The sequence below is a fragment of the Strigops habroptila genome, chromosome 4 (genome assembly GCF_004027225.2).
Source record: "Strigops habroptila isolate Jane chromosome 4, bStrHab1.2.pri, whole genome shotgun sequence".
Classification (NCBI taxonomy): domain Eukaryota; kingdom Metazoa; phylum Chordata; class Aves; order Psittaciformes; family Psittacidae; genus Strigops; species Strigops habroptila.
The window spans coordinates 64625046-64742027 of record NC_046358.1 but is presented as its reverse complement, the minus strand read 5'-3'; the positions used below and the strand labels follow the sequence as shown (position 1 = coordinate 64742027).

At 40.1% G+C, this 116982-nt stretch overlaps 1 protein-coding gene and 1 long non-coding RNA gene across 10 annotated transcripts; one reads left to right on the top strand and one right to left on the bottom strand.

The window, feature by feature from the left end:
• Positions 1–34004: 34004 nt before the first annotated feature.
• Positions 34005–51187, bottom strand: LOC115606312. The gene is made up of 3 exons (XR_003990881.1): positions 51081–51187; positions 38277–38282; positions 34005–34017 (listed from the first exon to the last, which is right to left on the bottom strand). It is a non-coding gene; the product is annotated as an uncharacterized LOC115606312 (long non-coding RNA).
• PRMT3 (protein arginine methyltransferase 3) lies at positions 47604–115404 on the top strand. Of its 9 annotated transcripts, none has more exons than XM_030482001.1 (18): positions 47604–47689; positions 47787–47928; positions 48624–48706; positions 49633–49682; positions 51599–51701; positions 57852–58005; positions 61305–61446; positions 64537–64602; positions 68217–68338; positions 72108–72207; positions 81944–82022; positions 87111–87298; positions 91352–91438; positions 103790–103840; positions 104042–104129; positions 105244–105298; positions 114720–114836; positions 115213–115404. In XM_030482001.1, the coding sequence occupies exons 1-18, from the start codon at positions 47668–47670 to the stop codon at positions 115220–115222; spliced, it is 1659 nt and encodes a 552-aa protein (XP_030337861.1). In that variant the 5' UTR covers positions 47604–47667; the 3' UTR covers positions 115223–115404. The 9 variants fall into 9 exon arrangements, 8 of the variants coding, with proteins under 8 accessions (XP_030337861.1, XP_030337860.1, XP_030337864.1 ...); XR_003990880.1 differs by lacking the exon at positions 105244–105298 and adding an exon at positions 112700–112792 and having other exon boundaries at positions 47605–47689; XM_030482000.1 differs by having other exon boundaries at positions 114720–115404.
• Positions 115405–116982: the final 1578 nt, after the last annotated feature.

Genomic DNA, 116982 nt, shown 5'->3' with positions numbered 1-116982 from the left:
GCAAAGCCAGGAGCTGCAAACATGCAGAAACTCCTCACTGCAGGGATCTTTGGCACCATTGTGCGCCTGTGTGGCTGAGACAATGGGAACAATTTTATGCTAATCAGCGGAAATAAAATGCAACATTTTAGTACAAGAGAAACTAGCTGACACCAGCACTTGAACTTTTCTAAGCAGAAGTCTTGGTTTGTGGGTTATCAAAGTAGATAACGCTGTGAGGCACTTCAAACCTAATGCAAGTTCTGGCAGCTGGAACATGTGCTTCTTTATTTTTCCTATTTATTTATTCTTTTTGGCAGCTAGAACATGTGCAACTTCTCCATATTCCCTATTTGTTTGGTTGGGTTTTTTTCTTTCTGTCTTTACTGTTTTAAGAGGTGCAAACTATGTCTTGCTTACAATAACTTATTTTTTCTTTGGATGGAAGGATCTACTACTTTCACATGCCTAGGTTAAATGTCCTGCTTAAGGGTACTTAAAAGTGATTGATAATAGGTTCTCAGAAAACAAATACAAAATTAGAGGCAGTGGCAGAGAGAGGTCAAAGGCAAAGAGCCAGTGGGGGTGAATGTGGCCAAGTAATAGGAGGTGATAGGCAGAGGACACTACGTGAATATATGTGTGTGGAAAACTTTCTATTGGATCGCCTGTAAGTCTTTTCAGCCAGTTCTGCTGCTAAACCAGAGCTTTTTCTGGACTTTTATAGACAACCCTTAGGAAACACATGCGAAAGTATGTTAAATGAGTATTATACATTGTTGCACATTGAACATTTTAGAGATACATGCACATACATACTTTTTTCCTTGTAACAAAACTTGTGCTGAAAGAAGTAGTGAAGTAAGTAAGTGAAGGTATTACTTGCTACAATTTTTATAAGCATACTATTTTAATAGGGATTTATGATTTTGGGAGGCAAAGTAGCAAGAATCATGGGCTTTTGATGCATTAGAATGGTAGCATGAAGCAAGTTGCATATCGCTGTTTAAATCATGAATATGCTGGTAGAGAATGAGGATTCTGTGAAAGAGGGTTTTTGTCAAAAGAGAGCAGACCCTGAAGCCCGCATAGACAGCTTCAGGGAAATTACCTGATGCACAGTTCTGCTTTTCAATATCAAAACACATAAATTGAACCATGGAATTGCTTAGGATGTAGAGACAGAAATATGGAGTGACCTAATAAATTTGATTAAAGAAGTTACCCACCTTCTGTGAAACTGATACTCCCAGGGTCTGCCTCTGTGGTGAATATGGTTTGTGTAACAAAGCCTTTCTTGGCTAATTTGCATTAGCTTGTGCTGAAGTGTTTACCACTAGTGATTTTTAGTAGGCCAAATACTGTAGAAGTGCTCTGGTTATTAGTAATAAACTATACATGAATGTTCAAATGATTGTAGATGTTCAATCACTAGGCTTGCAGCTCATCCCAGAAAAAGAAGCAGAAATAGCTCTTGGAAATGAAAGCTTTTGATGGCAAAAATAAAGGCTGCCTGAGAACACAACACAGAGCGTGAGAGTGCAGTTTGTAATACTGGCATCAAAGAATATGAGTGGAATTGGTGGAAAAAGAGTCTTACAATACATGGAGCATTTGTGTGTGGTCCACAAGATTGAAAGGGCTTTTTCCATGGCAGTAGCCAGTATTTTATTTTCTTGCTTTACCAATAAAATGGGAAACACTTAAATTGATAAGCAAAAGGGAAAAAAAAAAAAAAGTTGATACTACCCAAAGGAAAATTATTTTTATTTAAGAGGTGATTTTAACAAAAACATGCCTTTCAAAGTACTTTTGACTAATTTGTACATGATGAAAAATGCACTGTGTTAGACACTAAAATAGAAATAAATTGGCTGCACTAACAAGGAAATATTCTTTAAGTGAAAATTCTTGTTCCATGTATTTGATTGATAAACTCTGAGTAGGAGAGGATTTGTGTCTCTATAAAGTGTGCCAAGCTGGGTTTTGCAAGACCACAGTTCTGACTGAGGGAAGATAGATAGATAGATAGATAGATAGATAGATAGATAGATAGAGATATCTAACAGCAACCTTGGAAATGGTTTTAAAAATTTCTTCTGATTGCAAACTGGGACTAGGGACTAGTTTGCCTCTGACACTAGGACAGGACCAATATTAGGCACAGGTGTTATTATATACCATTGGAGATGACATCTTTCAGATGAGAAATACTTAGGCTGCAACCTGGGGTTATTAAAGACCATGTCACATCCCTCAATCCCCATTAAATAAATGAATTGTGTCTACCTAATTACTTCTCAAGTGAAATCTTTATTTTGTTGATGTTTTGGTTGACTTGTTCAGGGTTTTATCCTGTGTGTGAGTAGCTCCAAGTTCTTTAAATGAGACTCTCTTTGCAGCTCAGATAGCCTTCAGGTGCTGGTGTGATAGACATTACATGAGAAGTGTTCCTCTCAATCCAACTGAGTTCAGTAGGATCAGAAGTGACAGGCAGGAAATATGTTCATGCTTAGATTTTTATACTGTGAGATTAATATTATTGAGAAGTTTCTCAAGTTTCCCATGCAGTAAAACTTGAAGTACATCAGGCATAACACAGTGTTGCAAAGAGGACAGAATATGGCCTTTATATAAGCAAAACTGCAGCTTTTGTGCTTGCTGCTGCATGGAAGTATACAAAGGATGTTTGTGTGAAGGATGTAATGATCTGGGGTTTGACTTTGAGGACAGCAAGTTGAGTTCTTGCCATTTTTGTTCTATGATGCAGCAAAATCTTTCTGGCCCAGAACTTGATGTAAACTGAGATAAAACTACCTCTGCCTTCCTAAGGTCTGAGTTTTACCCTACAGTCCACATTTTCTAGAATCCAATAGTGGCAGAAGTGGTGCAAGAAAAGGGCCAGGAAGAGAAAGAAAAAGGGATAAACACAGTTTCCACATTGCTTCAGTTTTAAATTCAACTTGGCGATCCCCGCTTTCTTACCCTTCAGTATTCCACCTTGCTCCCAAGTTTATTTGAACCTAATACCTCACATAAATAAAGACCATTGTCATATGTTAAAGAGGTGTCAAGGAACTACTTGCTTCTCCCAACTGCTTAGTAGTGAATGTCCGCTGGGCCTCCTTTCCTCTGGAATAACAAGTGATGGATGTGGGTACCCAACCATGTGTACAGGCCTTCTGCATCCTGCTTTGCCAGCACTCGGCTCTCTCAAGCAGCTCCTGGTGACCTCAGCGTCCTTCACTGAAGACCAAGCAAAGCTGTGAAATACAGAACTGAATAGTTTTCATACCTGTGCATGCCATAATGCAGGAGAAGTTATGGGTACAACAGCTGAGAGGAGATACAAACCTTCTTCTGTTGGTTCATTAAGTTGTGATAACTATTATTTATTTATTTTTTAAGGAACAGCAGAAAATGGATGAAAAGTATTTATCTCTTATCTGTGGTTGATTTTTGTGTGATAATGAGAAATTGCAAGAGCAATAGTTGACACTCAGAGAAGAATCTCTTTTGACTTAGAGATAACAAAATACCTTGTGTCCAGTATCATTCTTTTCAAGGCTGCTCCAAGCCTTAAAAGAATTGCCACTTTTGCAGTCAAATCCAAGTAACATCTGCTCTATGCAACCAGTCAATATTGTGGAAAAGTTCAAAGAATGAAGATCATCAGTAGTGTCAGCTTTACAACCAGAAAGTAATGGCATTGAAGTGAACAAGTATAATAGCCAACAATACCAGGCTCATTAACCAGTGATTTATCATGATGAAAAGACCTGTTTAACCTTTAGTCTTCACATGCTTTCTGTTTTTAACAAAAAGACCTATTATTTCTAGTTGTCAAGTGATAATTTGTGTGTTGTTAAAGGGATGTATTAAATTATATTTTAAATGATTATACACAATTACACAAATATTGCATTTGCAATGGGATAAGTTGAAGCTAATACGATTTCCCCCCTCCTCCTTTTAACTTTGTTCATCCATTTGAAAATCAAAACAAAGGCATTATATATATTAAAGATACCAGTATGTGACTTGTAAGCAAGTTAAATAAGGTTTGATTCGTGCAGCAAACAACATTGTTTCATGAAGCAGCAAAATCCACATAAAATATTTTGAGAGTTGTATAGACCTGTGCAGAAAGCTTGTTCTTGCCCCTGAATATACAGATGCATGTAGCTATCTGTTCTGTAAATCCACATTTCTTTCAGCTATATGCTGGGATGTGTCATTACTGTAATTATTTTTTTCATGCAAAGCAAGCACTGTTGATTCCAGACAGCTTCTGACAATTGCCATGTAACCTTGCCTATAGCAGATCAGCCAACACAGCTTATTCTGACCTACATTATCGATGACTTGCCAGCAATAAGCCTCTCTGAAAATGCCAGTTTTGTCCAATTGTGCCAAACTGTATGGTGGACTTTGTGACGCAGACAAACATCCATCAAGGATTGGAAAGACCATGAGACTCATTTCAGATCTAATTGTATAATTTGTGAGCCAATTCAGATTTGTGTTGCAGGGCACTAGGAGCACCATGTCATCTTCTGTGTAGTTTCATGGGTTTTTTTAATCTATGGATTTGATTCTCTGTCTATTCTTAGCTCAAAGAAGTGGTGAATGCCCCATCCCTGGCAGTGTTCAAGGTCAGGTTGGATGGGGCTTTGAGCAACCTGGTCTAGTGGAAGGTGTCCCTGACCATGGCAGGGACCTGGAACTGGATGAGCTTTAAGGTCCCTTTCAACCCAAATCATTCCATGAATCTATAACATAAAGATAAATTTATAGCTGATTCAATAATTCTCCAAGTGTTTCTGTAGACAAAGAGATTCTAGATATACCAACTGGCACGAGCAGATAAAATAGAATTACTGTGGACTTCACACCTGGTTTTTCACCAATTTTTTCAATGTTAACCATTCAAATATATTGACAATTTCATATACAAATTTGAGGCAAGTTACTCAGCATTTAAGAAGTTAGTAGGAACACAATGATACTGTTAAACATGGTAGTAGAGAGATAATATACAATATTCAAAGTGAACAGTCAGGAAGGATTTTTTAATCTATGACTAGATTTTGTGATTTTAAAGTTGGAAGGCAGCTTGGTAATTTACAGGTAATGCTGTATTTTGGACAGAGTTGTTCTAACATGTTTTATTTCCCACAAGATTTATTATTTTGATCTATTCTTGAGAAAATGGCTGGATACACTTTAAATTACAGAGACTCTAGATCTATAGATCTCTAGATATCCTCTGTACAGATATCTGTAGATATTCTCTTCCTCTCTTTGCCTACAATGCTAAAATACTGAACTCTATTTTCTGCTGTGAAAGTGTTATATGAATTTTAGGGGAAATTGCTGAGAATGTTTCATGGTGATGCTGATCCTCATCTCCTTGGTGATCACTTCTAGGTCTGGATAAACCTTTGGGGATGTACTGCTATCTACCAATTTGTTTGGGAAATAATCTTGGTTGTTGAGAGAGTATTTGAAAGTCTTGCTGCATTTCAGAAAGTTTGGACTGAAAATACACCATAGTGATCCCTTTTTATCCCGTATTTTTGTTCATATTTCCGAAGGGCTAGTTTTGGTGTTCTCAATGTGCGAAAGACCAAATCTGTGTCCCTTCTGCAGAGCAACTTCGCTAAGCACCATGGCATAAAAGAATGCAGAGGGTGAGGTGAGCTTCCCCTGTTTCTTGTAGGTGGTGCTTCACTATGTATTAAACATTCAGTGAGATAAGAAATGTAAAATAAGACCTGAAGAACCTCATGATGAGGACACTGGTCTCAGAGAAAAGATACTTCATATACTGGCTTCAAAGATCACTGGCTTTGTGCACAATGGAATTGCAGTAATACCAAAGACCGGCAATCATACAGCATCCATGTCATCACATATCCTGGTGATTTTAGTGCTTTCTGTAGAAGTCCGCCAGGTCCTTTCAAGAAAGGTAAGGATTGAAACCAGGTCTTCTGAGTGACCTCCTCCTGAAGGGGCTGCAGACATAAGTCACTTGGGATTTCTCTGAATATACACTTTATATTTTCCTTCCTTTCTTTTTTTAAATAAAAACCAAAAAAACAAAAAACCAAAAAAAAAACCCAAAAAACCCAACATATGCTTCATTCCAAAGCATTTAATTTTAGCTGTGAACTTTTTTTTTTTTGCTATTCTTCTGCTTTATTTTTGATCAGGAAGCTAAAAACCCCATGAACGAACTGTATTCTCTCTATCAGTTGAAGTCTATTACTTGTATATTTGAGAGGATCAGGCTCCTAAAACAGTGCTTTTAGTAGGATTACTTCTCAGTACTTTCCCAATGATCTAGTAACAAATGGGAATCCTTCCTTCTTTATCTGTGGTTGCTGCGGGACTCTGCAGTTTGGGTGAAATTTGGGCCTCATGGGAATTTCGCCACTGAAGATTACAGGAGCAGGGTCTCTGCTTTTGCTTTTGTCTTTCCACTGCAGTGTGATGGGGAGGGGAGGAAGACAGACAAATCCCTGAAGGAAAGAAAAAGATAAGTGACCTTGTTTTTATGTGTAGAGTTATAAGATTTAAGTGATTGACTGCAATATCTTTTTAAAAGGGACAGGATCTCTGTCTCTTGGATTGCAATTTTGCCTGAAATAGAACTTGCAATACATTTTTGCTTGTGAAAAAAAATGTTACCGTGCAAAAATATGCATATGCATAAACCTGGCATTGTCCTTTGAAAATGTAGAAAATGCTCAAATTTTGTGTTTGGCTTTGAAAAATTTGTTAATCATCTAGTTTGTGAATTGTCATTTGTCTTTTTCCCCTCTTCCTTGTGAAAAGAATTGGGTAGGTTCACTTTTTACATGCAACTATTTGTAGCACTCAGTGGTGATACCAGATTAGTTCCACAGCTGTAACAATTATTTGCATTTTTTGGGTTCCATTTTGTGAATTCCTGAATGTTCTGGACCAGACCATTTCAGGGTATGTTATCTCAGAAGTAACCCATGTGTATAAGTGCTTTCCTACGTGTGGGTTGAAATATCCATCACTGAATCCTGTGAAGTAACATGGTCTATGATATCACAAGCCTCATGGTGCCTGTAGTACAATTGCTAGGAAACTGGAATGAGGTTGAAGCATCATCTGGGGATGTCTATCCAGTTAGATGGGTTTATACTAGTTTTTCAACACTGAAAAATGTATATTCTGTTCTTACTGAGAAAAAAAATCCCAAACCATATAAGAGTTAATTTTATTTGATCATCTAATAAACTAAAGTTGTAGCATAAATGGTAGTAAAGGAAAATTACTAGAAGAGCTCAAGAAAAGGAAAAAGATGGATGTATTTGAAAGATCTGTTGTGCAACTGCTTTCAAAGAGAGCTTAAAAGCAGCACAGAAATACAGAGCTCCCTTGCTCAGTGGCTTGGCACATCCTGTAGTTTATATCTACATACACATTAAAATGCACTTGGTCCCAGAACGGGCTTTTTCCACTCCCTCTACCCCGCTTCCCCCTCCCCATTCTATGCTGCCTAACAAAAGGTTTTCAACAAAAGAAATTCTTCCTGGTTTGTAAAACAGTTGTGTAAAACTTGGACTGTAAAGCCACAGTTGACTGCTTTAATGTGGAACAGTTGGGAGGGTGGGGAATCGCTGGCAGGTTGGGACGGGATGCAGCAATGGTGCCCCTATTCTGTCGAGGGTCTACTTAGTCACACCACCTGCTCTCCCTATTCTTTCAAAGGCAAACCAGTCATGACAGTATGAACAGACGGATGTTTAGCCTCAATACCTTGGACATACAGCACCAGACGGAGCAAGGAGAGTTAAGAAAAGATAAATTAAGTGATCAATAAAGATAAGGGACCTGTTTTAGCAGTAAACGGTGGAGACAGAGCAGACAGAACAAGGGTGAATGTGTGTTAAATAATGCAAGTGTGTTCAGCTAAACTCCAACTTTTCAAATCCATGTATTATTCGCCCAAAAGCCTTTTTTCACCAGCATTGGTTAATTGTGTTTTAGGTAGACGTGAAGTGCCCATAGGCACATACGGGCTCCCCAGCATAAGTGTCTTCAGAGTCAGCTGTGCTGTTCGGTACTTGGCTGGAGTGTGAGGAAGAGGTAGAGAAAAGGGTCTGTGTTCGGGGCTGAGTCAGTGACTTCTTTGCACCTCCCGCTCTTTGTGATACAAAGAGAAAAACAGTAAGGACCAATGGAGTTCTGATAGAGAATAAGTAACAGTGCTTTGACAGCTGATTGACAGTTAAGTGATCCAAACCCATGCACTTATTTTAACTGGCTATCACACTCTTCATCTCAAGGGCACTCTTCTTGTTTTGTCCTTCTGCCTAGCATAGCAAAGATCTTGACTTCAGGTTTAGACTTCTAGCTCTACTCCGAGCATTGCTGGAAGTTTTTATACTGCACATTGCTTTATGTTAAGTATAAAAAAAGCTACAGTTGAGTAGCTGCAGAAAAACTGTGTAGTTTTATGCACCAACAGACTGCCCCATGACAAAGGTTCCTCCACCTGTGGACAGTCACAAAAGAAACTGATGACGTAGATGGTTGTGCCCAGCTCAAATGAGAGCTGTTATTTAATATGAACACGTCTCTTGTGTTCCTTTAAAGCATCCCAAAGGAGGTGCTTTTCTCTCTGTAAGTTTCAGGGTTGAGGCAGTTACATCATCACTTATATGGTAGTAATGAGTTTGTCTCACTGTGCTTCAACTACGCTGTGGTAGCAGCATACAAGGGAGAAGCTACTTGGTGTTTAGCAAGAGAGAACCCTGGAGTAAGTGTAGGCATAGTGGAAGGTGATATGATGCATTGTAAGTTTGTAACTTCACCAAGGCACCTTATTCTTGTGTTGAGGCCACTAGTATCACCCACTCATTTGAGGGAACTGCACTTGAAGTACTACTAATGTTAGAATAGAATAGTTCAGTTGAAAGGGACCTACAACTATCATGTAATTGAACTGCCTAAGTGTCAGCATGTTGAGTGAACTAGGACCTTGTGGCACTCTCAGCTCTCACATAATGGTTCAAAACCCAAAGAATAAAATTGCTTACCTGTCCCAGTCCATTAAGCTGATTAACACTCTCTTCTGCTTGTTGTCCCGGGGTGATTGAAGACATTGTAATTCTGTTTAAATGGATAATTGCCAGATCACACTAAATAGGCTTTCCTGGTTATACTTCATCTAGTAGATCATATAGGTCTCATGGCCTCAGCTCCCATCCTTTCCGTTATTTTATTTGTGTATTTGTGTAATGTTAGAACAATGGCGCTGCACGAGTAGTAAAGTGTTGTGAGCTTTCAAAGTGTCACTCATCAAAATGTCCCAGGATGCAAAACCTGAATGGTAGTGGTGTAATGGGGCACAGAATCTATTTCTGTGTTATAAAGGTATATAAAAGTCTATTCCTTTTCGCATGGCAGAAGAAAATGCAGCTTCCTAGAAGTCACTGGTAGGTAGACTAAAGGGACAGGGAGAACCAGTTGACTCAAAAAGAATTTCATTGGCCTTGGTGATTTGGTGATGGCTTGTAAGCACAGCTGAGCCTCAGCTGTTCTCTCTAGTGTCGTCCTGAGCTAACACTTTGCTTTTTCTTTTAGAGCTGAAATGTTTCGCACTGAGTGTTCTCCACAGCTGATCCTGTGCAGTGGGAACCCATTTCCTGAGAGAAGAAGGGCCAGCACAGCTGCATGCAGACAGATGTTAGGGTAGGGTGGTTCTCACCACTGTGAAGGTGAAGGTGTCCTCCACAAACCATCCTAGCGTTTCACGCTGCAACATATGCCTCCAACCTCCCTGCCTGTTCCACAGGTCTGTGGCAGTACTGGCTAGCTTTGCTTGGGAACCTTCCTATGCTCCAGGAAGTGCTACTGCAGCCCTCCTCTGATGGCCACATCAGGTGCTACAGGCTCCAGTGGGAGCTCGTGGCTTAAAGGCCCTGCATGGTGCAGGATCCCTTTATTTTTGCTGTACAATGATTTTACTGATCATAGAATCATAGAATCATAGAATAGTAAGGGTTGGAAAGGACCTTAAGATCATCTAGTTCCAACCCCCCTGCCATGGGCAGGGACACCTCACACTAAACCATGTGGCCCAAGGCTCTGTCCAACCTGGCCTTGAACACCACCAGGGATGGAGCATCCACAACCTCCCTGGGCAACCCATTCCAGTGCTTCACCACCCTCACTGTAAAGAACTTCCTCCTTATATCTAATCTAAACTTCCCCTGTTTAAGTTTGAAGCCATTACCCCTTGTCCTACCACTACAGTCCCTAAGGAAGAGTCCCTCCCCAGCATCCTTATAGACCCCCTTCAGATACTGGAAGGCTGCTATGAGGTCTCCACGCAGCCTTCTCTTCTCCAGGCTGAACAGCCCCAACTTTCTCAGCCTGTCTTCATACGGGAGGTGCTCCAGCCCTCTTATCATCCTCGTGGCCCTCCTCTGGACTCGCTCCAACAGCTCCATGTCCTTTTTATGTTGAGGACACCAGAACTGTACACAGTACTCCAAGTGAGGTCTCACAAGAGCAGAGTAGAGGGGCAGGATCACCTCCTTTGACCTGCTGGTCACGCTTCTTTTGATGCAGCCCAGGATACGGTTGGTTTTCTGGGCTGCAAGCGCACACTGACGCCGGCTCATGTTAAGCTTCTCGTCAACCAACACCCCCAAGTCCTTCTCTGCAGGGCTGCTCTGAATCTCTTCTCTGCCCAACCTGTAGCAGTGCCTGGGATTGCCCCGACCCAGGTGTAGGACCTTACACTTGGCTTGGTTAAACTTCATAAGGTTGGCATTGGCCCACCTCACAAGCGTGTCAAGGTCCCTCTGGATGGCATCCCTTCCCTCCCGCTTATCAACAGAACCACACAGCTTGGTGTCGTCGGCAAACTTGCTGAGGGCGCACTCAATCCCACTGTCCATGTCGCCGATGAAGATGTTGAACAGGACCGGTCTCAACACCGACCCCTGAGGGACACCACTCGTTACAGGTTTCCAACTGGACGTCGAGCCATTTGCCACAACTCTTTGCGTGTGGCCATCCAGCCAGTTCTTTATCCACCGAGTGGTCCATCTCTCAAATTGATGTCTCTCCAATTTAGAGACAAGGATGTCATGTGGGACAGTGTCGAATGCTTTGCACAAGTCCAGGTAGATGACATCATGAGAATTCCAACATAAGAATGGAAAAGGAAAGTAACCCAGAGAATGAGCTTTCTGCTCGTTTTAGATGCGATCCACAGGCTGTTGTAGGGATATGTGGTTGTACACCATAGTGATGGAAAGCCAGATACCAATACTCAGAAATTGCGAATTCCAATACTTGGTATTATTTCAACAACTGTGGGAGTTAATGTTTCTGGACCAATATCCTTTGTCCTTTTGAAGCTAAACTTTTTACTTTCCCCTAATGAGACAGTGAAGCTTTCTTCCACTATGTGTTTTTTGGCTGCCCAGAATCCCAGAGCTTAGCTGTGCTTTGGAGACCTGCCTAGGTTGGAGTTTGTAAAGGTATTTCCCCACTTTTATCTTTAATGGGTTTTTTTGGGGGTGATGGTAAAGGGAGAAGAAAGTATGAAATACAGTGGGACTGGAGGATATGAACGGCTCCTTGCAGTGTTGTTAAACTCCAGTGCTATGTCACAGTAGTGCTTGAAAATGGGATGGCAACACTAACTAGAAACAACGTAAATTGTCAAAACTGGCAGAAATTCAAAATATTAGCAAATAATGCAAAATGTTTCTGTTTTTTAAAGTTATTTCAGTCTTAGAATCCCAGACTGGTTTGGGTTGGAAGAGAGAGACCTTAAAGCTCATCCAGTTCCAACCCCTGCCATCGGCAGGGACACCTTCCACTAGACCACATTGCTCCAAGCCCCGTCCAACCTGGCCTTGAACACTGCCAGGGATGGGGCAGCCACAGCTTCTCTGAGCAACCTGTGCCAGCACCTCACCACCATCAGAGGGAAGAACATACACACAGGCAAAGGTTTGAAGTGAGGAGAAATACAACCCACTGCCCTCCTTCTGTACTTCGTTTTGTCATTATTCACAAGGAACAAGATTGACAAGTAGAGGCAGGATCTTCTGTGAGTCAGGATCTTCTTCTGATTTCAGAGCTGGGCCTTGTCAAGCGTAAAGATGTGATGAGGATTCTTTTGGTTCTCTTTAAAATCAGCAGCAGTGTTGAGGTGTCTGTGTGTATGCTAAATAAAAGCAACAGCAAAACGTTCCATGCAGGCAGTACATTGTTGTAATGAACGTGGCTTGACTGATCACTGCTGTTTTATTAGGACCTGATCCTTGTGGGTGCAGAGGGATTTCAGCAGCAGGCAACTGCTGTCTGCTTTGTGCAAAGAAGAACATAATCTAACCACAAACTCCATAAAACAGATCCCTGGTTTGGTAATTACCTTGACACATTCTGTGATTAATGATTTGAGTCTCTGGGATTATCATTCATGAGCCTGGCAATAAAGCTGTTTATGGGGTATGTTTTAACTCCAAAAACGGCACGGTACATTAGTGTTGGTACATCAGCTAAATGTGCGTGCAGCATCAGAAGATGATTCAAACAAACAACTGCGAGCCTTATTATGTGCTCTGGAATTTACCACAGTGCAGCCCCAGCATGATTCATTTGGCAGCCTTCTCCCACAGCTTATTGCAGTCATTTTAGAAGACTGTGGGTCTTTTTCCACAGAAAATCAGCTTGATAGATGTATCCCATGAATAAATTGTGCGGTCACTAATAATAAGCTACTCCAATAAGCTAATGTTCTGGCTGGCTTGTTCACAACATGGCTTCTCTTGCACTGAGATGTTCGGACAGTAATTTGAAGTGAATGGTGAAAACTTACCTGGGTGTTTGCTCTTATATGAAGAAATCATAAAATCATAGAATCATTTAGGTTGGAAAAGACCTTTAAGATTGAGTCCAACCAAAAAGGAGTATTTTTGTTCAAAAGCCTCAAACGAATTCTATGAATTCCTAAACTAATTACCACTTCAATACAGAAACATTGAATTGCCGAGGTGAGTATCTCCAGAGAGGACGCCTTTAACACCGGAGCGGGGGGAAGCACAGCGCCCCGGAGCCTCAGTTCGGAGCGGCAAGAGCGACCGAGGGAGCCTCAAGTCCTCGACAGGACTTGCCCAGGAACCAGCAGCTCCGCTGACACGAGCAGCTGACTCACAGGGGGCGGCGCCAGGAGTGGCGGCACCAGCCCTCAGTGGGGAAAAACCGATCCCAGGGAGTGCGGGCGAGCAGGGCGTGGTGCGGCAGTTGGCGCAGGCAGGGCGAGCGGGCAGCGAGCGGGCAGCGAGCGGGATGGTGAGCACTCGCCTCAGGACCAGGGCCCGCTCTGGGAGCTCTGCCCCGGCGGTGGCCAGCGTAGGCACCCAGACAGAGCCGATGAGACGGGAGGCTGCGGCGCAGACCTCGGAGTGTAGAAAGTGCCTCGACTGGCCTCTTGAGGCGAGGGTGCGCAATGGGCAGGGCTGCACTCGGTGCGCCCTGGTGGAGGTCCTCCTGCAGCAGGTGGCTGAGCTGCGGGAGGCTGTTGGAGAGCTAAAAGATGCCAAGGAAGCTGAGAGGAAGCTGGGATGCTTGCTCCAGGCCCAAACTGTGCAGGGGCCGCAAACGTCCAGCATTGCTCACATAGGAAAGAAGGAGGGCAGCAACCCAGGAAGCTCGGAATTAGTTACGAGAAAAACTAACAAAAAAAGGAGGAAGAGGACAATTAACAACAAAGGGCTTCTTCCTAAATCTGATGTCCCCACCCAGAACCGCTTTGCAGTTCTGCAGGGGGCTAATAAGAAAGCACCCACCACACCTAATGAGCATCCTGCTGATGCACCAGTAAAGAGGATCACTACTGGTGCCTCCAGGAAAAAGCGGAGGGTCATAGCCTCTACTTTGAAAGGCACAGAGGCACTCATCTGCCGGCCTGATCCGGTCTCGAGGGAGGTGTGTTGCCTGCCAGGGGCTTGGATCAGGAATGTTGCTGAGAGGCTGCCTGCTCTAGTAAGTCCTGCTGACTATTACCCCCTTCTAGTGGTCCATGTGGGTGCTAGAGTTATAGATAGCAGTAGCCTGGAGAACATTAAGAAGGACTACAGAGCCTTGGGAGAGGTGGTTAGGGGCTCTGGAGGTCAGATAGTTTTTTCATCGATTCTCCAGGACAAAGGGGAGGACCTTAAAAAAGCTAGGCGCGTTTGGCAGGTTAATAAATGGTTAGAATGGTGGTGCCATAGTCAGGGGTTTGGCTGTTTAGAACATGGGGCTCCATTTGGGAGGCCAGGTCTACTGGAGGCTGGTGGAGCTGGTCTGACAAAGAAGGGAAAGAGCTGTTTTGGTAGGAGGCTTGCCAGGCTGGTCAAGAAAGCTTTAAACTAGATGTGTTGGGGGAGGGGAGCATTGATCCATCCCAACATTCCTGGTCAGTTGCCAGCACCTGTAATAAGTGCTTGGAGCGATGCAGAGATGTTCCAGCTGCCCCAGCCATTGAGTCGGCTGCATTTGGAGCTCAGCTAAGGTGCCTCTATACAAACACCCATAGTATGGGGAACAAGCAAGAGGAATTAGAGATGTGTGCAAGGCTATGGGAATATGATGCCATTGGTATCACAGAAACATGGTGGGATGGCTCCTATGACTGGAGTGTCGGAATGGAAGGTTACAGGCTGTTAGAAAAGACAGGCCAGGCAGACGGGGAGGGGGCATTGCTATCTATGTCAGTGAGAGGCTAGAGAGTATGGAACTCTGTCTGGGGACGGGTGATGAGGTAACAGAGTGTTTGTGGATCAGGATCAAAGGGAAAACAGCAATGGAGGACATTACGGTGGGGATCTGTTACAGGCCGCCTGATCAAGAGGACCCTGTGAATGAAGCGCTCTACAGACAGATAGGAGCAGCCTCACGCTCACAGGCCCTTGTCCTCATGGGGGACTTCAACCATCCTGACATCTGTTGGAGGGACGGTACGGCCCGGCACAAGCAATCCAGGAGGTTCCTCGATTGTGTGGAAGACAACTTCCTCTTTCAAGCAACAGAGGAGCCGATGAGGAGAGGTGCCATGCTTGACCTCATGCTCACCAACAGGGAGGGACTGGTTGGAAATGTGACGCTCCAGGGCAGCTTTGGCTCTAGTGATCACGAGATGGTTGAGTTTGAGATCCTCAGGACAGTGAGAAGAGCATGCAGCAAGCTCACTGCCCTGGACTTCAAGAAAGCAGACTTTGGCCTCTTCAGGAACCTCCTTAGTAAGGTTTCATGGGATATAGTCCTAGAGGGCAGGGGGGACCAAGACTGCTGGTCGATATTCAAGGATCACCTGCTACGTGCTCAAGGGTGTTGCATCCCGACTAGAAGAAAGTGCAGCAGGAGGGCCAGGAGACCTCCATGGATGGACAAGGAGCTGCTGAGGAAACTTAGAGGGGAAAAAGACGCTTATAGAAGGTGGAAGCGAGGACAGGTGGCCTGGGAAGAATATAGGAGCATTGCCGGGGAAGCTAGGGACCAGGTTAGGAAAGCTAAGGCCCAGCTAGAATTAAGTTTGGCAAGGGATGTAAAAGATAACAGGAAAGGATTCTATAGATACATAGCAAATAAAAGACAGACTAGGGACAATGTGGGCCCTCTCCGGAAGCTATCAGGAGAACTGGCTACCATGGATTTGGAGAAGGCTGAGGTTTTTAATGACTTCTTTGCCTCAGTCTTCACCAGCAAATGCTCTGGCCACACCACGAAAGTCTTGGAAAGCAAATGCAGGGACTGTGCAAATGAAGACCTTAGGCCCACTGTAGGAGAGGATCAGGTTCGAGACCATCTTAAGAACCTGAATGTGCACAAGTTCATGGGACCTGATGAAATCCATCCACGGGTCCTGAAGGAGCTGGCAAATGAAGTTGCTAAACCAGTGTCCATAATATTCAAAAAATCCTGGCAGTCAGGTGAAGTTCCAGATGACTGGAAGAAGGGTAATATAACCCCCATTTTCAAGAAGGGGAAGATGGAAGACCGAGGGAACTACAGACCAGTCAGCCTCACCTCTGTGCCTAGCAAAATCTTGGAACAGTTTCTCCTGGAAAACATGCTAAGGCACATGAAAAACAACGAGGTGGTTGGTGACAGCCAACATGGCTTCACTAAGGGGAAATCCTGCCTGACCAATTTGGTGGCCTTCTATGATGGAGCCACGGAACTGATGGACAGGGGCAGAACAGTTGACGTCATCTACCTGGACTTGTACAAAGCGTTCGACACTGTCCCGCATGACATCCTTGTCTCTAAATTGGAGAGACATCAATTTGAGAGATGGACCACTCAGCGGATAAAGAACTGGCTGGATGGTCGCATGCAAAGAGTTGTGGCAAATGGCTCGATGTCCAGTTGGAAACCTGTAACAAGTGGTGTCCCTCAGGGATCGGTGTTGGGACCAGTCCTGTTCAACATCTTCGTCGGCGACATGGACAGTGGGATGGAGTGCGCCCTCAGCAAGTTTGCCGATGACACCAAGCTGTGTGGTTCTGTTGATAAGCGGGAGGGAAGGGATGCCATCCAGAGGGACCTTGACACGCTTGTGAGGTGGGCCAATGCCAACCTTATGAAGTTTAACCAAGCCAAGTGTAAGGTCCTACACCTGGGTCGGGGCAATCCCAGGCACTGCTACAGGTTGGGCAGAGAAGAGATTCAGAGCAGCCCTGCAGAGAAGGACTTGGGGGTGTTGGTTGACAAGAAGCTTAACATGAGCCGGCGTCAGTGTGCGCTTGCAGCCCAGAAACCAACTGTATCCTGGGCTGCATCAAAAGAAGCGTGACCAGCAGGCCGAAGGAGGTGATCCTGGCCCTCTACTCTGCTCTTGTGAGACCTCACTTGGAGTACTGTGTACAGTTCTGGTGTCCTCAACATAAAAAGGACATGGAGCTGTTGGAGCGAGTCCAGAGGAGGGCCACGAGGATGATAAGAGGGCTGGAGCACCTCCCGTATGAAGACAGGCTGAGAGAGTTGGGGCTGTTCAGCCTGGAGAAGAGAAGGCTGCGTGGAGACCTCATAGCAGCCTTCCAGTATCTGAAGGGGGTCTATAAGGATGCTGGGGAGGGACTCTTCCTTAGGGACTGTAGTGGTAGGACAAGGGGTAATGGCTTCAAACTTAAACAGGGGAAGTTTAGATTAGATATAAGGAGGAAGTTCTTTACAGTGAGGGTGGTGAAGCACTGGAATGGGTTGCCCAGGGAGGTTGTGAATGCTCCATCTCTGGTGGTGTTCAAGGCCAGGTTGGACAGAGCCTTGGGCCACATGGTTTAGTGTGAGGTGTCCCTGCCCATGGCAGGGGGGTTGGAACTAGATGATCTTAAGGTCCTTTCCAACCCTTACTATTCTATGATTCTATGATTCTATGACATCCATCTGGAAGGGCTAACTTGAACCAGAGAATCTGATTGTCATCGGAAACCCTGTTTTGTAGCTCTTGTGGTTTTGCAGCAGACACATGATGTGTCTGACTCTCCAGCATTGAAGGGTGTATCCGGAGACACAACAGTTAATGGTCCGTGATGGCCCATCCCGAGTCTTTCTTGCGTTGAAAGTGTACATCCCAAGCTTTTCTGCCTTGTAACTGTAAGTTTGTAACTAAGAAGGAGCAGAGAGCTGTGCTGAATTCATCATTTTCATCAGAAGGGGATGTTGTAACCAGCTACCATAGCCAACTGTTGCCCATAAAAGGCAGCCAAGGACATTTAGAGGTGATGAAGACGCTGGACTGGGATGAAGATAGCGATGAAGAGGAGGGAAGGGGAGGAAGTAACCGGAAGTTGCCGACCTCTAAAAGACCCCCTTTGCTTTAGAACGCAAACTCAAACTAGTGCCAAATAGGTCACTAGGCCGCTCCTCTTGGCACAAGCTGGCCCCCTGAGCCAAGACGAGTCAGCACCTTTTAAATAATAAAAGCCCAGGACTTGTGAAGGAGGTGAGGCAGATCTCATTACCACCGAGGTCCACGTTGCCTCCGTGGGGACGCCCGCCAAGGTAGAACCTGCCACCTCTCCTGCTATGATGTATCTCGGAGCTGGTCTCTTGATCATCGGGTCCTTAACGGGGTCGATAAGCATATAACTTAATAAGTAACCTGAACACCCTTTAACCATTTTAAGCATTTTTTTTTCCTTTCCTACTCTAACCATTGTAATAAAGTAAAGGAGAGACTCATTCTTGTTGGTTCCATTATTTCCTCACCGGAATCTTCTATTTCCCCAGAACAAAGGGGCTGGCACTCAGAGCCCAACGGGCTCAAGAAGTATTTACATTTTAGCGTCTGTTCTGTTCTTGCAGCTAATCTGTTGTTGGGTCTACATTAGAAAGCCAAACATGAAAATAATGTGAAGTAAAAGTACACTTTTCTTGGGGGAATAAGAGGTAGCATGGGAACTTCTGATGCCCCCTTCCCTTTTGAAGCTGGGATCTTAGAGGATTTCCCCAGTGGAGGCACAGAGCAGAGCACATAAGGAGCTGTTGAAACACCTACAGCTCACCCCTGGAGCTGTAGGTGTTCCTCTTTGTACTAGTCCTGGCTGAACCTGCGTTTCTGGAAACATAGTATTTAGAAAAATGTGTGTTGTCCTTCTAGCAGTGGTTTGGCAACAATTGCTGGTTCATTAATCATCCATACAGCCTGGCAGGGCCCTGATTTCTCATAGCTGTGAAGTTGGGTGTTACAGGTAGCCTTAGAGCTACTGCACAGGGCTTGGCTTTTGCAAGGAGGAGAGAAAGATAGAAGGAAATGAAAGGCTTTGTTATCAAGAGAGGAAAGTGGTTGCTTGCACAAGCTGGTGGTACCTTGTGTAACTTCCTGAAAACCCCACAAGTTCAAACATGGTCTACTTGTATTTTCCATTCTTGATTCTCAGCAGGGATGTGTGGTAGCCATAAATGAGAAGTGGGTAAAGATATGGGGAATTGCTCGTTTCTAATGGTGGGGTAAGGTTTAGTTTAAAACAGGGAGTAGAGACAGCACTACTGTGGTATCTTTTAGAATACCTAGATGCAGACACTTGTTAAGTAGCATAATTCCAAAATCAATTTTTTGGGGGGAAAAATAGAGAAATAATTTGGATGTAGAATTTTATTTGGTCTCTTAGCTGCTAACCACACTGTTTTAAATGAGAAATAGGCAGAGCAGGAGCCCTTGTTTTAGCCTACAGCACATGCAGAGAAGGAATATTGTACATGATGCAGTTGTCACCCAACAGAGGCAGTGGAGATCAGTGAGCGCAGAAACAACTCATTGGACTCTGGTAATCATGTAATGGTTTGGGTTGGAAGGGATCTTAAAGCTCATCCAGTTCCAACCCCCTGCCATAGGCAGGGACACCTTCCACTAGAGCAGGTTGCTCCAAGCCCCCTCCAACCTGGCCTTGAGCACTGCCAGGAATGGGGCAGCCACAGCTTCTCTGGGCAACCTGTGCCAGTGCCTCAGCACCCTCATGGGGAAGAACTTCCTAATGCCTCATCTCAACCTCATCTCTGTCAGCTTAAGGCCATTCCCCCTTATCCTGTCCCTACAGGCGCTTGTCCAAAGCTCCCTCTCCAGATTTCTTGTATCCCCTTTAGGCATTGGAAGCTGCTCTAGGGTCTCCCTGGAGCCTTCTCTTCTCCAAGCTGAACAAGCCCAGCTCTCTCAGCCTGTCTCCATAGTAGAAGTACTCCAGCCCTTAAAGCACCTCCATAGCCTCATCTGGACATGCTTGAGTAGGTTTATGTCCTTGTGTTGAGGGCCCAGAGCTGAACTGTCAGTACTGTATCTCACACTATCGAGTCTGAATCCAAGGATTCATGTCAGCTGTAGGAGTATTAGGCTTCACAGTCTCTGTGCTGTCACCCAAAGGTAACAGAGCCAATGCATCCAGTTCACTTCCAGAAAACCCTTCCAGGGCTTAGGGCTGGGTATGTTCCTTGGGACAGAAGCTGTAGCTGGAAGCTGTAGTTCCTGTCTGGATTTCGGAGGCTTCAGCAACCAGGTGGGTTGGTTGTGCTCATCCTTGTCTTCCAGTGGCCTGAGAGAAAGAAGATGCAAAGCTACTTTTGATGCGTATCTTCTCATACCCTTGAGCTGCCTCATCAGGTCAGCTCACAGCCTGAGGTAGGCATTAATCAAGCCTATATAATTCAGGTATTGAATTAAGGAGTAAATGTTGGGCTGTCTTTAATTTAAACATCCCCCTTTGCATCCAATTAGAAAGACAGTAGAGTCTTCTTCCTTTGTAAAACTCAGGTGAAAGGCTATAAATGACCACAGCATCATTGAAATACATGTAACTATATTGACTGTACATGGAGTCAGTAATACAGATTCAGTCACTGGCAACAAACAGGACCTGTGTCACTATAGTTTCATGCTGCTAGAACTGTTCCAATGAGGAAATCCTGGAGTAGCACAAGGACAAATGACACATTTTTTCTTAACATTGCACTGCCACTGTGCATTTGGTTGTTTTAAAGACCAGAATATTTTCCATTTTCTCATATCTCTAACTAAAGCAATATTTAGTTTCTCTTATTTCACAAACAACTGCTATTGTCCGGGGAAAACCCCCACAGAATAAAAAGGCAATATAAAACAAGTTGAGATTTTACTACCAAAATTCAGAGAAGTGTAATTAATATAATAATGGTTGTAAGCTTTGGGGACAGAATATTAAAAAATCAGGAAAAAATCTGCTGCCCATGGGTGTTGCTTCTATTGTTGTTGTTATATTTGATTAGTCCCATCTTCTCTGTGCCCCACAGCTTCATTTAAGTAGTCATTTTGCAACTGTTAAGCTACCCTGAACAGAAGAAAGCATTCTTCAAATTCTTGCTGAAGTGATGTGGCCGTGTTAGAATGTCTGAAATATCCCCCGTCTCTAAATACCGTGGCTCTAATTATTGTCTGTTGTGCTCTACTTGTGCCTTCACATCCTGCCAAGCCTGTCTTTGGCATCAGGCTTTCCTGAACTGTTTAGTATGTTCTCTTCTTGCTCTCACTGAAGGAGCATTGTTGGCGCTATGGGAGAGACAATCTTGCATCATTGGTCACACAGAGTGATTACTCCAGCTGTACAAATAATGTAGGAAATGGATTTATTTTTTTTTTGGCATTAGAATTATGCAAGCCCAGCAAATACTCTCAACAATTGCTCCTTAAGTCACTGAAATTTCAAGCCATTCAGTTTTCTTGTAAGGAGCTCACGGCTTCTTTGATGAGGAGGTTTGTTAAGCCCAAATGTGGAGAACTAATAAAATAATAAAAAGACTCCAGAGGTGTTTATAGATTTCAATTATCTCTTACTTTCTCTCCCTGGATTGGGCTACGCAGGATTGTGCTGCCCTCAAGTAGTACTTGAGGCGAGGCTGCATTTTCTGCTAGCTGTCTCCGAGGTTTCTTCTTTGTGGCTGAATCGCCTTAGCGTGGGTCATGTACAGAGGTGCTAAGGGCTCGCCTAGACAAAGCAGCCATGCTTCACAAAAGCAAAGGAGCAAAGGGAAGCCAAATTGAATCTCTAGCACCCAGCTCCTGGGCAAACAGACAAAACTAATGGATCCACTCTTGCTCCTCCCATCCAATTACTGTGATCCAGGACAGAGAATATGGCAACATCGGTTCACACAAACTCTAATACTCTTAATCCCTTCCATACATATAAACCTCACATTCAGCACCGTTACTTCATTATCGAGCCACCCAGGCAGCCGGAGCATCGGAATGGACCCACCGGCTGCAAAAACCTGCCTCCTTCAGGTTTTAATCAGCTAATGAGGGATATGCAAATGACAAGCTTATGGGATTATGCCTTGTCTAACAGCAGTCCTTCTCACAGTGATACAGTACTAATACAGGTGTTAGTAAACTGGCTATTAGGCACTGGCTAATTTAGGCCCATTCATGCTGGTATTGTGCTGGCAGCCCTGCCATTTGTACTGGGGTTTGTGGCCCAGTAGGAGACCTATTAGGGCTGTGGTGGGTCTGACACAAACTCCTTGCCACTAGATATGAAGTTAATAAATCCGGTTGGTTTGGTCTTTAGCCATACATACAACAACCCAGGACTGAACAGGGGACTTCCCCCGTTCTTCGCCCCAGCTGCCTGGGAAATTGCCACAAGAGGGCAAAAGGGGGAGTTTAATTAACAGTTAGTGAACATCATTGACACGAATTTTTCACATACTTTGCAAGAAAATGTAAAGCATAGCAGTATAATTGATCTATATTTTCTCTTAGTCACAACTAGTCAACTCTCTCTTCCATGAAAGAGCACGCAGCCTAAAAGTATACAATGAAAATAAAATACACTGCTTCTGTGGATGAAGGCTGTCTCTGGGGCTTTGGCTGTTTCAGTGGTTCAGTACAACTCCCTGCTTTTCAGTTATTCTTCTTCAGTGATATTTCCTTAAAAAGCTCCTTCACCATGCATCTAATTCTACACTGAAGTGCTTTTACTTGCTGTGTCAGTGTTGAAAAGGGGGGGTGACATCACGAAGGTATTCAGACGCTGGTGAGCACGTGATGTGAACAACCACTGCTATATGGTTGCCTAAAATTTCCTTAAGTGTACTCATTTCATAAACAACAAATATTAGAATCATAGAATAGGATAGAATCATAGAATCAACTAGGTTGGAAATGACCTTTAAGATCATCAGGTCCAATCATTACCCCAGGACTGCCAAGACCACTAAATCATGTCACTAAACAGCAAATATTCCAACAAATATGGCAAGTCTACAGCAATTTGCAGTGTTTCTCCAGAGGACTTTGGTGCCAGTTTATACAAGTCTACAGTAGAAATTCAGATAGGATTAGCAAATAATTTTAAAGATCTGTGATTCTATGATCTCTGCTTTATAAACAATGAGATACAGAAGCATAGCTGTTTCGATGTACGAGGGACACAGAATATAGTAGAAATCAACAAGCACATCTTCTGAGAAGTGCCAAAATTAAATAGAAGATGCCCAATGAATGATAGCTTTTATCTTCTCCAGCCATCAGAGGAAAGGAGGCACTTTAAAGTAAATCTTAGTTTAAGGCCTGTTTGAGGATTTTGTCAGAAAAATGTGATGATGTGGAGTTTTGTTTTTATTACAACAGTAAAAACTCTCATGACTCTTTCCTTCATTTAAATATTACTTAAAGACCTCACTAGAGTGTTGACGTATCCTAGAAGAAGCCAGAAATTCTGGGGCCTAGGTAGCCTTTAAGGAGTTCAAATCTTTGATTTCATCTTCAGACTGATCGAGTTGGAATTGTCAGCATTATACATGGGGAGATTGAGACAAAGGTTTAAAGGGTAAAGCGTTGGAAAGTGGGTCCTCAAATGTAAATAGGCAAAACCTCTTTGATTTAATGCACACATTTCTCTTGTTCAGCTGTTTGCTCTAACCGACCCTACCTAAACGTGTATCTTTAGAGGAAGATTCTGCATCTGAACTTTTCTGGTACCATTGCAATTTAAAGTGTTTGAAAATCAAACACGGGTCTGAAATTTGCACATTCCAATCAGCAGTCAATCTCTTGAACCCAAAGATTCTCAATAAAAGAGGCTGGCTCATCTGCTGATATATGGCACTTATATAATGCTGCCTTGCTCTCGTGGTCTCTAAACTGGAACCTGAGGTGGCCCATGGACACTGCCTTGTTCAGGTTGTGCTTGAGATAACCTGTCACTATATATCATGAATTTTTACTGGATCTTGTAGAAGCTAAACCTCACTGGCTAATGGGTGGGGGAAAGCCAGACATTGTGGAATGGTTTAAATGGAGCATGTATTTTTGGTTTGTTTATTTTTCTGTCATCCTGCTCTTTGTTCGCCTCTAAAAGCCTGGAGGAAATGATAAGGAAAGTCTGAATCACATTGATTACAGCCCAGTGGGGTCCTGGTAGCAGGATGTTGTTGTGCTATTTGTAGTTAATAAATAGTAGTTAATAGTTAATAGGGTTAATAGAGCACTGTCTATTTATCCTTATGCTTTATATCTGCATGCTATTGCTTCGAATATTGAGATGAAGAAAGTTTATTGAGTTTGTACCTATTCAAAAACCTAGGAACCAAACCCCCTGAATGCTCACAAAGAGCACAAATCCTCAGAAAGCTTAAGGAACTCTTTAGAACAAGGAAAAAGAAAAATATTTTTTAATGGATATATCAATGAAACAACAGCACCTCCGGATGCTGATGACTCTGTTTTACTTGAGAGCTGAAAAGCTGAAGTTTATTAAATATATGAAATGCAATGGACTTCATGCATTTCACGAATGCAAAAGCCATGGCAGAAAAAAAGCCTATTTGTACCTTGTACTTTTCTTTCTTTCCTTTTTTATATATATACACACACACAAGGATGACTGCTTCTGGCAATCCGAGGGCAGTGCATACTACATCCAAGAAAAAGGTTACTCCTTCATTTGGCAAATTATACAGATCTAGTGTTTGAAAATGAATGTGTGTGTGAAAAAGTGTCTGTGCTCCGGTAGAAACACATAGGTTATAAGAATGTATACATGTTGAGGGATGAAACAGTGGCAGTAAATGTTAAATTAAAATTAAATTATGAACTAACCCATGCTGATTTCCATTGGATTACTGCTGGTAAAGACAGACAATCTGATTTTGTGAGTTCTGAGGCACAAATCAGCCATGAAAGCTGAAAGCTGGCCACTGTGGAAGACTGGTGCAGCCCAGCAGCAGTGTAATTTGCCAGGTAATGCTCATTTTATCTTTTGGAAATGAACCATTCAAATGCTAAGTATCCTTGACTTCCACATAGATTATAATCAAAGGACTCATGATACTACAACTTTAAGAATCCCATTTTATCTTGCCTTATTGCAAATGCTCTTTGAATTCTGCTTCTTTGGCTCTAGAATGGAAATGGCAGAATGATATTGCCAGGGTTTATGGCAGTTTTAGTTTAAACAGTATCCTCTTTTAGATTTCAGGAAAATCAGTTTTTCAGCCTGATGTTTTACTTATGCTTTAGCTAATAGGCATCTCCTTGGTCACCCTTGTAGTAATATTTTTTGTCATTAGAAGTTGGGGGTTAGATGAATCAGGCACCTGTTTTCAGGAGCTCATTATAAAACATTTATTTCCCACATATGCAGAGCAAGTAATAATAAAAACCAAACCAGGACATGTAGCTCTTTATGAATCAGACTTGCTGTTCCAGTTTTGAGTTTCAGATGCTGGGATCTATCTAAGGCTGCTCATTTTACTGCAAGTAATTTTAAAATTACTTCATGGAAACAGACATATTCATAGAAAAGATGATCCATTTTTACCCTCCTTAACTTTGAAGTGCATCCTCCACCATACTTTAGGGAATATATTATTCCCAGTCTGCCAGAATACCTTTTAGACCTTCTACTTTGTAGGACCATCAGCAAGCAATTGTATGTTGCTTAAAGAGATACTATGTTCTCACTAACACAGTAAAGTATTTCTGACAAGCAGAGATGGCTAATCAAGAGATGGGGTTAAGACAACATTGGAGATCTAGACTATGAATCTAGCCTGAGCCCACTGAGCTGTCCCCTGAAATGGGTCTCATGACGTGGTCCATAGTTAGGTGGTTGAGGAAGGTCTGTGGACCTTTACTGTTCTGGGATCTTCTACGCTTCAAGCTATTGCACAGTGCTTTGGCCTCATTCCATGCTGTGGTTTCAACAGAGTGGTTGGCAACACAGTTGATGAGAAGGTGAGGCAGAAATGTGTTGTAATGTTGGTATTTTCTAATAAGTACCACCAAAGATGTAACTCTGCGTCCTACACCGTAACTCAGTTTATATTTCACAGCTCCTTTCCACTACTTCACTCTTACAACCTAGATTCAAGATAAATCTGACTTCTTATTCAAAGAGAACCTCATGTGGTATCACAGAATTATAACTGCTTCTTTTTCAGGCAGATTTCCTTATCTGTCTGCAGCAGTTATAGTCTGTATACTTGTTCCAGACGGTCATTTTCTACTACATGAAAACATTATGGCATCTGTCTGCATTAGGTAGGTTTCTTTTTAGTTATGTGCCCAGGGCAGGTCTATACCTAGCTTTTCACCTTTCCCAGTGAACCATTTCTAGTCCCTTAGAATAACTCTATTTTCAGAAAGATCAGTTGTCAAAGACAGCTTTTATGTCCCCTGTCCCAGGGAAAGTAAATACGGCTTCTTTCTGTGTCACTTCTGAATCCTAAATTGTTTGCAACATTTTCTGGAAAGAATTCCCTGTTCCTTCCCTGCTAAATGGGATCAGAAATGGGGAAAAAGTAAGTAAAAAAAAAAAAAAAAGGCACACCATGAAAAGTAAGTTTGTTTAGATTGTTGTTTAAGGAGTTATTTGCAAATGCCCAAACATGTGAGAAAATTACATCCAAAAGTTACCTTCAGAGAATCCTGAGGTCAAACAGCCTTAATGCTACTCCTTGTGTATCTTTACAATGAGAATTTTAAGCGGATTCCTCCTGCAAGGCAGTACATAGGGTTAAAGGTTAACAACCGACCAATTCCTTGGACAAGGTGTTATTCAAAATCAGGTACTTAAGACATTTGCTAGAGGACTTAGCCATTATAGCTGTTTGGAATCAGTGTATTTTCCAGCAGGGAAAGTATTCAGGGGAACAAAAAGAGTGCAGAGATGGGGAATTCCAGAAAGCCTGTCGCCATATAAGCTAAAAGCCACCATTAGAAGCTGAGTTTTCTTTACAAAAATCTGACAGTATCCAAATTGGTTGTGTAGAAATCATGGTCACTAGAAAGAGAGCATTCTCCACAAATACTTTAGCTTGGCTCTACTTAAGTTCTGTTTTCAATGTACACATAGTTTTCTTTTCCCATGTTGCTCTCCTTTGATGTAGTTGTGCCTCTCAAGACCTGACTTTTTTTTTTTTCTTTTAGAGCTTGTAAAGTAATTGGTAATTTTAGTCAGATCTGAATCAAAGGAAAAGGCTCTTGGAGACTTCTGATCTTCTGTTCAAAGCAGTATCTCATCAGGGATTGGAGTTCACTTGGGAGAATCCTGGAATAATAAAAACTCTCCAGGTTATAGTGTCCTGTTTTGAAGAAGACTTTATAATGTGGGTGGCCAGAAACATTTGTATTGTTTAAGCAGTGAGTACAGCTGTTGGGTCTCCTTTCTGATCTGGGTTGCAGGGTTTCTTTTTTACCTTTTCTTTGGTGCTCTTGAATCTTCTGGGTTTTGGAATGGTTGGCTGTTATGGACAACATGGCTGTTGTCTTTGTTGGATATGAAAATGTCCACAGTGGTTTTGAGCATGATGTAGAGAAGGCAAGACAGGCACTTATGCAGCCTTAAAGAGCTAATATGGTTCTCAGGGTTAAAACTCTGTGTGTGTGTGTATAGAAGCAAACATACTGGATTCAGGAATGTGTTTACCAAAATATAAATATTGGATTCCAACACTGTCATGAGGGGGAGATGTTCATTCCACCTTCTGCTCAATCACTGTTTTGACTCAGGGTGACAAGCAGCTGGTGTCCTATTGGTTGCATTTTGGCTTTTCTGTGGCAGTTCTGTGCTGTAGCCTCCCAGTGTGTAAAATAGCTTTTAGTTACAAGGCAATTCCAAGGCTTCAATTACAGGCATAGTGTTTATAGAGAAAAATAGGAAGTGTTATATTTTACATATATTTGGACAGAAAGCAATATCAGATAGCAATGCAATACATTTTGGAGAACTGAGTTTAGAATTAAATGGGTTCTTCAATGTTCTTGCTTTAATGTATACTTTCATGCTTAGAGGAATTTTGAAACCATAGTCAAAACAGCTGTGTCTCTAAACAGAATATAAGAAGAAGATCTGAGCTCAAGCATGATTCAAAGCCTAACTAAACAATAACAGCTTTGTGTAGCTTTCCAAATATTTTAATCTCCCCATTTTTTTTTTTTTTTTGTCTCAGACTCATTGTGGAAATGAAATTCCCAATAGGCATTTCAATGAGACTCTGTTAACCTGCTTGTCTCTTCTGACTGCAGATGTGAAAAAATGGATAGATAGCAATCTATCCATATAGATACGACATTTAGGAGCTGGTGGTGTCCCACTGGACATTAACCAGTAGCCTTTGGCTCTGTCCAATTTTGAAATGCATGTTACCCATTTTAAAAAGAATAATATAAAAAAAAGGTAGAGTGATTGTTTAAAAAAATATTTTTTTGGGAACAGTAGTAGAGATATTTAGCTTCATTTGCTTATAAATCTTTTGCAGAACAGGACATTCAAACAAAGAAACAAAGGAAATGGCAAAGATGTAATTTACCTCAAGTCATATATATATATACACACAGACCAAATCAATGCTGGGGCCAGAACAATAGTTGAATTTTATAATTCAACTTACTCCTTGTCTTATTAACAGTGTTGAATAAGATCACCATGCCCAATCTAACCAGACACATCAGAACAAGTAGGGAGAACATGTGTGGAGAAAAAAATCAAAAGAAAAACTTCATCTAAGAAGAAGTGTAAATGCTTTTAACCTATGAAATAGCACCCTTTTTGGATATTCCAGCTCCCCAGACTTGGATGAAGATTTGGGCTCTGTCATGTAAGAGCTGTTAACATTTATTCTGTTATGTTGATTTGTAATTTGTTTGAAGTTTGTGTTGCTTTCTTATAGCTGAAGAATGACCATCTGGAGGATGACGAATTAGAAACAAGTTTTCTTAATCTCTTTTTGCTACTTGAATTATGAAGACTTTGGTGGGAGTTGTGGCCTATAGTAAAGCCTGACAAGATCAGGTGAAGCAGAATTTCTTACAGAATGTAGCTGAGAAAGTAAAAGATCTGTTTTTCATCTAATGTCATGGACAGATGCTCTTGGATTGATGGTTTTGCTGTTGATTTCAAAGAGCTAATGTGCATGACAATTTTTACTCCGGTGTTATTATTCCAGCCAGATTGAGGTTTTAGATAAAACATGTGAATTATAAAAGTTGTGCCATCCTTGTAGAGGAGATTACTCCAAGAGAAATCATTTGCCCCACAGTTTATTTCCTTGTCCTACAAAACAGCTAGCTGAGAAGATGGAGAGTGCAGCTGGAGAAAGGTAGGGGAAAACTGGATTTGCAAAGAGAGGGACACCTCCTGTTGTCGGCTCTGGGGAAGAGGCAGGTAACATATTCAGCCCCCAAATATGTTCAATTAGATGGACATGTCATCTAAATGCCTATTGCACTAATGAAATGAGATGTCTTCCCAGATGAAGTGCTCCATTCACAAAGTAATGCTATTGCTGCTGGATATTTACGATGATAAACAGAAACAATTTCATAGGTGTAGAAGACAAATTAACAAGAAGTAAAAATTATGTCCTCATTCTCAAATGAGTGAGATTCGGGTATCATTTGCTTCAATAGAAACCTCCGGGGCTTTAATCTGGGTGAATACCATCTAAGATTCAGGATTTAGTTCTCCTTCAGATCCTCCATGGCAGTCACACATTTATGTTTCAGTAGTGAACAGGAAGAAAGCCTGCAGTGTTCCAGCTCTGTCAGGAGCAGTTTTGTCCTTACCTCATTAAGATGTCTGTTATTATAAGGCAGAGAACATGGCCCTTCTCTTTCTCTATCACTTTAATCTAAATAACAAACAAGAAGCCTGACATCCATTTGCAGGGATGATTTAGGCATTCCTGGAGCATATAGTTGTGGAGATAAATAGCTTTGGAGATAACATGTCCAGTCCAAACTTCAAAACCACACAGGTGGGCAACCTGGCATGACATGCAGGTGCTTCTGTGATTTCTTCTGAACTCCCACTGGTGTTTTAAAGTGCTTAGATACCTTACAAATTTGAGCAAGAGACCAGATCCTCCTGGTCTTAATCTTCTAGTCATGGACATTGGTTTCAAAAGACTGGTTGTGCAGAGAAATAGAATATGTTGTTTGTGGAGCTAGGGCCAAATCCTGAAATGGTTGAGCCAGACACCATGTAACCTGTGCAAGTTCTGTCTCTGGGGTCTACTGGTGACTTCCTGGGCTTCCCCCTGAGTCCTGTGCAGCCCTGAGCATCTTGTCTCTTCTCAGAAAATGAAGTCTTTCCAATCATGCTTATTATCAACACTATAATAAACTAATTCTTTAAGGATATCCTTATGACAAAGAGCCTTCACTTTGTATTAAAAGCAGCGAAATGAATTAAGAAAAGTCAGTTTTCTCCGGTTGGGTCTTGCAGGTATTTTGCCTCCATTTTTCTTCCACATTATCAGAAGTATTAAATCAAGTTCGGGATTTTTTTTCCCCTCCTTCAGCCTCCCCAGAGCTCCTAAAATTATGTATTCTCCACTGCTTTCTAAGAAGATTACTAAGCCAGCTGACCCAAACAGCAGTGGCACCAATTAGACATCATTCAAAATTAATAACCACTATGATGATAACAAATCAAAAGATTGATTCTTCTGATGGGAGAATAATTTTAATTAATTTAATCCTTGTTGAAAGATCAGCTGTGCACAGTCCTGTTCACCAGTGGGGCCCATTTGTCCCTGTCTGTCCCCTGTCACCTAATGCCAGTGAATATGATCAGTAGCCAGCACTTAGGGAACAATAAGAAACAGATTGTACTGTCAGGCTTCATTAAAGATCATCATTAGTATTCCAATTTGGAAACAGTCAATCTACCCTAACCTTTTACCAATTCTTTTCGGCTGCTTTTGTGAAGTTTGGTTCAGCTGCTAAACGTAAAAACGCTGCACAGGCTTTTTGAAAAAAGCAAGCTGGATCTGGCTGATGCCTGTCAGGCTGCAGCTTAGGGACAAAGCTCGGGGGAAATACGGGTTACGCAGCCGGGCTCTAAATGATATCATGTGCAGCTGCTTATGATCGGAGTATTTCTGGGCAATGAAACTTTCTTAAACTTGAAGCTTAACAATGCTGAATGGAAATGAAATGGATATGGCACTTTCTTTCATCCCATTGCTGAGGTTGGTTTTGGTCCCAGGGGGTTTTTGTGGGCTGTGCTCTCCCACTCCCCTCCAGTGCAAGCTGCAGAGGGCATCTGGAGCATGTTGATGAGGGAGATGGAATTTGAGATGTGTTTGCAGCTCACTTTATCTTTTTTTTTGCTGAGGTCAGGTTGCTTTGTTTGTTTGCTCTTGATTCCAGTGGCTGGAAATAGTTATGGAGAAATGGATTATAGGATTTTGGGATATATTTCTGTCCAGTCATCCCTTTATCTCAGTCATATTCTCTGGCTGTGCAGATGTATCTTGGATCTTAGTTTTCAAAACAGTTTGGCTGCCAGGCAATGATCTCATTATTTTAATATTCTTGACATTTATAATTTGTTAACCTTTGCATTTGTCCCAACAGCTTCCTGAAGATGGTGGGAGGGCATGGATGTTTCAGGAATGCTCTGCCTGAAATCCCAAAATTAAAATACTGCCCTGTTATTTTGAATCATCTCTTAGAGTGCTTAAAAAAATGGGCTCTCTGAGTTTGGTTGTTTTCTGACATGTTCTATGTATCAGGAGGGGTTTCATAGAGATTATGAAAGCAGAATTAGGCTAGTGAAATAGGGAAGGAGGGAAAGAAAGTTGTTTCTTTGTACAAAAACAACTGTCTCTTCAAATTTGATTAACAAAGTTATGATTTCTGTAAGAGAATGACAAAAAAAAAAAAGGACCCTAAACAAAACCCTAGTATGAATTAATGTAGCTTCTCTGCAAAAATTCAAATAGTTTTCTCTAGTTTAGTACCACTTTATTTTCGGAATGCTTTCTACAGTTCAGTAACCCTCTTGGGGACTATTATTTGCAATAACTGGTTGCTCATTGCATCCTCATGAAGATTTCTGCTGCTTGATTCCATGAATAAGTGAGGTTTTCAATAAACAAAAATTGCCACAGTAAAAGTAGATACTTCATAAGGATGAACTAGCCCAAAATCTGCTCCTGCCACCCTGCCATCTTTAAAGTTTTCCAGACCCAACCCAATGACAGGGAAAACATTACTTTTCTATACTGTCAACTACATTAATATGGAAGAAAATCCTTTTCTTCTATAAATAGATAATTGCAGCTGAAGCCAATGTTCATGAAGATTCTGTGTGAACGCGATCAAATTTCCTTTAATTTTATGTTTTCTAAAAACTAAATAGCACAGAGGCATCGTTATTTCTCTCTCTGAGAAAATATGAAAACTTAATTTGCTGATAAAATACAATAGTGGTGTAATTGAATTTCAAACGTTTTCCTGTGTGCTTTTTGCTCTGCATAATTTTGTATCTCACCTCTCCTCCTTACCAGGATGGTTTTAGCCACATATTGGGTCAGTGCAGATACCAACCTGGTTGATCCATTTTTGCAGTTTTAGTTTTCAGATGAGTTTGTTTTTCATTCATTTGGGAGTGTGTTAGGGTATGGTAGGAGTGTGAAACCAGAAACAGAAGCAAGGTACCTCCTTTTTTTGTCAGAAACAAAGTAGTAGTATTGTTATTTTTATAGTTGTTATCATTATCATGATTACCATCATTATTATTACATCTTATAAGGTGTTCTAAAATGTGATTATTCTACTAGAATGTCTTCTATATATTTTTTTTACCTGATTGGAATAACTAATTGAAACTACTCCATTTATTTTTTAATTTGCCTTTAAAGAATCATAATGTTGCTTCATGCTGCAGATGAACCTAGGTGTCAAAATGAAATGTGTTGCATGATTGTGTGATTTCTTGACAGTGCTTTAATCTTAATAGTTAGCAAAGCTAAAATTTGAAATACATAAAAATAAATGCAAATGTATATATCAAAGCAGAATGCAGCTCACTAAAATGCTAGCTAGAAATACTCATAAAATAACAGTATAAAATAATGATCATGGATATTGCCAATGATTTCTACAATTTCTATATATCTCTCTATGAGAATGTGTATTCCCAAGAAACAATGAGAAGAACTAAACAAAAAGTTTAGGAAGTGCCACAAAGGGATAATGTACAGAATTTACGAAAACATTTTCCTGATTAAGAAGTATTTCAGCACAAAATCTTCTCCGCTGCTGTGACTACAACAGATTTGGTGAGATTTTGCTACTGTATGATCTGCGTGCTATGAGATACTGTCGGTAAAACATCACCCATCTTAAGTAGCCATGTGCTCTAAAGATTTCTTGACATACTGTGCTTAAGAAAACCTAAATTATGGCACCAAACAGAGCAACTTTTATTTCCCCAAACTACTCATTTACTTCAGTGACTATTTTGTTTGGGTGGTGTTAGTTATTTACTTTGTAAGATGCCTTTTCACTAGTGTAGCTGGTTGGAAGAACCACTGAGAAACGAATGCATTAAAATAAACAGAATGTGACAGTTGAAATCCATTTTAAGGAGGAAATTTAGAGGAGGAGGAGGCTGACCCACCAGAAGGGATCAGAACAAATCTGTTGAATGGGTTATCAGGAAAAAAAAAAATCACTTTAAAAAGTGTTTATTTCCCTTACCTATTTCACATGTTTTTGCCAGTAAGCAATTAATGCCATTAGCAATGACGTTTGCACCCCCCACCCTCCCCACCCCCCCAATTCAGTACACTTGCATTCTCTAGCACTGCCTTTTTATTGAATTCTCTTGATAGGCTCTGCTTATGATTGATAATACAGTTGTTAAGATGCTGAAAAAGACAGAGACATGTAAGAAAGCAAGACTATTTGATTTTATTTTAATCTCAAACTCAGGATGGGCTCCTTTTGCTGTGGGTGAAAGGCTGCTGCACTAACCACCCACTTAGCTGAAATGGGTATTCAGCGTATTAGTTACATGGTAATCCTGATGGCAGTCTGGAAGAAATTTGAAAAGCTTTGTCTTGCAGAGCCGTTACCTGGTGCGTTTGGAAAGCTCGATTTCAGACATGCTGGGTCTGCTTTTGAGCTCAGCCCAGGGAGGCCAGAGCATGCACAAATGGCCAGGACTCCAGAGCCGTTATGGGTGATCAGCAGCTGCCAGGATTCGGTTCCCAGGAGCGCTGATGGAGCCACTTCCTTACACCTAGGGAATAATTGCCACCTTCCCCTCCCCCCCCCCCCCCGTCTTTGCTCCCCTTTTTTCTCCCTTCTTTTTCTCTCTCCTTTTTCTCCTCTCTTTCTCTCCTTCTTCCCCCCCTCCACCTTCTCTCCTGTCTTTCTTCCCTTCTTTCTCCCCCCTCTTTCTTCTTTTCTTTCCGCCGCCCCTCCCCCGCTTTTTTCCTGTTTTCCCCCCTTTCTTTGACAATACAGCTATTTGCTGCACATGCAGAGCTTGAGGAAGATAGAGTTCTTTAAAAAAGTGCAAATACAAGTGGGTTGCCAAGTATAATAATGAAGGAAAGAGTAGAAGCTACCCTTTAACAGGAGCAGAGACTTTGCCTGGATTTGGGCTGAGCTTACTTTATGTTGAAGACCATCTCCGGCATAGAGGTTTGAATCCAAATCAGAACTGCACTGCCCTCCTGCGTCCACAGCAGGGAAATCGTGTGTAGAAAGGGAAAGATTTCGGGAAACACAGCTCCGGTACAGAGGAAGAGTCTAGTTTTGTACTATGTATGTTAAGCAAAAGGAACAAAATTATTCCTGTGCCTGGCTACTTAGAGAAGCACACACACACACACATATATATATATGTATATATATATATAAAAAACCCCAACTCTGCCTGCTTAGGGCAGATTTTGCTCTCAGCTTCACCCAAAGCATACAGAAAAAGTGGATAGTCCAAACCAGAGTGTTTTTTTTTCCAACTACGCATTCACTGCCCAAACGTTTTGGAAGCTTTGCAAGATACTCTGCTTTTACAGGCAGCCAGTTCAGGCTCCAGTGGAGCCTCGTGTAAAGACTTCAGGGATCCTGACCATTTCATGGCTGTTTGGATTTGAAAGCCACCACTGACAACACATCCAGGGGTAGAAAGCTCCTGCCACAGATGTGAGGTTGCTCAGTTAATTATTTTCACCACCCCAAATGCTGAGTTCAGCAAATTCAGGGATTTCTGGAAAGCAGAAAGGAAGGGCTCAGGCTGAAACCTCTGAAAACCAGGATGTACAAGACCGAGATCTCCATGCAGTCCTCATATAACCACTGCTGGAGCCAGCAATAAGCCCGTGGGGTTTAGCCAGCACACTCCAGTGGTGTTGGCTCTGCCAGGTACAGCTACATTGAACAGCCCAGAGACTAATTCAAATGGTTTTGCAGGGACATGAAATGGTGGGTAACAAAGAGTCTCCCAGCAGTCCCTTCCCCTCGTCCAGCTTGCAGCAGAGTGGTCTTGCAGTGTCCTGAGCAGTGAATGGTTCTGCCCTCCCATCTCTGTACCTGCACGGTGGCTCCATCCACCTGCTAGCCTAGAAACAAAATAGCTCCTGAGCATCAGAAAAACTGAGGTCTAGACCAGTCTTTTCATGAAAGGCTAGGAATAAGAAGAGCAACTCATTTCAAAACGAGATGTCGTGCACTTAAAAGGAAACACAGTGGCCTGCAAGAGTAAGTAAGTGGTATAGGAAAACCTATATGAATATATAGAGTTGTTGCTTGTTACAGAGTGCCGTCTGGTGCCGTATACAAATCAGGAGGGCCTTGCACTTCCCCACTGAAGTAGTCCAAGCCACACACTGAGTAAGGCTTTCCTCCCTCTTATGCCAGTACATCTCAGTAATGTCTCTTCAAAATGAGTTGGTTCCTAGAAGGCAAGTGCAGAGACCTGTACCTAGCAGAACAGCAATAAAGTGTGCAGGCAGTGAAAGAAGGAAATGGGAGACTGAACCTCAAACTTGATTCAGTGTTGCTGATAAGGGATAAACAGGACAGATCCTGGAGAGGACAGATGTGGGATAAACCAGCAAAGGATTAGTTGCAGGGAGTTGCGCCAGGTTTACTGCAATGATAACATAAAAGTGGTAATTCTTATTCCTTGAAATGTTTTGAAGACAGAATCTTTCATGGTTTCAAGAAATCCCAGATTTCTTCTCAGGGACAAAAGTGAAAATAATATTAATAGAGGAATTATTTATTGTCAGATACTTCTAAGCGTGGAAGCTGAAAGTCAAAATAAGCCACTATCTTTACAGCCCCTGAGACCCAATTTTAATTTTATTGAATCACTGTATATCCAGACGAATCTGCCTAGGAATTACGTTCCATGAATCTGGGTCTAGAATTTGGTTTCAAGCTTCCCTGAGTGCCACGTTATTTGGTTCTGGCAGTTTAAAGTTCAGATGACAAAACCTCAGCACACAAATGATATGGCCATTAAAGAAATCAAGTCATATTTACGTAAACCCACAGTGAAGAAACAAAAATGCCTAATCAATTAATAGCAAAACTGCATAACTGTCATCTCCAGTGTGTTCCAGTTGCCAAAGAAATGAGCCACTGGTTTGGGGAACTTGAGCAAAGCAGTAAATCTCCTTCCTGCTCATGTGACTTGGACGACAGCAGCTGAGCATCTGCCTCAGCTCCCAGCTGCATGATTTGGCTACCAGTCAAAGAGTTCCAGCAAACAAGTTGGGTGACCTAAATCTTGTATCAGTGCATAAGTGTCAATGAACGCTACCACTCAGTTTGCAGAGGCAGGTGACCCCTAGCACCAAGTGAAACATCAGAGGAACTACTCTAATTCGTGACAATTTGTCATGAATTACAGGGATTACTCCTCTGGGGAAGAACTCTGGAATAATAGTGTGCTCTGCTTGACAGCAAAAATTGTTATGTTTATATTAGTTGGTGGTATCTTAGGAGCAGATCATGGAATCCCAGACTGGTTTGGATTGGAAGGGACCTTAAAGCTCATCCAGTTCCAACCCCCTGCCATGGGCAGAGACACCTTCCACTAGACCAGGTTGCTCCAAGCCCCATCCAACCTGGCCTTCAACACTGCCAGGGATGTTTAATCAATAAACAGAAGCAAGAGATGCAGGAGCTTTTACATCTACACCACGAAGAGTTCGGCTTTTCAATACTTAAAGGGGGTTTATAAGAAAGTGACAAACCTTTTAATAGGGCCTATCATGGTAGGACAAGGGCTGATGGTTTTAAACTAAAAAGAGTAGTTTCAGACTAGATATTAGGAAGAAATCCCTTACTCTGAAAGGCGGTGAGGCACTGGAACAGGTTGCACAGAGAAGTGGTAGATGTCCCATCCCTGGAACTATTCAAGGTTGTGTTGCATGGGGCTCTGAACAACCTCATCTAGTTGAAGATGTCGCTGCTCATTGCAGGGAGATTGGACTTAGGTGATCCTCGAAGGTTCCTTCTGACACAAACCATTCTATGATTCTAAGTTCAAGAAGTTCCTAGGCTGGATTGGGTTTAGTCTGGCCCCTTGAATTTGCTGTCTGCATTACATTTGTTTGGAGCTGTCTGAACAGCAGTTGTTGGTTCAGACCCTCAGTTCTATTGCAGGGCATACTTGGTGTGCACCTGGAGTAGAGGCTCTGGTTTAGCATCTTCTGAAAAGAATCTGAAGTGTGTCCAGCAGAAGTGCTCTGCAGATCCAAGTGACAAATCAGAAACGGGAATCACTCCAAAACCATAATGCTGCGCCAACACAAAAAATGCTTTGGTAGATGCAGCCACTGCAGCTACTGTCTTACTTTTTCCTGTAGAATACATTGCATTAAAAACAGAACACTAAAGAACTTTAAAGACAAGTATTCTGGGTGAGAATTGAAAAGCTCTCTGTCCATGGGGTAGTGGGGTACTTCAAAGAGTGCAGTGTTAGAGTGGGTAAAGATAAAAGATGATAGAGTGGATAAAGAGTGGATAGACTCCTTTCAATTCCTAAGTCAGTTTGTAGAGGCTACTGCAGTCTGGACATACCCAGACCTCACAGTGCAGCAAGAACTCTTTCTGATTTTCAGCCTTTAGCACCTCTTTATGATGATGGTGCATTTCTTACTGTGCTGTCAATGAAAATCTTTGAGGTTTCATTCCCTACGTGTTTTTAGATGTTCAAATATTCCTTCCAGAATGACTAGGTGAAGATTAAGATATCAGTGGCATTTTTTTCACCCCATTATTACACAAAAATAATGTCTGACATTTAAGATGTCAATCATTTATGAAAATTACAAGTAGGTATATTTTTTGTCAGTATGTTCCAGTGTTTTGATGAATATTTTTGGTAGGATAGATATTTCTCCTAACAGAAAAATTTGTTGAAAGAAGAGTTTGAAATAAACCCATAAAAGACCTGAGCTTATATGAAAGAGCCATTCAAAACATACTGAACAGACAAAGCTGGAGCTATTTTAACATTACACTCCAAGCAGATGCATTCACAGTAATTGTGTCAATTTCTGGAAGTTACTGATTTGAAATGTTGCCTTTGAAATTACATTTACAGTCTGTTTCAGAAGTGGTACTCTGTTGTCAATGCTGATGACTAAGAAAATTTGTTTTGTTTCAATAGACCTCTCAGAGGATTATATCAGCTGAAATAACTTTTCCCCTTCTACTTAAAACACAATTTGGGTATGTTAAGTCCCCACACAAATATGTGTTTAGCCTATGTTGTTTTTCAGTTAACTCGTGCAGTGTCAACAAGGACTTTACTAGAGTTAACCGTCTTCTAGTGAAGAGTCAAGGCCAATTTCAAGACTTGATTCAGGCAGGGTATGTGTAATGTTGCTGAGGCATCACCTTGCCTACAACCCTTCTTTCCTGTTATTGCAGGGGGAGTGTTAGCCGAGAGAAGAACACATAACCACTCCAAGGAGGTTATATGTGGTGCTTTATTTCAAGGCCCCGGGAACCAGGGGTACGCACCCAAATCTGGTTCCAAAGACCGTCACAACGTGCTTACAATTTATCCTGTAAAGTATTACATATGCATCACCTTTCCCAATATGCTGATACATATTCATGACCTATCCCCGCTTCGTATTATAATGAGTACAAAAGTCATTTCCATATGTTCTGCACTTGCGCAGTGCCTCCTGGTGGTCGTGGGCAGGGGTCTCCAGATGAAGTAAGTAGTCTTCCTCAGATGAAGTAAGACGTCTTCCTCGCTGTGTACTTTTCACCTTTTGAGTCCTGGGTAGGTTCCAATGATGGTGCTTGCACCAGCATTCTTCTTATCTCCCTCTGACTGGTACTGGTATGCATCTTCGTTTCTTATCTTAAAAGTTCTGCTTTAAAGTAATCTGTAAAGTACTGTTTCTACCAGACCATCACCTTATAGGGATATCGCTTGGATAGTCTTGTACATCAGTGTCCACACCCTAGTTACCAAACTTCTCTGACTTAGTAACAAACTTAATAAAACACAAATCAACCAAATCAATAAGTCTAAATACTCTCTATATATATTGATTGAAACTTGATTAATCTTCTATTAATTAAATGTTATGATTTCTAACAGGAGCAGGTTATACAGAAACTCACTTCAGCAGGGACATGCAGAGAAGAACCTAGACTTGCAAAGCCAGCTCACCAGGCCTTGAAAATCAGCATCCTGTTCCTGGGAGCTTCAGCGTGTGTCTACCAATACTGCCTGTCTGCCTTCACCCAGTGATTTATACTGCACCACATAGGTGAACTATCATTTTATTAGCAGCTATCATGATCAGCGACTCTGGGGCAAAAGCAGGCTGACAGGCATAGGCGAGGATGGGTAATCCAAGAGGAAGCATGTTTGTAATACTGTTCTCCTTGTGCCTCACAGAAGACATAGCCATGACCCAATGTGCAAACAAAGGGATCATCAGAGTGTACCAGGCATGCCCATGCCTGCACCTGTGCCTTGGACATGAATGGTAGCCCGTTCAATAGTGCAAGAGCTAGCTTTGTTAGTATTTCATATATTGGAAATAAAAGAAGCTTACTTCTCTTTCTCTCACTCCTTAGTCCTCCAGCCCACAGACTAAGCAAGAATTTACCATCTTCCTACAAAAAGAAAAGGGGAGGCTCAGAAGCTCTCTTATTCTTTAAGAGATTTTAAACTGATGGATTGGAAATGGAGGAGCTAGTAAATCTGCTGAAGGTTTGATGGCATAGGTTTGATGATGTTTAAACTGTGAAACTTTGACATTTTTAAATGTCCAGTTAAAGGCAACACTAAAAACAACAGAGCTTTTTTGCTTTTCTGGCTTTGCTTACCAGCTACAGTGTCCGATATCAGAGCAGAAGGGTTGGGAGGAGAGGAGAAAATCCATCAAGAAATTTAGCAGCTTAAAAAAAAACAACCAAACCCCAAACGTTTATAATCAGCTTGAGGGCTCAGTGGATTTGTGAAATCGTTTGGGATTAACAGGCTATTGATTGCTAATAAAACAATATTTAGCTTTGTCTGATGAACAGCAATGGAAAAAGGTGTGGGCACCTTGTCAAACAAGACCCATTGAGGGCAGATGATGGGTTAAGTGTGGGGGTCTGAGTGGCAGCGTGGGTGCCTAGTCTTCAAGGAGAACTTGTCAGTTGTTAGTAAGGCTGGTGAAAGGAAGGACGCCAGCGCCTGATGGCTGGGGTAGTATTGATGCAAGTTAGCTGACTAATCAGATTGAAAAAGTCCCATGGTATTTATGTCACTTTAATTTTCATCAAACAATTGCAGACGACAGCACTCTATTAAGAAGAGGTTGATCCAGAACTAAAGCTAAATAAATTAGGGTCTCAGTTTAATCAAATTATCCTTCTACTGGCCTTGGATTAACCGAGGGAGACAGCGTCGGTCTAGGCACTTCTCATTGGCTGGTTTATTTTTCTTTAAAGAAGCTGCTCCAAAGAATGGGAGATTTAACACACATAGCTACTACTTATTATACCTCAAACAAGCACCTTTTAAAGAAGTGGGAATTAATATTTATCAGGAGAATTTGCAGTTTTACCAAAAGATATTTCCATTTTTATGTTAGTTTTGTGCAGTTTTAGTTTTCAGAAATGAACTGAAAATGAGGCAAAAATCTGTCAATAAGAAAGCTAAACTAAGAGAACTTTTAAAAAACTGGCCCAAAAATCTTATTTAATGATTTCTTGATTCACAGTGGATAGTTTTCTTGCCCTAAAAATTGGTTGATTGAACATTTACATTTTGCTATTGTTTACGTGCATTATTTGTGCAGGGTAAGTCATTCTGTTTCCTCCTTCCTACATACTTTAGACCTCTGGGAGAAGCCTTTGAGGTAGTGAGATTGTTTCTGAAAAAACAATTTTCCCAAACTGTCTGGTATCTAGTTTACACCAAGAGATAGTAACTCTCTTTTTGATACTAGTAACATAAAGAAATTATTTGTTTATAGATCCTCTACAAAGATTTAACTGACTTGTTGCCGTGAATCTTTCAAAACCTTGAACTCATGACATATTCCCAATGTGTGTGTTGTCAGAATCATGGTATAAGTCTCTCCGGTTTTCTAGATATAGAAACAAAAGTAAAATAGCACATCCTTTGCTGCAGGCAACTGAATTAATTCCAGTTAACTACGAAATTTATCTTTGAAACATGCCACGTGATGGATACCCCCTTCCATCTTTCTTGGAAAAGTAATTTTGCAAGAAAAACACTGTCAGTGGATGTGGTCCTATGCCTGATTTGAGGGACTTCTTAGAAGGGTAGGTGGTGACAAGACAAGGGGGAATGGCTTTAACTGACAGAGGGGAGATTGAGATGAGCTCTTAGGCAGAAGTTCTTCCCTGTGAGGGTGCTGAGGCACTGGCACAGGTTGCCCAGAGAAGCTGTGGCTGCCCCATCCCTGGCAGTGTTCAAGGCCAGGTTGGACAGGGCTTGGAGCAACCTGGTTCAGTGGAAGGCATCCCTGCCTGTGGCAGGGGGATGGAACTGGATGAGCTTTAAGCTCCAGTCCAACCCAAACTAGTCTGGAATTCTACGATTTCTAACTTGGTTTTGTCTGCTTGTGATCATCAATATTGCTCCTCATTCTGCTGGGGGAGTCACAACTCAGGAAAAGTGGACTCTACAAAATATCACACTCTTCCTCTGCTTGCATTTTAGTTCTGCTTTTCAAGGCATTCTTATCATGCCCTTGGAAATCTAGGCACTAAGCAGTAGATTCCTGAAATAGTGATGAAAACTTTCACTAATGCTCTTTTCATTTATGATTTCTAAATTTTTCTTCAGCTCCAACATTGCTATTTCGAGCTCAAACAATTTAAGCCTTTATGTTCTGGCACACCGCAAGTTTCCCGTCTTTGATCTTTTACTCCTCATGAACTCGGACCAGAGCTGGTTCTGGTGAACTTAACATTCTTAGATGCTCAGCCCCTCACAAGAAGGGCTTTTGTTTCAAAATAACTCATCTGGGTATTTACATCCAGAGTTCACTAAATGCTTAATAAACAATGCTGATGCGACACCAAGTATCCTGTAGATATTTAAAAACCATTAATGCCAAATCGTTGCTTTTTTGGGTTTGTTTTCAATGCACAGCCCTCAGAGTTTCACGAGTTTGGCCTGTTAGCTGCTACCTGTCCTCACTTGCTTTCTTACTGGGAATTAATAGCAACCACATTTTTTATGGTAAAAACATGATCTAAGGTCAACATTTCATTTTACTATGAAAGGGGATAGGATTTCTTTCATAGTTTATCTTTACAGCCATTTATATCCAGATATTTTCTTCTGTACCAAACACAGATATTAACAGATAGAAAAGTCTGAATTCCTTACAATACTTTCTCTGTGAACACTGGTTTAGCCTTAAGATACTTAGGATTATTTTATTCTTTTCATTTACCCTTTGGACATTAAACAGTAAAAGTAAATCTTAAGATGACTGATTTTTCTACACCTCTAAGTATTTTATTATTCTTTTAACACTATCTGATTGAGTTATCTCAGTTGGATCCCAGAGGTCTGTAGCACCTGAAATCGTCCTGCATTCCTCAAGCTGCCACACAATGCACTTCTTATGAAGGCACTTTTGCAGGTGCATAAATGTATTTTATCTCAAGGTAGTAGCACTTCTCTTTCTACACCGTGGATTTGTTCTAATGGCAGAGACCAGTTTTGCTCAATCCTTCACTGAAAATGGACACTCGCAGTATTTGTACCAACACTGCTACGCTTCTGGCTCTACATTCCTGCTGTTTGCTGTTCCTCCAAGCTGCTGACTAAGTGCTGAAGTGTACTGGTTTAACCAGCCTGTCTGTCAGGGATTAAACATCAGAGGAAAGATAACAGCCCATCTAGTCAGTTTGCTGATCTGATTCAAGAAATTAGGGGAGAAGGTGATGTTTGTATTTCCTTTGCCTTGCTGACAGGTTGAGAAATGCTGCTTTAATGTTAAAGGAGAGAAAAGGGGGAAAGAACGCAGGGGACTAAAGATCACCTCTATAACATCCTGAGTCCCACACTTTGCTGCAGCCTACTCTTTACTTTGGCAGCCACTTCAAGCCTCACTTCAGCTACAGGTCTAAGCTTTCTCTCTCTAGTTTAAGCCTAATCCAACCTTCAGGGTTAGCCCTACACAGGGTTCCCTGAGCTTTGCCCAGTTATTTTATATCTGTCAGTTATTTTCATTCAGATTTTTATTAAGGGGAATATGGCCATCATTTTATGAAACTTCTAAACTGACTGAGCGTGTAAATTCAGATTAGCAATTCTGCTTTCAATATTAGTCATTTTTCCTGATGGTGGGAATAAAAACTCTTTTTTGACTACAGCTTATTCCCTCTGTATACTAACTGGCACTCCAGTTTTCTTATTAATGTTTCATTTACATCATTCCAACATCTTATGTATTTTAACCAAGTCTGAATTCCCCCTTCAGCTGAGAGGGTAATAAAGGTGTAAGGAGTCACTGGCGTTAATGATAATTTACTTGCAAAATGTGAAGTTTCTGTACCTCTTACTGCTGCAGCTATGCTGTTCATTGCTGTGCAATGTAGGGAAGTAACAGCTTTGAGAACCTCCTCATGGCTACACATCCTAAAGTCTTAATGAAACAACCACTCTCTGCTATTAGACTGCTTGCTACAGTTTCCATCATTAATTTAATAAAGCAACACATTGTGATGGGAGGACTGAGTGTAAGAGAGTGTTTGTGATCATACTCTGTGCTTTGGGGAGTGTCATTCTTGGCACTTGTCTGTAGCAGGATGGGTTTAGTATCCAAGGGGTGTAGTGTAAAATCTCAGACGGTTTGGACTTTCTAGATAGAAAATGCTTTTGAAAAGCAGTCTTCAGTCTTGAGTTTGGTTCTGTGCATTTGTCTGTTGATGACCTTGAGTGGTTAAAATTGGACAAATATAACTCTGACCACACAGTGACTAAGAAGTAATTTGGCTTCTTAATGTTAAACTTGAAACATTTTCTCTCTGTATTTTTTTTTTTCTGATTGATTACACAGGGTAAAGTCATAGCTATTTAATAATAGCATGCTCAAAAATGTTTCATTTGTTTCCTGTGTGATTACTGTTAACATTCCTTTTTTGCTTTTGCATAATGACAAGCACCGTGATCACAAAAAAGAGTGACGCAGGTGGAGAATGAAGTTACACATGGTTGGAAATCCCGAGAAAACAAAACCCATGTGTGATATGTTGACACTATATTTTGTGTGCAAACACTCTCTAACAACCTCCCCATTGTTGTGCTTCCAGATCAGGGGAAAAAAATTTTGAAATGCAGTAAAAAATGGTAAATATTTGAAGTTTCTTCCCCTTGGCCTGGATTATGAAATAGTAATCCATTACATTGTAAATCTTCCTGTACCATGCAAATCCATTTACAAGGATTAGGAGATTGTAACAAAGATGATCATATTTCAAGCAGTACTGGTGTAAGTTAACCTCTTCTCCTGCAGGGTTTCATACAGTCTTCACCCAACATGTTGTATATATTGACCCAAATGAGCAGCTGCTTTGTACTTATGGAGAATCTTAATTCACACCATAATAAAGAAGAAAGTTCAGTTACAAGGCTGTGCGGCACATTCAGTCTCTGAGTGGACTCAACAATAGCTGAGGGTGTGCAGTGGAGCAAAGAGTATGCAATCAGTGACCCCTTGCCCCTTCGGTGGGGGAGAATTCCAGTAAAAACCAAAGCAGCTGCTGTTTCTGCTTTTGCTGCTATCAGCCCAGGCATTCCTGACAGAGCAGTGGCTGTTAAATCTATTTCTGTGATTAGCTGCTTGAGCAAGAGTAGATGAAAAATAGGGATAATTGTTCTATGTCACTTCTGTTCCTTTCATGAAGATAGAAGCACCTGTCTTGCCTCGATTTCTTATGTATGCTCAACATACGCAGCATTTGGCCAGCATTTTGCACTAATTCTGTGAGTAGTACTGAGTAGCTGTGTAAGGAAACCATTCCATAAGGAGCATTGGTTTACACCACTGAGCAGGGTTTGCAGAATTGATGTTATCTCGTCATACTTCTAGAAGTAATTCTGAATGGATATAGAATTTAAAAACGAAATACAAAGCAGAATTTATGAAGGATTCTGATTTAGTTGCTCTTAGATCATTTTGCAAACCTGTCACTCTAGTCTTATCTAATACCAGTTTCCATATTGAGATTTTTGTGTCCTTTTGGATTTACCTATTACTAACCATGACTAATCTGGTTAATTAGTACCATACTTAAAAGCCTCCTTTGCTAGCTGTGAGAGATAGGAGGGTAAGCGAAATGGAAAATTAAGATACATGGGACAGATTGACAAGTACAGATCAGAAATCAGAGATTGTAATCCAGACAAGTAAATTCAGATTTTCAGGTTTTCTTCTTGAATTCTGCATTCCCCCTCCTTTTTTTTTCTTCTTACCAATAAATTCAAATCTCTGTAATTTTATGCTCAGCAAAGACCACCGAATTTGCACACTAAAACAGACGCTTTGCACACTGAAACAGAGACTAGAATCTCTCCCTTGGCTCCATCCCTCTAGAAATGACCACAACCTGTGATGATGATAACAGTGGTGGTCCCTCTGCTGAGCAACAATAACTGCCATGTACTAGCCAGCACGTGGTACCTACGCTAATGCTGACTGCTACCCATTGAATTGATTACTGTTGCAGACTAAGCCTTTCTAAAATAAATATAATGTAGAATAGCTTCTTATGAAACATAATATTGGAGATGACAAGGGAAGAGATTATTGCCATGTCTGCTTTGGTGCTGAAAGCATGGTGCCTGGATGCTCCAAGATTTTAATTTTGGGCTAGAAGCTGTAGTTTGGTCCCATGGCCTGCAGTCCTGGAGCAGCCTGGAGGTTTCCTTTGAAAAAGGAACCCGTTTGACGCATTCTGAGGCCACGCTGTGATGTGGACCAAAGTGTGGGAACGGAGGGAGTTTGGCATATCAGCTTTTAAAGTACACACTGCATCTCCTGAAGTGCTGAGGCAGAGGCACTCTAACTTTGCTAACTGAGTGGATGAAGAGTGGGAGGTGTCCCTGCCCATGGCAGGGGGGTTGGAACTGGATGGTTGTAAGGTCCTTTCCAACCCAAACTGTTCTGTGATTCTATGGTATGTGATCTGATCACAAGCAGCATAAGCAGCAGATTGAGGGAGGGGATTCTGCCCCTCTACTCTGGGGAGACCCCCCCTGCAGTCCTGTGTCCAGCTCTGGGGCAACAACACAAGAGAGACATGGAGCTGTTGGAGCGAGTCCAGACAAAGGGATGGAGATGCTGCAAGGGCTGGAGCAGCTCTGCTCTGGAGCCAGGCTGAGAGAGCTGGGCTTGTTCGGCCTGGAGAAGAGAAGGCTCATTAAGGGGACACCTTAGAGCAGCTCCCAGTGCCTAAAGGGGCCACAAGAAACCTGGAGAGGGGCTTTGGACAAGGGTCTGTAGGGACAGGACAAGGGGGAATGGCTTTAACCTGTCAGAGGGAGACTCAGATGAGCTCTTAGGCAGAAGTTCTTCCCTGTGAAGGTGCTGAGGCGCTGGCACAGGTTGCCCAGAGAAGCTGTGGCTGCCCCATACCTGACAGGTTGGACAGGACTTGGACCAACCCGGTCTAGTGGAAGGTGTCCCTGCCTATGGCAGAGGGTCTGAACTGGATGAGCTTTAAGGTCTCTTCCACCCAAACCAGTCTGGGATTCTATGAAGAGAGGTAACAAACTAGGTTTGTTAACCTGCCTCAGATGTTAAATACTGTCTTTTTCAGATGATGCATAAGCTTTGTTTTGCTATGTAATTTTTTTTAAACCACTTTTTTAACGTCTGCATTTCCCTCAGTTACAAAAGCCTGTTGCTGAACTTTGTTTAAAAGCTGGTAGTCGTGTGTTCTTTCATTTAACTCTCCCATCACAGCAACACTATTTGTGGAAAAAAAGAAACCCAGCTGCCAGTCGCCTCTCAAGGGCACAACGTACGATTCCACCTCCGGGCAGAAATAATCTCTTGTGTTTTAGGCTGGCTGAGGGGTGACCCTTTATCTGTCCGACTGCTTTTCTCGCTATCAGGCATTACCACACGAGCGGCCGCCTCAGCGAGGGCAGCGCTGAAGCGGAAGCTGCGTTCCCGCCCTTCTCCACAGCTCGCCCCACAAAATGGCGCCGCCCCAGCTCTCCCTGCCCTCACTGCGCGCGTTTGAAACGTAACGGTCGGGGACGTCAGCAGCAGTGACGCCATTCCCCGCCAGGGGGCGCGCTAGCCCCCCTTAGCCCACCCTTCCGCGTTGACGTCGGCGGGCGGGGCGGGGCCGCTGCCCGGAAGCGGCGCACGTGTGGCGGTGGCGGGGCCATGGGGACCCAGTGGGTGCCGGGTAGGTATCGGGGGTCCGCTTCCTTCCCGTTTCCCTTCCCACCCCCATCACCCCCCCGGCACCCGTCGGTAACTGTCCGCTGCTGTCGGCTCCACAGGGACCGCCGTGCCCCCCGCCGACGAGGAGATGCCTGAGCTGTCCGACGGTGAGGAAGCCTGGGAGGAGGAAGAGGAGGAGGAGGAGGAGGAGGAAGAAGGCACCACTGAGGGCCTGCGGGCTCGCTGCCTTTTCTGCGACAGGTTAGGCAGCTACCCCCGGGGCCGCAGTGTGCTCTCGTTGTCCCCACTGTTGGTCGAGGGGGGCGGTCCCGAGGTGCGGTGGTACCTGTGGAGCTCCTGAGAAGGAGGGGGGCCTGGGGCGTGAGTGCCCACACCCGGCCCGCGGGGGCAGCCGTGTCACGGACATGAATAATACGTTGTTTATATCTATGTGCTGTAGCCTCTCTAGAGCCAGAGGGCTGTTAAATCCACGCTAAAGGAGGGAGAGATATAGGAAGGGGGTAATTCCCTTTTCCTCCCTCTGAAGCAGCATGAAGGCTTCTCTCTTGAGTTCTCTCCAGCATCTTTTTCCATTGTAGGGAAATAGATGTTAACTTTCATTGTGATGCAGCAAACCTCACTGGCCAACTCTGTGCAGTTCTTAGATTTTGGGTTTAATGCTGTCTCTGCACTTAAGGAAGTTTTGAAGGTTAATAGTGCTTGTGGTTTTGTCAAACAGAGTTTTTGCATTTCTTACCTTTTGGTGTAAAATGTTCTGCAAACAAGGTAAAAGTTTTTTTGTGAGCAAGTGCATGTTCATCCTTTCTAAAAGGCAGAAATGATGTGTTCTGAACACGTTGCCTAGCAGGTCAAAACAGAGCATAGCAAACGTTTCTAAGTGTGTTCCAACTTCTCAATGTGCTAATACTGCATGCGTAATAACTTGCTATTTACAGGTTGTTTACTTCTGCTGAAGATGTGTTTTCCCACTGCAAAGCAGAGCATGAGTTCAATGTTTGTGATGTGATCCAGAAACATGGTAAGATTTTTCATGACTCGTCATTTCCTCCTACATACCAGCATCTCACTTAAAATAAAATGCAAAGATTAGTTTGTTCCTAACTGACTTCCTGGTTGTAGCTGGAGATTCCATGATTGAACAAGGGAAGTTATTGTAGAAGAGTGCTTATGTGTTATCTTTATGTTGGCAGCTTCCCATGTGCTTTATCTCTTGGTAAAGCTCTCAACTAGTAACAAAAATAAGATTGATCTCTTCTGGCTTGTGCTCAGTCCCCACTGTCTGCTTGATACTGCTGATGTTTTTTAAGCTGTTTCCAGTCTTGGCTTATGTTCCCCCAGGTGATCACAGGAAGATATACCCTTCAATCTCTGTTTCATTCTTTAAAAGTGAAGTTTAACCTTGACTTTCAATTGAAGCTGTCATGTATTTAGGCCAAGGTAGTGACTGAAGGAAGAAAGTGGAAATAGGAGGATGTATGTGCAGGGGGTCGCTATTTAAACTACTGTTATTTCTGAGCAAGGTTTTAAATCAATATTGGTCTGTATTCCATTTTATTAAGCAGAAAGCTAAAAATACAAAGGGGCTTAACAGCCTAAAATATCAGCAGGGTGTCTAGTAGGAGATAAATGTGGTTGTCCTGATTAGTTGTGTGCCAAATGAATGAAATCCATGTTCATAGTCCATGTTTTCATGGGTTCCATTCTTAATTTGTGGCAAATGTATTTGTCCTGAGGGTGACAGTTTCCTGGTTTAGTCGTAAGGAGAAGAAAAACGCAGATGGCAAACTTAAGATAGGAAGGCTGCACTAGTTAATGATGTACAACTCAAGGGGAAACTGGCCAACTGATCAAGTAATTAGTATTCATATCATTGTAAGATGTGTGTGTTTTTCTGTAACATAAGCTGTCCCTCTTTTCCTCACGCTCTCCTTTCTTTCTTTTCAGGACTTGATTTTTATGGATACGTTAAACTAATAAACTTTGTTAGATTAAAGGTAGGTGTGCCACATACTACTACTGTCATTTATGTCTGGAGAAAGGGAAATTAAGATGCCAAGCTTTCAATTTGCCCTTTTTTAATAACTGTATGGAATTTGGTATTCCTATTATTTCTAGAAATAAGAAATCACAGGCATTAAGGTAACTATTAATTGGCTTATTTAGATGTAAAGTTATTTTTAAGTATATTTAATTAATGTGAGTTTTATTATTTCCAGAAGAGGATGTTCAGACTTGCAAAAAGCCCAGGCTGTAGAGTATCATGTTGTTTTGTTAATTTATCTCAGCCTTTGACTCTGCTGTCTTGCCCCAGTAATGGGTTTACTTCTAAATAAGGGAAGTTTCTCAGTGCTTGTGTGTGTGCTGGTATAAAAGAGTCCCTTATGGGAATGTGAGCTGTCCAGACCCCTACTGCTCTGTTAGTAAGGACAACACCTTAAGTCACAGAACCTAAAATTAATCTCTGCTAAAATGATAACAGAAGCAGGAAGGCTGATGAGAACTTACAGTTTAAAGTTAGGCCTGGGTGTATTTTGTGTATTCTCTGACTTCGAAGTATGTTCCTTGGTTGTTCCCTGAAAGTTTAGGTTCAGACTTAACATCATCTTACCTAATTAAGCATTTTTTCACTTAAATCTTCAAACCTTAAATCCTCAAATTATTTAAGACATCACTAGTTATGGAGAGTAAACACAGAAATGGAAAAACTGAAGTCCAGAATATCACCTCTCCTTTCCTGGCAAAGTATTAACTGGCCAGATGCAAGCCAGAGAGAGTACATGATTTCTGACGCTTGTCACTACAGCGCTGTTTGCTTAAAAACACTTGGCATGATGAGTATCTTGGCTTTATTGATTAGCCCTGCTGTAAGCTGTAAGTCTGACACAGGCAAGCACCTGAATAAATTTGGTTCCTGATAGCAGTTTAATCCTGCAAGTATCCTTCAATGTCTGTCAGTGTGTTGTGCCTTGCTGCTCATACTGAATTCCCTGATCCTGTAGCTTCCTGGCCTTTGGGACACCGACTAGCTCATAGGTGTAGTTTTACACTGTTCTCTGGTCACTATGGTTGTAGCGGCAGTTGTCAGGGTCCAACTGGAGAAAAAGCCAGTGTCAGAAATACTTCGTTCGTGATCCCCAGAGTGAAATGAAGACACAAGCGAGGTCAAGGACTCTGACTGATCGGTTTGTTTATTATAAAATGTTATAAAAAGGATAGTGGTACGACAGGTTGGAAAAAAGGATAGAAATTAAACAAGAATTCAGAGTGCAGAAAGATAGTCACCACTGTGGATCCAGCAGCATCCTGAGGGTCCGTAGTCGTTGTCTTTGGTGGTGAGTGTCTTCCAGGGTCCGTAGTCATCATCAGAGGTGGGTGGCCACAACAGCAGCTACCTTTTTCCCCCTTTATTATGTGTTGTGGGGAGTAGCTCTATTCTTAATGTCATGTACTGCACATTCCTGGTGGATCATGTGCAATCCAGTTTTGCTGGCCTTGCAGCCAGCTCTTCAACTGCACATGTCTTGTCAGCAATCCTTGAGATAATGGACTGTGAAGTCTTATCTTGGCTCTTCCCACCCATCTCTCAGACAATGGACAGTGGAGTCCCATGTCAGCTTCTCATACCAATCTTTGAGACAGTGGATGGTGGAGGCTGATTTCAGTTCAGTCTCACAGCAGTGTGCTGAATACTGGTTGTCAGAGCCAGGATGGAAGCCAGAAGTTGATTTATTTACTGTTCCCACTAGTCATGCTTTAAAGCGGTATCTTTCTCAGCCTTTGCTACAAAGCTGCTTTAATAATGCCCTGCTTATTTTAATGTGTGGAAGAACAGATCTTTGCCTTATTTTGTTGAATGAAATTGAAGGTGTTTTTGAAGAAACAGCTTACATTCTCTTCTGTTTTTGTCTAGAAACCAACAGGACCATATTTGAGTTCTCTCAGCAGCCCACTGCCCTGGGAAGGAGAGGAATATTTTAAACCAGAGCTAGAAGATGATCTCCTCCTTCAGTTTGGTAAATAAATATCTGTCAGTATGACTGTACTGCATTGTGGGGTAAATGTGGTGTTGGCAGAGTTCATGTCATATAAGCATCATCACTATTATTGACTTACATACATCAGAAAGTCCACATACTAGCTGAAGTCATGACATTAAGCCACACTCTGAAAATTTTACCATGTTATATGTTGGCTTTTAATGACCAAGATTTCCATAGCTCTGTCCTGTTATCTGTATTCACTTACTGTAGAGAAGGTGTTCATAGTGGAGATGCTGTATGTAATAATTAAGTAGGTCAGAGACGCACTCCACCCAAACCTAATTGGAAGATCATTAGAGAATCATAGAATGGTACAGGTTGGAAGGGACCTTAAAGGTCATCTAGTTCCAAACCCCTGCCACGGGTAGGGACGCCTTCCACTAGACCAGGTTGCTCCAAGCCCCATCCAGCCTGGCCTTGAACACTGCTAGGGATGGGGCAGCCGCAGCTTCTCAGGGCAGCCTGTTCCACTATCTCACCAAGCTTCTAAAACTTCTAAATGTAGGTTTTTAAAATAATTTATTAAAATATGTATGCTCTAAGTAAGGAGGGAGTAATTCCTTTTGAAAATATCTTCATCTCTTGCACAGGTCCAACCCAGTGTAAGATACTATAGTTGCATAGAAGAGTTCTCCTTCTTTCATGGTTCTAGCAAATCATAGAATAGTAAGGGTTGGAAAGGACCTTAAGATCATCTAGTTCCAACCCCCCTGCCATGGGCAGGGACACCTTGCCCTAAACCACGTGGTCCAAGGCTCTGTCCAACCTGGCCTTGAACACCGCCAGGGATGGAGCATCCACAACCTCCCTGGGCAACCCATTCCAGTGCTTCACCACCCTCACTGTAAAGAACTTCCTCCTTATGTCTAATCTAAACTTCCCCTGTTTAAGTTTGAAGCCATTACCCTTTGTCCTACCACTACAGTCCCTAAGGAAGAGTCCCTCCCCAGCATCCTTATAGACCCCCTTCAGATACTGGAAGGCTGCTATGAGGTCTCCACGCAGCCTTCTCTTCTCCAGGCTGAACAGCCCCAACTTTCTCAGCCTGTCTTCATACGGGAGGTGCTCCAGCCCTCTTATCATCCTCGTGGCCCTCCTCTGGACTCGCTCCAACAGCTCCATGTCCTTTTTATGTTGAGGACACCAGAACTGTACACAGTACTCCAAGTGAGGTCTCACAAGAGCAGAGTAGAGGGGCAGGATCACCTCCTTTGACCTGCTGGTCACGCTTCTTTTGATGCAGCCCAGGATACAGTTGGCTTTCTGGGCTGCAAGCGCACACTGAAGCTGGCTCATGTTAAGCTTCTCGTCAGCCAACACCCCCAAGTCCTTCTCTTCAGGGCTGCTCTGAATCTTTTCTCTGCCCAACCTGTAGCAGTGCCTGGGATTGCCCCGACCCAGGTGTAGGACCTTACACTTGGCTTGGTTAAACTTCATAAGGTTGGCATTGGCCCACCTCACAAGCGTGTCAAGGTCCCTCTGGATGGCATCACTTCCCTCCAGCATATCAACCAAACCACACAGCTTGGTGTCGTCAGCAAACTTGCTGAGGGCGCACTCCATCCCACTGTCCATGTTGCCGACGAAGATGTTGAACAGGACTGGTCTGAACACCGATCCCTGAGGGACACCACTTGTTACAGGTTTCCAACTGGACATTGAGCCATTTACCACAACTCTTTGCGTGCGGCCATCGAGCCAGTTTTTTATCCACCGAGTGGTCCATCTCTCAAATTGATGTCTCTCCAATTTAGAGACAAGGATGTCATGTGGGACAGTGTCGAACGCTTTGCACAAGTCCAGGTAGATGACGTCAACTGCTCTGCCCCTGTCCATCAGTTCCATGGCTCCATCACAGAAGGCCACCAAACTGGTCGGGCAGGATTTCCCCTTAGTGAAGCCATGTTGGCTGTCACCAACCACCTCGTTGTTTTTCATGTGTCTTAGCATGCTTTCCAGGAGAAACTGTTCCAAGATTTTGCCAGGCACAGAGGTGAGACTGACTGGTCTATAGTTCCCTCGGTCTTCCATCTTCCCCTTCTTGAAAATGGGGATTATGTTACCCTTCTTCCAGTCATCGGGAACTTCACCTGGCTGCCAGGATTTTCAAATATGACGGACAGTGGTTTAGCAACTTCATTCGCCAGCTCCTTCAGGACCCGTGGATGGATTTCATCAGGTCCCATGGACTTGTGCACGTTCAGGTTCTTAAGATGGTCTCAGACCTGATCCTCTCCTACAGTGGGCCTAAGGTCTTCATTCTCACAGTCCCTGTATTTGCTTTCCAAGACTTTCGTGGTGTGGTCAGAGCATTTGCTGGTGAAGATGAAGGGAAAGAAGTCATTAAAAACCTCAGCCTTCTCCAAATCCATGGTAGCCAGTTCTCCTGATAGCTTCTGGAGAGGGCCCACATTGTCCCTAGTCTATCTTTTATTATTTGCTACGTATCTATAGAATCCTTTCCTGTTATCTTTTACATCCCTTGCCAAACTTAATTCTAGCTGGGCCTTAGCTTTCCTAACCTGGTCCCTAGCTTCCCCGGCAATGCTCCTATATTCTTCCCAGGCTGCCTGTCCTCATTTCCACCTTCTATAAGCTTCTTTTTTCCCTCTATGTTTCCTCAGCAGCTCCTTGTCCATCCATGGAGGTCTCCTGGCCCTCCTGCTGCACTTTCTTCTAGTCGGGATGCAACACCCTTGAGCACGTAGCAGGTGATCCTTGAATATCGACCAGCAGTCTTGGGCCCCCCTGCCCTCTAGGACTGTATCCCATGAAACCTTACTAAGGAGTTTCTGAAGAGGCCAAAGTCTGCTTTCTTGAAGTCCAGGGCAGTGAGCTTGCTGCATGCTCTTCTCACTGTCCTGAGGATTTCAAACTCAACATCTCGTGATCACTAGAGCCAAGGCTGCCCTGGAGCGTCACGTTTCCAACCAGTCCCTCCCTGTTGGTGAGCACGAGGTCAAGCATGGCACCTCTCCTCATCGGCTCCTCTGTTGCTTGAAAGAGGAAGTTGTCTTCCACACAATCGAGGAACCTTCTGGATTGCTTGTGCCAGGCCGTACCGTCCCTCCAACAGATGTCAGGATGGTTGAAGTCCCCCATGAGGACAAGGGCCTGTGAGCGTGAGGCTGCTCCTATCTGTCTGTAGAGCGCTTCATCCACAGAGTCCTCTTGATCAGGCGGCCTGTAACAGATCCCCACCGTAATGTCCTCCATTGCTGTTTTCCCTTTGATCCTGATCCACAAACACTCTGTTACCTCATCACCCGTCCCCAGACAGAGTTCCATACTCTCTAGCCTCTCACTGACATAGATAGCAATGCCCCCTCCCCGTCTGCCTGGCCTGTCTTTTCTAACAGCCTGTAACCTTCCATTCCGACACTCCAGTCATAGGAGCCATCCCACCATGTTTCTGTGATACCAATGGCATCATATTCCCATAGCCTTGCACACATCTCTAATTCCTCTTGCTTGTTCCCCATACTACGGGTGTTTGTATAGAGGCACCTTAGCTGAGCTCCAAATGCAGCCGACTCAATGGCTGGGGCAGCTGGAACATCTCTGCATCGCTCCAAGCACTTATTACAGGTGCTGGCAACTGACCAGGAGTGTTGGGATGGCTCAATGCTCCCCTCCCCCAACACATCTAGTTTAAAGCTTTCTTGACCAGCCTGGCAAGCCTCCTACCAAAACAGCTCTTTCCCTTCTTTGTCAGACCAGCTCCACCAGCCTCCAGTAGACCTGGCCTCCCAAATGGAGCCCCATGTTCTAAATAGCCAAACCCCTGACCCCCACCACCATTCTAACCATTTATTAACCTGCCAAACGCGCCTAGCTTTTTTAAGGTCCTCCCCTTTGTCCTGGAGAATCTGAGCTCCAGAGCCCCTAACCACCTCTCCCAAGGCTCTGTAGTCCTTAATGTTCTCCAGGCTACTGCTATCTGTATCTCTAGCACCCACATGGACCACTAGAAGGGGGTAATAGTCAGCAGGACTTACTAGAGCAGGCAGCCTCTCAGCAACATCCCTGATCCGAGCCCCTGGCAGGCAACACACCTCCCTAGAGACCGGATCAGGCCGGCAGATGAGTGCCTCTGTGCCTTTTAAAGTAGAGTCCCCTACTACTATGACCCTCCGCTTTTTCCTGGAGGCACCAGTAGTGATCCTCTTTACTGGTGCATCAGCAGGATGCTCATTAGGTGTGGTGGGTGCTTTCTCATTAGCCCCCTGCAGAACTGCAAAGCGGTTCTGGGTGGGGACATCAGATTTAGGAAGAAGCCCCTTGTTGTTAATTGTCCTCTTCCTCCTTTTTTAGTTAGTTTTTCTTGTAACTAATTCCCAGCTTCCTGGGTTGCTGCCCTCCTTTCCTATGTGAGCAATGCTGGACGCTTGCGGCCCCTGCACAGTTTGGGCCTGGAGCAAGCATTCCAGCTTCCTCTCAGCTTCCCTGGCATCTTTTAGCTCTCCAACAGCCTCCCGCAGCTCAGCCACCTGCTGCAGGAGGACCTCCACCAGAGCGCACCGAGTGCAGCCCTGCCCATTGCGCACCCTCGCCTCAAGAGGCCAGTCGAGGCACTTTCTACACTCCGAGGTCTGCGCCGCAGCCTCTCCTCTCATCGGCTCTGTCTGGGTGCCTACGCTGGCCACCGCCGGGGCAGAGCTCCCAGAGCGGGCCCTCGTCCTGAGGCGAGTGCTCACCATCCCGCTCGCCCTGCCTGCGCCAACTGCCGCGCTCCTGGTCGCCCGCGTTCCCTGGGGCGGGTTTTTCCCCACTGAGGGCTGGTGCCGCCACTCCTGGCGCCGCCCCCTGTGAGTCAGCTGCTCGCGTCAGCGGAGCTGCCGGCTCCTGGGCAAGTCCTGTCGAGGACTTGAGGCTCCCTCGGTCGCTCTTGCCGCTCCGAACTGAGTCTCCGGGGCGCTGTGCAGGAAACTAAGACAAGCAGTCTTAGTTTCTCTCTCATGACAGCTCATCAGATGGTCTTGGGAGAATTTAGTTTGAGTTTTGAACTTATTTTAGCTGCCCATGATCCTCTCACCTTCTTCCTATCTCATACTTGATTGTACATCTTTCTTTTACCTAAACCATAAGGTACTTAAGGCTAGTGTATTTTTTTATTCTCTGTACAATCTGGAGTGAGTTTTGCCGCCTTCTAAGCAAGCCCTGCTGCATGATCACTGAGATAATGTGTGGTAGAGGACATGGGTTGGTTATTTAGGGATTTCATGTTCCACTGTATCAGCTCCTGCCTAATGTGTGCTCTTTGCTTAAGCTTATATACTTTGGAGATGCTGTTGCAGTTGCTAAAGGGTTAGGGGGGAGATAACGAACCTGAGAAATCTTCAGTACCTGTGCTTAGTTTCAGTCCCACAGGCAAATAGTCTTTCATTACTAAAAGGAATAGATATGTGGGGTGGTTTTTATTTTTTTTTTCCAAGAAGTCTTTTGCCTAGTAAGCTGTCAGTAATTTCTTATTATATCCAAAACCACAGTAGCACCATTTTTTTATGCACTGACAGCTGTTAAAATCATCAGCTGAATTTAGCAAGAGGTGAATGGGACCTAATGCTGAGTCTGGATTTTGGAGGCTAAAAAGCAGTGTTTCATCTAGATTCACTCTGCTTATGCTCTTTTGAGTTCTGTGTGTTCATAAGCTTTATAAAACACCAAGGAATTCACTTAAAAATGAGGAGTTACTAATTATTAAGAAATTTTAAATGGATATACTTTCCTACCTTTTGCTATTACCTTTAACAGCCCTTTTAGTCTCAGAATAACATAACTGGAAAAATAGAGGATAGGACTGTAATTAACAAAATTACAGTCTAAACTTAATGTCTCTTTTATCAATAATCAAACACTGGTATTTAAAGAAGCTTTAATTCTGGATTTAATTCTGAGTTCTTTGAGAATTTAGAGCTTGCTTCTAGCATACTTTCTCTTACTGACTAGTATTGTGGTCTGTGGTTAGTCCTATCAAATGCAGTGATGCCTCTTGTAAACCAGACTAATTTTACAAATCATCCAAAGATAGAAATAGCAACACTGAAAACATCATATGTTTATGAGCTGCTGTGAAGCCACACATGACTGATAGGTGATTTTTTTTTCTCTCCATTTCATCAGATATAGAAGATCTTTGTGAACCTGAAAACGTGTTGCCTTGTAATGGCTTAACTGATAACACAATGCTCCTTGAACAATTAAAACACGCAGAACACAGAGCAAGACTTGCAGAAGCAGCCTTGGCTGTTGCACAAGAGGATCTTCAAAAAATGAAGTAAGTGTTGGAACTGAAGTTTTGGTGTTTTAATTTGATGTGTTCTACGTGAGGTGCTCATGTTTAAAGACCAACAGAAATTCAAAGAAGTGGTAGAATGTAACTATGGAATAGAACTCATGACTTTTGTTGGGTCCATGTGTTTGACTTTTATTGTGTAGATTATTAGTAAACATCTTGTAGGCGATTAGTTAAAACTGCACAAAACCTGCACAGATTGAAAGAGCAAAGTATACTTAGGAAAGCTAAATAACCATATGGCCCAGAAACATGTATTTTTTTCACTTTTCCATTAGTCTTGTAGATACCAAGTTAAACATTGAGGATGTATGCCACACAGAAGAGGGAGGTATTGACAAATTAAATATGTGACTCTCAACATTTTCAGAAATGGCTCCAAATGATGATTGTTAGTCATAGAATCCAGTTTACAATTCGGAGAAAACCTCAGTAAAATTAATAAACCAAGTTTTCAGCTACTTGTATTTTCAGTCTCAGATGTGGATTCTGTTAGTGATTTGGTGCACTGCAGTCAGGAATTGGCAGATCCCCGTAGCTGTACATGCTACTTCTAAATCTTGAGGTCTTCAAAATATGGATTTATGATGCTCATGGATAAAATGGGAATATAAACTTCTTTTTGGGTCACATAGGAATAAATCATGTACAAACTTGTCATTTCAAGATCACACTGATTGGGCACTGTAAAACTGAAATTGTGTGTAAGAGACTTGGAATAATTCATGTTCTTTTGTGGGCAAGTGGCAAAACCCTTGTTTTGTAAAATACATTTGAGGGTATTGTATGTTTTGAGAATAAACGCTTGATGTTACTAGAAACCAAATATACCAAAATAAATTAATGTATTCAGATCCTATCAGCTGTGAACAATTATGCCTGTAAAAAATGAAGTTTTGTCTTCAGCTGGGTTAACTTTTGCAAATAATATTTTATAGCTTACAGCACTTTTTTGATATCTGTGTACATTATGCATTAATTAATCATAAACAATAAGAATGAAATTTGTTGCTGTACTTGGAAAATTGGGTTTTCTTCTGCGTATTGTCTTGTACTCTTGTTCCCTTTTTCATTTAAAAGAAAGAAAAACTTTTTCAAGTAAGCAGTTGCAATTTCTCTTCAGCTCTAAACTTCAATCAGGCTTACATAGATTTCTTTTTGAGGTTAGTATATCAAATTATGCACTGTTGTAAAAGGCAGCCTTTAATTTTTCTTTGTCAATACAGGCTCTTCAATTTAGCAGGGATTGGCTGGCAGTAAAAATAGCCAGATGTAGATGCGATGAAGCAGCATGGGTTTTAATTTTAGATAGGTGTACCTGTTGCATTGTAGTAGTCTACGTGCTGTGATTCATAGTGATACTGATTCATGTTGGAGGTTACTCCACTGAAAGACACCATCAAAGGATGTTTCCATTCAGGCAAACCTCAGCGAAATAAGTATATCTTGGAAGCCTGATGTGGAGCAAGAATAGTGTACAGAACCTTAATGTACAGTAACCTGTTTTTTATATTATTTTCTGTCATTGTCCTGGGTTCAGCTGTAACAGTTATTTTTCTCCTTCTTAGTTGCTGGTGCAGTGCTGTGTTTTCGACTGTAGTCTGAGAACAATGCTGTGGCTTAAACCACAACAGTCATGAAATGGGTTTATACTGGTATGAAGCAGGCTGGTTGGCCGACTTCATCTTCTAGAGTTAAAAAAACCCAAAAAAAGCTAGATCCAGGAGCTTTGAATAGACTTCTAGAATGCTGAGAATTAAAAGGGGTACAAAGCAGAGACATGTAGCAGGAGGCCTAGTGATCTCTTGTTTCTCCCCCCTCTCTTCCCCTCCCCCTCCCCCCCCAAATGGTAACAGTGCTATAAATCAGGTCACCTTTAGCATTTGATGTAATTTAGAGATTTAAGAGCATGGTTTATCTGTCCTTTGGTTTTGGTTTTGGTTTTGTGTTTGTTTTGTGGGGTTTTTTTGTTGTGGGGTTTTTTTTTTTGTTTGTTTGTGGTATTTTGTTTTTTTTTTTTTTTTTTTAAATAAAAAAGCTCTGTCTCTAGAGTTTGTTGTGTGCTGTGCATAGGCTGGAGAAAGTATTGGCTGAATCCATTTTAAATAATTTTGAATTTAAAATCGGGTTTAAATCTTACAAAAGGGTAATTATACGTAATTGTGTGTCATAGAATCTGTTTTTTATAAGTTTCCATTTTTATCATTGTGATATTTGTCTAAAAGTAAGGAAAAAGCAAACTGTATTGTTAAAGAGCAATATTAAAAATAAGACCCAGACCTTACCTGTATGTCAGCAAAACTAGGAGGTTTCTGATATTGACAAACTTTTAATATGAATTTCCTTACCACTGTCTCTTTCCTATCCAAACCAGTTAAGTAGAGAAGTATTTGACATGTCAGGACTGAAACAGTGGTTTGGTTTGATTTTGTTATTGTTCTGTAAGGAAGGTGCTGGTAATGAGGTGCTACCTACAGCTTCTATGCATTAAGTTCCTATTTAAGGAGGTATGTCCACTGTTAAAGCTGAGCTTTGGCTGCTTTGGGGTAGTCTAGGATGCAAGTTCTGTTGATGTTGGACGGTAGACCTTACAGGAATACTGTCTGGCTGGAGCATGTTTGCTTTTTCTCACTTCATTGTGGTTATAATATGAGCTGTTTGCTTATTGTGAAAACACAAAAGCTGGCAGACCCCTTGATTTGTGTATTTTGTCAGCAAAACAGCTTTGAGAAATGGGAAGAGAACATGTGTGTTAGGAATGCAAGGCTGTGAAGGAGCAAAAATAAACAGCATGAAATTGAAGTAATACATAGGATTTTAAGCTGTGGTTTGTTTCTACCCAAATGCTTCAGTTTTAAAGCACTTTGTTCTACCTTCTGCTAGTCATGTGGTGGTGTATGGTTTGTAGTTCTTGTGCTCTTTGTATTGAGTCCCTATCTGCATTACACAGCCTAAATCACATGTCATTTTGACCATTGTGGTACAAGATAATTCCTCCTTAAAACCAGAAATGAAGGCCGACTGTTTCACTGCTGGTTTTTGCTGGTTAGAAGCAGAAAGCATCACTGCAGGAGGGTGGTGGATGGGGATCCACGTGTAGCGGCCCGAAGGGGTCGGCAGAGGGAGGTTGTGCCTGCTCAAAGAGGGGCCTATTATTGTCACAGCCCCTCTGCAGCCTGGTCCTTTGCCTCTTTGAAGCCCCTTCTCCCCCACCTCATTCTCGCCTCTTTTCTATGATCCCATAAACAATGTCTCAAGGGTCTATTTCAAACTGATTGCAGGCGATTCACGCAGGATTTTGTAATGAATGCAGATGTCGGGAGCAGCTCATCATCCAGCACCATTGCAGACCTTCAGGAGAATGAGGATGGCGTTTACTTCAGCTCCTATGGGCATTATGGGATACATGAAGAGATGCTAAAGGTTAGGAAGTCATCTCAACTGCATCTTAGTAGGACTAAAGAGGAAAGATGGGATGAAGTGGGCTGCGTGCCCATAAATATACTGCAGAGCAGCTGCATTTTTAACCCTTGCCATTCATGATAGGTCTTTTCCTAGTAGTTGGGTTGAGAGAATTTTTCAGTTCTATTTCGTTTACATAAATTCTGTTTACAGGAAACATTAGGAACATAAAATCATTTACAGATATGCTTGAAGATAAATTAGAATATGTGTAGCACAACCTTACCCTGCCAAAAGCAGCTTTTTCCGGGGTGCTTAAAAGATAAAGGATAAAATATGGTACAGTCAGTGAATGGTTTTCTGTAGTTTATATTCTCCTAACAATTGAAATTCGTTAGGAAAAACCATTTCCCAAATATTGGGGTTTCCTATTGCAGTAGGTAAATAGAAATTTGTTGGTATTTTTCAGTGTATTGATTACATGACATTGAACAGCTGAAAAAACTGTATGCTCCTTTTATATGATAAATATACACAATTAATGCTTAAAACTCTTCAAAGGCAAGCCTGTGTATGCCTTTTTAACTGAAAAACCCAACAAAACAACCAAACACAAAGCCCAACAATTTATATTTGACATGTAAATCAAAATCTCTTAATGCTTCCTTTCAGAGAAAGTATCATAGTTGTGAAAATCATGAACAGTTTTATCATTTTAATGCAGAAATAATTAAAATTCCTGCCTGATGTAGAGATAAAGTAGGGAGTTGTGAAGTGACTTTGTCCATGCAAGTAGCATGTAAAGTTTTGTGCTTTGTAAATAATTTAATGGCCTCAGTGTAGAAATACGCATGAATCTGGTAAGAATAGCATAAGCATGAGGTTAATTTCGGGAAGGGAAGGGTATTTTACTGAAGCACACACATTTCTGCAGAAGTTGATATATTCCAAAATGTATAGTCTAGAGAAATATAATTTGTCTTAAAGATAAATAAAAATGATAGAAGCTTGGTTTTGCAGTGGTATAAAGGTGTCATTTGAGATGTTATAAGCTATAGGATGAGGCAGCCTTTCTGTTTGCTAATAAATTTTATAATTCTGCATGTCTACACAAGGAGTTTGGGACAAAACTGTATTTTATTGGTTTCCAGGAATGTTTGTCAGAATGCTTTTAAGACTTTTGACTTTCCTAAACATGTGGAAACAACTGCTTTTTATCATCTGTGCATTGCATTTTTTCCTATGTGCTAGACTTTGAGTTTGATTTATTTATTTGTTGACATTATAGGAATACAGAGGCTTGCTATATTGAAATTAGTAAGGAGTTTTGCTGTATGAATTTTAAGCCTGTTTCTGACACTGTTCAGTTTTTCACTTTTTTTTTTTTTTTTTTTTTTCCCTTAGCCCTGGTAGTGATAGGATGAAATTTCAATTTGGGTGGGTTTTTTTCTGGAAGTACTTCAGAGAAAGGGGAAGAGTAGTGTTACTTTACTCTGGCCAAATGGCTAGTGTTTCTCTTGCTCTGTTCTTTTGTTCAAGAATTTCTTGACTATCATTTTAATGATTTTCCTTGATGTGTTATTTAAAAACAACAAAAAAAAAGCATTACATTGAGTGAGAGAATGGTGTTGGTGAATAGAGACACCTGAATGACAGAGGCTTACTGGAACAGCAGTGCAAAGAGTAGAGACAGCAGCTAAAATTGTGTTGATTAAGTTGGGGCAGTGCTGAGGCAGTGTGAGTGGACAGGGTGTAAAGCTGAAAGCTTTCCAGCTGACTGCTTTCTGGATTGATGCTGAACGTTCTGATTTGATTTTATTTTTCCTAGACTTTTTTGGTTGCTTCAGTAAATCCTGTTACATACTGCAGTAGAGGTGAACTGCTAAAAATAGTTGTTCTGAATATATCGTCATAGGAAACCAATTTCAAGGACCACAATTTTTTATTGATGTTAATTATGTATAATTTTCAAGTACTATTTTCTAAAATAATCCCTAACTGTTTCTTTGGACTCTGTGTGTGTGAGAGATACTCCTCCTAAACATAAGACTGGATTTTAGGCTTTTCAAGAATAATTTGGTTAGTCTACAGAATTTTTGTGAACATTTCCTTTGTTCTTAGTCTCTGTTTTGGATCTTGTTTTTCTAATGAAATAGACTTTGTTCTTTCTCACTAGAGGAAGTTCCTTTAGTTTCTGTATTGCTTGTAAAAATTCTTACCTGCCATAGTAGAAAAAATATTAACTCAAGTATGAGCAGTTGGATTTTACACTTCAGTGTTATTTATAGACGTATCTCTACTAGATGAAAATGGCTTAAAATTTTTCTTAGCTGTAACAGTTGAACTGCAACAGCAATTCCAAACGCTATAGTTGGCTGTCAATTTGTGTACCTGCTGATGCATATTAAGAGAATCAATGTTTTAATAGATTACCTTGCATAGAGCTATGCTGCTAGCTTTCATATACTAAGATACTGTAAATGTTTAGTTCTGTGCTTGAAAACATTCCAGTTTCTTGGGTTGTATTACAGTTAAATTTATTAATTGTATTGGGCTTTCATAGAGTGGACTGTACAGCTTCAATTACTAGCTTGGCATGAGGGTTGCTAATTTGCACTTTGTCCAGAAATAAGAAAGGTTAATCTGATCCATACCTTTTTTTTTCTTTTTTTTTTTAAGGAATCTGTGTGTTGTAGGATTGTCAGAAAATAAAATGAAACAAATCATTTTATGAGTTCACGACTCCAGTTTTTACCATTGTATGGAAGGTGGTTATGTAGAGTTGATGCAGTATTGCCACTCTATTACTGCTCTTCCTGGAAAGTGGTGGAGAGGTATTAAGAACTTTGAAACACCCAAAATCAAACACAGCAGGTCGGGAAACTGCAAACTAATTTCTTATTTTTCCCCGAGAGGCTCAGCTGGCTGATTTGCAAAGACAATAAACTCTGGAAAAATATTGTATGGGAAGTGTGACTGCAGAGTCCTTATAAGTACAGTAGCCACAAAACAGCTTTAGGCCAAGTTGAAAAGCAAGTTTTTCAGCATTTTTGAGCAACATGCTGTACCTAGGTAGAAAAAGTGAACCCTTTTTTATTCTTTAAATCATAGGATAAAGTGCGTACAGAAAGCTATCGTGACTTCATCTGCCAGAACCCTCATATCTTCAAGGACAAGGTAGGTGGAATAGCTCTGAGAGTACAATAATTTCTGCTCTTTATTATTTTTTAAGTGGTAGAAATCCTTCAGTTTGGCGGCTACTTAGCTTTGGGAATGGAATATCACACTGACAAGATTTGATTTAATGTCCTCTGGCTTTATGAGGTGGTAGAGTGCTATTCAGCTGCTGGAGGGTGCGAAGTGCTGATAACACAACTGCTGATCACTGTTGTCATTGCTCTGTGTGCCATGTCGAGGTGTTCATTAATTATGTTGGTGGGGTTAAGCTGAGCCTTTCTTGTCCAGTATATTAAGTGAGATCTACCTTAGAGGGCCTCTTTACTAGTAGTAAAGCACAAATTTGTGCCTGATATAGTACAAATATTTTAGAAGCACTGTGTAATTAGAACTGGGGAGGAATTCATGTGCAACTGATTTACTTAGTGTTGTTGAGTCTCTCCAGACTTGGTTATTATCAAGGGACTTAGAAACAGGAACTAGTATTTCAGTTCCAGTGAGGAGTGATTGCAGCGATGTTTGTTAATGATTTTACTGTGGTTGTGATCCCTGCACAGTTATGATCCTTTTGGCTTCTGTATTTCTGCTGGCTATTTCTGCTGAGTTTGTTGTGATTTGAGTTATGGTGAGCAGCCTTCTGTTCGGGATTAGCTTTGCTCTACTTGGTGCTTACCATTCTTAAGCTGCATATGGATATTTGTTAATGTGAAACCAGGATGTCTAGGTTTATGGAAGGCAATCATTGTTGATTTTTATTTTGGTGTCGATTGAGACTTTGTTAGTAAGTCATAAGGCTTCAGAGTCGTCGTGGAAGTAATAAAAGCGCACCCATCTGAAAATTCCTCAGCTGGGAATAGTGCTAGATGTGGTTTTGTCCTAGGAGAGAGGTATTTCAAGGTAGATAGTGCATACTCTTTGTATGGGATAGGTAGGTAGTGCATGCTCTTTGTCTTACCTCATGTTTTTTTCAGTGTTTCCAGCAGAAATATATAAGGAGAATAGTTTTCTTCCTTTTTTGCTTCAATCCATGTCACAAGCCTGTTTCTACTAAACATTTCTAAGCTCTTTAGTTATAATGAGAGAACAAGCAAAAGCGTTGGAAGAACATTATGCTGTCAGTTACTTCCATATGGTATTCCTCCCTAGAAAACAATGCTTTTTGTCTTTCTGAAAGGACACTTGTGTGGTGGGTTGGGAAGAGTTTGTTCAAAGAGCTCCATTGGTCATACTAGCTTTGGATGCAAATCTACAGTATCCCAATGAGGTGTAATTGCATGTTAACAAATGAGAACAGAATATCTAGGGCTTCTTATTGTGCATACTTGATTCAGAACCAGCCAGTTTGTTCTCTCAGTTTCCAAAAGCAATTATCAAACCTTGAATATCAGTCCTGCTTGCTGCCTTTATTTTCAACCTGTCAGATGTACTTGAGATGAGAATAGGACAGTTCAGGTTACCTAGCAGGAGTGGTTGAAGTGGCCTTACTCAGTAAAGGAAATGTGATCCAATTTAAAGCAAGAGTATTTTTGGTGAAAAAAGAATTGGTTAGAAAAGCACTATTGCTGTGCTTATTTTTTGTTGTAGAATAGAAGTCTAGGCAGGCATCAATGCCCTATCAATGGGGAAAGAAACAGTTTTTATACATTTTTCCTACTAAAAGTTCATTGCTGGAATTAATTTAATTGGTGAAAATACCTGACCTCCTGCTTTTCTGAATTTGAAATAATTTTTTTCTATTACTAAAAGTAGAATATCAGTTTCGGTTAGACAGCAGAGAAGGGTGTGATGTTGTAGTGTGTCATGGTATAGTCAAATGGCCAGTCCAGGCTGCTCCAGACCTCTGGTGAGAGGCCATATATGATCACTGCAAGAATGCATTAGCCATAGATCCTTGTCCTTAGGCTAATTAGTGATCATTCTGCTTGTCTTTCTGTTCCTCAGATGTGTTCCAGCTTGTATTTTTTCTCTCCTGTGCCTTTTTCTCCACTCCTATCCCCTGCCTAAGGCCAGATGAGTTCCATCTGGGTTTTTAAGTGACCAGGGCAGCTGTCCAAAGTGGTGTCTGTTTTGGTTTTTTTCCAATTTGTGGTGATTGCTCTCTTCATGCAACCGTACATCAAGATCATTCCTTAACAGAGGTTTATATTTGGCTTTGATTTCCAGCTTTCATGGCTCAGCAATTTTTTAAACTACCATGGGTAAAGTGTTAGAACAGATGATGCTAAGGGGTGTGAGATTTCAGCAGTTGCTGAATCACGTGGATTTTTACCTTCTGTTCCTGGCTCCAGGAGACTTCAGCCTAAGGATTTCTGTAGCCATTACATACGCACATGTAACTTGTGAATGAGTTGTAAAATTGAATCCTATTGGAATGTAGCTGCAAAGTGGAACAAATAACTCTGTCCACAACTTTCATAGCCAGCCCCTACACAAGGTGCTCTAAAAAAATCATAATGCTTTTTTAGTCTGATTCCAAATTGTAAGCTGCTCTATCAAGGCAGATGGTGGTCAACTTTTTGGTCATTGCTTCCCAGGACACCACTGCAGAAGCTTACTTATACTGTGCTGCCAAGAATAAACAGCTATTTTTATTCATGTTGGCTTCAGAATCATTGTTCTGTAACCAGCATCAGAACACAGAGACTTGTACACAAGGGAAAGTAAGCAGACCTGGTGTGCAGAGCCTTCAAGTATTTACTTAGATATTATTTGTCAGGTGGAATTTAAAAGTGCACATGCATGTTTTTGTTGTGCCAAAGCAAGTAAATGTTCAATAGCTCATAAGCTAGAAAGTTTGTCAGGAGGGGGTATTACTGCATTGATATATTTGTAAAATGGGATTAAAATTCTCAAGTGTGGGAGTGATTTGATGAGTTCTTTGGAAAAAGAGAATTAATGTAATGAAAGCTGTGAGGACACCTTTTACTGGATGCTGTGCTAAGGAGAGGCAGTGAAGTAAGTTTTCCTTTCCAATGAACTATTTTTATGATAGTAATTCTGACTCAATTTTTTCATCTTAGAAGCCTTCTAGTCAGTTGTGCTTACTCTCTTGTTTAGGTTTCTTGTATGGGAAAAGTCTGTCTTCACAGTTCTGATTCTGTTAATGCTTAAATGCTCAGAGCATTTTGGGGTTTAGTGCTTAAAATTTTTAACACATTAGTAAAGTGTAACTATATTAAGTAGAAGTCTAACAGTAAAAATGCTGATGATTGTTAGTGATTCACTGATTAAAATTGCTCAGGTTATAATTTCTTGTTTTTCCTGTCCATGTAACTTTTCACTTACTGCTCAAATAATTGCTTGTGGTTGTTTCCCATGTGACTGAATTAATCTGCAACTGGAACTAGTCTGCTTCATTGTCTATCTGTAAAAGGTAGTGGAGGGTGTGGAGTTAGAACTGCAGTTTGATTTGGATATCTCTGAGTCATAGAATCATGGAATGGTTTGGATTGGAAGGGACCTTAAAGATCATCTAGTTCAAATGTAATAATAAGACGATGTTACCTTTTGTTCCTCCTGTTAGAGTATGGTATCTCCCTGATGTAGAAAGATATGTAGGAAAATCAAGCAAGTGAAATAAGATGTTTATTTTTACCTCTGTATATTTGTTTCAGGTGGTTTTGGATGTTGGCTGTGGAACTGGAATACTCTCCATGTTTGTTGCCAAAGCAGGCGCAAAGAAAGTGATTGGAGTTGACCAATCCGAAATAATCTATCAGGCCATGGACATCATTAGGTAGGAAAAGGATGGTAAATAATGCTGTAAAAAGTTATTAAAACCAACCAACCGAAAAAACCCCAACCAAATGCAAACCCATTTTAAGAGCATGCACACATACACATGCACGTAGCCTGCAGAGTCACTGAGAAAAGTTTGTTTCCATCAGAGATGTTGAGTGCCATGTAAACCGTCTTGGAGTAGTTTAGGGTGGAAGGGCCCCTGGGGGAGTGTGGGAAATGCATCTGTTCCATCCTTCCATGTCAGAGTGAGCCCATAGGTGGCCCAGATCAACTTAAGTTCTGAACACTGCCTCTTCTGTCTGAACTTCTGTGGGAGGTGTCTCATTTGACTAGCCTCACTCTTTGTTTTAAACTGCCAAGTCATAACTTCTATTGTTTCAGTCTGTCTGTTACCTCTTATCCAGCCCCTGTGATAAAAGAGATTGGCTCTGTCTTTTCACCCTTCTCCTAGACAGAGGCAGACATCAGAACGCCAGCCCTTAACCATCCCTTCTTCAGGCTGAACAAAGCCAGTTCTCTCAGCTTCTCACTGTGTATCATGTGCTCCAGCTTCCCCTCATCTTGGTGTCCTTCACTGGACTTGCTTTGGTTATGTCAATGTCTTTCTTGTGCTCTGGAGCCCACAGCTGGCCACTCTGCTTCCAGATGCAGTTTTGCAAGTGTCAAAATGAGATGAAAGCTCACTTTCCTTGACATGCTGCTCCCCTCTTGCATATACGACAGTAGACTCCTTTTGCTACCAGGGTCCGCTGCTGACTTACGTTCAACCTGTTTACCAGGCCCTTTGTCAAAGCAGGAACAGTGAGCAGAGCTGATTTCTGACCAGCAGGAGCCCATCTGTACTGTTTCACGGGGTTATTCCCACTGAGGTGCAGGTCTGCGCCTTTGCTTTTGGATCGCTGAGGTTACTGTCAGCCCTTATCTACAGTCTGTGGTCCCTCTAAATAGCAGCCCTACCCTCTAGCATATCGAGTGCTCTCCGCTAATTCAGCAGTATCCACAGACCTGCTGAGGGTGCATTCTGTCCCATTAGGTCACTGGTAAAAGTGTTAATTGGTGTCAGAAATAGCATTGAACCCTGAGGGACACCTCTGGTACTTGGCTACCAGTTAAACTTTGTACTCCTTCTCTCACTTCTTGTAATCCTCGTGATCTAGGCAGCTTTCTTCCCATCTGATGGTTCACGTATTCACTCTGCATTTCACTAATTTACCTATAGAGGATGTTAAGGGTGACTGTGGATATATGTGAAAATGAAGCAATGGCACTTCTTAGAAAGGATTTCCTGGCATGAAATAGGAGAAAAGTAAGTGTAAACGTGTACTGTTGATAGCTGAGGCATGTAGGGCTTTTTGTTGTGATTGTTTTTGTAAGAGCAACTGTGGAAAAGAAAGTCCAGGTCAATACTGAAGAATTTAGGAGTGACAGTTTTTATCGAAGCTGGTGTTGTACAGAAATAATGTTGTCTTGGTAAAATTTTTGGGTTAGATGCCACTTCACAGTAGAGATGCAACACTGCACGCTTGGGTACTGTAAACTTCTCCTATTGAATAAATGCCTGTTTAAGAAAAGTACCATGTTAAGCATTAGGTGCAATTTAGATTCAACTGCTTTTGGCACAAGAACTTGTTCTCTAAAGAGAGCTTTTCTCAGGAATCCTTGACATCTCTAGAATGGTCACAAATGTGAAATAGTGTTTTATTTCTGATGTACTAGATGACAAGCTTAGGATTGTTCATTCCTTCAAACAAGTGCACAGAAAGTCCTTTATGTGTTAGTTATACATGGAGGAGGATAGAAGTATCAGCCAACATGTATTACACTTGGTGAGGAGAAGGGCAGGCCTTTAAGAAAAACAACAAATCAAAACTCTTAAACCCTTAACAGCGATGAATTGCCACTTGGAAGTACACAGTGAACCATCAGTGTAAGGTACACCTTGAGAGATACCTTCAGCTGTAAAAGGTTCAATGCACATTAAAGTCTTCTGTTCATTTCAAAATTATTTATATTTGTTTTTTTAAATCTCCTTTTCCTAAAGGAATAAAGCTGACAAACCTGTAACAGAGTAACGAATATTTATTGGAATACTAAACAACTGTGTAGATTAAAACCGTGTATTGCATTGTGCTTCCAGCTGTGATTCCAGTGTGTGCTCAAAAGAGCTTTTGTGCCTCCCAGAATTCAGGATCATTTCTAGCATGTCCATGACTAGAAACAGCGCAACCCATGTGTGTAAGTGAGCTGGAGTAAGTGCCTGACTGGCATGATTATTTCCCAAGGTTACACAGTAAACTTACCTGTAACTAAGTGCTTGCCTTTTTCTTACTTTGAATGGCTGCCCATAAAATTTCCAGCACAGTGATTGAGTTGATTTTTGTCGTTCATCACTGTTATGCTAGAATAGAAAGTTGAATTATACTTCCTAAATAGCATCTGATCAGTTTTTCCTGCAATGTGTGAACTACATAGGTTTGTTCAGGGCTTTTTTAATACCTTACAATTGAAAACAAGTATGTAATGAATTTATTTCCTCTCTTTTGTTTTAAATGATGTCCTTGCATGTGATCATCTAGGAAATTATCCTGGAATCGCTTTTTGTCCTTCTTGAAATATGGTTGTGGGGGATATCTCTTTAGCATTTTACTTCTCACTTGGAACTTCAGGGTTTACTTCTGTTTACTGCATTAAATATGATATTAGTGATGAACTGTTACTCTTCTATCAGAAAACTCTCATATAGAGTGTTTAATTGATGTTTCCAAAAGCCCACATGTTCAAGTAGCCCTTTGACCCTTTCCTTTGCCTCCCTTCATTCTGATTGTTTTCCCATTGTCTTCTAGATTGAATTTTTAATGTGGTTACCGGTCTGCACATTGAACATTCTGTTGAAAGCCAGACAGAATGTGAGAGTAAGATATCAGGATAGGGAGGGAAGGGGCAGAGATAAGAACTGCCATAGAAAAATAAATTTCTTGGGTGGAAATACATTTCTGCCATCACTAAGGATAGCTATCATGATAATGGTATGTGCAAGACAGACTAATATGGTTTGCCAAGAAAAAAATACTATATTTCAAACATTTACATATTTAGTAATTTCACTGTCATGCAGTTTTTTTTTGAAAAGGTGTAGTCATATCACAGGACCTTCCTCTTTACACAGGATGGTGGTACCATTACTTGCACATGAGGTGTAATACCTGATGACTGCAGTTACTAAACATTGCAGATGATTTTGGCCAAAATCACAGTGGGAAGGATGCCTTTATTGTGGAATAGCTGTAATACTGATCTAGAGGAAATGCTTGTTCTCAGTGACTTTGCAGCTAGTTTTAAATAAAAAAAACAAGTCGTGCAAAACAGCTTTGTAAGGAAGTTAATTTCCATTGCTATCCTAGTGTGATGAGTAGGCTCTAATTACTATAGACTACAGGGGTCAAAGAAGGAGAACTGGGAACAAGGAACTCTGAAGAGAAGTGTAATTTTAAGTTGTCTTTTTCTCTATTTTCCTGGTTTCTGAAGCTTACACGTTTCCACACACAGCACGTTGGAGGTATACAGGTCCACTGTCTGCCATCTCTGCCTGGCACTTAATCTGCTGCAGTTTTTTGGCTACACGGAATCATTCCCTCCAAAATATAACTGAGAAGAGTTAAAATTAAGTTATTGGGGGGAGAAAAGCAAAATACAGACATCATTCTATCTTTCTTGACAGCATGAATTAGAAATAGAAACTAATTTGTTGATGTTGTGACTTGCAGATTAAATAAACTTGAAAATACCATTACATTAGTCAAAGGAAGAGTCGAAGAAGTAGATCTGCCTTTGGAAAAAGTGGATGTGATAATATCTGAATGGATGGTAAGGAGCATCAATATTCCATTCAGGACATAATTGTTTTCAGGAAAACTTGTGATTTTTTTGTTTGATTTAAAAATGATTCTCTAAGTGATGCTGTTTTTTAACCAAAAATATATCATGCTTGCAACAGTGTCCTTGACAGTATGTGAGAAGGGATAATGGTACAGATTATGTGGTACTGGGGTGCAATTCTTGATCCCTTTTGTTCATGCTCTTTCAAGTCAAGGTTCTCTAAGTACAGTTGAGCTTTTGGGTACAGCAGTAAGTTTCTGTTATGTAGTAGTTAGCATGCAAGTCTACACAGTACTGTATGTAATATACAGTAATTTACTGTACTATACTGTAATATACTCAGTATTGTAGCTGCTCAGGCGAAAGTAACGGAGAAATATTGTAGTAGTCATCTAGCTCGATCATACTAATGAGTAAAATACCTTTAGTCTGCAAGGACAGGTAAAGACTATCCTGATTGTGTGGATAATGGGATAAGGAGGTGAGGAGCATACACACTGGGAAATGTGCAAATACATCTAGAGCTTGAAAACAGCATTACTATTCAGTGCAGTTTTTTAGTATAAGAATGAAGTAACTGATTTTAAAAGTACATAATGAAGATGATGGCCAACAGGAAATGCAGTGTGTAAATGAGCCATTTTTCTGGAATCCATTGGATTTCAGCTGTTTGCCTGTAAGTTTTCTTTCATATTCTGAATAGCTGAAGGAACTGGGGGAGGTTAGTCTTGGTAAGAGAAGGCTTGGGTGGGGGCCTTGTGGCTCTCTACAACTACCTGAAAGGAGGATGGAGCCAGGATGTGGCTGGTCTCTGCTCCCAAGTAACAAGTGGTAGGACAAGAGGAAAAGACCTCAAGCTGCACCAGGGGAGGTTTAGACTAGATATTAGGAACAATTTCTTCACTGAGAGGGTAATCAGGTATTGGAACAGACTGCCCAGGGCAGTGATGGAGTCACCGTCCCTGGAGGTGTTCACAAATCGTGACATGGTTTAGTGGTGGACTTGGCAGTGCTGGGGTAAAGGTTGGACTTGATGGTCTTAAAGGTCTTTTCCAACCTAGTTGATTCTATGACTGTTAGACAGTTGTGCTTGCTACGTGCCATTGATCCTAATGAAGAAATATTTGTGGCAAGACCCAGTGCCAGGCTGAACTTTGTAGTGACTGATTAAGCCTGCTCCCTATCAAAAATACGGTAGGATACACCCCTTGTGATGTTTTTTGTGGACTTCTGATATTCCTCCTGATAGTCTCCTCATGTTGCAGACCTTCAAAAAGCACTTCAAAATATGGGGTTTTTTCGTGCTAGTTCCCACTGTTTGGACTTAATGAAGAATTCTTTTGTCCGTCAAATTTAAGATCAGTGATGGAAACTTACATTCTAAATTACTTGTTTTGTTGTAGTTGTTTTATAAACTGTGGCTCTTCTACTATATACAGCATCCTTTTTGTGAGAGTGGTCACATGTCCACTGTGGATCATAGAATGATAGGATGGTTTGAGTTGGAAGGGACCTTAAAGATCGTCTAGTTCCAGAATCCATATCTATCTAACTAGCTTCCAGGTAAAGGTGGAAATGAATTGATTGGTTTTTTTTTTCTGTGGGTTTTTTGTATTATGTATTTCAGTGAGATGGAAAGCTGCAAAAGTTTTCCCTTCACTACTATAATGAACCTTATTTGAAACATGAGCTTCATTTAATGTTGAGGTCACTAGTTTCAAGGAAGGCTTAAGCCATTGGCTTGAACTGTTGGTTTAAAAATAGTGCATTATGGTTGGTGATTTCTGACAGGATAGTGACTTCACTAGAAATGTAATTATAGTTCTTTCAGGGCAACTTCTGATCGGTTGCGCACCAAGAATAATGTTCCCCAAAACGTAATTTCTCATTCTGCAGCCCAAGATTTGCTTTTGAAAGCAGCTTAGGTGCTGAAGAGCTTAAGTCATGTTGTAAGTCAGTGCCTTTGAGGCGAAGTAAAGAATTTCAAAAGCAGATCTTGGAAGAAGTGAAGTATTGAATGTTCCATGTTTGCCATTTGTGTGCTAATTTACCTTGTAATGTCATAATTATACGGACATGTGCATTTCACTTAATTAGGTATTCTAAATATTTAGCAATGTTAGCATTTTTATAGGTTGCTGCAATACGGAGATAAAGAGGACAATGCTGTGGTAGTAAGATTGATAGCCAGACAGTGTACACACTGTTCCAGCACTGTCCAGAAAGAACATTATATTGCCTAAATGCAAATGAAGATTCCTCTTTGTCTGGCTTTCTTGTGTGAATTTGCTTTTTCTTTCCCTTCCCTACATGATACTGACCAGTGTAAAATGTTTTGTTATTATCTGAATGTAAATGCTTGAAAATGTTGCAATTGTGAAACAAAAAGGAATTCAGTATATGTCAGATTTTAGCTCTTTATTTAAGAATCTGCATGAATTAGCAGGAAAATTCTAATGGTAACAGTGTTCTTTCTTTCTAACAAAAATATGAAAAGTTGCTGTTTAGAAAGCAAACTGCATTTAGATTAGTAAACATCAAACTCTTTTGTGGAGCCACAGCTTTGTTTTGCTTAGTACAGAGCAATGTTTAAGACCAGTGCACTATAGGCTGCTTTTTTGCCCCCCCCACCCCCTTTTTTTTTTTTTTTTTGAGAGCTGTGTTTGGAGCATCAGAAAATTAAAAGCAAGTGTGAATCAACAGAGAGGAAAAATACTGCATCCCTTAGAAGTGTTTCTAGAACAGGCTTTTTGAAAAAGATGGCACATAGAACAGAGTATTGTGAAAGGTACAGTGTTGCATTATGAGCCTCTCCAATGTAATGGTTTCTGATCCATTCTGTTAATTGTGTGATCTGTGACTTGCACAAACTGCTTGTTGTGCCTACTTCTTTCATTTTTTAAATTTGTTCCCTCCAAATGTGCAAATGGGAGAAGCATCTTAAATATTACACAGCAGGTAGGGCAGTGTGAGTGTGTGTGTATACATGGAGTCAAATTATATTTAGCATGTGTACTTGTCACCTTCCAAAATAATATTTTTCCATTTTAAATTCATCTGGATATGGATTTGTCATGTTCCAGGTTTAGATTTGTCATGTTCCAGGTTTAGAGGTTGAATGATGAGCAACTCTCTCTTCAGTGACTTTATTAAAGCCTATGAGAGAAATTGGCAGTGGTCTTTTAATATTAAGACATAAATGTGTTGTTTGAGACAACCGAAGTATGTGTATTTGACACTGTTAAAATTGGACAATAAGCAGGAGATCTGTGTGATTGTGTATGGGTAAAACCAGTATGTGAATGTCGTGGTTTAAGCTGTTGAGAAAGACAGTGGAAGGTGTGATGAGCTGTGAGCTGTTCTGTTGATGTCCAAGAGGTAGATTGCTGAAGTTTGAGGACCTGTTGGACTACCAATGACCCAGGTAAAGCCACCTATTTAGACTGTTTTGCCCCAAAGACAGCTGTGCGTTCCTTCCAGCGAAACATTGAAGTGCACAGCCTGGGTCAAGGGCTTCTTGTGTGCTGTGAACCAGCAGCACACAGCAGAGCGGGTGGACCAAAGAGCAGCTTCACCCAGTGAATTACATTGCCTTCAGAAAGAACACAAGAATGGCCAAGTAATAGCCTGTTCTCCTAACCAAACTGATTCTGTAAGTAGAAGGTCTTCCAGTTCTTTGAGAAAGGTTGTCTGAATACAGGAATGGGTGAATTTTATGTAAGATCTCGCTGCTGGCCTTGTTTTGTAGAGGTTTCCCTGTCCGAGGTTGTTTGATACTCTATAGCAGGGCTGTAAGCTTCTGGTGCACCATCCTGCTTGGTTGCCTGGAGCTCTGATGTGTGAAACTTTTGAAAGCCTTGGTTTGTGGAACTACGGATTATTGTTAGTGGTTACAGGTACCAGTCTCTAACATTTTTTTACTTGTCTGCTTGTAGAGCATCTACAAGCAAATTATCTTACTTTCTTATTCAAACTGCAGACTTAACATGAATGATGTTTCTAAGCAAAGGTACAACTATTTGTGTACACTGCTTCATGGCAATCTCAGCTGCAAATCATTTCTGAACACACATCAGTGATTCCTTTGCACCTTGATGTAAGGGATGAAACCCCTTGTCAAGTGATTTGACCTGAAAACAGTTTGCAAATGCTCAGATTTCATCTGGGGTTTAGGATTTTGACTTGGATGTGCTATTGTTTGTACTGATGGTGGTAAAGTCCTGAGAAGATGTATACACTGTAGACTTGCTCTCAGTCAGGATCACATTTACACATTCTCTCTAGGGATACCAAATTTTAAGAAACAATAATGGTTTACTGTATTTAGAGTAATTTTACATACAGCATGTAAGTTTGAAATGAGAGCTGCTGTGCAAAGTGCTGAAGCTAGTTTTTGGTTAAATTGAGTGCCGGGCAGGAAAAGATTTGCTATAAACATGCCAAGGTAGCTGTGTTATTGCACATGGATTTTGGTAATGTAATTGTAAACTTCATGGACTGCTTATTGAAAGGGTGACTGCAGAAAAAAACAAAGTGGATGTAATGCTTTTCTGGAATGTTCTTACCCAGCTGCATCAGTGTTGCAGGTTTTTTTCTCTGTATGCTTTCCCTTCCTTTCTCTAGCTAAGACTCTAAAGCTAGAGATTGAGTTTAATTTGCTTGAAAAATATCTCCATTTCTTGTTTCTAAGGGGGATTACTTTGAGAAACAATTGTCTGAGATAGTTGTCTCAAATATGTTTTTTGAGTACTGTGCATACTCATAAATTGCTGTTTTATGCAGTGCTTTATGATACTGAATATGCAGTAGAGTTTTACACGAGGAAAAGAGGTGGACTCCAAGTTAAAATAAACCAATGTTAGAATCCAGTACTCTTGTCTCCTAAACATATCATTGCTCAGGCAGCTAATTTATTTCTTTTTCCTTCCTTTTTTTTTTTTTTTTTTGTGTTAGATAATTCTGAAGTGATACCAGGATGGGCTGTGAATGGGAGTTATTCAGGATCTGGCGAAAAGGACTAGGAAGTGAGCATGTCTGAAACACTGCAACCATCTTTTCTCTCCTTCCTCCTTTTCCCTATTTCTATGACAGATATACAGTTCTGGCTTTCTTTGAATGCTTATTAATCTTTCTGTAGTCCTAATATTCTCTATTGTTTCTGTTAGTATTTGGAGGTACATTAGTGTTCTTATGTAAAAATGGAGCTTTGCTTTTTTGTGTTTTTAACAACACTCTGTAAAAAGCATATGAAGTAGCTGAATGCTTTAATTTCCTTACATCAAAATGGGTTTTATCAAGGAATTGGTTCCTGCATGAATTATTTTTTTCCCAACACCAGTAATGGGTATCACTTTCCTGTTCTTCAGATCTTCTCATTTGGTGTTCTCACTCATAGTTAAGAACGCAACAGGGTGTGCATAATAACAAAGTCAGGCTGTGGTTTTGAAATGTGTGGGCTTGCTCTGTCAGTAATGAATTATTTCCATTTTTTTCTTTTTTAATAAAATCATACATGAGAGATCAGCATGAAGGCTGGCTTACCATGAGGGAAATGGTGCTGCACCACAGCACGCAGAAGAGTTTACGTGTGGGTGCTGCTTCTCATTTAAATGTGCCACAGGTTTGGGGGGGGTGGTGATTTTGTAAAATAAAAAGTAATTTTTCATAGAATTGAGTGGGCAGCATCAGTTTTGCGCATCTGTTAATAGATGTTTATATTTTAAATCAGAATGCGTTGTCCAATCTGTTTTACAATACCCTCTGTAATGTGTTTTACTTTGTAGTCCAATGAAAACCTTGCAGTTAGGAACTTCAGTTTAAGAAAATAATGCACTTTTTTGTATTGATGGGGACTGAAAATGAAATGTCCATTCTCTGGGCCAGAGATTTAATAGCTGCTTTTTATCTCTTTAAATATTCAAGTGTTGAGCCTTACTGAATCTGGTGGACCAGACCAGTTCAGTTATGTTACATCAAATAATATAAGGGATCTTCGATGAAAGGCAGGGGGAAGCTCCATACTTATTCAAGTAGATACTACTTCTTAATTCTATCCTTACAAGTTTTCTCCATTGTACTAAAAATTCTGCTATGTCTTGCTATTGTAAGCATGCTGATACCACTTTTTGAACTATATATGGCTTTCACCAATAAGTAAAAAGTAAGTGAAGAAAAACCCAAGTTCCACCACAGTGTTTGATAGGAACAGGTAAGGGAACTAGAAGAGCCGTTTTTAATCTCAAATAATTTGTTTTAAACAAAGCATTTTTCTTTAGTATTCTCTGCACAGTGTGATATGCTTTAGGATTCAGTGTTCTGGTGTCTTGAAACTTTTAAAGAGCTTAATCTCTTTTTCTCCATGAAGAATATCATGTAGAATACTGAAGCACTAATATAAAAAGAACTTCCTATGCTTATATTTTAATTAATTGGTAAAAGATTTTTATGTAGCTTTGAAAATAAGTATTAGTGCTGTAGTGTATTTGAGTAATAGAGGAAAATTTAAGAATGGGAGATATTAAGCCACTAAAGTCTTTTGAGCCTTTTACAATTCTGTTAAACTCAAAATACAGATATAAAGGATATTCACATTCCTCTGGATTCAGTTTGTCAGTGGGCTCATGCATTTTGATAGCTGACTTCTTGGATGGACATGATGTAGGACAGATGTATGCTTGAATGGAATAACTCCATGGTGCTGTGTGTTTCTGTTCTGTCCAAATCTCTTTATATGTGTGTTTGTTGTTAGCTGGAGAACAACCGTTTCTTTTCAGCTTTGAAAATATAAAAATAAGGAACTTCATGTTCATTTTGAGAAAGAGAAATGGCCAGCTTTTTAGTAGAAAATGCATATGACAGCATAACACTGTAAGATGTGCTCTGTATTCAGTTTGTCTTTAAACAGAGAACATGTCAGCTTTTCTGTATCTTAGTTTAGCCACTACCAAGACTGAAATATTAATATGCTGCTCACAGATTTGTATGCCAGAGATCTCTTTGCAGTAATTAATTTTTGAGGATGCTCATACACACTTAAGAAAAAACAAACCGCTGAACGTTATTGGGGTAGAAGCAAGAGTACCCCACAGCATCACGGGGAAGAGACGTCAGGTATCATTCTCTTTCCAGATGGCACCCCTACAGGTGAGGCAGCAGGCTGTGAAATTACGTTCTAAATTACACAACAGATGAGCACAGCACACTGAGCAAAACGCTTTGGTATAAGTGATAAATGAATTAATTCAGTACCATTGGCAGCTTATTGTAACTTACAGGAATGCTATAAGGAGTTGAGGGGAAGATAGAACTGGGATTGGAAAGGTCAGGGAAAGGACAGTGACAATTTACTGTATTTCTCATGAAAAGTTGTGTTTTCCAGCTGTACTTGCACTTGTTTGGCAGACGTAGATGATGGGCATTTTAGCCAGGAAGAAATAAATGAAGAGCTGATCTGTAAAAATGTCGATTCGTACCTTAATGGCTCTTGGTGACAACTGATCTTAAGATGTGTCCTAGAGCTTACATTTAAAATACGGTGAAAACAACTCATTTTCAGTTAAAAGCATCTGAAAAGATTTTTTTATAATCTATTTTTAAAACTGTAAAAGTAAGAATATAAAAATAAAGCTCTGGTCCTATTCTGTGCTCTACGTTGTAAGCATAAAGTCTGCCTGGTGCAATTGGAGCTCCTGGCCTTTGCAACCGTTTTGCAGATGCTTCCTAAAAATACTGCTCACAAAGCAGTAGTCTTTGTTCTGCGACCTATTCCAAGGGCATGCTAAAAAATAGGCAATAAAGTGGAAGAACAAACAACATTTGGAAGAAGAATGTCCAGTGCACTGTCCTGTTACTGGAAGAAACAGGTTGAGAAGAGGGCATTTCCATTTTCTTCGAACTATGTTCTTGTTGAATGCAGTTACATCGTGCGTCAAGTTTCTTGTGTTCTAATTTTGGTTTTAGTTTAGTTTTCTTTTTAGGCTGCAGTGTGGATGGTGACATTTATAAGTAATTCTGAACTTGTAGAATATTTTATTATATGAGCTTTAGGCAAAATAAACATTCAAGATGTCATAAACTTGGAGTAAACTTGGTATTCTTAGCTGTACAGTTCCTATGCAATGCTGTCTATCTTCAGTAGAGAGGCATGATTGTAGAATCACAGAATGGTTTTGGCTGGAAGGGACCTTAAAGCTCATCCAGTTCCATCCCCCTGCCATGGGCAGGGGCACCTACCACTAGACCAGGCTGCTCCAAGCCCTGTCCAACCTGGCCTTGAACACTGCCAGGAATGGGGCAGCCACAGCTTCGCTGAGCAACCTGTGCCAGCGCCTCAGCACCCTCACAGGGAAGAACTTCTGACTAAGATCTCATCTTAGTCTCCTCTCTGTCAGTTTAAAGCCATTCCCCCTTGTCCTGTCCCTACAGGCCCTTCTAAGAAGCCCCTCTTCAGGTTTCTTTTTGTCCCCTTTAGGTACTGAAAGGCTGCAATAAGGTCTCCCTTCAAAAATAAAAAATAATCCCTTTGATTGTAAAAATATGGTTGGTTACTGCTGACTGGGCTTGTAGGACTGCAGGTCCAAATTCTGGACTTGCAATTGTCTTTTTTTTTTTCTTTCTTACTGGCAATGAGTGTATAAATCAAACCATATGGCTAAACTGTGTTTTAAGCAAAATGAGAATTAGGATGCTAAGTGAAAATCCAAAATCTGTGCCAGTATGATTTGTCTTAATTGATGTCATGTTCTAAGAATGTGTTGTTTTATTTGGTAAATATGAGAATAGTTTGCAAACTTGGAAGATAGGAGGGTGTAGAGTAAGTAAATCAAGTGAAAAACAAAGGGCTTATATATCTCTTGGAAATCTGCAGTTTTCTTAAAAGTATTTGAGAAAAAGTATGTTCTATATAAGATGCCACTTGTATCTAATACTGCTATATGGGGGGGTTTTATGTCTTGGAAATGTTAAATTAAGAAATATTATTTTCTGTTTCAGAAAATGGCTGACTCAAGTTTAAAATAAGTTATTCTAAACATGTATAGCAGTATGATTAACCTGCTATAAAATTGACACCAAAAAAACTATATAAATCTAGTTCTGGCCATTTTTATCCTGAGAATTCTTTAAGTTCAGGTGCTGCTAAATGATGCAGAACATCCAGAGAACCCCTGTCTTTGGTGTACAGTTTATTTCTGCTTGTGTTAGTGAGCATTGCCCACGCTGCCACAGGGCACCACGAGATTGCAAATGTGAAGCGGCAAAGATGCATTCCACTTGGTGTTTCTCTGACAATTTTAACGTTACTGGCAGTTCGAAGTGGGAAGGGATTTTCTTGGGGTTTGGGAATTTTCTTTGTGTGGCGCCTCCGAGTTATTACTAAAAAATCAATCCATACAGCTTTTCACTTTGATTTGAATTTGATTTCTTTTGATGTTGTAGGACAATAGGGTAATTGTTGGTGTAGATTGGCTATTTATTGCCTATAGTTTATTAATTTAGTAGGTTCTAGATACTTGCAGTTTGGGAAATTAAAGATGGTACTTCATGTAACGTAAGTTTTGAAGTGACAGTGCTGCCATTGAGAAACTCTCTGGGTGCTGGCTCTTTTTGAGGTACATGGGCAATATGAAGTTCTTAAAATATGTTGATAAAGTCTATATGTAGGCTGATTAAATAGGCTACAGAAGAAGAATGATGATTTCTAAAATCTTTCCTTTTCTGTAAACAGGGTTATTTCCTTCTCTTTGAGTCAATGCTGGATTCTGTCATCTATGCGAAGGACAAATACCTGGCAGAGGGAGGCTCAGGTTGGTGTGCATAATTCTTTTAATAAATTTAGCTCTGGGGGGAAACTAAATGAACTCTGAGACTTAGAATAAGCTATGCATGGATGAGAAAGTTGCCAGTCTAAATGAAAAATGTTTCCATTAGTATGAGCTTCAAGGCATTAATTTACTGTATGGGTAATAGAAGAACATGAGATGGGGTATCAAGGTCTCAAGTTAATGCTGTTTTTAAGAATAGAAGGGGTTATTTATTCTTAAGTACAGTCTAAATTTTTCCTCCTTGCTTCTTCCCACACATGTGGCCATTTGTTTTCACCTCTCAAAATCCCAGTTTCTGCGTAACTAGAAACAGAGGGAAATAAGTTCTATTCTGTAGGATGTGATACTGTTTGAGTAAGCTATTGTGAATTATAGGAAGAATGAATAGGATGGTGTTTTGCAGGTAGAAGTTGCATAGGGAGAACATAGTTTCAAACAACAGAAGCCACATGAAATAACTAAAGGAATTAGATTGTTTCAATTCAGCATATTTTATCCTGCTGGGAATATACTAATTTTCTTTGCGATTGGATGATAAGGAAAGGGACAGAACATAAATGTTTCATTTTGAAGTAGCGTTCTTTTATCCTTTTAAGTAGCTTAGATAGTGTCATCTTAGGCAGTGTTTAAATGCCTGTAAATATTTATTCCTCATGTGATGCCATTTTCTGCACCAGTTCTGCATATGCTTATTTCCTTGTGCTCTATTCCTTTGTCAGTATCGTATTTCATATTGACCTTTTCAATTGTAGTCATCAGTCTGGGTTTTTTTTTTCCCCTTTTGTGCTAACCATGCACATAGTTAGTTTCACTACACTGACTTAATGATTGGATTAATGACTATGTAACAGCGCTCGCTGCAGTGCTTCTCTGGTTGCAGCGAGCTTTGTATGCTACAGAGTGCAGCAGAAAAAAAGGGTGTTTATGCAGTGGTTCAACATTTGGTCACAAAGCTGAATATATCAGCAAGAGATTACTGTTCATGTGTTGAAATATTTAGAAGCCACTTGAACAACATGACAGAAGAAGAGCTTTTTTTGTTTTCAGCAATTTAGAATAGTCAGCAGATCTGGAACACAGTTGTTCTATGCTCTGTATAAGTATATGCTGAATATTTTACGTTGCAATATGATTAGGTCTGGGGACATTCCCTAAAATTGTAAGGAATCTTTTTATATTTAGCTACTATTTCCAGAGCTTTCTGAAAAGGGCCAGAGATTTGTGACCTCTATTGAAACTGCAATAGAATCTTGTTTTCTGTTTGTATTGTTGGTAAGCTTGCTAGTGGCTTGTGCCTCCCAAAGTTTCCTTTGAAAGACAGGGTATGCTGATTCTGCAGTACACATATCCTTTGTGCTTTGGGAATGTGTTGGGATCTTATTTGACTCTTCAAAGGATACAGTGTTGTACAGTCACAGGTTGGTATGGCCAGATTTTAGATGGAATGCTGTTTCCTTAAGATGCCCACAGTTACTGCTCCCCTGCCAGCTTGTGTAGCAGGTAAATGGCTGTGCCTAATATTACTGAGAAAGTTGCTCAGCAATTAGCTTAGCAAGACAGACACTTCTGCAGTGTGGATGAATAGCAGCAGAACTGTGGGCATATCCACGTTTAGGTGAGCCAAAACTAAGAGCTCATTCCCAGGTGAAGCCTTACCAGAGAAACTCCTGAGTCTGCCATAAAGCTTAACTTTGTCTGGAGCCACTTTGTACTATTGAGCCAAGATCATTATTACTGGGACTGTTTGAAAGCTGAAAAAAAGCAATAGAAGCAGCTGTGATTTGGCCAGATCTTTGAGTGATTGAGCTGGGAATAGAATCCAAACGTGTAACTTTGTGTTCAGTCAGTCATGTCGTCATTACTTCAACTGAGCCTATTGGCCAGCTGAAGTGAATTATGCCAAACTGTCTAGGGTGATGTGTACAGTGTATAATAGCTTTATTTGGGAACAAAATTCTTGCTGCCCACGACCCATCTGTTTATTCTTTAGAGCTGTTACTTGCTTGAGTATAGATTTTTGCATACACTTAAGCGCAGCGCACATTAGTGAGGGATGACATAGGTAAGGAAGGCGTCATTCAAAACGTAATGCTGTTTGCTTGATCACGTTGAAATGATGATGGTATTCACTTGGAATAATTTCCATATCCCTGTAGGATTGCTGCCTTACCCTTCAGCATCGTGAAGTTTGTGAGGCATTGCTAAGGGATAAAGGATTTCCCATTGTATTCTGTTCACCACGTGAGCTGTTCCTAGTGACAGATGACTTCTGGGCACTGATTCGAGAAGGACACAGATGGTCAAAACGATGAATCTGTGGGAGCATTGAGGACTGTGCGCTTTTTGTCCAATTGGCATTTTGTTCATTTCACCTGTGAGAAGGAATAATTATTAAATTATGGGCTTAATGAGATAAAAAATAGTAAGTCTGTCAGGATTGCCCAGGCAAGTGTTGCAGGGTTGCAGAAAGAGCAGAGGATTTCCAAGGGGGTGAAGGGTAGTGGGTGAAATGGCAAATGCAGTTTTTTAAGCAGATGCTTTTAAACATTTTCAAAACTGAAGTGTTTAGGTGATTTAGGCTGATATTTAGATAACATGCTTATGTTTCCACTCAAACCTCAATATAGCATATGCTTCTGGACATAGGTTAGGTAAATTTGGAAGTTAATGTATCACTCTAGTTTCTTGCTGTTGGTGGAACACAGGTTTCTTCTTGTGGATTCTGAACAGGCAGTGTCCACTTCTTTGTTGTTATTTTGATGGGCTAAACTAAAAATGCAGCTTAGATTAGAGCATTAGTATTTACATTTTTGCTTCTTGTTAAGCACTTTGCATACAATGTATATAATGATATTTGATATGTAATCAATCATGAGTTCCACTGCTGATGTAACGATTTGCTGTGTGGACGAAGAGATTTAATTAAAGATTATTATTGTCCCACTGAAGTATTTCATGCTTGATAGATGTGGTAAGCTTCTTCCTATTAACAGAATGTCCCAGAAATGTGGGCTAGTCAGAGGAGGGAAGGTTATAAAGTAGTTGATTACTTTTTGCTGTGGTTTTCTTTTCATTTGCAGTGATGCCAGCATGCTCCTGTAAGTGTATGCTATAACTAGGGACTTCCAATCTCTTTGCATTGCTCTTCTCACCAAACCCCTGGCATCCTTTTGAAGAGCACTTCCCTGAAAAATATTCCCCCAAAGGCTTGTAGTCTTGCTTTTGTTGTCTTGCTTCACACTGTCTTTGAATTTTTGGAGCATCAGTGGTGGCTCTTGGAGGTTTGGGATGCTGGGAAGTAAAGCCAAATTGAATGCAGTTGTCACACTACTAAACAGCAACATCAAATCTTCAAGAAATGGAAATTCCTTATTGATGGCTCCAGAAATTACTTGCAAATACTCCTACCATCAGATGTTGAATCTTTGTGTGTGTGGCAACTGTCAGGTGTGCTGGAACCAAATTATTTGTTTCAGACAAGGCAGTTTGAATGCCTTCCTGTTTCCATTCTCATCAGACTGCCTTTTTATTGCCAAGTTAATTGTAGGCTGTTCCTGGAGAAACCTGCTCTGAATCCCTTGTCTGCAAAGTAAGGGTGATGGTAGCTTACCAATGGGATTCCAATTTAAGCTTGCTGGTATTTCTTCATTTATTCTGTTTTAAACAGAAAGTGAGAAAAATAACTGTGTTTGTATTTTGTATAAACTAGTCATTCTAAATGTAGATTTCTTACTTTAATGTCTTCATATGAAAAGAAAAAAGCTGCTTTAGACAAGACTCTTTATCATTAATATATGTGATCTTATTTCCTAAAACTACTCTCACTATATGAAAGTTCTAATTTCAATTTTCCGCTTCTATCTTCAGCATTTTACAAGGCAAAAAAATACTGTTTTTCTGACTTACCATGCTATACCAATGATTTCTCCATACTCATTTTGATAAGCTACAGTTTCAAGCAGTGCTGAAGACAAGATTAATTTTACAGTTCATCAGATTTTGTGGAGAAAAAGAGAAACTTAGCTTCAGTTTTATTAACACTGACACATTCATGTATCAATAAAAAAATAAAGTGTTTATTAGTAGGCATTTTGCTCTGAAGCCAGCTCAGGAATTCAATGTATGTGGCTTTTAGAGGCTTTAAAACTCTATAACCAAAACATTGGAGTTTCTTTGTGGAAAGAAACTAGCTGAATATAAATTGGGCTTCTCTTACTGTTTGATAGCGCTGTAGACAGCCATGTTCATAGCCGCTGTTCTTTGTGTCTTTTCCAATCAGCAGTGGATAGAGATTGCTAAGAGATTGACTGGCTTTGCTGTAGGCAGCAGTCAAAAAGGCAAATGTCAGTCTTGCACTGCTATTTGGAAAAGCTGTAAAGAGTACTTGATCTGAAGGTATTCTTGGGAGAAGGGAAGTGTGAAGATAGCATAAGAATGATAGCTGTCATCCTAAAGCTGTGGGGGGAATCAACAAGGAAGATGTTCTCTCTCTGTTGGGTCACTTCCATATTCTTCAGATGTAGATAGAAGAGTCGTTAATCTTTTCCAGTACTCAAAAATAATTTTTTAGATTGTAAGGCAAGTACCAGCCAGAGCTGGTAAGAAACGGGAATAAAACTCTTGAGTGAGTTTTGGTCTTTTCTGGAAATAGGGTATTTTCACAGAGGCTTCTTGTTATTGCAAAGCCCTCACCTGAATTTTCCTTTGGGTCTACAGTTATTAAACACATTTTAGGTCAGTCTCCATATATAAGCCAGAATAGTATGTTCTAAGTTACTTTCTTCAGACATCAAGTTTCCACTCGACTCCTAGCAGTGGGATTCAACTACAAAAATCTTTTGTCATGAACAGGAAATACTTGAGTACTGTGGGAAAACTAAGTTTCTAGTCTCTTCCATGGACAAATGGGACTCCAGAAAATAAAGTAGCAGAAAGTGTCTTGTCCAAGAGCTGAGAAAAATTATTTGTTCTTTGAAGATGTTACTCAGAGAAAAGAAAAAGAAAGAAGAAAAGGTCCTCTTTATCCACATATGAAATAAAAAAATCACTAATCTGTTTCTTTTGTTGCAGTTTATCCTGACATGTGCACCATTAGTCTAGTAGCTGTTGGAGATATGAAGAAACATGCGGACAAGCTACTTTTCTGGGAAGATGTATATGGCTTTGACATGTCTTGCATGAAGAAGGCTGTAATTCCAGAAGCTGTTGTGGAAGTGCTGGATCCAAACACACTGATATCTACAGCTAGTGTCATTAAGGTACCATACTTCTTAAATGTGTAGAAGGCAGATTAGAAGTTTCCTCTTTTTACAGAGGAGAGGATAAAAAAATACACATGCACACATAAACTTTGGCATCTTCAAAATGCTACAAATGCAATAAGGTTCTTGGTGTTAAGACTAGAGGACTCATATTAATTGCCTTTTTTTTTTTTAGCGATTTTGAGCTCTTAATAAAGTAGTATTCCCATATTTAGATTGTTCTGTTTTACATTTTCTTCTATCCAAACCCAAACTTGTATTTAAGTTACAAGTTGTGTATCTGGAATTTAAACTATACCAACAAAACCCTCCACAACATGGAATGAAGAGTTTTCTTCTACTTTGCTTCCCTTTTCAATTCAGTTTGTGTGCTGAGTTGCATAGCTTCATCCAATAGAACAACCATGTCTGAAAATGCAACATTAATTTCTGCAATACTAAATGAATTAATTTCATGCTTGCTTTTCTGTGGTGTCTTTTTTTTTTTTATAGCAGCTTTGTCATGGGGAATAGCAGCGAAGTTGATAGTGCTTCATATGAGAGAACACCTACATGATGAGATATAATTCCAAAACACTGGCTAGATTGCAATTCTGATGAACTTTGTGATTAGTAATAATTGGAACAGGTCAGATAAAATTGAAAGAAGGACTATTATAAACCAAGATTTTCTGCCACAGGTATTCTTATTATTGTTCATACAGTTACTTTTTTATTGTAATACACTTAAGGCATTACTGACCTTCCTTCAATGGGAATTACCTGTTTAGTAAAGAGGTAATTTCTATTTAAATTCATTCCTATGTTATTTTAATGTAGAAGAAAATAAATTCATATAATTTATCACTGAACTTGAAACCATTACTGAGGTCTCTTCCAGCATAGAAACTACTTGCTGTGGTCAGTTGTCAGTCCTGCCCACAAAAGCAGTAATAGGTCAAGTGCAGTTTTGTTGTAAGTATATCCTGACACAAGTTATTGTTTAAGCTTTTCTTGTCTATAATTTGATTATAGAGAAGATTTTAAAGTATTAATTTCTTTTTTTTAATTGGGCATTCAAATAGAAGAAGTGCTGAGACTAAATACTTCTTTAACTTGAATAACTACTTTGACCTTCTTAGGCATCTTTGCTTCCTTTTTTTACAGGACACCTGTAATAAGTTGTGTGACTTAAGGCTTACAAGTGTCTGTTTTCCTTGAGTGTAAGGAGAGGGTCGAGTGATCAAGTCAGTTGTTGGAATATATTTTGCAGACCTGTCATTATAAGGAAGGTAAATTCCACCTTTAGTGAATGAATGTGCACAAAACAGAGGTACAGACAAAACGGAGATCAAGAAGAGCAAATAGTGACAGGAAAAGGGGGAATGGCTTTAACCTGATAGGGGAGATTTAGATCAGATAAAAGGCAGAAGTTCTTCCCTGTGAGGGTGCTGAGGTGCTGGCACAGGTTGCCCAGAGAAGCTGTGGCTGCCCCATCCCTGGCAGTGTTCAAGGCGAGGCTGGACAGGGCTTGGAGCAACGTGGTCTAGTGGAAGGTGTCCCTCCCCATGGCAGGGGGATGGAACTGGATGATCTTTAAGGTCCCTTCCAACCCAAACCATTTCATGATTCTATGAAGAGTCTGAGGCTGTAATTGTTAGCCATCTGACAGGTTTGTGCAATGAGTGAGGCATAAGCACCTTTCTCATCTGCCATTTTGATAACATTTTACATGTTCTGATTCAAGTGGAAGTGAAGTTGAATACTTCTTGCAATAGGTCAAGTTTGGTATACAGAAAATGAAGAACATATATCATACTTGAAATAAACAGCTGCAGGGATGAGTTAAGCTCTATCTGCTTGTTAAGCAAACAAATAAACAACATCTTCACCTGGAAAATGTTGATAACTAGTTTAATGTGCCAAATGCAGTCTGTAAGCTAATAATACATGCCCCTTTCTAATATGTACCATCATGAGCAGTCACTGTCCAGCTCAAGTGTATGTGATTCGCAAATTGTGTCATCGTGCAGCATTTTCCATCACTTTGATGCTTAATGCTTTTATACTCCTTTGTTCCTGGGTAGCAGTCACAGTTTTTAAAATAACCTAAAGTCAATGTATGAGCTTGTTTGCTGAAGTTACAGCACTAAGTAGTAAAATTAATGAGTAGGGCAAAGTGGCATTATAGGTAAATTGTTTTAATCAATAGCCATTCCACAAAGCAAATGGATTATATTTTTAAGAGAAAGTTTAAAAAGGTTCCAATTTATCATAGGATTATTACAGGAGAAATTTCAGTGTGTTTGCTCAGATTAGCTGCTGCTTGTTTTATATAGTTTATAATGTAACTTCTCAGGAAGCAAAACTTTGCTGAAAGAAAGACAAAGCAGCATCAAGACATATTTATTAATAATGGTTATGATATTTAGCTTCAGCATTATATGGCATTCTTGGATAAAGCGTCAGCCTTCCAATATCTGAGGGGAGCCTACAGGGATGCTGGAGAGGAACTCTTCATCAGGGACTGTAGCGATAGGACAAAGGGGAATGGGTTCAATGGGTTCAGGTTAGATATAAGGAAGAAGTTCTTTACTGTAAGGGTGGTGAGGCACTGGAACAGGCTGCCCAAAGAAGTAGTAAATGCTCCATCCCTGGCAATGTTCAAGGCCGCGTTGGGCGACATGGTTTAGGGTGACATGTCCCTGCCCGTGGCAGGGGTTGGAACTAGATGATCTTAAGGTCCTTTCCAACCCTAACTATTCTATGATTCTATGATTTTAACTGAGTACATAAACTAAAGAATGTCATACAGTGAAAAAAATTGTGGTGTAATTTTTATGAACAACTGAAAACAGAAGCTTATTGCTCTTTACAAACTCTGATTTTATATATATATATATATGCTAAAAAATTAGAATATTGAAATGCATGCTGCAATGTTACCGTTGTTATCCTGGATATGGTATGTTTTTGTGTTAAATTCAAAATAGCAAAGCAGAAGAGTTTGACAGGCTGAGAGAGCCGGGCTTCTTCAGCCTGGAGAATAGAAGGATTCCAGAAGATCTGAGAGCAGCTTCCAGTGCCTAAAGGGGCTACAAGAAACCTGGAAAGGGGGTTTGGCAGGGGCATGTAGTGACAGGACAAGGGGGAATGGCTTTAAACTGACAGAGGGGAGATTGAGATGAGATCTTAGGAAGAAGTTCTTCCCTGTGAGGGTGGTGAGACATTGGCACAGGTTACCCAGAGAAGCTGTGGCTGCCCCATCCTTGGCAGTGTTCAAGGCCAGGTTGGACAGGGCTTGGAGCAACCTGCTGGAGTGGAAGGACCTTATCAGTGTGTATAAATGTCTTGTGGTGGTGGGAAGTAGAGAAGGTGGAGCCAGATTCTTCTCAGTGATTCTCAGGGGCAGGACAAGAAACAAGGGGCACAAGTTGAACTACAGGCGGTTGTGTTGAAAGATATTTTGGAAATGGTATTTTACTGTGAGGGCAATTGAATAATGTGGCACAGGTTACCCAGAGAAGTTGTGGAGTCTCTGTCCTTGGAGATGTTCAGGAGCTATTTGGACATGGTCCTGAACAACCTGCTCTAGCTGACCCTGCTTTAGACTGTGATTTCCAGAGGTCTCTTTGAATTGTTCCATGATCAATACTACATTAACCTGGCAAATGAAAAAAAGCCCAGATTGAACCTGTATCACTTCTGATACTGTAGTCTGCCATGTGGCTATATGAACAAGGAGTAAAACAAGTGAAGATGCCTGTGAATGCTACTTGATCTTACCAATGGGCAGCTGTCATCGAGAGCAATTTTCTTGAACGAAGTGAGCTACTACACCTAGTTCCATAGTGCTACTAGTCAAAGTGTCTGTTAGTTTTGACGTTTTGGGAAGAGGAGTATTAGGTTGTCAGTGTGCAGACAGGATTAAGTGGGTTTTAAGCCTCTTCCCATTTTTGGAGAGCTGAATTAGTATTGCCGTCAAAAAGTTGTCTCATTGTGGGAGCAACCTTCATCCAAAGGAAGATCTTAAATTTAGCACTTACAGAATTGTATTACTTCCTTCAACAGCATATTGACTGTAATACTGCATCCACTCCAGACTTAGAATTCTCTTCAGATTTCACTCTGACCATCACAACGAGCACAAAGTGTACGGTAAGACAATTTTAGTTTCTTCATATATGGTCAGTATCACATTGCACTAATAGCGCATTAATTATGCTTAAGTTATGATCAGTCCTTGCCTTGAAACCTTCATTTCCACAGTACAGAGGTGTCAAATGGGCTCTTCATGTAAAGAGAGATAGATGTAAAACTCCAGTAGTAACATTACAGTATAATACAGGTAGATGAGGAAAGGGAGAGATGAGGAGCTTTAGCAGTGGGGTCATTCTGTTTTGTTCTCTAGTCCATTTTCTGAAAGAAGAGGTTTCTGTTCAGACATCTTGTTAACCACTGTGCTCAAGAATGACACAGGCACTATTCTCAGAAGAACTTTTCTGTGTTTGGTAAAAAGTGAAAAACAACATAAGAGCAAGGTAGACTATAGCTCATGCAATAAACATTTACCAGCTCCCATGGCAAACACCATTTTTTAAATGGGGAAGTTGATGAACTTTACATGTGAAGATTGAGGGGGAACAAACAGAGCATTAGAATCTGAATCTGATAACCAGAGGGTTTACTGCATCTATTTTATTTATTTCATGCAAGTTAGTATTTTTACTTGATGTCAGTTAATATGACTTATGTTCAAAAGAACGCTAATTCTAGAAAGGCTGTGAAATTTGATGGGAGCAGAGTTCTAATTGCAGTAAATACAAGCTTATTCATCTTAGAATTACAGACAGTATTACAGTACACCTCCATACTGTGGAAATGAAGGTTTCAAGGCAAGTATTACAGTGTTGCATTAAATTGAATGAAGAATCCGGAGCAAATCTGAGGCTGTGATCAATTATTTGTCTATCAAACACTAGTCAATATGAAATGGAAGAAAAGGAAAAAGTTTTCAGTCTGGGCATTAAAATTAAATGAAAACTCAGCACAAGGGCATCTTTCAAACACTTCAGAGAAGTTGTGCCTACATTGTTCAGTATGAATTTACATAAATGCACATTCATTTTGCAGCTTTTTTTTCTTGGTCATTCAATATCTGGTAGTTAGGAGAAAACAGAGAAACGCTGGGTTTTGGATTAATGAAAAATGTCCCCTGTTGTTTTTTCTGAGAAGGCCCATGCAATTTAAGTCGTGTGGCTTAGGTTCCATTTTTGAAGCTTAAGTCAATGAAGATACCTAAATATTTTTATTTAGCATACTTCGGGGGTGGGGGGGTGAGTTCTGAAATAAAGATGTTATGAATGTGTTTAAAGCAAAAACAAATAAAGTATTCCAACATAAATATTTGTAAGTGTTTAGATGTGTATTTGTTGTAGATGTGTATTTAGAAGTGTTTAGATGGGTACCCATGTGAGGATTCCTTTTTGATTTGACTTAAGATGCACAGCTTGCTTTTTTTGTTGGAATAGAGAAGAAAAGAATCAAATGGAAGGATTTTTGTATTGTTACCGTTAGGCAGGGCAGTTGTGATAAAGATGAGGTACGGACGAGAAAGTCTGGATGTTTAGATTAAAGTAATGCATTGAGTTTTTAAACACTAAATGATAAGCAAAGGCAGGATGACCTAATTTTTACAGATTTTATGATTGCTCTAATATGCTTTTACATTCAACATCAATTATAAATGCTTTCTACCAATTCATTCAATTGTCCTCATCAAATTTGATAAAAGGTGTTAGGCTCTGAGATCTTCCTACAAATTTTTGTAGTCTAGGGTTTTGTGATACTTCAGCTGAGAGCTTCATGCTTAGTTTAATGCCACAGCATGTCACAGAATCAAGTCCAAAGGGGTAACTGGTAGCTAATGTTTAATATATTGTGATAAGTCTGCTACAACTGGTTTATTTGGCTTTTGCATGTGTATATGAAGAAGAAATGCAGGCTTCCTCTCATACGAATGCAAAGAATATAGAATCATAGAATAGTTAGGGTTGGAAAGGACGTTAAGATCATCTAGTTCTAACCCCCCTCCCATGGGCAGGGACACCATGTTGCTATATAATGTAATTAGTTACATGTTACAATCTTGGATACCTACATCAAACAACATAATACCTGGTTTTTGATGGGTCTGTGTGCTAGCTCATGCTGCTGTGTATCTCTTGGTGTTAGTTATCATGAAATCATTCTAGTTACGTCAGGGCAGGGTCAGCTTTGATTGCAGATCAAGCTCCAGTTGCAGCCCTGGGTTAATTTTCTTAATGTAGCTACTTTTGAATAACTGATTAGTTAAACAGGAATCTTTACAAAATCTTGGCGATCTTTTGGGTTTTTGGGTAAAGTAAAAGAAATTCTTTTGTAAACGTCATTTTTCCTAACATTAGACCTTTACATAAACTTCATTTGTGTTCTGTGAATCTGTGGTATCATTCATTGACTTATAAATCAAGATGTGCACCTTGCAGGGAGAAGGGGAGGGAAGTGAGGGAAAAATAATGTTTCTGCAATTTTGCGGTGAATGCAGGTCGTAAAAAATGATCAGAACTCTGTGAAGTATTTTGCACTTCATCATTTAGGTTTATTGACACTTCGAGTGAAATTTCCACTCTTTCTTTGATGGATTGGAGAAGTTTAGTTGGGAGTTGACAGTTCATCCGTCATATCAGGCTGCCTAACCTTGCAGTAAATGAACAATAAAAGCCCATTATTTATATTGAGGTTTTTAGGAGATGCTTTAAGATTGCAATTTGTCCTTTGAAAATAACATTTGATGTATTTCTTGTTTGCATCCATGTTTAATTGTTCTACTGGCACAAAAAGAGTAAGCTGGTTTTATTTCCCAAAATTCTAGCTTTTGATACATGTCTGTGCTGATTTTTGCCTTTTTTAAAAAATGAACATTTAAAAATAATTTTGCTTTATTTACAAAGTATTTTATAAAAAAAAAAATTTTTGAAATGTTATACTTGTATATATCAGGCTTTTTTAGCTTGCAACCAAAAGTTTGTTTCAAAGCAGCTTTTTCTCAGCCCTTTCTGTGCCATAACAGAGTGAAAACAGATTTGGTTGTCTCATTCCTAGTGTTGCCTTCAATAGCAAAGCTAACTTCAACCAGTGTTATCATCAGATATAACACTCCTTCTGTTAAGTGGTCTGTCCTTCAAACCCACACAAGTGGAAAGCTTAGGTGCATGGTGGTGGTGGGACAAAAGAGTTGTGGTCTCATCTAGTTGGAGTCTACAACATAATGTTCATTGTTGACGAGCTGAATGTTCAGCTGACAGCTCTGGAGGCATTAGCCATATTGGGGTCTGTTGCTTCCTCCCATCAACCTGTTTGCACATCTGTGGTGACAGCGTGGTATGTTGTAAAAGCTGACAGGAATCAGAGCCATAATGCAGTCTTTTTACCAACTCATTACCACATTTGCCTTGATTATGGCTTGGAACACCCTCAGGATCTCTCAGACAGGAGAAGCTGCACTTATCATTTCTGTGGTAAGATGGTGAATAACTAAAATCTGACCTTATTTTTGCCTCAGTCACTTTGGGATTTTTTTGGTTTTGTTTTGGGGTTTGGTTGAGTTTTTTCTTTTAGAATCATAGAATATCTGAAGTTGGAAGGGACCCATAAGAATCATCAAGTCTGATTCCCAGTGCTTCTTTGCTCCTTCATCTAAAGCTACTTTGATAGCAGCATTAGAAAACAAAGGAGCCATGACTTTCAGTTGACTTTTCAAATTAGTCTCAGCAGAGAAGTTGACCTCTTCTTGATTTCCACATACTTTATTTCTGTTCTTGTGAATTGTTCTGGTGAACACTTCTGAGAGGATTTCATAAAGACTGTGGGAAAACTTCACCTGGGAGAGTTAGGAACAGAGCTTTTTTTTCTATTCTTTTGCTGGAAGGAGCAGAGAAAGACTAGCCTAATCTCAAGGCTGACCTTTGGAACTTGTCACCCACCTTTTTCTCATCTTTGGATTTTATTTTTTTTTTCTGTCTATTTTGTTTTGTCTCTTTGTAGTGCAAACCTTTTACTTCCTGAAAATTGATAATGCAAATGCCGAAATAGATACTTCTCTTCTTTCAAGATATCACAATTCTTGCTCTTCTGACCCCTTGACTAATTATCTGGTTGCATGAGAGTGCCATTTAATTGTACAAGAAGTTGTTTGAAAACCATGCAGTTCAGTAGACGACAGGATAACTGTTTTCTGGTTTTAGATAAAGGGAGTAAGGACATAAATGCCCAGAATTAGTGATGAGGTTGCACGAAACAGAACTATGCAATTCCCAAACCATAAGAGCATAGTGTTAATTGGCTCATACCTGATTTGTCTGCCCTTCCATCTGTAAAATATTTTAAATTGCTCTTATACTTTTGTATGATCAAAAAACCCCATCCTATCAAAGTAATTAAGTCATAACATCAGCCTCATGTCTCTCTGTAGGTGTATCCTGAGGGTAGTGAAGATGATCCTGTAATGCATTTATTAAGTCATATCCTTAACAACAACAACAACAAAAAGGTGCTTAATGCTCCAAATAAATAGGTTTTTTCTTCCAGGTGTTCAAATAAATAAGTCTTCAAGAAAAAAAAATTGCTAACAAACCCGAGAAATATGGAAAGATTGAGTGAAAATAAGCATTTTAAGTATGACCTTATGTGGTGCTTAGGAGTTATTGGCAGGGGGTGTCAAGGCTTTATGTAGAGCATATATTCTTCCTGTTGACTTTTCCTTTATTGCTCTTGTGGTTTACACAAAACAGTATTGTTAGCAGTAAGTTTATGTATCATTATTTTAGCTTTCAAAGATTGAAGGTTTTCAAAGCATGAAATGGTTGCATGGAATCATTATATGAAATTGTTTCAAAGCACTTCTAGGGCAAGTTGCCTTGATTTCAGTCTTACAAAAGATAATGGCCAAAAATAAATTCAATTGGCCTGCAAAAGCATTTTCCTAAGAAAGAGCTAGGGTTTGTCGCTGCTGATTTTAATGAGACATCTGGCTAATATCAGTTAGTAGATGCTGCTAGGAAAATATTCCATTAATTGTATTCTGAGTTTGATCACTACGTGAGCTTTTGAGATAAAATATAATGGTGATTACCCTCAGTGTAGAAATCAATTGACAGACTTCCTCTTTTGTCTGTGAGCGTTTCCCCTGTGAGTCCATCAAGGTTGATCTTTCCTAGCTGAATAACAATATCCCCTGGGAGGAAAATAGCGGTATCTCTTCATTGCTCCCAGGAGATCTTGTCAAAGAGCAGGGGATGTGTATAAAAAGTGGGAGGGAGGAAGGGGGTGAAAGAAGGATAATGAACCAGAGGACGTGACTGATGTATTAAAACCTTTAGGAGGAAAAAGGAAGTTGAGTTGTCTGGAGAAAAATATTTTGACTAAGGAAAATCTTTGCTGCTTAAAATTTTCTTAAATGTTAGACAGTTTGATTTCTTAATACCAAATTTTCCATTTGGGAGCCACCAGTAAGCGTTAGGATGCAAGTCTTTCATTCCAACCTTAAGTGAGAAACTAAATCTTGTAAGCTAATTGGAAATCTGGCTTGGAGTACCATGGTTAAGCACACCTCAAATGCCTGATTTCTGTTTAAATGAAACACTACTTTATCATGTTAGAAGGCAGGGTTTGTCTTTCTGATCTGTTTAGTTGTTGGTAACCTCTTCTACAGTGATCTCCAGATTCTTGGTCTCTTTAAAACACAAAATCATTGGGTTTTAATAGCAATGGGTTTCTTTTCCCTGTGATAAAAATGCAGCAACTCTGCTGTGTGGATGACAAACATTCCATCTCCATGCTTGGATAAACTCCATCAAAAGCACATTATCTCCCACTTCTGTGGCCAGCTGGCTAATTGTATTTCTTGTAGCCACTCACTGTTGGAACATGATATTAGCAAAGAGCAAGAATGATAAATGACTCAGTGTAGGTGATAGTGATAATGATAATTTTTAATTTCCTTGTTCCTAAATGAATTGGCAAGGTTGCCCTTATGAGTTCTCACAGGCAGTCAAGCAGTCTCATTTGTTTTATCCTGTTAAAATACTGCTTATACAGCCAGCCATTTTCTTCAGAAAAAAGCCTTAGTATTCAGATACATTTGGAATAAAATACAGACTCCTCTTCCAATTTCAGTAAGGGCTCTAAGTGGAAGAGTTGAAATAATATGCACTAATATTCATCTTTTACATATGTTAAAGCCTTTTGTGATCTTAATATATTTGGTACATTTTACATGAATAAATGGGGAAGAAAAATAGGCTCAAGATAATTTAGCTGGGAGGGAAGAAAAATATGTTAAAGACAAGTGAATCTTACTGAATGTACTTCATTTACAGGGGGTGGTTTTTGTAGGTTTGCATTAACACCTTAGAAACCCTCAGTGATCGATGAAGACCTTAAGCTACTTTGTGAGCTCTTCATCGAAACCTGGGTTTGGCAAAAATTGGGTAGAAATTAGCAGCTGCTGTTGTAATTTTGGAAATATTTTCTTCTTAGTTGAGTGAACTCTTTGTTGACCTGTATAGGATAATGCCTTGCAGTCTCTGTAATGTACGTCTATTCCTAAATATTTCCTTAGTTCTTTATTTAACCCTCTTAGTTCCCTGGGTAAATACGGAAACCTTGTTCAGGGCTTGGAGTTTTTGTCCTCATAGCTCTGCTTTTCTCCTGGCAATTTATAGGAGAATGGGAAGAATAATATTTCTGTGGTGTTTCCCAATATTTAACATCCTTTGAGGCTAGAGCATGTGTCAGGCTAGAGCCGCAGTTATTTATTACCAGTTTAGAAGTCATTATTTTTGTTCTCCTCTTTCTATACCATGAATACTCTTTCATGGTATTCAGGAGACTGGCACTTGAAAGATCCTTCCAGAGAAGGCTCGAGTTCTTGCTGATTAGTCATTGGGGAAGTTGTAAATGAGCTGTCAAAGGTGGGGCAAAAAGATGAGAAAAACTGCTGTGGAAGAAATAACTGTTATTGTAATGTTTAAAAAAAAAAACCCAAAACAAAAAAACCAACAAAAACCAAACAAACCACCTAATGCCATAGTTGTAAAACATTGTCTAGAATTCATGGGAGTGTTATTTGTTCTTCTTTTTCCTAGGTTTGATTCTTTGTAAGGAAGATGCCACCTTTAATAAAAATCTGGCCAGCCCTGTATTCCATTTTAATACGCTTGTGTCTGTGATTGCTTCTAGTATGCCACTTGTAAGAGATTTTTTTTTTTCCCTTATATTTTACTGCTTAGCTGCATGTGTTAAATTTTACAAGAGGAGGGGAGGACTTAATCTTCCTTCAAGCTGTAAACATTGGAAATTACTTTTTTTGTAATTTTTTTGTAATCTTTGTATTGCATCTTTAGTAGAATCATGTGATTGTTATAGCCACTGTCATTTGTGGTAGTGTTCAAAAGTGAAATGAAAGGAAAATGTTTTGAACTTCACTTTCATAAAATTATTTCACTGAAATGTACTTAAATATGAAAGATACGTGTTGTGAGTTTCAGGATAAAACCACCACCAAGTAATAAAAATTAAAAAAGCTAAGAGGGTAAGGGAAGATATAAATTCCTCAAAAGAAAATATTAACCAAACCCACAATGTTAAAGCTAGTTTTGTATCATCAGGTATTTCAACTTTGATTTGTGTAGGTGTTTGGTTTTTTTTTTTTTCTTGTCCCAAGATATTTATGTAGGGTACCAGATGATTTCTGTAGTGGTGCAAGGCTTACACTAATGTACCTTAGGGTAATGGTGGGGAGTTGATTTGGTTTAGGGCGTTTTAGCTCTTCTATTTGGGAGTATTGAAGTAGGCTTTTTTAATGCAGTCAGAGATTGTAGGTTTTAATAGCTCTTTTGAGGAAGACTTCCTGCTGCTTTATGGAGAAGAAGAAATTTTAATGTTTTATGTAAAGCATTTCATAAAACATTGATAAGAGAAATAACTAGAACTGTGTTGCAGTTTTGTATCCTCCAATACTTTGCCAGTGACATAGAATCATTCAGGTTGCAAAAGACCTGTCTCTAAGGGCCACATCTGCACATCTTAAACACTTTCAGGGATGGTGATTCCACCACTACCTTGAGCAGCCTGTTCCAATGCCTGACCACCTTTCAGTGAAGAAATTGTTCCTAATACCCAGCCCTTAACCTCCCCTGGTGCAGCTTGAGGCTGTTTCCTCTTGTCCTGTCACTTATTACTTGGCAGCAGAGACCAGCCACCTCCTGGCTCCATCCTCCTTTCAGGTAGTTGTAGACAGTGATAAGGTCCCCCCGAGCCTTCTCCAGATGCCCTCAGTTCCCTCAGCTGTTCCTCATCAGACTGTTTTCTAGACCCTTTATCCACTTTGTTGCTCTTCTCTAGACCCAGGAAATGGTGTCAGAGATTTTACTATATAGCCTTTGACATGGCAAAAAAACCCCTCTTTCTGTATTAAAGATTCAGTGTCACAGACTGATTTTTGGAAAATCAGTTGGTTTGTGGCTCCCAGAATAGCTGACTAGTTTGAGTACGAAAATATTTATAAAACTGAGCTGTAATGGAAAAAGCTACACCCTGGATTTAAAATACTGTGATAGGTATTAATTGTTAGCATTTGTACTTAGTATGTGCTAGATAAATAAAACCAGAGCATCGTAATAAGGCTATAAAGATCTATCCTTTGAGTTCCTAGGTTGCTTAAATCAAAGTTTGGGTGCTTGTAAGAAGCTCTCAACTTTCCTGGTACGAAGAAATCATTAAATTAGGTGTAAAGAACAAGGTTGCTCTTTGACATAGGCCTACCTCATCTTTAGACTGAGGTTTTCTAGATTAAGTGTAAATTTGAGGCCTCCCTTTCTCTTGGGTTCCTACCTTGCGTGTTTGCTTTCTACAAAAAGGTCTTAAAGCTACACTGGAATCCTTCATGCCCCCCCTGTGTTTTAGCATTGAAGACCATCAGCCTTTTTCTTTTCATTAAACTTTCAATTGAACCATCAGTTTCATACACAGATGTATTGGAATGGGTGGAATGAATTATTAAATAAAATGGAATTTACTCATGAAAATAATGCATAATTTGGATAAATTGAATGCCTTTTGAAGTGTTATGTTATTGGCAGGGGAACATACGCAGTCTAGAATCAACTAGATTGGAAAAGACCTTTAAGATCGTCAAGTCCAATCATTAGCCCAGGACTGTCAAGACCACCACTAAACCATGTCACTGAAATCTTCCATGTGAAATCAAGAAGAAGAAAGGAAGAAGGCAGTTAATTTAGGCTGAAGTTACTGGAAGGCTTTAGGATACGCTTGAGCTTATGTTTATTATCTAGGTGTAGGCAAATAACTGTACTTCTGTTGAATAGCAGGTTTAAACTTTTGGTTTGGTTTCTAGTTTTACAGTGTAAGCAACAGGATCTGTGCAGTTTCACTTTCTAGATTTCCTCAGCTCTGATTGGCTTGTGGAATAGCTGCCATTGTGAATATTAAACAAATTTTACAGCTTAGTCTTTTTGTTTTCCCAAAGACGTAAGACACATGGGAAGAGCTATCTATCTGGATATTAAATGCAGCGTTGGTAAATGATGGCAGGTTGCCTGAAAATGTTTATTAAAAACAAACTACATGGTCGAAACCAATTTTGCAAAGAAAAACGGTCAAACCACGTGTGTGTTTTGTTTTTATTAGTTGGTTCAAAACTGGTTTGAAAATCTATTAGTAAAGATGCTCATTAGATTTTGAAATTGCAGTGTATGTGCTCTTAAGAGTTTTCAAAACATCTTTCAAACTCTCCCCTGGATGCATTTATCTTTAAGCATATAATTTCTGTTCAGCTATTCAGGACTGGAGCTGCCTGTTGACATAGCTCACCAGAGTCTGTGTTTTGGTTTTGATGTGCTTGAAGCCGTTCACAAGAGTTTATCCTTTGGCACTTGTGGAATTTATTTTGTGGGAATATTTGTCTGTCTTTTTTTTTTTACTTTTGGCTCAATAATTGTTTCAGTATCAATACTGAAGAACATCTGTCCATTTTAGAATGTAAGAAAAAGAATTTAATGAATCAGCATAGAGCTCCTGTTCTCTGTAGTCCTTTGAAATCTGTAATCCCTGGAGCTCTGCATGAGGTAGTCTTTGTGATGTTTAATAATTACTGTTTACTACCTCTTAATTTAGATAGTCAAAGTCAGTGTTTCAGGTTGTTTCTGTTAAGGAAACCCTTGATTATGTATGAAATAAGGTTGATATTTATTGTAGTCATTTACAGAAGTTGCACAAATCCTGTTTCCCTGAGCACAAGAGGCAGCAAATAGCAGGGGACAGTTTCTTTCCTTGTAACTACAGTTTCTTTCCAGTCTGAACCTCATCCTCTCAAAATAAAAATGCCAATGTGGGGACATTTGCTTAGTGTGTTTTTGTTACTTCTTCCACCAAATACATAAATAAAAGCATCCACCTTAGCTATGGTGTGTCTGTGCGGAGCTTTTAGCTTTCTGTCCAAAATGTAGCTTGATTGTCTTGTTTTCTCTGGAAGCCAGGTTTTTTTCTCTCAATTTTTAATGGATTTTTGTTGTTGGCACCTTGTTCTCCTTTCTCCAGTAATCATATCCTGGGTCTTATTTGTAAGCATATCAACAGTATTGACCTGATGACTGAAAAATATTTTTATGACTTAGTAGATCTCAGACTAATGTCCAGAAAAGATTGTGCATTGATAAAAGTAGTCTGATGGGTCAATAAAACTTTGTCAAAACCCTCTCAATCTTTACTCAAAAAGGCATATTGGAGACAAGGCTGTGATTCACTTGGCAATGAGTTTCTTAGCATTGAGTGTTAGGACTCAATGAGTGATAAGGTTGGAAGAGTCACCGTTTCCACCATCTGGTGCTCATTTGTCATGAAGCTCCCTTAGTGTCTCTTTGGTTCTTACTTTTAACAATATTTGCCCACATCAGAATTTGGAACTTGCCAGGCTTCTCTGGAGTGCCCTTAGCTGAAAAGCAAACGCAGGTGCTTTAACACATTGTGTTCTCCACCATGTTGGTGAAATCTGTTCTGGATTTAGGCCAGAGAGGAAAAATACCAGAACGGTTTAGCTGTCATTCAGATTACATATTTCATAATGATAAAGCCTTGTGCCATTCAGTTTACCTGGATTTGTAAGCATATTTGATTTTTTGTTTTCCTTTCATAGTCTATCTCTGAGTGAATATGAAGGCCGTGCTCCAGAAACTGTCTTTTGTAACCCTTCAGAACGACAAGTTTCCTAGAGTTGGAGAAAAACACTGATGCTGTGAGAGGAAGGTTATAATCAGTTGTTTGCAGTTAGTTTTCATGCAACAGGCTTGCATCATGGAATTGGTACATATCTTGTTTGAACGTACTATAGGTGATGTGCAGAGGGTCCCTTCCTGCTGTCACTGGGCTGAAGTCTCCAGCTGCTATAGTTGAAGTTACTCAAAAGCTCTATTTTAGGTCATTTCTTAAGGCTGACATAATAGAAAAGCATAACTGCTTTGGTCTGATTTGCTTTATCCTTTTCGTAGGAGACAGTAGAAAGCGAATAAAGGTGAGCATGGATGGGATTTCAGAGGTGAAACTTTGGGGTGAATGGCCTTTTAGTAGCATCAAAGAGCTCATCTTTGAGTTCTTTGAATTTCTGGGACTCATAAGGCTTTTCTGTCAAAAAAACAGGCTTTTATTAAAAGACTGCATAACTAATAGTGTTGATACATTGTTTTGTGTGCAGGCATTTTGTGCCTCTTCCTCTTTTTCCTCCACTAATGAGCTATGCACTGAAGAGAGAGGCTCTTTTTGAGCTTAGGAGTCGGATGGGAGGAGGGGAATCCTATGGAGAGTTACTGTTAGAAACTGCCAACTGCTGGAAAGGCCAGCATGAAGCATTTGGGAATCTTTTGTCTTTTCTATGTGTGTAGTAGAGGAAGAAAAAATATTCCCTGCCTGTTCATGCTCTGCCTCAGTTCACAGGGAGCTTTTATGGAAAACAGTGTTTAGCTATGCAAAGAGTGAACATCTCATGCAGAATCCCTCATGCTGTGTGTTAATTTAGTGATGACTGTGGTAGCTGTAGAGGACAAGGATGGAATTTTATGCTTTTTTTGGGTTTGCACATCTGAAAGTCTGTGTTCTGTGAAATTCTAGTTGCAGTTAGCGTGTGGGTTATTATGGAAACTCAGACTAAAAAGTTATATGTAATAAAATGCATTTTCAGTGGGCTGAATATTTTCAAGTACAACAAATGTGTGATGACTGCTTATTTTTTTGACTTAGGATTTCTAGCATGCTTGAAAGCATAAATCTAAGCTTGTTTCTCTCAATAAAGGCTTGAAATGGAGTAGAAATCCCAATAAATGTATATATTAATGATAGACTTTTTCTTAAGTGTCACTACTATTCCTTTATCATATTTGCATTTACCTCTTTTTATAGGCAATTGCTGGGTATTTTGATATATTTTTCGAGAAGAACTGTCAAAATAAGGTGAGTATTTGGGGTTATGCATTTTAAGTGTCTTTGGGAGATGAGGGTGGTTTTGTATTTTATTCTGCCTCAAGGTGTTTGGCAAGGAGTCTGTTTTGCTGTAGCAAACACTTCATTTGTGTGTGTGTTTGGTAATTGATTGATGTTGTGTAATATCAAAAATGTTGTTCTTAATCAAACTCTTGAACTCTTCCATTGCAGGTCTTGTTTTCAACTGGTCCCCAGTGTACCACAACACACTGGAAACAGACAGTTTTTCTCCTGGAGAAACCAATTCCTGTAGAAGCAGGTATATTTAAATGCAGTTATGGTGCAGCAATGGTTGTGTTACACTGCTGTTATCATTAAATTGAGAGCTAAAATACTTTAAAACCAACATAAATGTTAAAAAAGAACTAGTAAATCTTTCAGCTGCTCTAAAGAATTTTTCTATGTCAGCGAGCACTGGGAAATACCTATCTATGCAAAATTCATGTTAAAAATATATACTAATGTCTGCATAGGTATATTGTAAATGGGCATATGTCTGGCATAGCTCCATACTGTAATTTTGGTGAGAACTTCTGTATCAAAGCATTTCTGAGGCACTAGAATTTAAGACCAGAACAAGCCTATTAACATTCTCTTAATTTTAACATAAGTAATGTTCTTAAGTATCATATTTGTCAAGTGATTGCATAAGTTTTTTTGTAGCCCTCCTAAACTATGCTATATTTTTTAAATGAATCATGAATATATGCATGGATATTGTAGCTGGCACTGTGGGGATTGCTCTGTAAATTGGAAATAGTTTCAAAGAACATGAACTTGAAACAGCCATGAACTTGATCCATTGAAGTATGGAAGATGCTATTTTGATACACTGTAAATTTAGATAAAATTGATAAGTACTAGGTGTTATAGGTGTTATAAGTGTAGGTGTTATAAGTTTCACCTTGAATTTGATGCATGTAAAAAGGCTTTAGTTGTCATCAGGGATAACGCAAAATCAGATAATAAATTGCTCAAGTGAGGTTTTGAAGACTGAAATGATGCTTATTAGAGGTTTCAATTAATTCTGTTTGGTAAGTCTTGAAAATACATTTCTGTGCAAGTAGTCAAATATTCCTTGATTTATAGACTGAATTATGTCCATGACTGTCACAGGATAGTCATGCAAGAGGATGAACATACAACTGGTCACGAATTACAAGTCTTACCTTCTTGTTCCTGTAGAACTGCACTTTCTTTCAGATTCTTCCAGTCTTTTTTTTTTTTTTAAATCAAAGGAGATTAACTAGTTACATTTTTACGGTTTTATTATTTCTTACCTTTTTCACTTAACCACTAGGTATTTACTCACCATCGTTAAACTCTTACTTGGTGGTAATTTAGTTGTCTTTGAAGATCATTTTTCTTCACAGACTGGCAGGACCAAGGGAGAGGAACCTCAGTAATGAGCCTCATTTCTGCTGGTCAGTTAATAAACTCATGTTAATACCTGGTTCTGACCCAAACAGTTGATAAATAGCTTGGACAAATTGGGGGAAAGTGTACAAAAATTTATGTGGATGCTGAAAAAAAGCTGAGGTCAAGAGGCTTAGAGGAGCTATAGAGAAGTGTTGATGTAGATGGAATATTATCTCTTGTACCAGACCTAATTATGAATATTAAAGCAGCATCTGCTCTCAGTTAAATTGCTTTTACATTTGCCTCTTCCAGCCATCAGCCATGACAACTTTATAGCAGGAAAAGGCACTACGGTCAGTGTTACCTGACAAATCATTTCTCTCCTTCATGCTTTGACTTTATATCCTTAAATAAGTTTTATTTGCCTATTCTTAGGTTTTGTCACTTTTTGGTACATATGCTTTGGTGCATTTGTACTTGGCTTGTGTTCTGTTCAGCTTCTCTTTCTAGACAAGGCTGACTAAGGTCTCCTTGCTGCAATTCATGAAATTTCAATGTCATAGAGTGTGAAGTGAAATTATCTTAAGTGCAATGACATATTATTGAATATTACATAGATCATTTGATATTTGCCAAATGTGTGAAACGACTGGAAGGTGTGGCTGGCTTGGGAATTCTACTATAGGTGCAGTGACTTTCTGAAGACAACTGCAGAAACTACGTGCTTTGGAGCAGTGAACACAACCTAGTTGACCTTCAAGATCACTTTTGCTGTAACTCCTTCCTTCCTTTCTCTTTATTAGCTCATATTTCCTAACATTATCCCCATAACAAATCTTGTTACAGCTGTGTTTCTTTTTTCTTCTACCTGTCTCCTCTTCATCATTAAAGTTCCCCTTTCCATGCTTTTACCTATTCTCTCTGTTTCTATACGTTATATAAAATTTCCACTTAAATCTGGGGTTCTCTACCTGTTATTTCCAGTGTTAGAGGAGGTTCTGAGAAAAACTCTTGATGTAATTTCCTTTTCCTTTATAATCCTTTGTGGGATATTTATTGTTCATGGATGACAGAAACCCATCAGGGCAGAAGGTGTTTATTGATACTTACATAGCAATGTTTCTTAATTTAGGTGAACACTATAAAAAAACATTCTCCCAGACTTTGATTCTTCTCCTTCATGGTTCCAAAAATCTTTTTTTCCTCAAGACATGTTAATATAAGTACAAATTTCCCCATCTTCCATTTCTCCCATTTTTTTTCTTTGTAAAAATAGTGACTTAAATATTCATCTGGATAATTTGACGTTGCCCTTGCAGTAATCTGACTGGTGTGTCCCCATGGTGGAATTTGTTTTTAGTATTTTAATAGGTTGTGAAAGAGGAATTTGGTGCTAAGAAATGCATTTGAAATGTTTTATTACCTTGAAAGCATCTTTCAGACACGGTGCTGGCTTTTTCCCCAGTAAAGAAAAATTGTTCTGTTGGATTTCTAATTCTGAGTAAAATAGTAAGGCTGACTTAAGAGTCTCTATCAGATGCTTTATAGCTTTGGGGGATATGCCTGAAGTGGTTCTAAAGCACTGATTGTATTTGGATTTGCTCTGTAGAAGAGGTGGAGCTTACAGATATCCAAACCTGGCTCCTTTATGCCACGTCAGAATGGTTTTGTTCTGCAGTGTGAACTAGCTAATTTTCTCAGCTGTTTGATGCCAGGTTATTTGTTGTAAAAATAGATCTATTTTCTCAGCTATAAAAAAGACTGAATGTTTTGATCTCTATTCTAACAATAAAATCTAGCTGTTAGAAGCTGAAGGATGGGGTTTGCAAATTATCCTCCCTCCTTTGCCATTCCCGCCGCAGCCTGTGCTGGGTGTGCAGTGTTTGCAAATTCTATGGGATGCAGTGGGAAAGATTTAATCTAGGTCCAAAGATCTGGAGAGAGGCAATGAAATTTTCACCTAATTAATGCTTTTTGATTTGCCACTGAATATCAGCTTGATACCCAACTATGGTAGACAACTTTCTATATTAAAATTTATATATTTGTGTATTAAAACATATATGTATGTTTTAATGGATAATTTCTGTTGGTTTGGTTTAGATTTTGGAGCGGGAGGAGGAGATAGTCTCTTTCTATTCCTGTATTCTGCAAAACTGGTTTTCCTTCTCACAGATGAGAGACTTGAAGCTGATGTACAATGAAGTGAAACAAAATAGCGTCAGCATGTTGGATATGCTCTAACTGCTTAGCAAGCAGTAAAACTGAAGAAACTGGAGAAAGAAGGGAGGTGATATTTTATTGCCAGAAGAACTGGTTTTTCTCAGACATGAGTCTTGTATTGTAGACTCTCTACAGAGAGCAAGACTTTACTCAGCAGCCCTTTTAATAGCTTGAATATGTCTTTATTTTGAAAATCGAAATTGAGATGCCAAAGCAGTATCTTTTTCTTATTAATAGGCCAAACATGTCTTTTCCTTTTGTTGTTTGTTGAAATATTCCTGCTAAGTTAGATAAATGAAAAATTATATATGGAATAGTATTATCATTTGGTTGTCCCAAGCATTTACTGAATAAATGAAATCCTTTCTGAAATTATTTTAAAGGGCCCACAGAATCTTTTCAGTAACAATGAATTAAGTTAAAACCCAGATCTGTATGCAAGCAGATTCTATTAGCAGTAAACTAGCATATTGTCAGCATTTTGTATTCTTGATGCTGCCTTGCAGTGGAAATAAAACCTTGATTTGATTTTCTGTGGTGCTAAAAGGTGCTAGCACAGCAAAACTGAAGTAGAGCTCACATGACTAAGCCCCTGTAAAATCCTTGATTATCTTTTAACTCCCCAGTCTCCATAATTGAGCTGTTTGTGAATTTACAAACTGTAAAATGTTTATTTGTATACCTAGAAAGCTTTGTTAAAAGTAGGATAACAACGCTGGCACAATTAATCTGTCTGAATGTTTTGTCTTATACTGAAATACTTCAGTATTGTGCACCCCAGTTGGGTAATTTGTTTCCAAATTGAGATTTTAGTGTCTGTTTTGCCTGTCTACAGCTGTGACATGGTGTCTATAAAATGCTGTCACTTGTTTACTTACAAATGATACCTCCAAAAGGGGTGCTCGCTTTTAAAATCTCATAGTTGTTAAAACTTGGATTTTGAGGTCACACTAAATCTTCCATGTCTTAAGCTGTATCTTTTGAAATCTACAGTTTAAAATCATCCTGCTGACTTTTCAAAAACATTTCTGAGCATGTATTTCAGATACTAAATCAAGAGAATCTCTTCCCATGGCTGTTCTATCTAACTGAAAGATAAAAGAGGTTTTATATCTGACAGGAGAACTTGGATGGACTTCTTGTGCCATTCTGTGTGCCCCTTTGCAAGTTCTGCAACTGCAAGGGAAATACGAATCATACAGCAACAACAATCTAGTTTTGTCAGAATTCTGTCACAACTGCAGAGAGAAAGATTGGGACAAGACTATACAGTTTAGGATGTCTACTACAAAAAGTATTTCTAGGTGAGTGAGCTGGGCTGCTGCAGCTATACATGAAGGAATATGTATCTGGCCTTCACCATTCCCTGTGGCAACTATTTCTGGTACCTGAGCTATGTAGGGAATCTTGGTCATTTGCAGTGCGTGCACATTATCTTAGGTAGCTCTCCTACCTTACTCAGCTGGCTCTGTAGACTTCTTTGCAGCAGCCTAATTCAGAGTTTGTCCTGGGGAGTTGAAACGTGCCAATACTCAGCGCATGAAAGAAAAAGGTAGAACCTCAACATAGTTTCAAAGAGGGTGAAGAGTGGTGCAACAGTAGGGAGTTGGCATAGAGATGCTTAGTTTATAGAAGTAGGCAGCCAGTGGAAGAAGGGTGTCACAGATCAGATGGATAATACCAAGAAGCAGTGATTACAGCTCCATAAGGAAACTGCTCATTAGATTTCATTGAGTTGGAGATTCAGTAAGAAGTGCCCAAATAGGAAGGTGGCAATCTGCGTACAGCTGTAGGTGCCTACGGTTTAAGAAGATGAATGGGAGGGTTAAAGATAAATTATTGAGTTTAAGGGAAATGGCCTTGATCCACCACAAATTATTTCTATCTTTCATTTTCCTTTTTCAGAAGATAGATGGTATAGGGAAACTACTTTCTAGCCAACTCTTCCAGAGTAATGCTTTTGAGACTTGGGATTTTTTTCAGTTGCATGCTGGACCTCAGTGTTGCATAAGGTTAGTGGGTCCAGGTAGTCTAAACTAGAGTGGAAAAGTAGATAGTATTTAAATTGCCAGCCTCAAATGAGGCTTATTGTGAAGAGCAGTGTCAGAGCTTACTAATGTGTAACTGAAGGCATGTATGACTACCACTCATAATACATTCTAGGGGATTTGTAAAGATATTTCTCACCAGTAGTTCAGTAGTTAAGGTGTCTTTAGCCCCAAATCCACTGCAGTTTTCTAGCAGGTCTCTTGGGAATAATTCCAGTGAGATCTTTTGTAAGGTTCTTAAATTTCAACAGGGTTCTGAATAAAGAATGCTTTGAGTACCATGTTATTACTTGTCTCAGCTTCATAAAGCTCTTCCATAGAAAAGAAGGAAACCTTGAAAGACCTTGACTGCTGGCCTCCTTCAGTAGCTCTTTCAGTCCTTTTCATAATCAAAGAGGGAGGGGACACCAAGTTGGGTTGAAAGGCAGGGTAGTTCTTCACTTTACAAGTTTGTTGCCATGGATCATTTTGAGCTTTAAGTAGACATTGTGGATATGCAAGGAGACTGCATGGAATCTTTGGGTTTGGTCAGATCCTTCCAGATGAATCAAGTTATAGGCTGAAAAAATATGATTAGTTTGACCTAAACAGCATCTTAGTGATAGGAGTCTTGCACTGAGAGGTGTCTCAGCTCGCAGACTGCGGGCTTGCCCTGCGTATTGCACAAACATAAGTGAAAGGTGCACTTGCTTACAGTTTTACTGATGGTAAAAGAACCAAAATAAACTATTTTGTCCAGAGCACTTGTATAGGGAGTACTGTAGAGCATGTCATCAGCCATGCAGTATTTGCAGTGGATCAGTACAGACATAGAGATGCATTTTTTCCTGTGCTAGAAAGCTTGAGCAGCACTTCTGCTGAACCCTTCTGTCTTTTTCTCTTTTGGGGGACAAATTTCAGGCCTCCCCAAGGAATAGTCAAAATGCAGGAAGGGGATCATAATGGATTCAGTTTTGCCCTAATCAAACTGCAGTAGCAATGCGTGGTTTACTTGCATTCAACTGAGCGTGATAAGAGCAAGGCGATGCAGCTGAGTCCCAGCGCCAGCTTCCTCCAGGCAGCTCACCGGACAGCAGAGTGGTGAAAAAACATCAGTCATTTTCTATCTATGTGACATTGATTAATTGTTCAGAACTGCCTTTCTGTGCCTTGGTTGCACTGCTGTTGTTTGCTTCGGTCCTTAGAAAAGATGGTTTAGAAAGGCAGAGTTAATGTGGTTCCTGCGTAAAAAAAAAAAAAAAAAAATAGCTGAGAAAAATGGAATGCTTTGTTTCATTAGCTGCCTTTGCAAACAGAATCTGAGGGTTCTATTCTATAAAGTCAACCATAATTTCTGCAATTAGATTTTTTACTTCATTTATTGTTAATGTTTTAAATGCTAAGATTGAAGTATGGATTAATTTAAATCATGGAATTTTAGTTCTCAGAGGCTCTTTAGTCTTACCGTACTAACATTTAAAAAAAACAATTTAGGAATTGTTATTATAGGATGTTAAAGTAGATCAAATAGTACTTTTTGTAGCAGTTCTGAAAATCTGTATGTTCAAACTAGGTTAAACTTCCCAGCTGGGGAGAAGCTATAATGCCCTTTTTTCTATACCTCGTTCTTCTATCTGTCAAATCTCTGTTTAAATAATCTGTGAAACCATTTTTGCAATTCTTTGCAAATTGCTTTCTTATGTCAGTCATTTGTGTCCAAATAATTAAGCTGCACAGGATTTGAAGTGGAATCTCCAACTAATGGTTAAATTATGAAAACAAAAAATAAAAAATAAAAAAAACCCCAAAATTAGAATTTTTTTTTTTTCTTTTATACAGTATTCGTACCAGCCATTTTTGTTAAAAGCTTTCTTTGATGTCTGTACTTCAGCCTGTGACAAAATGTCCTGCGTTTGTTATTTGTAATTTATAATCTGCCAGTTTACTGTTGTGGATGCAACTCAGAATTGTGCTAAATGGAGAATTCTAAAATTCTTAGAGAATTTGAAACCAGCTAGTTCAAAAATTGCTGTTTGTTTTCATTTTTGCAATAAGAATATCGAAAGTTTCAGCTTTTTAACAGAACATAACAGTGGCTTTTAAAATCATGGTAAGTAATGAACATCTGGGAAATGCTTTGGATCCAGTGAGGTAGGAAAGTAGTAACGGTGGATGTGGCTGGTGTGAGCGACAAAGATGATTGAGGCAAGGGAGGTGTAAGGGAAGAGTAGCAGAAAACTTAGAACTATAGATGGAGATCATGTCCTTCTATAATGTGTTTAGTAAAATCATCTGTTGAGATGTAATTCTTGTGGGTTTAAAATGACGGTATGAAAAGGCTCAGTAGTGGGCTTCCTATATATTTACAAGTATAGCTGAATGTGCAGGTCTTATTAAGGACTGAAAATAAATTGAGATTAGTTTTTTCTAGTAACTACAAGCAGCAATCTTCACAAAAGCATTGTGATATCAAGAGATACCACTTGGTAAGCTCATTGAAAACAAGACTAAAAAGCTTTTATAGGTAATATTTCCTTGCAATATGAGGGAACATCTATATTTGTGGGGTTTTTTCTTCAGATATGAGATTATTTCCAGAGTGTGTAGTTTTCTAAAGATAAAAAGAATGCCATGTGCATGTTGGTTATCAAGCCAGAGCCAGGCTATAGGAACAGAATTTGTCATTCCAGAGCTTTTGCAGCAACATAGAAGTTGCATAGGAGTTTGAGCTGTAACTGACCTGAGTATCTGGCTAAGGGCCATCGAAGGAGATATTCCAATTCTCGTAGTCCTCCAATGTGTTATAGAAGGTGAAGGTCCTTCAACTTCAGAATTAGTCTCTTGCTGGGGCACATAATTTCAGATACTTGAAAATATTAATGCTGTTGGTTGTATCCTGAGCTCTCTTCAAAATTCCTTTTTTAGGTTTGTTTTTTTTTAAGGTGACAAGCCTGAAATCATTCCTGTGCTAATCTGACTTTGAAGCCATCTCTGATGCACAATGTACTGTATTTAGGCAGTTCAAAACCCAAACAAATCTAGTAATTTCTACTTAAAGGGATGTTGATAGCTTCTCTTTCAAGCTTTTAGTCTAAATAGTAAAATCAGGAAGCCATTCTTGACACATGTATACTTAAAATTGCCATGTATATAAATGTTTAGAAAATAATCTTTTCACACATACATGATATTAATACATTGTTATCTATGTCTACATCAGAGAAATTTGCATATAAGTCTGCGGTTTGTTTCTGTTTCTCCACCTTTTGATTGTTTTTCCATGAAACCGAAGACTTGAAGATGAAATCTTCAGGTACTAGATTTACAGCCACACTTACATTTTTGAAATGTATTAACCTCTCTCCAGTATTTAGTGGGGAAGATGTAGCCCAAATGTCAGTTGTAGATTGTTTAGGAAATTTATGAAATTCTAACCCAGTGGGAAAGTGGTTTGGGGGAAGCAGATGAAAGCTGAAAAAAAATTAAATTCTCTTTGATGTCCTCCTGTGCTGCCTTCTCAGTAAATTTGTGCTTAATACTCAAAAATATGAATATTGTTAACTGAAGTAGCTCCTTCAGTATCTGGAAATCAAGAACCTTGTTGATAACTTGGTCTCTCAAAACTGCTTTTTAGATCTGGTTTTCAAATAGGCAAATAATAATCCCTGTGACTAGTTGTAATTGCTTATGGATTTCAGTTTGTGTGGCTTTTACATGACAGATGCAAACTTAAAAGTTTCCCTTAAACTTATATAGCATGAATCAGTTCCTGGAGATCCTAATATCTGTAAATCTAGTTTTCTGCTATCTTCTTATTATAAGGATTTTTAGATGCAGGGGGAGAGATACGTTAATAACAGCTGTGCCTATGGAGAAGTGGGTTCTTTATCCCTTTGTTTAGTCCTGTGTAAAGTTACAGAAGGTTGCATAGTTGTAAAGGCTTTTCACATCTTCTCCATTGAGTATGTTTGCATGACAGTAAAATGGACTGCTAGTTCATTAAATTGGACTTAGAGATCCACAAATAATCTCCCATCTTCTGTGTAAAAAGTAAAACATCTCTTCTTTGAGATTATACGCAAGTTCTCTTAAGACAGCATGGCAGGTTTCTTTTTTCTCCTCATGTATTTCGGAATCTGAAAGCGCTTTTAAAAGCTAGAACAGACCTTTGAATTATGTAAAGAATAAATGTAGGAGAACTTGTGCTGTGGCGCTATAGCTGCTGTAGGGATGGAACCAGGCTTGATCAAAGCAGGCTAGGACAAAATGTTAAGCAGAAGCATCAAGGTCTGGAATTTCTCTAGGACAAAAACTCTTACTTCAATTTAGCAACACCAAAAAAGTGTTACGGTCAAGAAAGCCTGATAGTTTGTAAAACAAAACTCACTATTAATAACGTGTATACTTGAAATGCTCTGAAGATTTGTGTTAATGTTTCCTGCCAGATAAAAACATTACCTAATTAGAACTTAAATGAAAAGCAGTGCAAATACAAACCATGTGGCATTTGCAATAGGAAGTGGAATAGGTTTTTGTGGTTACTTGGGTTTGCTCAGTAGTAGTGATTCATTTAAATAAGGGAGCTCAGCAGAGGAATAGTGCAATATTAAAATGTCACAGACTAGCAATTTTGCTTTTTTATACTGTTCTATTATTGATAGTTTGCTTATTTCATGAGTGGAAATCCAAGTTCAGGAGCTTAAAGATATTATATATCATTTCATGAGAAAACGAGTTGATATTTGGTGCTCAGAGAGTGGAGGGAAGTAGTACAACAGCCCTTAGTAGTACAACAGCCCTTAGTACCTGTCCAGCTGAGTGTGTAGACAGTGTCCAGCTGAGTGTCATAGTACGCAGACATCCTGCGTAGTGATTTGTAGATCCAACACAACCAGATTTGAAGAGAGGTTAATGTACCCAAGAAATACAGTGGTTTTCCCCAATCACAAATAAAATAACTGGTGTATCAGTTCTTTGGGTGAGTCATCTGAGAAGTAAAGCATCAGACGTAACTCAGCACCTCACCAGGTTTAACTGCAGTTAGTTGGACTTACGTTTGCTGTCAGGACCATTGCTTAGAGCTTTGAGAACATCAAGGAAACCTTTATAGACTTGTTTAATTCTGATTAATTGGGAACAGCTTCTCATGCAACATAAGGGAATGTAATACATCTTTACTGTTGCTGTGCATGGTTCAGTAATATAAGCATAGCATTAATATTTCCTTTTTACTTCTGCAGGAGAAGCCCTGAGAGGAAAGATAGCAGTCCGCAAGAACAGAAAGGATCCACGGTCCCTCTTTATAACCCTTTCCATGAAGGACACACAGCAGACCTACAGCCTTCAGTGAAAATTATGTTCGTATCAGTGTTAAATTTAAATGTTAGAGTTAACTGTTGATAACTGTTTCTAAATATCCCAAAATGGTAAACTCTAGGGTTTGTGTATGTATACGCACACACAAAAGATATGCAAAGCTTACCTAGAATTGAGGGAGTAAAGTTTGGATGCTTTTGCATCCAATGTGGATGTCGAGACTGACTACAGAATCAGATACTGCTATGTTTCACGTGATGTGGGGAAGGCAAGAAAGATGGTTTTGGGTTACGTGAGACTGCTGGGTGAGAAAAATCAGATTAAAGTCTTGCTGTGTGAGGAATAATAAATACAATCTCTCGATACTCTTTTCTCTCGAGCTGGCAGAATCCTTTTGTGGTTTATTTTATTTTTCAGAAGAAGCTAAATCATGTGCCAGTGCACCTCAACAGTAGCTGCAAAGTCCCAGTGAGAATAAGTGTGGAATTCCAACAGCAGGATTGCAGCAACAAAGACTTTATTTTCATTACACTTCTATAATTAAAAAGTTGTATCACTTTTCAGTTAAATTTATCTAAATAAATGAACCAGGTATGTTTGTATAATGCAGTTGCCAGTTTCCTTGTTTTCTTTGTAATTGGAAATTCTTCTCTCTCTCCACTGGTGGCTCATTTATTTGTGGCTACAGTTTGTTATGTACTAGCCTACTGGAGCATGGAAACGTGTATTTTAGCAGCTTTAGGATAAATACTATGAAGGAGTTGCTGAAATGGTGGATTTGGTTTAGCTGCTTACAGAAACAGGCTATGAACAGCCAAGGATTGATGCGTGTGTCGTGATGTTTCAACATTTGAAACTGCAGAAGAGTTGGAAATAAGTGTAACACCATGCAGTTTATGTGCAGTGCAGTTTATGTGCTTCTATTGTATATTTGTGTGAAAAGTGGTTTCAAAAGTCATTTCAAGAAGCAAAAGGGCAGCATTTCACTAGTGATCTCTGAACTGCTGTTAGGGCCTTTTTTGAAGGGTGAAGATGAGAAGGAAATTCTTTCTCTTGGAATCTGCTCAACAAAGCTTAGCTAATTATATATTGTACAATGGGGTGAAATACTTTTTTGCCTAGCTAAAGAGGAGTGTTAGCCATAGTAATACCAATTTGGCAGAAAAGTGGAACCTTGTATTCTAAAAGCTGAAATTCTTCTGCAAAGCAGCAATTGATTTCATACAGTGAAGCAGCCGTTGAACAGGAAGTGACAATTGCTACAGTGCTATTGTATTTTTAACTGAAAAGAGTTGAAGATTTGTATTTCATTTTACACTGCTCCTATCCTTTCTTGTGTAAACATGTGGCTTCCTCATTTGCATCCAGATAATTTCCTTGCTCTGGGAGGTGAGGTGGAGATTCTTTCCTGTGTGAAAACTATTGAATTACCTATAGACCCTTAAATGTCCTGATTAACACCTAGATATTCAAGAGCTCAGCTCACATATGTAGCTTAATAGGAACATTGTGATAGAGATGATGTGTGTAAGGCTAGGTGGTCCGCTAACATTTTTCTATCTCGGTGACATCTATTCCTTTTGAAAATACATTGATAATCTTCACTTGTTAAAATGCTTGAGTGTGGTTACCTGAAAACTCAGACTGTTCAACTCTATATAAATTGACCTTGCAGATGAAGTGGCAGCAGTTAGCATTGGGGTGATTAATGGAGTTTGTGATGGAGTATCAATATTGGACAGTAAATATGCAGGCTAGGGGATGGACTGATAATTTTGTCTTTTGCCTGTAGAATCACAGGATGTTGCAAAAGGAAATTCTCTTATGGTGTTCTCAGTACTATAACAGCCAAAAGTTGGAAGAATCTGCATCTGATTTTGATCATCTGATGGGTAGTTGACTGTGGGAGCTTCACGTATGTTTAGTGTCACTAATGCTTTGACATATTGGTTTTGTACTAGATGGTCTTGTTGAGGTCCCTTCCAACTGCAGTTTTTCAGTGCTTCTACAGATTTTGTATAGCTTCCAGTAACAGGGCAGAAAATGGAAAAAAGGTTGAAAATGTGTAAAAGAAAACGGAAAATGCTAGCTATTATAAAAAAAAAAAATAAAAAATGAAGAAACCCCCCAAAATGCATCAAGAAGAAAGGATTTGGTATCATTTAATCATAAACAATGTCCTGAAAA

Excerpts from the sequence above, each read along its gene's own strand:
- PRMT3 (XM_030482000.1), top strand. The coding sequence starts at position 47,668 with ATGGGGACCCAGTGGGTGCCGG. Across the intron at positions 58,006-61,304 it reads GAGGATCTTCAAAAAATGAA|GCGATTCACGCAGGATTTTG; the intron begins GTAAGTGTTGGA and ends AACTGATTGCAG. Across the intron at positions 82,023-87,110 it reads CCTGGCAGAGGGAGGCTCAG|TTTATCCTGACATGTGCACC; the intron begins GTTGGTGTGCAT and ends CTTTTGTTGCAG.